The sequence below is a fragment of the Ranitomeya imitator genome, chromosome 2 (genome assembly GCF_032444005.1).
Source record: "Ranitomeya imitator isolate aRanImi1 chromosome 2, aRanImi1.pri, whole genome shotgun sequence".
Lineage (NCBI taxonomy): Eukaryota > Metazoa > Chordata > Amphibia > Anura > Dendrobatidae > Ranitomeya > Ranitomeya imitator.
This window is the reverse complement of record NC_091283.1, coordinates 177417560-177561738: the sequence shown is the minus strand read 5'-3', so window position 1 is coordinate 177561738 and position 144179 is coordinate 177417560. Positions and strand designations below refer to the sequence as shown.

Here is a 144179-nt window from a genome sequence, read left to right as displayed (position 1 = left end):
CGCCCAAATCCCCCCCCCCCCCCTCAGATTTCTGCCCCCATAATGTCCTCAGATTTCTCCTGCCCCCATAATGTCCTCAGATTTCTTCTGCCCCCATCCCCTTCCTTCCTGGGTGCAGTTGCATGTGATGGAGAAATCTGAGGTGTTTGGGGGGGATGGGGGCAGAAATCAGGACATTAGGGGGTGTAGAAGAAATCTGAGCACATTATGGGGGCAGAAATCAGGACATTGCACCCACCCAGCCCCCTGGCATTGCTTCACTCATCACATAGTAGTATATAGCACAGCCCACACAGTAGTATATAGCACAGCCCACACAGTAGTATACAGCCCTGCCTGCACAGTAGTATACAGCACAGCCCACAGAGTAGTATAAAGCACTGCCCACATAGTAGTATATAGCACAGCCCACACAGTAGTATATAGCACAGCCCACACAGTAGTATATAGCACAGCCCACACAGTAGTATACAGCACTGCCCACATAGTAGTATACAGCACAGCTCACATAGTAATATATAGCACTGCCCACATAGTAGTATAAAGCACTGCCAAATAGTAGTATACAGCACTGCCCACGTAGTATACAGCAGCCCACGTAGTAAATAGCAGCCCACGTAGTATATAGCAGCGCACGTAGTATATAGCAGCCCACGTAGTATATAGCAGCCCACGTAGTATATAGCAGCCCACGTAGTATATAGCAGCCCATGTAGTATATAACACAGCCCACGCAGTATATAGCAGCCCACGTAGTATATAACACAGCCCACACAGTATATAAGAGCCCATACCTTGTCCTCCCAGCCAGGCTCTGCATCCCCCCGAAATCCTTTTCTCCAGGTGGCAGGTGCTGCACACTTCTGTTTGGCAACGCGCGGCTCATTCTCCGGGCACTGGACGGTCGGTAGTCACTCTGCGTATCCATGGCGACGCATTGTGGGCGGCTCTCCAGCAGCTGCAAAAGTCGCAGAGCTCTGTGCTGCCTCCTCTCTTCTAGCGTGCACCTCGGGCCGCAGATGCCTGCCTCAGGGGCCGCATGCGGCCCGGGGGCCACGTGTTTGAGACACCTGACATAGATCAAGAACATTCTTGGGAACCGACGCGCAGCACTTTCTCTGACCCGGCTGTCGATTTGACAGCCGGCTCAGAGAACGGAAGCATCGCAGTGTGGGGGTGGCAGAATTCCGCCGACGGTTAGCCTCCTTCTTGGACCGCCGCATCAGCCGGCCTGCTGGCGCCCCCTCGTCGGCTGCGCCCGGGGCACATGCCCCGGCTGCCCCCCCTGGATACGCCACTGGCCTGCACTTACAATACATTGTGCCTGCACTGATACATTGTACCAAACTAAAAGATGTCACCGGAGCGTTACATTGCCTGGATTTACATAAAATGACCGTCCCTTGACCTTGTGTTCCCTCTGCAGCGCTGCCGCTCTGTTGGTTGGAGAGAAATTACCAGAAGAATCAGTAATGGCGGTGAGTCCATGTGGTATTAAAGGGGTCGTAACAAAATATAAAGTTATCCCCTATTCATTATATCCCTGAATGCTGGGGGGTCTTACCGATGCCCCTGTCAATAAGAGGACTGGTCACAATTGCTCACTACTGCTCTATTCGCATAGAGGACTTTGGATCCTGTTTATGGTATCGGGGGGGATCCCATCAGTCGGACCACCAGTGATCAGTAAGTAATCCCCTGTCCCACTGATAGAGGGTAACTTCATATCTTGATATAAACACTTTCAAAGGGGTTGCCTGGTCTAAAATTACAAGTCTGCAGTCATTATATGTAACTGCAGACTTGTGAATCCTCACATCACGAGCCTACAAGCTGTGAGGGTTCTCCGCTGCTGGGAGCGGGCACATGACCACAAGACTGTTTACAGCCTCGCTCAATACACTTGCCTTGAGGGAGGCTAGTCCATCTAGTCGGATTGTGGCCGGGGTACTCATATCACATACGTGTGGTCACGTGCCCACTCCCAGCGGAGTGACTGCAGACATGAAGTTTTGGACCAGACAACCCCTTTAAGGAAGATTTTCCAAATATGTTAATTTCTTATTATGGTACAGCGCCTATTCAAGTGAAAGGAACCCTTTGAGCAAAACTGGAACCAGATGTTGTGTATAGGGCCCGGCTGTAGGGGGTTAAGTGTGGGTGGCAAAAAAAGATTCAGGAGCACAAAAGAGTGAATGCCTCTAGTGCTCTGCTTATGTCAGGCCCGATTTTAGACATAACTCATTGTATGAATTCTGCAATAGGGGTTTCTTTAAGGTGTGACTGAGGCCAGATGAGCGTACCAGGACCACGGCGCCTCCTAACCTGTGATGGCTGACTCAGGCATATGAGACCGTGAGGTCAGGAGGCGCAGCAGTGGGACTGGTCCATATATCACGTAGTTATGATATCAGCTTTATGATAAGCACAATAACCTAATTCTTAGAGCTCAAGAACCTGAGATCTTTGCTGCTGGGTCTTCATACTATAACACTACCATGCTGGCATTATGTTGTTTGCACCAAGGAAGGAGCTGTATCCGCAGTAATCACAGCTTGCTTCTGCTTCAATGTCTGGAATCGGAGATGACTCCAAGCCTGGCTGTTTATCCCCCTCAGAGGCTGTGGTTAATAGTGACTGTGGTATCACAGAAGGTTAGCCTGTAGGAGCGTCCCTCTGTCACCCCAAGTACAACTCTGTGATGCAGTTGCTGGGTGCAGAATTAGTTTTGTGGCAACTGGAAGCCTGATGAAGCTAATCATATGGATTCATAGTATGCTGCAGCTGCTGAGAACCTCTTTTTATGATTGTTTATTCATAGGATGATCCTTTCAAAATCAAAACTGGAGGGATGGTGGATATGAAAAAGCTGAAGGATCGTGGGAAGGACAGGTAACTTTTTATATAATTCTGTGATTCCGGATGAGGAGGTCGGAGCTCGTCTGACATAATTCATTCTGTTACCTTCAGTAAGATTGGAGACGATGAGGAGCTGAACCTGGGGACGTCATTCTCTGCGGAAACCAACAGGAGGGATGAAGATGCTGACATGTAGGTGTACGGGTGATGCTGGGGGGGTTTGATATCGCTCTTCATTGGTGGTATTAGTGGGGAGGTTGTTCTGCACAATTCGGTAATTGTACTGTAGAGTTTTAATACTAAGAATCTCTTATTTCTGCAATTTCAGGATGAAGTACATAGAGACAGAGCTGAAGAAAAGAAAAGGAATCATTGAGAATGAAGAGAAGAAGGTGAAGCCGAAGAGTGCAGAGGATTGCTTGTACGAGCTCCCAGACAGCATCAAGGTGTCCTCCGCCAAGAAGACCGAGGAGATGTTGTCCAATCAGATGCTGAGCGGCATCCCAGAGGTGGACCTGGGCATAGAGTATGTGAGCTTTGTGTATATATCTGGAGTGGGAATTAATGACAATAAAGACTAATGATACAAATATAAATACAATATTTTATTATTTTTAGTGCAAAAATCAAAAACATCATCTTCACTGAGGAAGCCAAAGCCCGCTTACTGGCCGAGCAGCAGAATAAGAAGAAGGACAAGCAGACTTCCTTCGTGCCCACCAACATGGCTGTCAACTACGTACAGCACAATCGATGTAAGATTCGGAGGTCATAGTATGATAAATTTTAGGCCCCCTCCATCAATATTTAGTGCTGTGAACCGAGCGAATGGAGAAGAACCCGAGAATGTGCGCCTCCAATAAGGATGGGGCTGCTGGACCTATTGGAGGTCCAGAGCTTCGATCACGCAATCGCTGGCGGTCCCACAACGATTAGCAAGTTATCCCATACTCCATGGTTAGAGGATAACTTGTTTTTTTGTTTTTGATTTTTAAATGATCGTTTAATAGGGGTGAATGACATTTTTCTGTTAACCATGGCAGATGCACAGTAGCAGCTCCTTCATTATTGATCATCGGAAACATGGCGGCTTCCAAAAATGAATGAGACTCCTCGTAAATCCCCATAGCACTATATAGAATCCAAAGAATGCTATTTTGCAAATTATGTGCTAAAACTTTGAATTCTGTTAAGGAGGTTGATATTAGAGAAGAATGGTTTTGTCTTCCATGGATCAGCCTCTTTCCTGTCCGAAGGCCATATATGATATTGCAATTGTCAGATTTGCTTGCATGAGGTTAAGCTGTGATACCAGACTCAGCCCATGAGGAAAGTGGCGCTGTTTCTGCATAGAACAGTTTCTTAGCGTACAGCTTAAGAGTTGTCATAAATGCTTTCCTCATTTAAGATGGGACTGACTGTCTATTGGACAAACCTTTTAACAACAATGTTTATCACCTATTCATAGGAGAGATGATAAATGTATGATCACAGGGGGGATTAGGTTGCCGATTTCAAGAACGGTTATAAAAACTTGAGTGTGAATGGAGCAGTAGTGAGCATGTGAGACCACAACTCCTATTGCCAGTGAATGGAGCAGTAGTTGCACAAGATCACTACTTTTCTATTCATACTGGGGAGTTGGGACCCCCGATCTTTCACCATCATTCTGTGGACAGGATATATATATACCTAAAATAGCCATATATAATATATATAACCCCTTTGACGACACTTTTCCTGTTGGTTTTCAGTTTACCAGGAGGACTTGAACACCCCTTTGAGACGTCACAAGGAAGAGCCTAAAGCGCGTCCCCTCCGTGTAGGCGATACAGAGAAGCCAGAGCCTGAGAGTGAGTACAAACCTGGGGCTGTATTCGGCTCCAGCTATTCCCTAAGGAGGGAACAATGATGCCTTGTCAGTAGTGATAAGCGAGCGTGCTCAGATAAGGTGTTATGCGCGCATGCTCATGTCCTAGCATAGTGACTTCGGAGTGCTCGAATACTATGTTCGACGTTCCCGTGGCTGCATGTCTCGCTTCTGTTTGACAGCCAGAACACATGCAGAGATTGCCTAACATACAGGGAAACCATGCAAGTGTTGCGGTTGTCGAACAGCCACGAAACACTGTATTAGGACACGAGCGTGCTCAGATGACACCTTTTTGGAGCACGCTCGCTCATCGCTAATTGTCAGACGTTTATACCAAGTTTTATCGCAGCTTTGTCCTAAGATTCACATAGATGATTATTTCTATATTTATATTTCCTGATTGTATCATCCTTCATCTTCAGAATCTCCTCCAAACCGCAAGCGTCCATCCAACGAGAAAGCCACAGACGACTATCATTATGAGAAATTTAAGAAAATGAACCGACGTTACTAATGCTGCCATCCAGTGACCTGTAATAATGAGACACAATAATGGATGTCAGTTACCCAGGAGCTGAGAGGACTTCTCTTTATTTCCTTCTTCTTCTTCTACCATCACATAACTTCCAGCTAGAACATGTTGGAACTAAAGACAAAGACTTGTGTCTAAGGGACAAAGACTTCAGTGTTATTTGTGGGTTTATGTCTGATTTAATTTTTATTAGCTTTTACCTGTATTGTATCTGGTGAAGGGATGCAATTAAACTATCTCTTCACCATTGTGACTTTATTTTTGTGTTGTTTTTTTTCCACAATAATTTTATGAAAGTGGAAGTAGGAATTGAATTCACTTTACTGTACATTAAAAATGTGAAAACTGCTTCTTCATATCTTACTTCTATGCAGAGATATAATGCCTTGAGGTCAGAGGCTTCGTAACCGAGGCTGCACTACTGAGACATTCAGATGACCACATGCCTCTGTGTTACCATGCAGACTTTATCTAGATCCAAATCCAAAGCAGGTGGATTTATTACATGATCGGGCTCCGCTCTACCTGACGGAAATCAGAAGCGATCAGGTTGTAGTGCAGCCTCAGGCTTTGGGCCTTCAACCTTAGAAAGTCATATCTCAGCGAAGGAGATAGGTTTTAGGAAGTTTTTTTCACACTTTTGAATCCATCGCTACTTGGCAATTTTTTTTTTTTCCTCCCCTTTTTCCAGGAGCCGTAACTGTTTTATTTTTCTAGCCGTTTGAGGGCTTGTTTTTTTTTTGCGGGATGAGTTGTACTTTTAAACGACACCATTAATTTTACCATATAGCGTGCTGGAACATGGGAAAAAGTGAGCTGAAATTGTAATAAAGCACAATTCTACAAATTGTTTTTTGGCCTTTATTTAGCATGCTCACTATATGGTAAAATTGACCCAGTAATAGGATTCTCCAGGTCACTGCAAGTACGCAGGGGTCAAACGTATACCATAGCTTATTTTTTATTTTGGTGGTTAAAAAAAAATCGGAAATTTTGTAAAAATAAATAAAAATTGTTTTTGTCGCCATTTTCCGAGACCTGCAGTGTTCTCATTTTTCAGGATCTGGGGCTGAGTTAGGGCTTATGATTTGCACCCTGAGTTGACATATTTATTTACACCAGTTTAAGGTAGAGTAGATACGATGTTTTGATTGCCTGTTATTGTTTTTTTTTTTTTTTTTGCAATATTGTGGAGGCCAAAAAGCATAATTCTTGTGTTTTGACTTTTGTTCTTGTTATGCTGTTTACTGATTCTATTAGTTTATTTTATATTTTGGTAGATCGGGCGATTCTGAACCCAGCGATACCAAATATGTGTAACTTTTGTGTGTTTTTTTTTTTACGCGCTTTTCGCTGATGCTTGTTTTAATCCCACTGTCCGAGATTGATTTCCATTTACCCCCTGTAATCACACCTCCCCACTGAAACAATCCCCTCCTCCCTTTTTGGTGAACACAAAATAACTGGGGACTAATTAAAGAAAAACCATTACACTGGAATTCAATATCTCGTAATCCTAGAATTAAAGTAATTTAGACTTAATCACATTGTTTGCCATCACTTCAGACACAACCGCTGGGCAACTAACCCAATGTAGACCTTCTTTTCCATCAGAGTTGCATTATTCATACACCGAATGAGAGAGGACTATTTGCCAACCAGTGTTTAGTTATAATTTTCCTGGTCTGGTATAGTATTTCAGCTATGGCTAGATGCACTGGAAAGGTGCCCCCCGATGTCCTCCACGAGGCCAAGGAACCTGTGGTCAGTTTTAATATTTTTTTTGTTCTTTTTGAACATCAAATTTTCTTTCTTCTTCGCCTCATTGGGGGACACAGACCGTGGGTGTATGCTGCTGCTGCCACTAGGAGGCGACACTAAGTGATACAAAAAAAGGGTTAGCTCCTCTTCTGCAGTATACACTCTCCTGCTGGCTCTCAGAGAACCAGTTCTTGCTTAGTGTCCGTAGGAGGCACACGGACTGGTCTGCTATTCAGACCCAAAACTCTTTATTATTTTATTTTCACCTTTTACATTTTTGATTTTACTTTTTACAACGAAGGGGCGACGGATCCTTTCAAGGTTCCGATCTCCCCGAACCATCAACAGGCGAGCAGGGAGAGTGTCTCCTCTCCGTATCCTCTCCTGCGACGTGGGATGCCAAGCCTGGGCTGATTCTTAGGGGCGACGGGTCCCTTCAAGGGCACCGATCTCCCCGCAACCTGAACGGACGAGCACATGGAGTGTCGCCTCCACGTACCCTCTTCCCCAGCCAGGCATAATGCCGGACAACTGGCCCTGTCCACCCGGGGTTTTGCATTGAAGGGGCACATCCAACCGGGTAAGAAAGTACTGCTCTCCCCCCCCCCCTGTATCTTTCCCCTGTGCTTAAAGGCCCATGACCAGTATTTCCTGGTCTTAAAGGCACACGACCAGTATTCCCTGGTTTTAAAAGCACATGACTGGTGTTCCCTGGTCTTAAAGGCACATGACCAGTATTTCCTCATCTTAAAGGCACATTACCGGTATTCCCTGATCTTAAAGGCACATGACAAGGATTCCCTGGTGTTACATGTTACGGAACCACTCAGCACCCAGAATATGTTGTGCAGTTATATGTATGTATAATAGGTTCCATGTGAGATGCATGTCCCTAATGCATCAGCCCACAGGCTGCGCCCCTGGGCAGAGGGGACACGATATTCCCCTTTTGTCTGCACCCCACCTTTGTAATTCCCACAGTACATATCGGCAGGCTCCCGCCACCTGCGGCTATTGTAATGTATGTCTGGCCTGCCGCTTTTCTATTGGCCTGCCCTCTGTATCTGTGTGATATATTCTCTGTCCTGTGAGTAAAGTGTTGTCAGACTGGAAATACGTGGAGAAGCAGTGATCTTTTATATGCGCCCATGTAACCAAACAATTCCAGCCAGCGTCCTTCATTCAGACTCCAGCCAAAGCAGAGTGGACCTCCTGAAACATGGGGTGGTATTGAAAGAGGTACCCCAGCTTGGTAGACCCCGTTACACCTGGTCTTAAAGGCACTTGACCCGTATTCCCTGGTCTTAAAGGCACTTGACCAACATTTCCTGGTCTTAAAGGCACAGAACCAGTATCCCTTGGTCATAAAGGCTCATGACCAATATTCCCTGTCTTAAAGGCACATGCCCAGTCTGAAACCGGTTATCCTAAATGAGCTCAGGAGCCCTCCGCCGCCAACCCCATCTTATCCCAGAGTACCTAGTTCCCTGAGTGGGCTTCGTCACTGCCACAACCCATGGCTTCTCTGACCAAGAGATTGAATCCCTCCGTGAACCCTCTGTGGTTCGGAGTGCTCGCAGGACCAATATAGATGGTCCCTCCTACATGGGAGCCATCGGCTAGCAGGAGCCGCAAGTATTCTAGAAACGTACAGACATCTACAAAGGTACACGCACCTAGAAAACAAAAGTTTCATTTCCTGATCCCTCACCAATAATTTGCTGAGAACAAGACTCTGAATATGGATCGGATATTGCCTTGGTTCTGGACTCAGCAGAACTTCAGAAAAGGATGGATTTGCCTATTTATATTGTCGGGGTCGTCACGACAATACCCATCATCCACCAGTCATTCCAAATCAAGATAAGAGCAGTGGTACCAAATTGAAGAATGAGTCAGACAAAATCTGGTTCAAACTCAGTGCCTGCCCGTTTGTCTACCAGGTGTAGTAACGTCTCAGCAACTGATTTTATTTTCTAATACACAGCATTATATGATCTATTGGGGGAAGGTGTGCAGAGGGCGGGGATAGGCAGGGGTTAAGCAATGTATCTAGTATTCAGTCCTTCTGGTTGGTCTGACGTCATCTGATGAATCTTTCTTTGTCCACATCTTGTTAAGTTTCGAATTCCAGAGAAATGATACTTGTCCTTCTGGAATGTGCAACTTGTTCCTTCAGCCTGAAAGTGGGGCAAAGGTGAATACTGGCAGCCATCTTAAATACAGTTAAATTTGCATTGGCAAGTATGAAGGGAAAAACTTATTGTTTCACAGCATAAGAATATATAAAAGTACAAAAGTGTATAAGTTTTTCCCTAAAAAGAAAGATCCTTCGAGACTGTCCATGTGATGGGGAAAGGGGAGGTGGATTTCTTCATCCAGACACCTCAGATGCTCTCCCCTTGTGAGAGGCCTCCAGGCAGCTGAACCCTTCACTAGCTTCACATGGAGTTCTCCCGCTGTCCCTAAACTAAATCTCTTAGCACCTGAGAGTAAGGGGTTTTGTCTAACATCTTGAGGGGGCGTACTTAGAGATTTCCCCTGGATCAGTGCCATCGTACTCTGGTGGGTCTACCTCTTGGTTGAGGAAGGTGCCAGTCGGAGTTGCTTCAGCAATAACCTTTTTATACAGGGGAATAACACAACAGAGGATTATCGATCCAACTACAAGAAGGGCAATCAGTACTAGACAAGCTTGTTGAAGAAATCCTTTGAGCCCACCCAACCAACCGGAAAAGAAAGATGTGTCTACTCCAGCATTAGTTTTTAATTCTGCTGCTAACCCATTTATCTTCGTAAGGGCTATCATGGTCTTTCCATTTACCCCAGAGTTCTGAGGGATATAGGTACAACATTCCTCTCCCACCATCCCACAGACTCCTCCTTTCTCAGCTAAGATCATATCAAGGGCTAGTCGGTTTTGGAGGGTCATTCTAGTGTTAGGGCTCAATTACTCAACTATACCCTGGAAGGCATCACAGGTAAAATTGACAAACCTTTGTTCATTGTAATATATATATATTTGATCCAAACAACATTTTTATTAATCTGCACTTGTGGGATTATAGAAGCAAAACCAGCATAGATCTGGTTCTGGGCTTTAAATTGGTCAGGTCAGGCACCCCCCTTGGCACTCCAATGCCATTGACATATACCAATAGATCTTCTTCATAACTCATGTGGAGCTGATCGAGACTTCTCCTCTTTCTGGTATATTCATCAGGTGTCTCTGGATCCCAAGGTAAAATCTTGAACTGCACAGCTAGTATAACAAGGGTACATTGACCTGTCCAGGCATTAGGCAACCTAGGACGGAGCTTACCATCTCCACATAACCAATAAATGTCGTACATATACTGTGTATGATTAGCTAGCAAGTCAGTATCTAGGGAACTGTTCTCTTTGCAGAAACCTGTCTCGAAGACCCCTACTGGTGTACCTGTAGTGTCGTGGGTATTATAGCAGGTATAATTATCAGCTAACACGGTTATCCCCCCTGGGACCTTTAGTTTTGGTGCTTCATGAATTAGTGGGACATAATCTGAGCAATCAGTGGACTTTAGACCCTTCAACAGATTCATAACACAGGTAGTGGTATTGTCATCAGGAAAAAACAATGCATGTGTGTATAGATGTGTATTCGCTGCAGCACAAGCAACACATCCTACAGAAATACTCTGGACTCTTACATTGTATCTTACCCATTCTAACCATAAATTTGTCCTTGGGGCTGTTTGTGTTTCTATGGAGAAGACTTCTTGTCAACTAAGACCTGGAATGGTGATTACTTCGTTAACTACAGGTCCTTCTCAAAAAATTAGCATATAGTGTTAAATTTCATTATTTACCATAATGTAATGATTACAATTAAACTTTCATATATTATAGATTCATTATCCACCAACTGAAATTTGTCAGGTCTTTTATTGTTTTAATACTGATGATTTTGGCATACAACTCCTGATAACCCAAAAAACCTGTCTCAATAAATTAGCATATCAAGAAAAGGTTCTCTAAACGACCTATTACCCTAATCTTCTGAATCAACTAATTAACTCTAAACACATGCAAAAGATACCTGAGGCTTTTATAAACTCCCTGCCTGGTTCATTACTCAAAACCCCCATCATGGGTAAGACTAGCGACCTGACAGATGTCAAGAAGGCCATCATTGACACCCTCAAGCAAGAGGGTAAGACCCAGAAAGAAATTTCTCAACAAATAGGCTGTTCCCAGAGTGCTGTATCAAGGCACCTCAATGGTAAGTCTGCTGGAAGGAAACAATGTGGCAGAAAACGCTGTACAACGAGAAGAGGAGACCGGACCCTGAGGAAGATTGTGGAGAAGGACCGATTCCAGACCTTGGGGAACCTGAGGAAGCAGTGGACTGAGTCTGGTGTGGAAACATCCAGAGCCACCGTGCACAGGCGTGTGCAGGAAATGGGCTACAGGTGCCGCATTCCCCAGGTAAAGCCACTTTTGAACCATAAACAGCGGCAGAGGCGCCTGACCTGGGCTACAGAGAAGCAGCACTGGACTGTTGCTAAGTGGTCCCAAGTACTTTTTTCTGATGAAAGCAAATTTTGCATGTCATTCGGAAATCAAGGTGCCAGAGTCTGGAGGAAGACTGGGGAGAAGGAAATGCCAAAATGCCTGAAGTCCAGTGTCAAGTACCCACAGTCAGTGATGGTGTGGGGTGCCATGTCAGCTGCTGGTGTTGGTCCACTGTGTTTCATCAAGGGCAGGGTCAATGCAGCTAGCTATCAGGAGATTTTGGAGCACTTCATGCTTCCATCGGCTGAAATGCTTTATGGAGATGAAGATTTCATTTTTCAGCACGACCTGGCACCTGCTCACAGTGCCAAAACCACTGGTAAATGGTTTACTGACCATGGTATTACTGTGCTCAATTGGCCTGCCAACTCTCCTGACCTGAACCCCATAGAGAATCTGTGGGATATTGTGAAGAGAAAGTTGAGAGACGCAAGACCCAACACTCTGGATGAGCTTAAGGCCGCTATTGAAGCATCCTGGGCCTCCATAACATCTCAGCAGTGTCACAGGCTGATTGCCTCCATGCCACGCCGCATTGAAGCAGTCATTTCTGCCAAAGGATTCCCGACCAAGTATTGAGTGCATAACTGAACATTATTATTTGTTGGTTTTTTTGTTTGTTATTAAAAAACACTTTTATTTGATTGGATGGGTGAAATATGCTAATTTATTGAGACAGGTTTTTTGGGTTATCAGGAGTTGTATGCCAAAATCATCAGTATTAAAACAATAAAAGACCTGACAAATTTCAGTTGGTGGATAATGAATCTATAATATATGAAAGTTTAATTGTAATCATTACATTATGGTAAATAATGAAATTTAACACTATATGCTAATTTTTTGAGAAGGACCTGTATATTTTGCAAACGTTCACCTGGGCCTGTTTTAGCTGTACTGGTAACGGGGGCCTTGGTTGGTCTGAAGCTAATATCCTGGAGCTTTATATGGCCTAAATTCCCATAGTATCCACTATTAAACACATTATGAAAATATCTTCCCAGTACAATTGTTATCTCTGGTAACACATATATAATACTGGATAATTCCCTCTACCACCCGCTGAGTCTCGGGGCACTTGACTACATCGCAGAAATCAAATCACCAGATATTTACCGGGGCCGTTAGGTTTACCCAGAGAATAGTGGCACCGGGATTCTTATTTACAATAGGGGCCGAGGAGGTAGGGGCGAGGATGACCCCTGGCCCTAGGACCAAAAACAACAACAACAACATTTTCCTTCGATCATCACTGTAAGCGCTGGTCCGGTCTCTTTTGCAGTGTGAAGCGTGGATCCAGGTGCTCTTTCCTTCAAGTTTTACTGACATAGCTTTTCACGACCATAAAACCACCAGGCTTCAAGTTATGACAAATATCGGTTTCTGCTGAATCTGGAAGGGAAGAAGAAACTAAAACATGGGTGTTAGCAACATTTTTACTAAGCTGAATAACATATTGAACAGCACGGTAAGTTTCTTCTGACAACTACTGAGACTGAAAATTTACAACTGAGAACCTAGCACCAAACAATATCTCCTATCGGGACAGGCCATGTTTTGAAATAGGGGTAGTACGAATGTGTAAGAGCCCTGGCCATGGAGCCGTAGTCTCCTGCATCATTTTGGTCAATTGTCCCTTCAGTGTGCCGTTCAGCCTCTTAACTTTCCCACTGGATTGTGGAGAGTATGGAGGGCTACAGTGGATCCAAGCATTGTCAGAACCTCCTGATACACATGAGAAGAAAAGTCCGGGCCTTGGTCACTTTCAGCAACTTCTGGAACACCATATCTGCATATAACTTCCATCACCAGTTTCTTTGCTGTGGTCTTTGCAGTCACGTTGGTAACGGGGAATACTTCTGGCCAACTGGAGAACATGTCGACAACCACCAGACAATATTCATACCTTCCAGACTTCGGCAACGTGATGAGGTCCACCTGGAGCCTTTGGAAAGGATAGTCGGGCTTAGCAAGATACTTCGGGGGTACACGTTGAAGTTGACCGGGATTGCAGATCTGACAGATACCTCGATGTGTGGGCCCATGCGCCCACGTGACAATAGCAGGGTACATCCGCTTAGGGAGACACACAAGTTGGTCCTTTTTCCAGCGACCATGTCCATACGTGCTCCATCAGCTTTCCACTGCTTCACTTCTTCCTTTGGAGACATTCTCTGCATCGTCATTAAGCGGTCTTGCGGGGTCCGGTAGAAAACCTCAGTCTGGCGTAGATCATCAGGTTCCTGTAGAGTCAGTGTTTCTTGTAACTGTTTACGCTGAGAGCGTGTGGTCACCATAGCTAGTATGGTCAGTTCAATGGGTAGGATAGCAGCAGCTTTTGCCTGCATATCCGCAAAGGCGTTACCACCAGTCTGTGGACTGTTCCATAGTACCATGCTCCTTAACTTTGATAATGGCCACCTGAGTAGGTAATTCGATTGAGTCCATGAGGGCTTTAACAGCTTCAGCATTCTTCACTGGAGTCCCGGCAGTAGTAACAAACCCTTGATTGGTCGATAGGGCTCTGAAATCATGAGCAATACCAAATGCATACTGTGAGTCCGTGTATATATCAGCCCGCCTGTCTTTGGCCAGAACACATGCAGTAGACAGAGCCTGAAGTTCTGCTTCTTGTCCTGACAGTGAGGGAGGGAGTGCAGCTCCGTGCACTACAGTGTCTTCCATAGTAACAGCGTATCCTGTGTGGAGTCTGCCAAAATCATCAGCATATCTTGAACAGTCTTTCAGGGCCTTGTAGAGAAATTGCATTATGCGGGATGCGTCCGGTATCCACTGACAACAATAAGTACGGTACATAGTGCAAGAAAACGTTGGAGCTCAGTCTCATCTTTTGTAGCTGACGGCTATTTTTCTTTCTTCTGTGAGGTGTCTGGCACCCTGAAGGAGACAGTGACCCAAAAATATCACTTGACCAAGGCAGAACCGAAGTTTCGAGGCCGAAACCTGACAGTTCAGATCTGCCAGATACTTGCGAAAACTAACAGTGGCAACAATGGCTTCCTGCTCTGTCTGTGTACACAACAAAAAACAAAAAAAAATTACCCACATACTGAAGCAACATGACATAAGGATATTCTAACTGCCAGGGTTAGACACACTATCCCCCCTATTTATTTATTTTTTTAACTGATTGGGAAAGGACATGTAAGATACACATCTCATTATACTCATCTACATAGGGGTTATATAACATAAATACCATCTGACCATCATCTTGGAATTATACTCTGGAGTGGAACTGTGATAATAAATCTGCCCCCAGTAAATTTACCGGACATAAGGGAGAGATTACAAACTGAGCAGTAACTTCAGGGGAAGGTCCCACAGGGATGGGTTTTGTGAGAGTATATTCATTGGGTCTGCCATCTACTCTAATTAAAACAAGCTCTTGATCTGAGAATTAACATAGCGAGGCTTGGGCGGGAGATTTCCAGACATAGGGTTAAAATGGATATTGGAATATGACACTGGATTTGTGTAAGGGAGGGGGGCTGGAGTTGAAATCTGTTTCTTGGGCCACTGATAAGGAACCGAGCTGCGTGCCGTGTCCTTGAAGCTGCGGCGGGGGGGGAGGGGGACTAGAGAGCGAGTAAGGATCGCTGCAGCTGCTGATACAGAATAGGTTAAGTTCTTATGGACTCAGCGCGTACTGAACCAAGGACAGAATATACACAACTCCATATTCTTCAGCGCAGCCGGCCCCCCTTTCTCTGGCCCGCAGCACAAAGAGGAGAAGTAAAAAAAACAATTCACGCAGGGGTTCACCCCTCTCATCGGCTGTAAACACAGAGATAAGAATTCACAGCATTCCTCAACACAAAAGAAGAAAAACAACAACGCAGCTATTTGACTCCCCCCTCCCATCGGGTGTTTTGGAAAACCACAGTAACGGAATACAGCAATTCTCAGACTCAATTAATTTCTACAAAACCTTCACACAATTCATATACCAAAACACCTTAGAAAAACCAATGATTGAGGTATTTTATAGCCAAACATGGGCTCAGCATCCTATGATCCTCCCTCTCCATCAACCTCTTTCCATTCCTCGTTGTTTAAGCCTCGCGCAACTCGCAGATGAGCTTGCACTTGTTCTAACAATCCTTTCTCTTTCAACATGCCCTTTTTGTTCTCTATGAGATTGTGCCATGTAGACGGCTGCAATCTCCCTGACGAGGGCAGTCCTACATGCTTGTACAATCTCTCAACATTCTTGACTGCCTTCTTCCCCTCCCGTGACTCTACTATTGTCTTGACTTCCACAGCATCCTCATATAACCTGTGGGGCACGGACTTCTTCTTTAAGAGACGTAACATGACTCACAGAATACTACGCCCTTCTGCAGTAGGCCGCTGACAGCGACAGCAACACTTGTGTCCTAACACGGAGCCTCGCGCTCGACGTGCTATGAATAAAGAGCCTTGCGCTCAATATTTTTCCCTAACCTGAACACCAGTGATTACAGTCTGCCCTGTCACGATATTCTAAACGTTGGGAGGCTGTCTCCTAGTGAGACCCCTCCACTGTGTTTCTGGTGGTCCCCCTCTTGGGACGTCTTAATTACCGATATGTGCAAGTGTGTGCAAGTGTTTCTGGTGGTCCCCCTCTTGGGACGTCTTAATTACCGATATGTGCAAGTGTGTGCAAGTGTTTCTGGTGGTCCCCCTCTTGGGACGTCTTAATTACCGATATGTGCAAGTGTGTGCAAGTGTTTCTGGTGGTCCCCCTCTTGGGACGTCTTAATTACCGATATGTGCAAGTGTGTGCAAGTGTTTCTGGTGGTCCCCCTCTTGGGACGTCTTAATTACCGATATGTGCAAGTGTGTGCAAGTGTTTCTGGTGGTCCCCCTCTTGGGACGTCTTAATTACCGATATGTGCAAGTGTGTGCAAGTGTTTCTGGTGGTCCCCCTCTTGGGACGTCTTAATTACCGATGTATGTGCGTGCAATATCACAGAGGCCACGTCTCCTATCCCAATCCACAAACTTCTCAATCTTTCACTCTATCACTACTAGACAATAGTCACGGGTAGGGTGGTTGAATGGAGTACAATGACTGGTGGAGGAGGTGTGGTGTACACGAGGACGCGCAGAGTGCGACGTCTCTCAGTTGCTGATTCGAAGCGTGGCACGAGATCGCGCTCGGTCTCACCACTCGACCGGTCACTCCCCAGACCCAAGGAGACCACAGACTAACCAATAATGGCTGAAACACTAGCAAGTGTGACACATACATAGTATGTGATCTCCACTTACCGTGTTTGGAGGGTGATCAGTCCTCGAGGTCAGCCACTACGGGTGTCGTCCACGGACATCCAGGCATGGGTCCAGGGGGTCTCGGATCGCCGGCCACGCCCCACGTTGGTTGCGCCAAAATTGTCGGGGTCGTCACGACAATACCCATCATCCACCAGTCATTCCAAATCAAGATAAGAGCAGTGGTACCAAATTGAAGAATGAGTCAGACAAAATCTGGTTCAAACTCAGTGCCTGCCCGTTTGTCTACCAGGTGTAGTAACGTCTCAGCAACTGATTTTATTTTCTAATACACAGCATTATATGATCTATTGGGGGAAGGTGTGCAGAGGGCGGGGATAGGCAGGGGTTAAGCAATGTATCTAGTATTCAGTCCTTCTGGTTGGTCTGACGTCATCTGATGAATCTTTCTTTGTCCACATCTTGTTAAGTTTCGAATTCCAGAGAAATGATACTTGTCCTTCTGGAATGTGCAACTTGTTCCTTCAGCCTGAAAGTGGGGCAAAGGTGAATACTGGCAGCCATCTTAAATACAGTTAAATTTGCATTGGCAAGTATGAAGGGAAAAACTTATTGTTTCACAGCATAAGAATATATAAAAGTACAAAAGTGTATAAAGACATATATTTTTACCTTGACAATATCATCAACCAATCTCTGTAGATTGACGAGGACTTTGGTTCTACTCTAGATCACGCAGTATCCCTCATGAGGAAACTAAACTCCCTCGCAGAGCATTTGCCAATCACCCGGATAGAGAGCGTCCGGATAAGCAATCCACTGGACAGAAGCCTCCGCAAGCGCGGTATACTTTTTCAGCCAATATGCGAACATGTGGGGTGTCCCCTCCATGTATACCCCCCTAGGATGTGGGATGCCATGCCTGGTCTGATTCTTAGGGGCGACGGGTCCTTTTAAAGGGCATCGATTTCCCCACACCATCAAAAGACGAGCACATGGAGTGTCGCCTCCATGTATCCTCTTCTGCAGCCAGGCCTAACGCCAGACAACCAGCCCTGTCCACCCGGTGACCTGAACTTTGTGGCTATACAGAGGCACCCTTTTTGGCGTTGGAACGTCCCCCTCTACATCACCACTATTTAGCAGATGATGCAAAAAGGCGGACGATCCCTCTCCACTTCCATATTAAGAGGATGGTGGATTGAGGGTTCATCATTTTAACTCCGCACTGTCAAAAGAGAGTGGCGATTGCAAGAGAGAGAAGCGCTCTACCCTTCCTTAGCCGCTGCATGGGTTGCTACAGCAATGGAGACCTTAACTTCCTTGATTCACAACAGTAACTTTCTCCCAAAGACGGTACAGCTAGTCAATAAAATGTCTTGAGTGGGAGACTTGCTGCTTCACGCCTCTCGGAGGCGGCTACTTGCGCGGCGCTGTCAGCAGCACATGCCATTACATTCAGAAGGGCATTATGGCTCAGAGAACGGAAGCGTACTCTGCGTTCAAAAAGTCTTTGACATCACTCCCTTACCAGCGTAATCGATTATTCGGTGAGAAGTTGGGAGCGTTCCCCACACAGAAACAAAGAATTGCATGTTTCCTATAGACCCAACCAGCAGTGGATGAGTTGACCAGGACGGTCTAGATCTAAGGGATCTTGGCTCCAAAAAGGGGACCGAAAAGTAAGACCGATCCTGGACCTCAAACTTCTACCGAGCTTGACAAGGTCCCCCTTCTTCGGATGGAGTTCCTCCACTCAGACACTACTTCAACAGAAAAAGGTGGAGTTTCTGTCATCCACCGACATTTGGGATGCTTATCTTCACATTCCTATTTTTTTGCGAACAGCATTTTCAAATCACGACCTTGTCCTTCGGCCTTGCTACTGTACCCATAGTGTTCGCAGGGGTTATGGTGGCTGTCATGTTCCTCTTGCACCCTAGAGGCATGGTCACCTTCCCTATCTTGTCGACTTTTTAGCCGCTCTTCCAGGACTGCGCTGAGTCATCTATATCTATTGCGATACCCTTTCTCACCTGGGCTGGCAGCTAATCTTAGACAAGTTTTTCCTCATTTCCAGCTCAGCAGATATCCTTTTTGTATAAATCATTTTATTGGTCACAGCAATAAAGATTAAAGGTAAACATTACAAACTGGTAAATCTGTGCAATGGTAGGCGGTAATTACAAGTCGAACAAGAGGAGCATTGTTGCATCAATTAAATCTTATACTTTAACTGTCTGGTTAATAATGCTATTGGCTGTCCCGAGAATATGAGATAATAATAATAGAAAACATCCGGGATAGTTGGTAACCATTGATATGTTCTTTTGTATTAATTTAAAATACTATATATATATATAATCAAACTGGATATGGGGAAGACAAACATAGAAAGTCAGAAAAGGGGAAAGGAAGAAGGACAAGAAGAAGAAGGGAGGGATGGAAGAGGGTGGGGGAAATTCGGGGAAGGAGTGTGGCTGCCTCCGTACCCCAGCGGACAGAACACACGTCAAGAAACTGCCCGGATGTACACGAGAACAAGCTATACAATGTGTCGGGTTCTGGAAACCCAGAGGTCTAGTTCAGGAGTTTCCCTAAAAGCGATCCAGGGGGCCCATATGTTGTAGGTTTTTTCTGCGTTACCTGGTGACTGGTTTATCAACTGCTCCATTCTATAGATGTTATTAAGTTCTGCCACAAATTCTGTATGGGAAGGAAATTTTTCTTGTTTCCAAAACCGAGGAATTAGATTTCTGACTGCAGTAAGAAAGTGTCTAAGGATACCCTTCTTGAACCTAGATATTGACAAGTCGCATAGAGACAACAATGCTATACTTGGTGAAGGTTGGATCTGTATGATAGACAGCTTGTTATGAAGTTCAAAGACAGCCAACCACAAATCCTTTATGGGGGGGCAGTCCCACCAGATATGCATGTAAGAGCCAGTCTCCTTTAGACATCTCCAGCAGGTGTCAGGGGTCGTGGGGAACACCGCATGCACCATGGAGGGGCATCTGTACCATCTTGCTAGAATCTTATAGCTCCTCTCCTGTGATACCGCGCATAATGACGATCTAGACGAGAAGAGAAGAATTTTTCCCCTGTCTTCAGATGACAAGGGCCTTCCCAGATCGCCCTCCCATTTCGAGAAAAACAATGGCCAACCCTGCAGTGGAGCCCTCCCCTCTTGGAAGATTTTATACAGCAGCGAGACAGTATGATCCGGGGGATTTGCTGATATACAAAGCATCTCAAAGGGAGTTAGCGGCCTGCTAATATTGGCTTGTTTAGAGATTGAGTGGATATAACTTTTTAGTTGTTCATAGAAGAACCAATCAACAGAGTGTGATTCCTCCTCTGGGAATAATTCCCGAAGGGACTTCATCCCAGTTTCTTTTAAGTAGTCATGGATGATGGGATTGGAATCTTTTCTCTTATGTAGAAATGTCTCTCTATTCAGCCCCGCCGGAAAAGCAGAATTGTCATAAATTGGAATTAAGGGGCCCGGGAGAGTTGTGATCTGAAGGTCTTTGTTTCGGTTTTTAATAAGAAGCAGTATGTTTCCTGTGAGGAAGGGTATGTAAGTGCCTGATCCTAGCCCCCTGCCTCCTGTCCAAAGAACAACTCGGGAGTCGCATCTGTTAAGATCGTTTTCTAGGTTTACCCATTTTTTGTTGTTTTTACTGTGATAAAGGTCTAGAATACAAGTTCCCATTGATGCGTAACTATAAATTGCGAGATCCGGGAGACCCAATCCACCCGTCAGTTTAGATCTACTTAATGTTGTATATGAAATACGCGCCCGGTTATGAGACCAAATAAAACGAGTAATCATTTGTTTGAGGCGGGAAAAGAAAGAAGCCGGTAGGTATAGGGGGATTGTTTGAAAAAAATATAAGAGGCGAGGCAGGAGGTCCATCTTAACTGCATTGATCCTACCCAGCCAGGACAATTGGAGCCTGTGCCATTACTCTAAATCTGAGTTTGTTTTCTGTAGGGTTGGTGCTAGGTTGGTTTCGAACAGCTTAGATGTTTTGCTTGTAATTTTGATACCTAAATAAGTAAGGGAATCAAAGCACCATTTAAATGGGAAGGTCTTCCTAAGATGATCTACCAAAGGGAGTTGGAGTGAAATGTTTAGGATTTCGGATTTATGAGAATTTATTTTGAAGTTGCTTAGAAATCCGAATTTATGTAGCTCCGAAATGATGTTTGGTAGACTCGTAGAGGGGGCCGTAATATATAACAGGATGTCATCTGCAAAAAGCGCTAGCTTATGTTCTTCGGAACGAAGTTTTATACCAGTGATTGATGGGTTGTTTCTCAAGGCCACAGCTAAATGCTCCATTGTTAGAATATATAAGAGGGGAGAGAGAGGGCACCCCTGCCTTGTACCATTCCTGACCGGGAACATTTCCGATAATGTGCCATTTACCTTGACCTGAGCACTAGGGGAAGAATACAGGGCGGAGATCCTACGCAGCATGTTCTCTTTTAGGCCAATTTCCTCTAGAGTCTGAGAAATAAATTCCCAATGGACCCGGTCAAAAGCCTTTTCAGCGTCAATTGACATGATACACAGGGGGTCCCCCTCTCTGCCCGCTCTGTCAATTAGAGAGATGGTTCGGATTGTGTTGTCTCTCGCCTCTCGCCCTGGAACGAAGCCTACCTGGTCCTGGTTTATTAGTTTCGGTAAAAGGGGACATATTCTATTGGCTAACATTTTTGCATATATTTTAATGTCTAGGTTTATTAAGGAAATCGGACGGTAATTGTCGCATGTAGAAGGATCCTTGCCCGGCTTAGGGAGAACTGTTATGTGGGCGATGAGTGCCTGTGTAGGGAACGAGCCCCCAAGAGAGACATAATTACAGGCCTTCAGGAATATTGGACTAAGCAGTGAGTTGAATGACTTGTAAAAGCCTGCTGAGTATCCATCAGGGCCCGGTCTCTTGCCCTGTTTCAGGGCGCTGATGGTTTCAGACACCTCCTCCACTGAGAATTCCTTTTCAAGATCAAGTAGATCACCTTCAGGCAGAGTGGGTAGTTTATGTTCCTGTAAATATGATTTGATTTTATTACGGAGAAAATGTAATGGAGCCTCTTTATAGTGTCCTGCTATGTTATATAGAGATTTGTAGTATTCGCTGAAGTTGGAAAGAATATCTCTGGTATTAAAAACTTTCTTCCCCTCTTTGTTTTTAATAAAAGGGATGTAAGTATTGGGATTGCGTTGATTGAGAGCTCTGGCCAAGAGTCTACCACTTTTATTACCGAGCTGGTAGAAGCGGCTCTTAAGTCTTTCTCTGAGGCATTTGGATTTTTGGTCTATTATAGATAGCAGTTTTTGTCTGGCCGAGGAGAGCCTAGCAAATGTGCTGGCCTCAAGGTCTTGTTTATGTTTGTTTTCTAATTGGTGTATTTGTTCTGTTAAGCTAAGTATTTCCGCCGCTCTTTCTTTTTTTAGCCTAGCGCCATGAGAAATGAGGACGCCTCTTATTACACTTTTCAACGCCTCCCATTTTACAGTGGGGGACGTGGTGTCTTCCTCGTGATCAGTCAGGAAATCTGTGATTGTTTGATCAATCTTGGATTTACATATGGGATCTTGTAACAGATTTTCATTCAAGCGCCAAGAGAAACCTGGTCTTGAGGCAGAATGAAGTGAGATTGTTAAGTAAATAGGAGCGTGATCCGACCACAATATCGACCCCACGTCCGCCTTTACCTGCATGTCAAGCAACCTATGAGAAACGAAAAAGTAATCTATTCTACTGTAGGTGTTATGTATTTTTGAGAAGAAACTATAGTCCTTGGTTGTTGGATTAAGAACCCTCCAGACATCTACCAGTCTCATGCTGCGCAGCTGGGATCTTATTTTTTTAATAGAAGATGCAGGATATGAAGACTTACCCGAAGAGACATCCACCGCAGGGTTCATAGGAATATTAAAGTCGCCCCCAAGTATCACAGGAGAGGAACCAGCAAACTCCTCGAGGCGTCTTTTGCATTCGGCTCCAAACTTCTGTTGCCCTTGGTTTGGAAAATAAACGTTAGCGATTACAAGTTTATGAGCTGCCCATGTGATGAGTAGGAAGATATATCTGCCATTTTTGTCAATTTCTGAATCTAAGATCTCAGGCACAAAGGACTTGTGGAAGGCTATTGAGACACCTTTTGACTTTGAAAATGGGTTTGGGCAGTGATACCATTTAGGGTAATTTTTCGTGATACAGTGTGGTACCACACCAGTTTTGAAATGTGTCTCTTGGAGCAGTAACACAGATACCCTCTGTTTGTGACTATCAAATAGAACCCGTCTTCTTTTTTCCGGTATGTTTAGCCCCTTAACGTTGAAGGAGCAAAATTTAATTTCATCCATTATCAAATACCTTTACACCATTCCGTAATACCATGCGCCCCATCCGCCAGAACACTCGACAGCCATGGGAAGTAGGGAGGAAACAATAGGAAGGAAGGGAAAAAGGCAGGGTAGAGAAGAGATAATAGAACATGGAAAACATAAAAGAAGGTGTGTTGGGATTGACGCACCGGGTCATACTTTACATCTGTGTAGTTAGGGCAAAAGAATGGAGGAGAGGTCTCCTCCTCTCCCTTCACCCGTGCACCTTAGGTGAGTAAGGGAAGCCAAGGGAAACACTGACCCCCCCAGCCCCCCCGAACCTGGTAGGTCCCATAAACGAGAACTTGTAAACACGTAACGTTTGGTTAAACATAGTAATAGTCTCTGCACCGGCGAGATGTCCCGCATGCCATCAGCGAATACAAAAAAAAAAAAAAGGGGAAGGGGGGGAAGGGAGGGAAGGGGTGGGAATTTAGGGGGAGGGAAGAAGGACAAATTCACCGATGACAGGCAGGACACCACGCGCCCAGGTGCTTAAAGAATAGAATCAAACCTCCAAGGCGAGCCCATGGTAAGACAAGCCGCCCCACCAGGAGACTCATCCGTTTAACAATAAATGTTCATGAGACTACTCAACTGCAGTAGAGTATCTAGATGCATTGCAGCAATGAATGCAGATATCCTTTTTGAGGATGATCTTGGACACTTCCAGAAGGTTGGTAATTCTCCCTTGAGACAAGGCTGTGGCCCTTCAACAGGGAGCTCGCGCACTTGTTCACACATCCTTTCATTCCATTCGATTTGCTAGGAGAGTTCTGAGGGAAAATGGTGACGACAATGGAAGCGGTTTCCTTCGCTCATCTCGTTTTCTGCAGGTCAAACAGGCTTTCAGGGGGTAGTCTCTGAGCTCCTTCCTCATCCAGGTGAGATCCTTTATCCCGATTCAATGGTTATTAGTGACTACTGATGCCAGTCCTCTTCTTCTGATCATTGTTCTGGGGATCCGAACGGTATGGCTAATTCTACAGCAGGTCCAATGTCTTCTGGCAGGTCACCCCATCCAAAATCAATCAGACAATGCCACTTTTGTGCCATACGTCAATCATCTAGCAGATACCCACGGTCAGGCGTCATGGTCAAGGTACCTCACATTCTCTGATGAGCTGAGATCTATCATTCAGGTGATCTCGGCACTACACATCCCAGGAGTAGAACTCTAGAAGGCAGATGCCGTCAGGGTCCCGCCTCAAGTGAGTGGGAACTTCACCCGGAAATCTTCCATCAGATATGCCTTCTCTGGAGCACTCCAGATGTAGGTCGGATGGCGTCCAGACTGAACACCACTGTACTCCAGTTCATTGTTCGGCCTCGAGATCCAAAAGCCATCGCAGTGTATGCTCTGGTTCTTCCATGGTTCCAGTTTCCATAACCCCTCTTCCACTACTTCCGAGAGCCTTTCGGAAGCAGGAAGGGCCCCAGCGATCCTGGGAGATCCGCACTGACCATGTCAGGTTTTTTCGTTTGCAGAACTAGTATTTTTCCGTCTTATTGCAACAAAGCTGCAAGTAGGGACTTCCTCGCAGGGAATTTTCACATGTGGTTCTTCTCTATCGCATAACATTAGATCTTTGGGACCTTAATGGTCTTGCGAGTTTTACAGTAGACTCCTTTTGATCCAGGCAGACTTTACTATCAGAGAAGGTCACCCTTTTTTCTCTGCGATCTCGTCATTCTGACTACTCTTCGGAGCTAGCCGCTCTGTTCTTTCGGACTTTTTTTTTCCTTATTACCTTCAAGGCAAGGTTGTCCTCAGGCCATCCCCGTCCCTTGTTACCAAGGTGGTATTGTATTATCACTGTTATGAGGGCATCGTTCTTCCCTCATCTCTTTCGGCACCAGTCCACAAAACGGAATGGGTTCCCCATATTCTGGACGAAGTGAGTGCTCTGATTAGGTACATCTTGAGGATGGCGTCCTTCCGAAGGTTGGACGCTTTATTTGGGCTTCCTGATGGTAAGAAGAAGGCTTCCTGACGGTTATAGGTAGGGTTTAACCGTTTCATCGGCCATGTTAGCTTGGTGGATTCAGTACACCATCCAGGAGTCCTTCCATGTTAGATGTCAGCCTATCTCCCTGTCTATCGAGGTTTCTTGGGTTCTAGGCACCAGGCGTTGGCAAAGCACGCCTGCAAGCTTGCGGGTTCGTCCAGTCTGCTTGCATTCTTGAAACCCTATAATTCCTGTTATGACCTGGTGGTCAGGACAACAATGGACCTGGTGGTTAAGAGCACACGGAATGACCTGATAGTTACTAATAATACAGGACGAGCTCTGAGACGTGGGAACTCTGCTGACCGCAATCCCTAATCCTATCACACACACTAGAAATAGCCGTGGATTGTTCCTAACGCTCCCTATGCAACTCGACACAGCCTAAGGAACTAGCTAGCCCTAAAGATAGAAAGATAAAGCCTACCTTGCCTCAGAGAAATTCCCCAAAGGAAAAGGCAGCCCCCCACATATAATGACTGTGAGTAAAGATGAAAATTACAAACACAGAGATGAAATAGATTTAGCAAAGTGAGGCCCGACTTACTGAACAGACAGAGGATAGGAAAGGTAACTTTGCGGTCAGCACAAAAACTACAAAAAGACCACGCAGAGGGCGCAAAAATACCCTCCGCACCGACTCACGGTGCGGAGGCGCTCCCTCTGCGTCCCAGAGCTTCCAGCAAGCAAGGCAAAAAAACAAAATAGCAAGCTGGACAGAAAAATAGCAAACAAGCAGGAACTTAGCTTCTGCTGGGAAGACAGGTCACAAGAACGATCTAGGAGCGAACTAGACCAATACTGGAACATTGACAGGTGGCATGGAGCAATGATCTAAGTGGAGTTAAATAGAGCAGCCAGCTAACGAATTAACCTCGTCACCTGTGGAAGGAAACTCAGAAGCCGCAGCCCCACTCACAACCACCAGAGGAAGCCCATGGACAGAACCAGCCAAAGTACCATTCACGACCACAGGAGGGAGCTTGACAACAGAATTCACAACAGTACCCCCCCCTTGAGGAGGGGTCACCGAACCCTCACCAGAGCCCCCAGGCCGACCAGGACGAGCCAAATGAAAGGCACGAACCAGATCGGCAGCATGAACATCAGAGGCAAAGACCCAGGAATTATCTTCCTGACCATAACCCTTCCACTTGACCAGGTACTGGAGTTTCCGTCTCGAAATACGAGAATCCAAAATCTTCTCCACCACATACTCCAACTCCCCCTCAACCAACACCAGGACAGGAGGATCAACGGATGGAACTACAGGCGCCACGTATCTCCGCAACAACAACCTATGGAATACATTATGGATGGCAAAAGAAGCTGGAAGGGTCAAACGAAATGACACAGGATTGAGAACCTCAGAAATCTTATACGGACCAATGAAACGAGGCTTAAACTTAGGAGAGGAAACCTTCATAGGAACATAACGAGACGACAACCAAACCAAATCCCCAACACGAAGTCGGGGACCCACACAGCGCCGGCGGTTAGCGAAACGTTAAGCCTTCTCCTGGGACAATGTCAAATTGTCCACCACATGAGTCCAAATCTGCTGCAACCTATCCACCACAGTATCTACACCAGGACAGTCTGAAGACTCAACCTGCCCTGAAGAGAAACGAGGATGGAAACCAGAATAGCAGAAAAACGGCGAAACCAAAGTAGCCGAGCTGGCCCGATTATTAAGGGCGAGCTCAGCCAAAGGCAAAAAGGACACCCAATCATCCTGATCAGCAGAAACAAAGCATCTCAGATATGTTTCCAAATACTGATTAGTTCGTTCGGTTTGGCCATTGGTCTGAGGATGGAAAGCCGAGGAAAAAGACAAATCAATGCCCATCCTAGCACAAAAGGATCGCCAAAACCTCGAAACAAACTGGGAACCTCTGTCCGAAACGATGTTCTCCGGAATGCCATGTAAACGGACCACATGCTGGAAAAACAATGGCACCAAATCAGAGGAGGAAGGCAACTTAGACAAGGGTACCAAATGGACCATCTTAGAGAAGCGATCACAAACCACCCAAGTGACCGACATCTTTTGAGAGACAGGGAGATCCGAAATAAAATCCATAGAAATATGCGTCCAGGGCCTCTTCGGGACCGGCAAGGGCAAAAGCAACCCACTGGCATGAGAACAGCAGGGCTTAGCCCAAGCACAAGTCCCACAGGACTGCACAAAAGAACGCACATCCCGCGACAAAGACGGCCACCAAAAGGATCTAGCCACCAAATCTCTGGTACCAAATATTCCAGGATGACCAGCCAACACCGAACAATGAACCTCAGAGATAACTCTACTAGTCCATTTATCAGGGACAAACAGTTGCTGCGCTGGGCAACGGTCAGGTCTATCAGCCTGAAATTTTTGCAGCACCCGCCGCAAATCAGGGGAGATGGCAGACAAAATTACCCCCTCTTTGAGAATACCCGCCGGCTCAGGAACACCCGGAGAGTCAGGCACAAAACTCCTTGACAGGGCATCAGCCTTCACATTCTTAGAGCCCGGAAGGTACGAAACCACAAAATCAAAACGGGAGAAAAATAGCGACCAACGAGCCTGTCTAGGATTCAACCGTTTGGCAGACTCGAGATAAGTCAAATTCTTGTGATCCATCAAGACCACCACGCGATGCTTGGCTCCTTCAAGCCAATGACGCCACTCCTCGAATGCCCACTTCATGGCCAACAACTCTCGATTGCCTACATCATAATTGCGCTCAGCAGGCGAAAACTTTCAAGAAAAGAAGGCACATGATTTCATCACCGAGCCATCAGAACTTCTTTGCGACAAAACAGCCCCTGCTCCAATCTCAGAAGCATCAACTTCGACCTGAAACGGGAGCGAAACATCTGGCTGGCACAACACAGGGGCAGAAGAAAAACGACGCTTCAACTCCTGAAAAGCTTCCACAGCCGCAGAAGACCAATTGACCACATTAGCACCCTTCTTGGTCAAATCAGTCAACGGTTTAGCAACACTAAAAAAATTACTGATGAAGCGACGATAAAAATTAGCAAAGCCCAGGAACTTTTGCAGACTCTTCACAGATGTCGGCTGAGTCCAATCATAGATGGCCTGGACTTTAACAGGGTCCATCTCGATAGTAGAAGGGGAAAAAATGAAACCCAAAAATGAAACCTTCTGAACTCCAAAGAGACACTTTGACCCCTTCACAAACAAAGAATTCGCACGAAGGACCTGGAACACCATTCTGACCTGCTTCACGTGAGACTCCCAATCATCAGAGAAGACCAAAATATCATCCAAATATACAATCAGGAATTTATCCAGGTACTCTCGGAAGATGTCATGCATAAAGGACTGAAATACTGATGGAGCATTGGAAAGCCCGAATGGCATAACCAGGTACTCAAAATGGCCCTCGGGCGTATTAAATGCTGTTTTCCATTCATCGCCCTGTTTAATACGCACAAGATTATACGCACCACGAAGATCTATCTTGGTGAACCAACTAGCCCCCTTAATCCGAGCAAATAAATCAGACAGCAGCGGCAAAGGGTACTGAAATTTGACTGTGATCTTATTAAGAAGGCGGTAATCAATACAAGGTCTCAAAGAACCATCCTTCTTGGCCACAAAAAAAGAACCCTGCTCCCAATGGTGACGACGACGGGCGAATATGACCCTTCTCCAAGGATTCCTTTATATAACTCCGCAGAGCGGCGTGTTCTGGCACAGATAAATTGAACAGTCGGCCCTTAGGAAACTTACTACCAGGAATCAAATTGATAGCACAATCGCAATCCCTATGATGAGGTAGGGCACTGGATTTGGGCTCATCAAATACATCCCGGTAATCCGACAAAAATTCCGGGACTTCAGAAGGGGTGGATGACGAAATAGACAAAAATGGAACATCACCATGTACCCCCTGACAACCCCAGCTGGACACAGACATAGATTTCCAATCCAATACTGGATTATGGACCTGTAGCCATGGCAACCCCAAAACGACCACATCATGCAGATTATGCAACACCAAAATGCGATTATCCTCCTGATGTGCAGGAGCCATGCACATGGTCAATTGGGTCCAGTACTGAGGCTTATTCTTGGCCAAAGGTGTAGCATCAATTCCTCTAAATGGAATAGGATACTGCAAGGGCTCTAAGAAAAAACCACAGCGCCTAGCAAACTCCAAGTCCATCAAATTCAGGGCAGCGCCTGAATCCACAAATGCCATAACAGAATAGGATGACAAAGAGCAAATCAGAGTAACGGACAAAAGAAATTTCGACTGTACCGTACCAATGGTGGCAGACCTAGCGAAACGCTTAGTGCGCTTAGGACAATCGGAGATAGCATGAGTGGAATCACCACAGTAAAAACACAGCCCATTCCGACGTCTGCGTTCTTGCCGTTCAGCTCTGGTCAAAGTCCTATCACATTGCATAGGCTCAGGTCTATGCTCAGATAATACCGCCAGATGGTGCACAGCTTTACGCTCACGCAAGCGTCGATCGATCTGAATGGCCAAAGACATAGACTTATTGAGACCAGCAGGCATGGGAAATCCCACCATGACATCCTTAAGGGCTTCAGAGAGACCCTTTCTGAAAATTGCTGCCAGGGCACATTCATTCCACTGAGTGAGTACAGACCACTTCCTAAACTTCTGACAATATATCTCTACCTCATCCTGATCCTGACACAAAGCCAGCAAGATTTTCTCTGCCTGATCCACTGAATTTGGTTCATCATAAAGCAATCCAAGCGCCAGAAAAAAACGCATCTACATCACGCAATGCAGGATCTCCTGGCGCAAGGGAAAATGCCCAGTCTTGAGGGTCGCCACATAACAAAGAGATAATGATTTTTACTTGTTGAACAGGGTCACCTGAGGAGCGAGGTTTCAAAGCAAGAAACAATTTACAATTATTTTTGAAATTCAGAAACTTAGATCTATCCCCAAAAAACAAATCAGGAATTGGAATCCTAGGCTCTGACATCGGATTCTGAACCACAAAATCTTGAATGTTTTGTACCCTTGCAGTGAGATTATCCATACAAGAGGACAGACCTTGAATGTCCATATCTACACCTGTATCCTGAACCACCCAGAGGTAAAGGGGAAAAGAAAGACAAAACACACTGCAAAGAAAAAAAAATGGTCTCAGAACTTCTCTTATCCCTCTATTGAGATGCATTAATACTTTGGGCCACCTGTACTGTTATGACCTGGTGGGCAGGACAACAATGGACCTGGTGGTTAAGAGCACACGGAATGACCTGATAGTTACTAATAATACAGAACGAGCTCTGAGACGTGGGAACTCTGCTGACTGCAATCCCTAATCCTATCACACACACTAGAAATAGCCGTGGATTGTTCCTAACGCTCCCTATGCAACTCGACACAGCCTAAGGAACTAGCTAGCCCTAAAGATAGAAAAATAAAGCCTACCTTGCCTCAGAGAAATTCCCCAAAGGAAAAGGCAGCCCCCCACATATAATGACTGTGAGTAAAGATGAAAATTACAAACACAGAGATGAAATAGATTTAGCAAAGTGAGGCCCGACTTACTGAACAGACAGAGGATAGGAAAGGTAACTTTGCGGTCAGCACAAAAACTACAAAAAGACCACGCAGAGGGCGCAAAAAGACCCTCCGCACCGACTCACGATGCGGAGGCGCTCCCTCTGCGTCCCAGAGCTTCCAGCAAGCAAGGCAAAAAACAAAATAGCAAGCTGGACAGAAAAAAAAAAAGCAAACAAGCAGGAACTTAGCTTCTGCTGGGAAGACAGGTCACAAGAACTAGGAGCGAACTAGACCAATACTGGAACATTGACAGGTGGCATGGAGCAATGATCTAAGTGGAGTTAAATAGAGCAGCCAGCTAACGAATTAACCTCGTCACCTGTGTAAGGAAACTCAGAAGCCGCAGCCCCACTCACAACCACCAGAGGAAGCCCATGGACAAAACCAGCCGAAGTACCATTCACGACCACAGGAGGGAGCTTGACAACATAATTCACAACAAATTCTCAGACTTCCACAGGTGTGAGTCTGGGCAGGCGGACTCTGCAGGCCGTGATGGCGCACTTGTAAGTAGTGGTTACACAGGGCCTGATCTGATGTCCCCACCCAGGGACTGCTTTGGGACATCTCACGGTCTGTGTCCCCCAATGAGGTGAAGGAGAAATAGGGATTTATGTGTACTCACCGTAAAATCCTTTTCTCCGAGCCATTCATTGGGGGACACAGCTCCCACCCTGTCATTAGCTTGTGCTTTTTTATAATTTGACATGCTATACTCTCATATATAATGTGACATGCTATACGCTTATATGTTGTTATTGATCTCCTACTGCTTTTGCACTGAACTGGTTAGCTGAGAGCCAGCAGAACGGTGTATAATGCAGAAGAGGAGCTAACTTTCTTTTTATCACTTAGTGTCAACCTCCTAGTGGCAGCAGCATACACCCACGGTCTGTGTCCCCCAATGAATGGTTCGGAGGATTTTACAGTGAGTACACAAAAATCCCTATTTTGTGCTACATTTTTGTCACCATGTGTTGCTGAAAATGTTGACACTAAGAATACATTGTCCGGCTCAATCTAATAACTGAGCAGCATGACACCAGATCAATTGGGCTGTCACTTGGACGTGATCTGGTTGCCCATTTATTAAACGGGGGTTCACATCTTACTTATTTATAGAAAATAAGCAGGACACACCATAAATGCCCAAAATGTGCAACTTCGACCTAAAAAGACCCTTAGGTGTTTGGATGCCGGGGGTCTAGTGACCCTCCCGTTCATTAAATACTATCTATTGGGGGATAAGTAAGGCCAGCCAATGATACATATTTGGGCCCCTATAAAGATTAGATGGCTGTAGGACGGTGGGATCTGCAATGTATGGAATCTTGGCCGTACCCATAAAGACCCCCAGACCACCTCTACCTGTAGGGAAGGGAGACAAATGAGGAAAATGACTAGCTGTGATCACCAGATGGTGCAATCTTCATTTACCTATACCAATGGGGTACAAGATGGCAGGTTTATTACTTTTATCTCTCGCTCTCCCTGCAGACAGTCATTGGTTACAGTCCTGTTCTTCCTGATGAGTTAATAAATCAATAAATTATACTATTGTAAGTTTTTCTTTCCCGTTCTTGTTTCACAAGCGAGTTATTCGGAAGCATTTCATAAAGTAGGGAATGTCTATGGAGAAACTTGAGCAGAGGTGATTGGGAACAGAGCCGAGCGTGCCCGCATCCTACACCACATTAATTACACGGATGCCGGCGCCATCGTCCTGCAGCGATTCCTCTATTTTTAGATCTGACAGATTACAGTACTATAAATCTACAATACATTTACCATTGTTTTTCTCATCCTGAATTCAATGTCTTCTGAAATAAAAGATGTTTTACTTTCATGTGATCCTTTGTCGAGCTATGGGATGCCAGTGCCCAGGACATGCGAATGCTCTCTGACATCACAGGTACAGGGGAGACTGGGTTGTGGCAGCGTGGCAGCCTACAGGGCGATATATGGAGCACTATATGGTTTTATTAGCTGGGCACTAGATCTGTGATCCACTCATGAATTTTGCTTTTACACCTATTTCGTTATTAAAGAGAATCTGTCAGTAAAATCAAACCAAATACAGGTGCTTCTCACAAAATTAGAATATTATTAAATAGTTCATTTATTTCATTTCTTCAATACAAAAAGTCGAACTCATATATTCCTTAGCAATTACCTTTTGTGTCTTACCCTCCTTGTGGAGTGTGTCAATGACTGCCTTCTGGGCATCTGTCAAGTCAGCAGTCTTCCCCATGATTGTGGAGCTACTGAAATGGACTAAGGGATCTTTATAAACGCTTAGGAAGCCTTGCAGTTGATTTTTGTTAATTATTCTAATTTACTGAGATAATGACTTTTGGATGTTCATTGGCTGAAAGCCATAATCATCAACATTAACAGAAATTATAGATCACTCTGTTTGTAATGACTCTATATAATATATGAATTTCACATTTTGTATTGAAGAATTGAAATCAATTAACTTTTTGACGATATTCTAATTTTGTGAGGAGCACCTGTGAATGCACACACAGGCATTCAAAATGTAAATCCATTGTCACCTTTATAGATTCTGTCTGTTGCTGCACTCCGAAGGAATTAGTTTGTTCATTGATATGCAAATAAGTTGTTGAGTGCTCTGGGTGTGACCAAGTACTTCCCGAGCCACTGCATCCAGCACTTGTGTGACACCAGGCAAGGAAATCAGACGTTAAACTATTGCTCAAGGTTAAGAGGCCGGTGCTGGACAAGGAAACAACCTCAGGAGGCTGAGGCCGGGGGAGTTGTGTCTCATGCCAAGAGCACTTCTCTATCCGGCATCTGATGGAGGAGTCTGGGTTTGGTGAAGGAGAACATTACCTCCTGACTGCATTGTGCCCCCTGTACAGATGGTGGAGGAGGATAATGCTATAGGATTGTTATCAGTGCTCGGCCTTGGCCTCTTAGTCCCAGCGATGGGAAATCTTAATTCTTCAGCACAAGACATTGTGAACCATTGTAGCTTCCAGCTTTGTGGGAACAGATTGGGGAAGACCCTTTTCTGTCCCCCATAACTGTGCCCAGTGCACAAGGACCATACAGACATGGAGGGGGAGTTTAGTGGAAGAACATGAGCGGCCGCACAGAGCCGGGACCTCAGCCCCATCCAAGAGCAGAGATTGTGACCCTGGCCTCCCCCAACATCAGGGTCTGACCTCATAAATGCTGTCCTGGATGAAGGGGCAACAATTCACACAGACGGAGGGGTGACTCCATGTAATGTCTATGGATGTACGAGGGGAGGTGAGGTGGGATGTGGGGGGCACATACTTTTGTGCTTATAGTGTTTATCCTGATCCAAATAAATAATATGCAGTTGTGGTAGTAATCTATTAATTAGAACCTTTGCAAATGATTTGGAAGCAATGTGATAAAGCTGTGGGAAGAGAATATAAGGGAATTGGCCAGTTTCTACCCACAGTAAGAAATGTGCATCAGCCATTATTTGGATAGAGGTAGTAATATATTGTGCTTCATTCAATATCCCTCACCTCATGTTTCACAGTGCAATGCTCCTGTTTGAACCATGCTGCTGATGGACCGCCATTCCACCAGACCTGTTCAGCAGGGACAATGCTATTCAATAGAGGTCACTGATGGTCCAGTCTAGTCCACTGACCGTCCATCAGTGCCATGTTCCAGGCCAGAGAGTTGCACTGTGATGGGATGGCACATAAAGTGGTATTCCCATCTCCAAGATCCTATCCCATTATGTAGTAGGTGTAGTAATAAGAATAATATTAGCAAATACCTCCAATTAAAAATGTAGTATAGGTTTTCTGCTTCGCTATGTCTCTTACTTCATGTGCAGGCATTGCAGGACCTTAGGTATCCATGGTTACGTCCACTGATATAGTGACAGCTAGTTGCTAGTGGTCGGAACCATGGATACCTAAGGTCCTGCAATGCCTTCACATGAGGAAAGAGACATAGCGAATCAGAAAAACTATCCTACATTTCTAATTGGAGGTATTTGCTATCATTATTATTATTATTACAGCTACTACATATTGGGATAGGATCTCAGAGATGGGAATACTGCTTTAACTAAGAAAATCAGTTCTATACAGTTAATTGCATTACACTTACCTCAACATCAAAATTGCAAAACCAAGAAGGAAAAATGGTGGAATTATGGACATCTCAGGATGGAGCTATGTTAATGATCTGCGATAGATGTAAAATGGAAACAACATTTTCACAATAGCTGAATTTATTCATGTATCGAGCATGGGAACAGTCATGGGCACCACCTGTGTGACTTGGATGCAACCACCCACTGTTTGCAATAGGCTAGCAATGAGCTAAGCGCACCGCATGGAGAATTCATACATCCACACCACACTTCTTGCTACCATCACTCGTTGTCTTGTAGGCGACAGAGACACCTAGACCTGGTGCCACACTAGCACTCCTGCATGTCCAGCTTTCCAGCACCAAACAGGTATACATTCCCTTCTCAAGGTTGAGGATACGTTTGGAACATAGAATAGAACATAGATAGAACATAGATAGAATGCAACATGGCCGCTTGGCCATGTGAGGTCTAGTGAGTAAGTCACAGAGTGGGCAGTGAGCAGGGGACCGGAGAGTGTTCTGCTGCCTGACCAGTAATGGCCAAGGTTCCTTGTTAGCCCAAGTTAACTTGAATCTGCTAAGGCTGTAGGAAGCTCAGTTGGAAATCAGTGGTAGGTGAACCTGGAAAGGTCATACCCTAGGAAGGCTATAGTGAAGCCCTGCAAAGATTGCAGTAGGGCCTAGTTGCCCTATTGGATGTTGAAATGGTTGGAAATATAGTGCTGGACTATGAGAAGGGTGGTTTAGTTCACACCCTGCAAAGAGTTGGTTTCTCAAGTGGAAGGCTGCCTATCAGTCAGTGTGTGGAGAGGACCAAAGTAGTGGTCTGGACATTGTGTGTTGAGATTGCCTATTAGACCGAACTGGGAGATAACCTGTGAGACGTCAAGCCATTATGGACCTAACCTTCGAGAAACAGGGAACTGCCACAGAGGGTTAAAGAATGGTGACAAAATGGTGAAATGTTCCAAGGAACCGTGACAGAGACAAATCCCTGATGACTAATCCCTTGACATTAAGGGATGGTTCCAAAGGAAATAGTGAGAGACCTGGAAAGTACAGTCCGTAGGAAGAGGTAGACACTGTAGCAGGAACTAAAAAGTGGACAAGATAATTTTTAAAAAACTTTGTTGTGTTCATTTTGCTTGTTCTGCAACGTTCAAGAAGCGTTGAAGCCATTATGCATTTGTGCCAGGTAAAGTGATTGTACCTGAAACACGCTGTGTGCCGCCATGTCTGCATTTGTGATCAGCAACGGACGCTTTTGTTCTGTGGCAATTGTCTTTTTATTTTTTTATTACCTTAGGGAAACCATTTTAATTAACCCACAGGGCTAGTGTACATTTTTATTTGGATGTCAGGAAGTTAGCCAAGCTGTCTTCTTCGTAAAGCCATGTGTGCAGTAGACTCTACAGAACTTTGATCCTAGGAGTAGTGCCTAGGAGTAGTGCCATAATCAGCCCTCCCAAAAAACCCACCACTCTCTAATCTATGTATCGCCTTTTACTTGTTATCTGAGATAGAACCACAGATCAGTCTATTATATAGTGCCCTGATAATCAACGTGGTAAGAGAAACAGGACCCACACAGGTATTTGATGAGTTTCTGGTGTTAAACGACCGCTGATCAGTAAATGTTTGCGGACTGGCAGTCGCTTACCAGCCTATTTTCATGGGCAGCCAGCACAGTAATAGATCTCTCAGTGCACATACACTGTCATTAGCACAGGTCCTGATTACACAGGACGATGTGCTGCAGAAAATGCTGATCATTTGAGCAGCACGGAAGATCGTTTCACCTGACGAACAAGTGTTTTGCTCATTTGACAGTGCCATATTGTACAGTCCCTTCCAGCACTAATCATCTACAACCCCTGGAAAAAATTATGGAATCACCGGCCTTGGAGAATGTTCATTCAGTTCTCGCCTTTGTTTCAATTGAAATCTCTCATGTTGGAGCCAGGATTCATGTCAGTCCACTTGGTGCATCAGCTCTCCAAGGTGTGATCACTCCTTTTTAGATGCAGACTAACGAGCAGATCTAATTTGATGCAGGTGTTATTTTCGGGTATGAAAATTTATAGGGTGATTCCATAATTTTTTCCTCAGAATTGAGTGACTCCATAATTTTTACCATATGCTTGGTAAAAAAAAGTAACCATTACTGACTACCACATCTTTTGTTCTTGATTTCTTTTACTGTTTCTTAAAGCCAGAAAGTTGCCATTTGAAATTACTTTAGTTTTGTGCCATGTGTGTGATCTGCTTTTTTTCTACAAAATTAAACAACTGAATGAACATCCTCCAAGGCCGGTGATTCCATAATTTTTGTCATGGGTTGTATATATAAAGACTATGACACTTTCATTTCTTTACCAACAGGACCAGCTGTACGCATTAATCAGAGGGAACTTGTCGTGTTGGTTGTGGGTGATTTCTCTTCATATTTGATGACATGACAAGATGCACCCAGGATTGTTGCATTCCCTAAAGCTGCATGACGATTATCATCACAACATCAATGGTGTGTCTTAAAGAAAAGGAATTTTCATCTTTATGAGGTAAGGGAGACATCAACCAGGTTGCCCCAGAAACCTATGTGAAGGGTCTGTTTTGATTAGAACCAAATTATTCTACTTTTTTTTTTTCTGGCCTAGGTAGATAACAGTAGAACATGGTGTCTTATATCACAATCCCTCAATACTTTCTTACTTGGTGTCCTGTCACTGTGCAAAGCACCAGACCTATGTTCTCAATGGAGGTTTGTGGGCTACTGGAGTCCAGTGGTCCGCAGTGGCAGTAGAGGCAGCACTTTCACCTATGGGCCCATAGCCCAAGCCATGTTAGTTGATTCGATTTTTACACACCTGCCCTGGGTACCCCGGGCTCCGCTCCCTTCCCCTGTGCCCGCTGCCCTCTGTTGTGCTTCACGTCGGAATTTGCGGTTTGGATCAATAACATCACCTCCCTAGACCCTTTGACACACACACACCTGTGTCTTGGGATTGAGACTCTAGTGTTCCTTGTTTGGTGGGCTCCATTATTTGTGCTACTGTGTTTCAACTCGCAATATTCCTTGCTGGGTTCCACTCCATCTGTCCGACTGCATCTGAGTTTCCAGTTTTTCCTAGTCCTCTCAATTCCATATGTCCTCTGAAATCTGCACTAGCAGATGTGTGCCCACCATGACCAGAGGCTTAGAAAATCTACCACACCTGGCGAGCTCTAAAAGTGATGCCCTGTAAACTAAACAGGGTCATATATCAAAATTGAGTAAAATATAATTATCATGTTTTGAATGAGAAAACCATAATATATGAATACACAGAATATAAGTAACATAAATGAGTATCAGGAGGACTGCAGCCCGATATCAGTAGATAGATAGCGATAAATTGAAGGTCCCTTGATGTGTTCCAAGTGGGAGGCATAATATAGTGAATAATTCCCATAATGGTATGGACAACAGTATGGGAAAAAGATTCAAAGCTCCAAAAGGATCCTTGTAAGTCACAAAAAAATAAAAAAGGATATTAAGTCAAATAGTCAAATACCAAGAAAAACAGAGAGAATATAGAGGTGATATGAAGAAAAGAGGGAGATGTGGAACAAAGTGGGGTATAGAAACATGGAAGAATCCCATCAGAAGCACTAATCTCAGTATGGAAACAAAAATAATTATGCTACCTATAGAGGTGTGTGGTCCAAGTACGCAGGTCTGAGGTGCTAAAGCACCGTGGTGATGTCAGGTGGCCGAGTGGCGCTCTTTATGTCATGCGGTGGCAGGACTGCAAATGTGGGCACCAGCTATCGGGAACAATAGTCAGCAGGCGTGGACCGATTAGTGGCTGAAAGTGCCAAGGTCAGTGAGGACATGAGCAGTAAGAGTCACATAGGAAACGGAAAACCAGTGTGCATGCGTGGGGAGCAAGTAATGGTAACTGATGTATCAAGAAATGAATTGAGTAGTCATCATGATGTTTGAAGAATGTCAAACCCGGGACAAAGGTGCTAATGTCCTCGAAGAATATAAGGAGAGTCTTATTATTACCAGACCAAATTAAAATGTCATCTATGTATTGTTTACAGTAAATTACATGATTCTGGAAGAGTGTGATTGTAGACAAAAGTTTTCTCAAAATAAGCCATGTACATGTTGGCATAAGGGGGAGCCACGTTTGACCCCATCGCTGTACCCCTTTTCTGCAAACAGAAATAAAATATATTTTTGGTGTCAATGTAAGAAGATCAATGCAAAATTGTGTCTGGTTCTGTGTGAGAGTTGTATGATTCCAAAAAAATCAAATACCGCTGTCTATGCCAGTCTGGTGGTCTATACTCGTATGTAAATTATTAAAATTGAGGGTGATAAGTTTGTTACCTGGTGGAATGCTGCCGACAGAACTTATTGATGTAAGAAAATATGATGTATCTTAAAAATAGGAAGTCATTTTTGGAATATGTTGGGTTACAATTTTCTCCAATGTTATGGCTAATGGAGAAAGAATGGAGCCTGAAACTGGGAGGAGTAGATCGATGATCGCAGTGAGTAGGACTGCGCTAAGAAAGAGTGTGAGTTACCGGCGTGACACCTATTCTCATCAGGGGCAAGCAAATTTAACGCTGTGTAAGTTACACATTTGCTAAGGGTTCCACTGAGACATGTTTTTGAAATAGGAAATTATTCCCATAAAAATCCATTTAAGGACCCATATAAATTATATGTGAAAAATCAGGTTAAGATCTGTGAATCTCTTACTAGAATTCAGAATAAAATGTAAAAATGCTATTTGAGCTAACAAAGTGTGTAAAACAACTTGTTCTTGTCACCTTGTATTGTGGCCAATTAGTTGTATGTAAAGTTCTGATTTATAGATCAAGTTTTCCTCTAAAAAGCTTTGAGTGCTAAGTTGTCATTTGTCCCAAATTTGCTGACACTTTCCAAGCACTGTCCTGCAAAACGTAGATTTTATTTAATAGGTAATACAAGTATTTACTAAATCAGACAGGCTTGTGTATCCTCATAGGATGCAGCATGCGTGCTGTCCAGATTCTCCGATGCGGGCACGCAACCACAAATATGCAATTTGGATACATGAGGTCATGTGCCAACTAGACGTGCGCTGTCTCTCTCAATACAAGTGAATTGAGTGAGGCTGGACACGTCTAGTCAGAATGTGGCTGGAAGTATACAAATTGTATACTTGCAGTCACATCATGATCGCCCATTTGTGGTGCCGACATTGGAGAATCCTGAGGACTCAGTAGTCCGTAGTCATATAGAGTGACTGCGGACTTGAGTCCCAAGTCTGGACAACCCTCGTAAGGTGTTAAATAAAGAACTTGGTCTAACTTGTTAGTTCGGGATAAGCTTATGTCACAGCCAGTGAGTCACTGATTGGAACTTCCATTGCAGATTCTGTCATTTTCACCTAGATACTAGCGGAGCATGTGTCCTAATTCTAACATAATACCGGACACCTTACAGAAACCAGACAAACCTCATGTGATTATGAATCCCATAATCACACATAATTGTACACAAAATACTTAGGCTGTGTTCACACAAGAGGTTTTTTAATGCATTAATTGCATCGATCCACTCCAAAAATCCTCCTCGGGAATGCTTGCAAAACTCTTTCTACTAATTTCTCTGGAAAATCCACTTTTTAATTTTTTTTAGTTAACTGAAAAGGTTTTGAAAAACACCTGGAAGAAAAAAAATCTATAAAATTATTGAATCCACTCCAATGATTTGGGCAATGCCAAATCAAAAGGTTGCAAAAAAAATCAATCTCTTCCAAAAACGCTTAAAAAAAGAAAATATCTCCAAAAACTATGCAAAAAAGGAACACTTCCTGAAACTGCTGAGCTCAGAGATTGGCTGCAGCCAAAACACTGAGACAGAAACAGAGAGGCAAGTGCAGGAGGGTATATGGAGCGCCCTACCAGGGCAGTGGGGTTCTCGGCACCGGGTCCTGTCTTTCTTGAAGGGGATGTCACGGCGGCTGCGACCCGGTCCGTGGCCCAATAAAATGGGAACGGACTTTAAAGGGATATTGTAAATATAGGGATTTTTGTGTTTTCACCGTAAAATCCTTTTCTCCAAGCCACTCATTAGGGGACACGGGACCGTGGGTGTATGCTGCTGCCACAAGGAGGCTGACACTAAGTAAATACAAAAAGGGTTAGCTCCTCCTCTGCAGTATACACCGCCCGCTGGTTCCGGATAATACCAGTTCGGTAGCAAAGCAGTAGGAGATAAACAAAATTTTACCGTAGGAACAACATGTCAGAGACTAAAACACTCATCATAGGCCACAAGCCAAAACAGTGGTGGGTGCTGTGTCCCCCAATGAGTGGCTCGGAGAAAAGGATTTTACGGTGAGTACACAAAAATCCATATTTCTCCATCGCCACATTGGGGGACACAGGACAGTGGGATGTCCAAAAGCAGTCCATGGGCGGGAAATAACAACCCAGCAGTGTAAACTTATGGCACCTGCTGTCTACAGGTGCGCTACCGCTGCCTGCAGAATACGCCTACCCAGGCTTGCATCTGGAGATGCCTGAGTATGGACATTGTAATGCTTTGAGAAGGTGTGCAGGCTAGACCAGGTCGCAGCTTTGCAAACTTGCTCTGCAGACACTTGATTCCGAATGGCCCAGGAAGCACCCACCGACCGAGTGGAGTGTGCCCTGAGTCCCACAGGGATAGGCTTGCCTCTGACGCGGTAAGCCTCTTGAACAGTCGACCGAATTCATCTGGCGATTATCGACTTAGAAGCGGCCAGTCTCCTACGGTGTCCCGCCAGGAGCACGAACAGAGCTTCCGTCCGTCGAAAAGGAGCCATCCTAGACACGTACTTCCTGAGAGCTCTCACAAGATCCAGGGAGTGAAGAGCCGGTGCGTTGGAGCAGGACAAAATGAAGGAAGTACGATATCCTCATTGAGGTGGAAGGAAGACACCAACTTTGGGAGGAAGGTAGGGGATGGTCTGAGGACCACTTTGTCCCGGTGGAATGTAAGGAACGGCGTCCGACAGTAAAGAGCAGCCAACTCCGATACTCGTCTGATCGAGGTAATAGCAATGAGAAAAGCCACCTTCCTTGAAAGGAGAAGTAGAGAGATGTCCTGCAACGGCTCAAAGGGAGATTCCTGCAGGACACTTAGGACCAGATTAAGGTCCCAAGCCTCTAGAGGTGCTTTGTAGGGAGGCACCACGTGAGAGACTCCAAGAAAGAATGTTCTGACCTGGGGTTTGGAAGCAATTTTTCATTGAAAAAGGACTGACAAGGCCGAGACCTGCCCTTTAAGAGAACTCGGCGAAAGCCCCAAGTCCAGACCAGATTGTAGGAAATCAGGATGGTAGGGATGTTGAAACCCATCAGAGGGCGACCTCTGCTTCTGCACCATTTCTAAGAAGATCCTCCAGGTCCGATGGTAGATGCGCGATGACACCGGCTTTCGGGCATTGATCTAAGTGGAAACTACCTCACGGGAAAAACCTGCTTGAGTCAGAACCCAGGATTCAACGGCCAAGTTGTCAAATACAGGGCCCCTGAGTTCTGGTGGTAGATCGGGCCCTGAGAAAGTAGATCTGGACGATCTGGTGGGCTGTTGTGAATTCTGTGGCGGAGCTCCCTCCTGTGGTCACAAGTGGTACTTCGGCTGGTTCTCTCTGTGAGCTTCCGTTGGTGGAGGAAAGTGGTACTGCGGCTTCTGAGTTTCCTTCCTCAGGTGATGTGGTGAAGTCGTTAGGTGCTGCTCTATTTAACTCCACCTAGTGCTTTGATCCTGGCCTCCTGTCAATATTCTAGTTTTGGACCTGTTTCCTCCTGGATCGTTCCTGTGGCCTGCTGCTCTGCATAGCTAAGTTCCTCTTTGCTTTTTGTTTGCTGTTTTTTTTCTGTAAAGCTTGTCAATTTGTTTTTTTCTGCTTGCTGGTAGCTCTGGGACGCAGAGGGTGTACCTCCGTGCCGTTAGTTCGGTACGGAGGGTCTTTTTGCCCCCTTTGCGTGGTGTTTGTAGGGTTTTGTGTTGACCGCAAAGTTACCTTTCCTATCCTCGCTCTGTTCAGAAAGTTGGGCCTCACTTTGCTAAATCTATTTCATCTCTACGTTTGTCTTTTCATCTTAACTCACAGTCATTATATGTGGGGGCTGCCTTTTCCTTTGGGGTATTTCTCTGAGGCAAGGTAGGCTTATTTTCTATCTTCAGGCTAGCTAGTTTCTCAGGCCGTGCCGAGTTGCATAGGGAGCGTTAGGCGCAATCCACGGCTGCCTCTAGTGTTGTTGGAAAGGATTAGGGATTGCGGTCAACAGAGTTCCCACGTCTCAGAGCTCGTTCTTGTTTTTTGGGTTATTGCCAGGTCACTGTATGTGCGCTGATCTCTATGTCCATTGTGGTACTGAATTACCTTTCATAACAGTACAGGAGGCCAAAGTACTAATGATTCCCAATAGAGGGAAAAAAGAAGTTCTGAGACCATTTTTTTTTCTTTGCACTGTGTTTTGCCTTTTTTTTCCCCTAGACATTTGGGTGGTTCAGGACACAGGTGTAGCAATGGACAATAAAGGTCTGTCTTCATGTGTGGATCAGCTCACGGCAAGAGTACAAAGTATTCAAGACTTTGTGGTTCAGAATTCTATGTTAGAACCGAGAATTCCTATTCCTGATTTGTTTTTTTTGAGATAGAACTAAATTTCTGAGTTTCAAAAATAATTGTAAACTATTTCTGGCTTTGAAACCTCGCTCCTCTGGTGACCCAGTTCAACAAGTTAGGATCGTTATTTCTTTATTGCGTGGCGACCCTCAAGACTGGGCATTTTCTCTTGCGTCAGGAGATCCTGCATTAAGTAATATCGATGCATTTTTCCTGGCGCTCGGATTGCTGTACGATGAGCCTAATTCTGTGGATCAGGCAGAGAAGAATTTGCTGGCTCTGTGTCAGGGTCAGGATGAAATAGAGGTATATTGTCAGAAATTTAGAAAGTGGTCCGTACTCACTCAGTGGAATGAAGGTGCGCTCGCAGCTATTTTCAGAAAAGGTCTCTCTGAAGCCCTTAAGGATGTCATGGTGGGATTTCCTATGCCTGCTGGTCTGAATGAGTCTATGTCTTTGGCCATTCAGATCGGTCGACACTTGCGCGAGCGTAAATCTGTGCACCATTTGGCGGTATTACCTGAGCCTATGCAGTGCGATAGGACTTTGACCAGAGTTGAACGGCAAGAACACAGACGTCTGAATGGGCTGTGTTTCTACTGTGGTGATTCCACTCATGCTATCTCTGATTGTCCTAAGCGCACTAAGCGGTTCGCTAGGTCTGCCACCATTGGTACGGTACAGTCAAAATTTCTTCTGTCTGTTACCTTGATCTGCTCTTTGTCATCGTATTCTGTCATGGCATTTGTGGACTCAGGCGCTGCTCTGAATTTGATGGACTTGGAGTATGCTAGGCGTTGTGGGTTTTTCTTGGAGCCCTTGCAGTGTCCTATTCCATTGAGAGGAATTGATGCTACGCCTTTGGCCAAGAATAAGCCTCAGTACTGGACCCAGCTGACCATGTGCATGGCTCCTGCACATCAGGAGGTTATTCGCTTTCTGGTGTTGCATAATCTGCATGATGTGGTCGTGTTGGGATTGCCATGGCTACAAGTCCATAATCCAGTATTAGATTGGAAATCCATGTCTGTGTCCAGCTGGGGTTGTCAGGGGGTACATGGTGATGTCCCATTTCTGACTATTTCGTCATCCACCCCTTCTGAGGTTCCTGAGTTCTTGTCTGATTACCGGGATTTATTTGATGAGCCCAAGTCCGATACCCTACCTCCGCATAGGGATTGTGATTGTGCTATCGATTTGATTCCTGGTAGTAAATTCCCAAAAGGTCGACTGTTTAATTTATCTGTGCCTGAGCACGCCGCTATGCGGAGTTATGTGAAGGAGTCTTTGGAGACGGGGCATATTCGCCCGTCATCGTCGCCATTAGGAGCAGGGTTCTTTTTTGTAGCCAAGAAGGATAGTTCACTGAGACCTTGTATAGATTACCGCCTTCTAAATAAGATCACGGTTAAATTTCAGTACCCCTTGCCATTGTTATCTGATTTGTTTGCTCGGATTAAGGGGGCTAGTTGGTTCACCAAGATAGATCTTCGTGGTGCGTATAATCTTGTGCGTATTAAGCGAGGCGATGAGTGGAAAACTGCATTTAATACGCCCGAGGGCCATTTTGAGTATCTAGTAATGCCATTCGGACTTGCCAATGCTTTATCAGTGTTTCAGTCCTTTATGCATGACATCTTCCGAGAGTACCTGGATAAATTCCTGATTGTGTACTTAGATGACATTTTGATCTTCTCGGATGATTGGGAGTCTCATGTGAAGCAGGTCAGAACGGTGTTTCAGGTCCTGCGTGCTAATTCTTTGTTTGTGAAGGGATCAAAGTGTCTCTTTGGTGTTCAGAAGGTTTCATTTTTGGGGTTCATCTTTTCCCCTCCTACTATCGAGATGGACCCTGTTAAGGTCCAAGCCATCCATAATTGGACTCAGCCGACATCTCTGAAAAGTCTGCAAAAGTTCCTGGGCTTTGCTAATTTTTATCGTCGCTTCATCTGCAATTTTTCTAGTATTGCTAAACCATTGACCGATTTGACCAAGAAAGGTGCTGATTTGGTCAATTGGTCTTCTGCTGCGGTGGAAGCTTTTCAAGAGTTGAAGCGTCGTTTTTCTTCTGCCCCTGTGTTGTGTTAACCAGATGTTTCGCTTCCGTTCCAGGTCGAGGTTGATGCTTCTGAGATTGGAGCAGGGGCTGTTTTGTCGCAGAGAAGTTCTGATTGCTCGGTGATGAAACCATGCGCCTTCTTTTCCAGGAAGTTTTCGCCTGCTGAGCGAAATTATGATGTGGGCAATCGAGAGTTGCTGGCCATGAAGTGGGCATTCGAGGCGTGGCGTCATTGGCTTGAAGGAGCTAAGCATCGCGTGGTGGTCTTGACTGATCATAAGAACTTGACTTATCTCGAGTCCGCCAAGCGGTTGAATCCTAGACAAGCTCGTTGGTCGTTGTTTTTTGCCCGTTTTGACTTTGTGATTTCATACCTTCCGGGCTCTAAAAATGTGAAGGCGGATGCTCTGTCTAGGAGTTTTGTGCCCGACTCTCCGGGTGTATCTGAGCCGGCGGGTATCCTCAAAGAGGGAGTAATTGTGTCTGCCATCTCCCCTGATTTGCGGCGGGTGCTGCAAAAATTTCAGGCTAATAAACCTGATCTTTGCCCAGCGGAGAAACTGTTTGTCCCTGATAGGTGGACGAATAAAGTTGTCTCTGAGGTTCATTGTTCGGTGTTGGCTGGTCATCCTGGAATCTTTGGTACCAGAGAGTTAGTGGCTAGATCCTTTTGGTGGCCATCTCTGTCGCGGGATGTACGTACTTTTGTGCAGTCCTGTGGGATTTGTGCTCGGGCTAAGCCCTGCTGTTCTCGTGCCAGTGGGTTGCTTTTGCCCTTGCCGGTCCTGAAGAGGCCTTGGACACATATCTCTATGGATTTTATTTCAGATCTTCCCGTCTCTCAAAAGATGTCAGTCATTTGGGTGGTCTGTGATCGCTTCTCTAAGATGGTCCATTTGGTACCCTTGTCTAAATTGCCTTCCTCCTCTGATTTGGTGCCATTGTTTTTCCAGCATGTGGTTCGTTTACATGGCATTCCAGAGAATATCGTTTCTGACAGAGGTTCCCAGTTTGTTTCGAGGTTTTGGCGAGCCTTTTGTGGTAGGATGGGCATTGACTTGTCTTTTTCCTCGGCTTTCCATCCTCAGACTAATGGCCAGACCGAACGAACCAATCAGACCTTGGAAACATATCTGAGATGCTTTGTTTCTGCTGATCAGGATGATTGGGTGTCCTTTTTACCTTTGGCTGAGTTCGCCCTTAATAATCGGGCCAGCTCGGCTACCTTGGTTTCACCGTTTTTCTGCAACTCTGGGTTCCATCCTCGTTTCTCTTCAGGGCAGGTTGAGTCTTCGGACTGTCCTGGTGTGGATACTGTGGTGGACAGGTTGCAGCAGATTTGGACTCATGTAGTGGACAATTTGACCTTGTCCCAGGAGAAGGCTCAACGTTTCGCTAATAGCAGACGCTGTGTGGGTCCCCGACTTCGGGTTGGGGACTTGGTTTGGTTATCTTCTCGTCATATTCCTATGAAGGTTTGCTCTCCTAAGTTTAAACCTCGTTTTATTGGTCCGTATAGGATTTCTGAGGTTCTTAATCCTGTGTCTTTTCGTCTGACCCTTCCAGATTCTTTTTCCATACATAACGTATTCCATAGGTCATTGTTGCGGAGATACGTGGCACCTGTGGTTCCATCTGTTGATCCTCCTGCCCCGGTTTTGGTGGAGGGGGAGTTGGAGTATATTGTGGAGAAGATTTTGGATTCTCGTGTTTCAAGGCGGAAACTCCAGTATCTGGTTAAGTGGAAGGGTTATGCTCAGGAAGATAATTCCTGGGTCTTTGCCTCTGATGTCCATGCTCCCGATCTTGTTCGTGCCTTTCATATGGCTCATCCTGGTCGTCCTGGGAGCTCTGGTGAGGGTTCGGTGACCCCTCCTCAAGGGGGGGGTACTGTTGTGAATTCTGTGGCGGAGCTCCCTCCTGTGGTCACAAGTGGTACTTCGGCTGGTTCTCTCTGTGAGCTTCCGTTGGTGGAGGAAAGTGGTACTGCGGCTTCTGAGTTTCCTTCCTCAGGTGATGTGGTGAAGTCGTTAGGTGCTGCTCTATTTAACTCCACCTAGTGCTTTGATCCTGGCCTCCTGTCAATGTTCTAGTTTTGGACCTGTTTCCTCCTGGATCGTTCCTGTGGCCTGCTGCTCTGCATAGCTAAGTTCCTCTTTGCTTTTTGTTTGCTGTTTTTGTCTGTCCAGCTTGTCAATTTGTTTTTTCTGCTTGCTGGTAGCTCTGGGACGCAGAGGGTGTACCTCCGTGCCGTTAGTTCGGTACGGGGGGTCTTTTTGCCCCCTTTGCGTGGTGTTTGTAGGGTTTTGTGTTGACCGCAAAGTTACCTTTCCTATCCTCGCTCTGTTCAGAAAGTTGGGCCTCACTTTGCTAAATCTATTTCATCTCTACGTTTGTCTTTTCATCTTAACTCACAGTCATTATATGTGGGGGCTGCCTTTTCCTTTGGGGTATTTCTCTGAGGCAAGGTAGGCTTATTTTCTATCTTCAGGCTAGCTAGTTTCTCAGGCCGTGCCGAGTTGCATAGGGAGCGTTAGGCGCAATCCACGGCTGCCTTTAGTGTGGTTGGAAAGGATTAGGGATTGCGGTCAACAGAGTTCCCACGTCTCAGAGCTCGTTCTTGTTTTTTGGGTTATTGCCAGGTCACTGTATGTGCGCTGATCTCTATGTCCATTGTGGTACTGAATTACCTTTCATAATAGTGGGCGCCAAGGAACGTCTGCGATGAGTTGGACCAGCTCTGGATACCACGCCCGGCGATGCCAATCTGGGGCGATGAGAATCACCGGGACACCCTCTGCTGTTGTGAATTCTGTGGCAGAGCTCCCTCCTGTGGTCACAAGTGGTACTTCGGCTGATTCTCTCTGTGAGCTTCCGTTGGTGGAGGAAAGTGGTACGGCGGCTTCTGAGTTTCCTTCCTCAGGTGATGTGGTGAAGTCGTTAGGTGCTGCTCTATTTAACTCCACCTAGTGCCTTGATCCTGGCCTCCAGTCAATGTTCTAGTATTGGACCTGTTTCCTCCTGGATCGTTCCTGTGGCCTGCTGCTCTGCATAGCTAAGTTCCGCTTTTGCTTTTTGTTTGCTGTTTTTTTCTGTCCAGCTTGCTTATTTGTTTTCTCGTGCTTGCTGGAAGCTCTGGGACGCAGAGGGTGTACCTCTGTGCCGTTAGTTCGGTACGGAGGGTCTTTTTGCCCCCTTTGCGTGGTTGTTTGTAGGGTTTTGTGTTGACCGCAAAGTTACCTTTCCTATCCTCGCTCTGTTCAGAAAGTCGGGCCTCACTTTGCTAAATCTATTTCATCTCTACGTTTGCCTTTTCATCTTAACTCACAGTCATTATATGTGGGGGCTGCCTTTTCCTTTGGGGTATTTCTCTGAGGCAAGGTAGGCTTATTTTCTATCTTCAGGCTAGCTAGTTTCTCAGGCTGTGCCGAGTTGCATAGGGAGCGTTAGGCGCAATCCACGGCTGCCTTTAGTGTGGTTGGAGAGGATTAGGGATTGCGGTCAGCAGAGTTTCCACGTCTCAGAGCTCGTTCTATGTTTTTGGGTTATTGTCAGGTCACTGTATGTGCTCTGACTCCTATGTCCATTGTGGTACTGAATTACCAGATCATGACAGTACTGGAGGCCAAAAGTACTAATGATTCTCAATAGAGGGAAAAAAGAAGTTCTGAGACCATTTTTTTTTCTCTGCACTGTGTTTTGCCTTTTTTTCCCCCTAGACATTTGGGTGGTTCAGGACACAGTTGTGGACATGGACATTCAGGGTCTGTGCTCTTCAATGGATAATCTCGTTATAAATGTACAAAAGATTCAAGATTTGGTGGTTCAGAAGCCTATGTTAGAACCAAGAATTCCTATTCCTGATTTGTTTTATGGTGATAGAGCCAAGTTTGTGAATTTCAAAAATAATTGCAAACTGTTTCTGGCCTTGAAACCTCGCTCCTCTGGTGACCCAGTTCAACAAGTGAGAATTATTATTTCTTTTTTTGCGTGGCGACCCTCAAGACTGGGCATTTTCCCTTGCGCCAGGAGATCCTGAATTGAGTAATGTTGATGCGTTTTTCCTGGCGCTCGGATTGCTGTACGATGAGCCTAATTCAGTGGATCAGGCAGAGAAAAATTTGCTGGCTCTGTGTCAGGGTCAGGATGAGATAGAGGTATATTGTCAGAAATTTAGAAAGTGGTCCGTACTCACTCAATGGAATGAAGGTGCGCTCGCAGCTATTTTCAGAAAAGGTCTCTCTGAAGCCCTTAAGGATGTCATGGTGGGATTTCCTATGCCTGCTGGTCTGAATGAGTCTATGTCTTTGGCCATTCAGATCGGTCGACGCTTGCGTGAGCGTAAATCTGTGCACCATTTGGCGGTATTACCTGAGCTTAAACCTGAGCCTATGCAGTGCGATAGGACTTTGACCAGAGTTGAACGGCAAGAACACAGACGTCTGAATGGGCTGTGTTTCTACTGTGGTGATTCCACTCATGCCATCTCTGATTGTCCTAAGCGCACTAAGCGGTTCGCTAGGTCTGCCACCATTGGTATGGTACAGTCAAAATTTCTTCTGTCAGTTACCTTGATCTGCTCCTTGTCATCGTATTCTGTCATGGCATTTGTGGATTCAGGCGCTGCCCTGAATTTGATGGACTTGGAGTATGCTAGGCGTTGTGGGTTTTTCTTGGAGCCCTTGCAGTGTCCTATTCCATTGAGAGGAATTGATGCTACGCCTTTGGCCAAGAATAAGCCTCAGTACTGGACCCAGCTGACCATGTGCATGGCTCCTGCACATCAGGAGGTTATTCGCTTTCTGGTGTTGCATAATCTGCATGATGTGGTCGTGTTGGGGTTGCCATGGCTACAAGTCCATAATCCAGTATTAGATTGGAAATCCATGTCTGTGTCCAGCTGGGGTTGTCAGGGGGTACATGGTGATGTCCCATTTCTGACTATTTCGTCATCCACCCCTTCTGAGGATCCAGAGTTCTTGTCTGATTACCGGGATGTATTTGATGAGCCCAAGTCCGATACCCTACCTCCGCATAGGGATTGTGATTGTGCTATCGATTTGATTCCTGGTAGTAAATTCCCAAAAGTTCCACTGTTTAATTTATCTGTGCCTGAGCACGCCGCTATGCGGAGTTATGTGAAGGAGTCCTTGGAGAAGGGGCATATTCGCCCGTCATCGTCGCCATTAGGAGCAGGGTTCTTTTTTGTAGCCAAGAAGGATGGTTCACTGAGACCTTGTATAGATTACCGCCTTCTAAATAAGATCACGGTTAAATTTCAGTACCCCTTGCCGTTGTTATCTGATTTGTTTGCTCGGATTAAGGGGGCTAGTTGGTTCACCAAGATAGATCTTCGTGGTGCGTATAATCTTGTGCGTATTAAGCGAGGCGATGAATGGAAAACTGCATTTAATACGCCCGAGGGCCATTTTGAGTATCTAGTAATGCCATTCGGACTTGCCAATGCTCCATCAGTGTTTCAGTCCTTTATGCATGACATCTTCCGAGAGTACCTGGATAAATTCCTGATTGTGTACTTGGATGACATTTTGATCTTTTCGGATGATTGGGAGTCTCATGTGAAGCAGGTCAGAACGGTGTTCCAGGTCCTGCGTGCTAATTCTTTGTTTGTGAAGGGATCAAAGTGTCTCTTTGGTGTTCAGAAGGTTTCATTTTTGGGGTTCATCTTTTCCCCTTCTACTATCGAGATGGACCCTGTTAAGGTCCAAGCCATCCATGATTGGACTCAGCCGACATCTCTGAAAAGTCTGCAAAAGTTTCTGGGCTTTGCTAATTTTTATCGTCGCTTCATCTGCAATTTTTCTAGTATTGCTAAACCATTGACCGATTTAACCAAGAAGGGTGCTGATGTGGTCAATTGGTCTTCTGCTGCTGTGGAAGCTTTTCAAGAGTTGAAGCGTCGTTTTTCTTCTGCCCCTGTGTTGTGTCAACCAGATGTTTCGCTTCCGTTCCAGGTCGAGGTTGATGCTTCTGAGATTGGAGCAGGGGCTGTTTTGTCGCAGAGAAGTTCTGATTGCTCGGTGATGAAACCATGCGCCTTCTTTTCCAGGAAGTTTTCGCCTGCTGAGCGAAATTATGATGTGGGTAATCGAGAGTTGCTGGCCATGAAGTGGGCATTCGAGGAGTGGCGTCATTGGCTTGAAGGAGCTAAGCATCGTGTGGTGGTCTTGACTGATCATAAGAACTTGACTTATCTCGAGTCTGCCAAGCGGTTGAATCCTAGACAGGCTCGTTGGTCGCTGTTTTTTGCCCATTTTGACTTTGTGATTTCGTACCTTCCGGGCTCTAAAAATGTGAAGGCGGATGCTCTGTCTAGGAGTTTTGTGCCCGACTCTCCGGGTTTATCTGAGCCGGCAGGTATCCTCAAAGAGGGAGTAATTGTGTCTGCCATCTCCCCTGATTTGCGGGGCGGGTGCTGCAAAAATTTCAGGCTAATAAACCTGATCGTTGCCCAGCGGAGAAACTGTTTGTCCCTGATAGGTGGACGAATAAAGTTATCTCTGAGGTTCATTGTTCGGTGTTGGCTGGTCATCCTGGAATCTTTGGTACCAGAGAGTTAGTGGCTAGATCCTTTTGGTGGCCATCTCTGTCGCGGGATGTGCGTACTTTTGTGCAGTCCTGTGGGATTTGTGCTCGGGCTAAGCCCTGCTGTTCTCGTGCCAGTGGGTTGCTTTTGCCCTTGCCGGTCCCGAAGAGGCCTTGGACACATATCTCTATGGATTTTATTTCAGATCTTCCCGTCTCTCAAAAGATGTCAGTCATTTGGGTGGTCTGTGATCGCTTCTCTAAGATGGTCCATTTGGTACCCTTGTCTAAATTGCCTTCCTCCTCTGATTTGGTGCCATTGTTCTTCCAGCATGTGGTTCGTTTACATGGCATTCCAGAGAATATCGTTTCTGACAGAGGTTCCCAGTTTGTTTCGAGGTTTTGGCGAGCCTTTTGTGGTAGGATGGGCATTGACTTGTCTTTTTCCTCGGCTTTCCATCCTCAGACTAATGGCCAGACTGAACGAACCAATCAGACCTTGGAAACATATCTGAGATGCTTTGTTTCTGCTGATCAGGATGACTGGGTGTCCTTTTTGCCTTTGGCTGAGTTCGCCCTTAATAATCGGGCCAGCTCGGCTACCTTGGTTTCGCCGTTTTTCTGCAACTCTGGGTTCCATCCTCGTTTCTCTTCAGGGCAGGTTGAGTCTTCGGACTGTCCTGGTGTGGATACTGTGGTGGACAGGTTGCAGCAGATTTGGACTCATGTAGTGGACAATTTGACCTTGTCCCAGGAGAAGGCTCAACGTTTCACTAATCGCAGACGCTGTGTGGGTCCCCGACTTCGTGTTGGGGATTTGGTTTGGTTATCTTCTCGTCATATTCCTATGAAGGTTTCCTCTCCTAAGTTTAAACCTCGTTTCATTGGTCCGTATAGGATTTCTGAGGTTCTTAATCCTGTGTCTTTTCGTCTGACCCTTCCAGATTCTTTTTCCATACATAACGTATTCCATAGGTCATTGTTGCGGAGATACGTGGCACCTATTGTTCCATCTGTTGATCCTCCTGCCCCGGTTTTGGTGGAGGGGGAGTTGGAGTATATTGTGGAGAAGATTTTGGATTCTCGTGTTTCAAGACGGAAACTCCAGTATCTGGTTAAGTGGAAGGGTTATGCTCAGGAAGATAATTCCTGGGTCTTTGCCTCTGATGTCCATGCTCCCGATCTTGTTCGTGCCTTTCATATGACTCATCCTGGTCGTCCTGGGGGCTCTGGTGAGGGTTCGGTGACCCCTCCTCAAGGGGGGGGTACTGTTGTGAATTCTGTGGCAGAGCTCCCTCCTGTGGTCACAAGTGGTACTTCGGCTGATTCTCTCTGTGAGCTTCCGTTGGTGGAGGAAAGTGGTACTGCGGCTTCTGAGTTTCCTTCCTCAGGTGATGTGGTGAATTCGTTAGGTGCTGCTTTATTTAACTCCACCTAGTGCCTTGATCCTGGCCTCCTGTCAATGTTCTAGTATTGGACCTGTTTCCTCCTGGATCGTTCCTGTGGCCTGCTGCTCTGCATAGCTAAGTTCCGCTTTTGCTTTTTGTTTGCTATTTTTTTCTGTCCAGCTTGCTTATTTGTTTTCTCGTGCTTGCTGGAAGCTCTGGGACGCAGAGGGTGTACCTCCGTGCCGTTAGTTCGGTACGGAGGGTCTTTTTGCCCCCTTTGCGTGGTTGTTTGTAGGGTTTTGTGTTGACCGCAAAGTTACCTTTCCTATCCTCGCTCTGTTCAGAAAGTCGGGCCTCACTTTGCTAAATCTATTTCATCTCTACGTTTGTCTTTTCATCTTAACTCACAGTCATTATATGTGGGGGCTGCCTTTTCCTTTGGGGTATTTCTCTGAGGCAAGGTAGGCTTATTTTCTATCTTCAGGCTAGCTAGTTTCTCAGGCTGTGCCGAGTTGCATAGGGAGCGTTAGGCGCAATCCACGGCTGCCTTTAGTGTGGTTGGAGAGGATTAGGGATTGCGGTCAGCAGAGTTTCCACGTCTCAGAGCTCGTTCTATGTTTTTGGGTTATTGTCAGGTCACTGTATGTGCTCTGACTCCTATGTCCATTGTGGTACTGAATTACCAGATCATGACACTCTGCCCTGATCTTCCTGATGACTCTGGGAAGCAGGGGCGGGGAGGGGGGGAAGGTAAGGAAGGCGAAACTGACTCCAAGGCAGGACCAGCGCATCCGCCGTGATTGCTCTCGGGTCCCGAGACCGGGCCACAAACTGAGGTACCTTGGCATTGAACTAGGAAACCATCAAGTCTATGTCCGGAGTACCCCAACGAAGGCAGATTTGTTGGAATATGTCCTGATGGAGAGACCACTCTCCTGAGGCAAGACCTTGGCAGCTGAGGAAGTCCGCGGCCCAATTCTCCACTGCTGGAATGTCAACAGCCGATATGACCGAGTGGTTGTTTTCGGCCCAGAGAAGGATGTGCTCTACCTCGCACATTGCAGCTCTGCTGTGGGTGCCCCCCTAATGATTTATATAAGCCACAGCCGTGACATTGTCTGACTGGATACGGATGGGGCGGCCTGCTAGGAGATGATGGAACCGCTTTAGGGACAGCCAAATCGCACATATCTCCAGGATATTGATTAGAAGGCGAGACTCGTGATGAGTCCAGGTTCCCTGTGCAGTATAATGGCAAAAGACCGCTCCCCTGCCGAGGAGGCTGGCATCGGTAGTGACTACCAGCCAATGGATTGGGAGGAAGGTCCTCCCTTGGAGAAGAGAGGTTCGGAGCATCCACCATTGGAGTGTCTGCTTGACCCGAGAAGAGAGAGGACACAGTCGGTCGAGGGAAAATGGACTCCCGTCCCATGCGTCCAGCAGAGCGTGCTGGAGGGGACGGAGGTGTAGTTGCGCAAATGGAATCGCCTCCATTGCTCCCACCATCTTCCCATGAATCCTCATGCCGAAACGGATGAAACAGGGAGACGGCTGGAGAAGCTTCCAAACCCCCTGTTGAAGAGCCAGGACCTTGTCCCGAGGAAGAAGCACCAACCCTAGGGAGGTGTCCAGGGTCATGCCCAGAAAGGAGTTCCGTTGGGCCGGAACAGGAGATGACTTTTCTAAATTGACCAACCAGCCCAGCCGAGAAAGAGTATCTAAGGAAATGCAGACGCACTCCTCGCAGGCTTGGAAAGACAGGCCTTCGACCAGTAAGTGGTCTAGGTAGGGAAGCACGACTAGACCCCGAGAATGTAGAATGGCCATGACCGCCGCCATGACCTTTGTGAAAACTCTGGGGGCGGTGGCGAGGCCTAAGGGCAAGGCCGTGAACTGAAAATGTTCCTCTCTGACGGCGAAACGAAGAAACCTTTGGTGAGGTGGGAAGATTGGGATGTGAAGGTACGCATCCCAGATGTCGATGAATGCTAAGAATTCGCCTTGTTCCATCGAGGCAATTACAGAACGGAGGGATTCCATCCTGAAATGACGGACTTTGACAAATCTGTTCAAGAGCTTAGGTCCAGGATGGGCCTGACTGTTCCATCCTTCTTGGGGACCATGAACAGATTTGAATAAAAACCGCGGAACCTTTCATCCTCTGGGACAGGGACAATAACTCCGTCTTGGCGGAGCAACTCGATGGCCTGGGAAAAAGCCCGAGCTCGCGTTCCCGCTTCGGGAGGGCGGGAAGCGAAAAACCGGGTTGGAGGGGGGGAGGAAAAATTGATTTTGTAACCGGAGGAAATCAGATCCCTGACCCATTCATCGTGAATGACTGCAAGCTAGGTATGACGAAACAAGAGAAGGCGTCCGCCTACTTTGCTGGTGTCATCCGGACGAGATTGCGAGTCATTTAGAAGAAGATGGTTGGGGTCTGGATCCCCTGGACCTAGACTGCGTGGTGCGGCCCCTCCAGGAATGGTTGGGCCTGTACGAGGCCTGAGGGCTTTTGTCTCTGCCGGCGCGGCGCCCCGAACCAGGGGAACTGGCCGAGGAATGCCATGTGGAATTTTCACGAAAGGGCCGTAGATGAGCCTGTGGCTGTTGTCGGAACGGTTGTCTGAATCTCTGCTGGGAAAGGGAAGTACTTTTTCCCCCTGTAGCGTCTGAAATCAGCTTGTCCAGCTTTTCACCAAATAGTTGGCCACTGAGATATGGCAGGGACGTGAGGGACTTTTTAGATGCGGAGGCCGCTCGCCAGTTCCTCAAGCATAGCGCTCTCCTAATCGCCACAGCATTTGAAGCCGTAAGTGCAGAGCAGTTCGCCGCGTCTAGGGAAGCATTTACTAAGTAATCGCCAGCCAAGAAAATTTGATTTGCTAGCTCCGCTATGTCAGAGGGAAGATCACTGTTCTGTAAGGCCTTATGCAGAGAGTCTGCCCAACAAGTCACGGCTTTGGCTACCCAGGCAGCAGCGAAGGAGGGAAAGAGTGCCGAGCCTGAAGCCTCAAAGGCTGAACGGGCGAGACTGTCCACTAGGCGATCTGTGGGATCTTTGATAGAAGATCCATCCGGCATGGATAGGAGAGTTTTAGAGGACAAACGTGAAACAGGAGGATCCACAGGCGGTGATTCTGACCATTGTTTGCGGAGATCGGGAGAAAAAGGATATTTGGCCATCAGAGATCTCTGGCCTGCAAAACATTTGTCCGGACGCTCCCTATGTCGCTGGACTATGTCCTGGAACTCTGGGTGATTGGCAAACACCCTATGAGTACGTTTGGTCCTTTTGAAGGACACCGAATTATTCGTACTGTAGGTCGCCGGTTCCTCATCAACCTGAAGGGACTGGTTGACGGCCTCAATGAGACTATCTATAGTGCTCTGATAACCTGGCAACTCCAGATCAAGAGGCCCATCAGACTCAGGTTCAGAGTCCTGGTCGGAAGAGGTGCCTGGGGAGTGAGAGCGGAAAGCGGAGCTAACGGATGCCGAGGCACCAGAGAGCCTGGGGGACGAGCTACGGACGCGCTTCCTAGATGACCGCTTGTGCTTAGAATGAGAGCGGCCCCTGCAGGCTGAAGATTCCGCAGCCGTAGGGGAAGCTTCCTGAATAGGCGGATTAGTGGTTCTGCTCCTGGATGGATCCTGGAGGGACTCGATAGCTTTAGTCAAAGAAGCCATAGATTGCGAAAATGACAAAGCCCACTCAGAGGGACTGGTCACCGCGGGCTCGTTTGCGGCGGGGGGCTCACAAGCATTAGAGAGCGGAGCAGTATGCCCGCTTGGTAGCGCAGCCTGACAGGAGGTGCAAGAAGTGAAGAACACTGTATGTGTTTTTGCAGATTTTTTGGATGGTTTAGGCAGAAACATGTTGTACTGTTAACCTCCGTGCAGGGCTGATGTGCAGATAAAAAAAGAGGAGCGCTGCATGTGCAGGAGGAGGAAGGCCTGTGATAGTATGCAGCGCACCTACCAAGGTCCTGTGTCCTGTCGCAGCGCTGTGACGGGGAGGAGAAGGTGCAACTGGCGTCCTGAAGCTCCTCGTATTCAAGATGGCTACCAAGAGTATGTGGAGCGCTTCTCGCAATGTGCAAGAAGCGCTAAAACGGTGGGCGGGCCCTTGACGCGCGCTGTGGGCGTAGACGCGGCCTAGCTGGGTAGCTGGGGTCGAAGCCTGGGACTAAATTAGTGGTGCCCGGCAGCAAGATGCGACGCGCGGTGTGCTCGGGATCCCCCCCACCCTTGCCAAACTCACCTCTGATGCTCCTCTTCAGGCGAGGTATGGGGGGAGATGCAGTAACCCTCGATCCGCCGCCCTCTTGATGAGGAGGTGGAGAACGACATGCAGCACCGCTGTTCTTCAGTGGAGATGGAGGGCGGCCGGACTGTGCCTATGGAAGGTGGTCTCTGTGTATCCTAAGGGTTCGCTCCCTTAGGAATTCACAGGGCTAGTTCTCGGCCATATATCCCACGTCGCAGAAGAGGGTACGGGGAGTAAACTCGCCGTGCTCGCCTGTTGATGTTTTGGGGGAGATCGGCCCCCTTAAAAGGGTGCGTCGCCCCATCATCCTCTTGCGCAAAGGTAAAAATAAAATTTAAAATAAAGATAAGAGCGTCTTGAGAAAAAACAGACGCAGTGTGCCTCATACGGACACTAAGCAAGAACTGGAATTATCCGGAACCAGCGGGTGGTGTATACTGCAGAGTAGGAGCTAACCCTTTTTGTATTTACTTAGTGTCAGCCTCCTAGTGGCAGCAGCATACACCCACGGTCCTGTGCTCCCCAATGTGGCGATGGAGAAAAGTCTGTCATGACGCCACCGGGGGTGTTAGGTCAATAGTGGGACCGACGCTGCTTTAAAGGGGTCCTCTGGGGGATGTTGTTGCAGCAAAGATGGTGTCGCTTCCCACAGGTGAAGCGGGGTCCCCAGGGGTCCTATAGTGTATGGCGATGATGGTGTAAGCTGGGCAATGAGTTAAGGACACAAATTGTAAAGTCTTTACCTTGTTTACTGTAGTTGGCAGGCCACAGTCCAGGGTACCAGGCACAGATGATGGTATGGCCCGGCCGGCTCAGCGGCAATGGGAGAATCCATTTTCCAGTAGAGGTCCGTGAGCCTTTCCAACTAGCGCCGTTCTATGTGAGGTCCCTGCTGCTTGAAGCTTACTGGCAAAGTCCTCTTTTCCCCTGTCCTGGGACAGGTACATGCATGATGGGCAGCTTGAGCAGTTTTACAGGGACTATATCATGCCCCGGGCTCCTCAGGTGCTGCTGCATCTCAGGTGTGGTTTGGGCCAATCACATAAAGTTCTGAATCCTCCGGTTTTGCTAAGTGTAGTATAGTTCCGTTAAGGCCTCGGGCTCCCGGTACCCGGTACTGCGCTTCGGCTCTGAGGGTGCCCGCTTACAGTTCCCCAGTGAGCCCTGTTCCTCTCCTCTGCTCCTTCCCTCTGAAGCACCACCACATACAACCCTACGGGTCTTTCTCCTTCTAGAGGCTGCAGCTCCCTCGTGGCTGCCAGGCCTCTCTGTCTGCTCTCTCAGACTTCCTTCTCCTTCTGTGTCTCTCCTAGTCTGACTAACTCCTCCTCCAGACCAGAACATATCCATAGTTGAGGAAAGCTCCCCTGAATCCGGGTCCTGAGCTCCCCCTCCTGGTCTGGATTTGGATTATGTTGTGAGTGCCTTACCTGATAAAGGGAATTCCATTGCCTCTGAGCATGATATTACCCTCCCCCTCCCCGAAAGGAAGGTAACATCACTGCAACAACTGGTTACCTGAGGCGTTGCATGTGATCTGATTTTATTTTCCGTGCATTCTATTTTTGTTAAACCAGATTGAGCCCATGTATAATAATTGTAGCCGCTGTACAATCCCTTTAAAGAATATCCCTCCCCCTTTATAAAACAATGTTGCCCATAGCAACGAAAATTAGATCTAATGTTTCTGAGAACCTCTGAAAGCATAAGGAGCAATCTGACAGGTTGCTATGGGCAACAGCTCCACATCTGCTGAGTCCATCAAGCTGAGGTAATATAAAGCAGAGCAGATAGAAGTAACATAAAAGCTGCATTATTGGAGAAAGTGGTCACAGATCACACCTACATCACTGGCACTCTATTCACCTAATCCCGCCCGACCACATCAGAACCGAGAGAGATAGTGAAACATAAAACCCAAGCTTGTTTTTGCCCTTGTTAGAAATGGCCACCGCGGGGCAAAGGAAGTGACGTCATGAATGTCCTGTGTAGGGCGCCCGCCCGCCTGCTTTTTCCGCTTTCCGGGCTATGAAGTTGCTGAGAGCGGCGCTGTGGTTGTTGCTCCCGGTGATCGCCCGGGGGGAGCCAATCTCCATCACGGTCGGGACTGTGTCATTGATCACCGGGGTCATCTCTTACTATGGCCTGCACACCTACCTCTGGGGTAGCAGCCGGATGGAGGGAACTGTCAATGTCACAGGTAATGGAGACTCGGGCAACAACATGCTCAGTGCCCTGTAACTTGTGCTGGGAGTTGTAGTTCTACAGCATCTGCATGGCCACAGGTGGCAGATCCTTATGATTGGCTATGCTGGGAGGTATAGTCCTACAGGTTGCAGATCCTAGAAAAATAGTGGGAGAGCTGTAATTCCAAAGCAGCTGTATGGCCACAGGTGTGTGCACATGCTGGGAGTTGTAGTCCTACAGCAGCTGTATGGCCACAGGTGTGTGCACATGCTGGGAGTTGTAGTCCTACGGCAGCTGTATGGCCACAGGTGTGTGCACATGCTGGGAGTTGTAGTCCTACGGCAGCTGCATGGCCACAGGTGTGTGCGCATGCTGGGAGTTATAGTCCTACGGCAGCTGTATGGCCACAGGTGTGTGCACATTCTGGGAGTTGTAGTCCTACGACAGCTGTATGGCCACAGGTGTGTGCGCATGCTGGGAGTTGTAGTCCTACGGCAGCTGCATGGCCACAGGTGTGTGCGCATGCTGGGAGTTATAGTCCTACGGCAGCTGTATGGCCACAGGTGTGTGCACATGCTGGGAGTTGTAGTCCTACGACAGCTGTATGGCCACAGGTGTGTGCTCATGCTGGGAGTTGTAGTTCTACAGCAGCTGTATGGCCACAGGTGTGTGCACATGCTGGGAGTTGTAGTCCTACGGCAGCTGTATGGCCACAGGTGTGTGCACATGCTGGGAGTTGTAGTTCTACAGCAGCTGTATGGCCACAGGTGTGTGCACATGCTGGGAGTTGTAGTTCTACAGCAGCTGTATGGCCACAGGTGTGTGCACATGCTGGGAGTTGTAGTTCTACAGCAGCTGTATGGCCACAGGTGTGTGCACATGCTGGGAGTTGTAGTTCTACAGCAGCTGTATGGCCACAGGTGTGTGCACATGCTGGGAGTTGTAGTTCTACAGCAGCTGTATGGCCACAGGTGTGTGCACATGCTGGGAGTTGTAGTTCTACAGCAGCTGTATGGCCACAGGTGTGTGCACATGCTGGGAGTTGTAGTTCTACAGCAGCTGTATGGCCACAGGTGTGTGCACATGCTGGGAGTTGTAGTCCTACGACAGCTGTATGGCCACAGGTGTGTGCTCATGCTGGGAGTTATAGTCCTACGACAGCTGTATGGCCACAGGTGTGTGCTCATGCTGGGAGTTGTAGTCCTACGACAGCTGTATGGCCACAGGTGTGTGCTCATGCTGGGAGTTGTAGTCCTACGACAGCTGTATGGCCACAGGTGTGTGCACATGCTGGGAGATGTAGTCCTACAGCAGCTGTATGGCCACAGGTTGCAGATTGTTGTGATATATATCAGAAAAGTTGATAATTTTTAATCCACTTTTGCTCAGTGTGGTCATTTTTCCCACATATAGAAAAAAGAAAGTTTTCAAGTTTGTCCTATTCATCAAACAACGAAGAAGAAAAAAATGGCAATTGAATTACATTATTACATTTTGGGGGGAGTGGCAGTGAGCAGTCTGCCAAAATAACAAAAAAAAAAAATATTTTTCAGCATCTGTATACATTGTGAACACGTATGAAGAGGTGTGTGCCCGGCTTGCTACCTCGGCCTATCAATAAGGCCTCGTTCAGAAATCTGTGTTTCACGGACGTGTTCTTCAGTCAGTAAATAGAAAAATATTAAAGCCATGTTCGCACATTCAGTATTTAGTCAGTATTTCACATCAGTATTTGTAGCCAAAACCAGCAGTGGGTGATAAATGCAGAAGTGGTGACGTGTCTCTATTATACTTTTTCTCTGTTCCACTCCTGGTTTTAGCTTACATATGGTGAGAAACTGTTATGGCCATAAATATTGAGCAGTTCATAGATCAGGAGTAAGAGTATTGTCCTGTGATTGAGGTCTGGTCCAGAGCTGTGATGCCCCCAGGATGTCTGAGGGGCACATGTAGAAAGACCTAAATCCATGAGACGCCTTCATTCCTGCTCTGAGTGTGTCACCATGTGCACGGTGCTGTGATCAGGGCTAGAAAATGTTTGGCCACAGGTGGAGGATCAATTATTATTTCTTTTATTGTGTGGCGATGAGAATTCATGCTTGTTCTAAGTTTTCGTTCTGTCTTCGACTCCACCCCCCATCCCACCCCCCCAATATATGTGGTTATCGAATACAAAGTAATTGTGGGTGACTGTAGTGAAATATGTGTGTGTATATATATATATATATATATATATATATATATATATATATATATATATATATATATATATATATATATAGTGTGTGTGTAGTGACATATGTCTATGTCTAGGGTTATATGTGTGCCTAGTGATAATGTAACATCTGTTCTGAAGGCAAGTCACACCTAGGTGTTAATAGGTACTTCCCTGGGACTAGTAGAAATTGTGTCTCCATATCTCACCAGGAGGTCTAGCTAGGGCCTAGAAGAAAAGTAACATTTGGCACCTCCTAGGTCTTGGAGGGGAGATGCTAATTGCAGCCTGAGGGTATCTATTCCTGAGAACCTTTTCACAAGATAAAATAATATATTCATTAGTAGTGCTTTATCTTGTCCACGGTCATTACTTCTGGAGGTTGTACTTTTTTCTGGTTCCAAGGAAAGGTTCCTGCAGCTGTTGGAGAGGACAGTGAGCTTCTGACAATGATGCTCCTTTAGGTTTGGGGGCTGCCTAAAACACAGTAGTGGGGGGTCTGGAAATTTAGATTGTAACGTGCATCTTTTTGTAATAAAGGTTGTAGTTTCCATGCAGCTCCTCCAGGTTTGGATTGTAGGTCATCACTAGAGGGACTCGGTTGCTTTCTTATTTGGCTTTATAATGTAGAATAAAGCGGATGCCTATATCTAGTTAAAATATAACTTTTATTTCTGTCCACTAAAAAAAGTGCAAACATATAGTGCCAACAAAAGTGCAAGGTGCATACGTACAACACAAAAGACACATATAAAAACGCATCTGTATATCACCGCCCACAGAAAACGTAAATGCCTAGTGGCAATAAATAACATTACACTTAGGTCCACGATATCCGTGAATCCGTAAACCCTCAAGATCTCACAGTTTATAGACCCGTGTGCATATCATATGGTAGGATTGTGTGTCAGAAGACTCTATGGCTCTCAGTCTTCACACTAATTACTGACCACTATTGTGATGCAGAAATTCCTACTAGGCGGTATGATATTATAATAACGCTCATTAATCCGTAGTGACACAGTGGTTATGGTACATACTTATTTCTGGTCTAATACCACATGTGTCACCACCATCTATGTAAGGATAATGATACTTATCAGTCTTCTGCCGGTTACCATCTGGACCTCATGCAGTGCTGAGTAAGAGTGGCCCGTTCGGATGGTTTCATTCCTCTAACCGCATCCTTCACTTAGGGTCCAAGTTGCTAAAGAGTGCCTCCCAACGCGTTTCGTATATTTCACTCATCAGGGGATAATGTCACCTCTACGCATGATAAATGAGCATGATGCTACGGCGGCTCATGATCCACCTCCTTTTATGAACCGCTCACCGGCGTCTGTCATCTCCCGCTTCCGGACGCCGGGAGCCACACTTCCGGTGTACCTACATCTGTGCACCTCGGATTACTGGATCGCATATTCAGTTCCGGATAACAGACGTCGGCACATAGTGCCGTAACGTCATATCCGGTGGGCGGAGACTATCCTTCTATGCCGTCCCACTACTCGTGCGTCCCAGCGCATTGCGCTTTACCTAATGCAGGGGAGTGGACAGCCATCACTCACAACTCTCCTGCACTTCAAACACATTAGGGGAGCGTATCTCAGAAACCCCCCCCCCTTTTTTTTTTTTTTTTTTTGTTATTTTTGAGCCTCTAACGGGGTATGTACAGATGAACCTCCCATTTTAAAGTAAACAATGCCAGCATGGATTGAGGTTTTAGAAAGCCTTCGGACAAGGCACCTATCACCCTTAAAAAGGAAAAACACACACGTATCCATATACAGACTCTACTGAACAGAAAAAAAAAAAAGGGGGGTTTCTGAGATACGCTCCCCTCATGTGTTTGAAGTGCAGGAGAGTTGTGAGTGATGGCTGTCCAGTCCCCTGCATTAGGTAAAGCGCAATGTGCTGGGACGCACGAGTAGTGGGACGGCATAGAAGGATAGTCTCCGCCCACCGGATATGACATTACGGCACTATGTGCCGACGTCTGTTATCCGGAACTGAATATGCGATCATGTAGTCCGAGGTGCACAGATGTAGGTACACCGGAAGTGTGGCTCCCGGCGTCTGGAAGCGGGAGATGACAGACGCCGGTGAGCGGTTCATAAAAGGAGGTGGATCATGAGCCGCCGTAGCATCATGCTCATTTATCATGCGTAGAGGTGACATAATCCCCTGATGAGTGAAATATACGAAACGCGTTGGGAGGCACTCTTTAGCAACTTGGACCCTAAGTGAAGGATGCGGTTAGAGGAATGAAACCATCCGAACGGGCCACTCTTACTCAGCACTGTATGAGGTCCAGATGGTAACCGGCAGAAGACTGATAAGTATCATTATCCTTACATAGATGGTGGTGACACATGTGGTATTAGACCAGAAATAAGTATGTACCATAACCACTGTGTCACTACGGATTAATGAGCGTTATTATAATATCATACCGCCTAGTAGAAATTTCTGCATCACAATAGTGGTCAGTAATTAGTGTGAAGACTGAGAGCCATAGAGTCTTCTGACACACAATCCTACCATATGATATGCACACGGGTCTATAAACTGTGAGATCTTGAGGGTTTACGGATTCACGGATATCGTGGACCTAAGTGTAATGTTATTTATTGCCACTAGGCATTTACGTTTTCTGTGGGCGGTGATATACAGATGCGTTTTTATATGTGTCTTTTGTGTTGTACGTATGCACCTTGCACTTTTGTTGGCACTATATGTTTGCACTTTTTTTAGTGGACAGAAATAAAAGTTATATTTTAACTAGATATAGGAATCCGCTTTATTCCACTTTAGTTTTTTTGGTTCCTCTGACTTTGGAGTCCAGCTGGTTTATATTTGGCTTTATAATGCAGGAGGTGATTCCTTGATATTCTGGTGGCTCTTGCAATCTGGTTTTCATTTGTTCTTGAATGCTAGCCTGGATTTGGAGGCCACGAGGTGTTTGTCTCTATCTGTATGGTTGGAGCATATCTGATGGCCGGACTGTAGACAAGTGTTTTGTGTTTGGATGGAAGCTGTCCCAGCTAAGGTATGCTGAACGGTCAGTTGGCTTCTGGTACTAGGTCGTCTCAACTTCTTTGTTCTGTATCCTGATAATGGTGTCCAAAAAGTTAATTTCAGTCCAGGTGTAGTTGAATGTTAAGTTGATGGTGGGATGAAACTGGTTAAAGTGTTGATGGAAGGTCTTCATCTGCTGCTCAGACTACATCCAGATGATTAAAGTATCGTCAGTGTAAAGGTAGTAGGCCAGAGGCCTGATGGGACAGGAGGACAGACGGGCACCTCCAAGCTTGGCCATGAAAACATTAGTATATGTCAGAGCCATTTTACATCCCATCGCTGTACCAGTGTCCTGGAAATATGTGTTATCAAATGCAAAGTAGTTGCGGGTGAGGATGAATTTTGTAAGTTTCACCACAGAATCGGCATCAATTTCTGAATTTTCCATGAAGACTTTGCAGCAGGTTTGACTTTCTATATTTTCTCGACATCTTATCAAAAAATTATGGACACATTGGAAAACCATAATAAATCATTCTGAATACAAGTGATCCATGTCCACAGCCCATAATTACAGGGTGGACAAAAACGTGAGCACTGCTCCAGTGGTGCACAGGTAGGTTCCCACACCCCAATGTCATAAATATAAAAGAACCTGGCACTCAACTTCAATGCGTGTAGCTTGAAAATTAATTACGTAGTACCAACAAAACGTTTCGGTCTATTCGACCTTCTTCAGTTACTACAAATTGTAAAGAAATTTAAATAAATCAATAAATGGTAGGTATACAAAGGAGGGGACCAAAGGGGAAAAAAACCCATAATAAAACAAAAGTATATACAACATGTGGAACAGGTGATATCTTAGTTTAGACATCCTATTCAATGGCATGGATACCATAATAATCCTATTCCCAATGCGAGATAGAGGGGAGAAGAACTGGCATACAGTACTCAAGGGTTAATTGCGTGTCTCTCTGTGATGATGTCCAGTAGGTCTGGTTAGAGTCACTAAGGAGTAAAGAGTGCAAATGGTGTCGGTATCAAAAAAGTGGAATACCGTGCGTGCCATAGCTGGATATAGGTTACCTTGGATGTTAAAGCCCCGCTCAAAAGGTGGGCTGGTAGCTGTGAAAAGAGGAGGTGTCCTTAAGTATAGAAATAACCACACTGCAGAGCCGTCTGTATACAGGGCGCTCGCCAGTATGGAGCGCTGTAGGAGATGGGTATAGGCAGCGGTGCGGTAATTACCTGTTGTGGTCCGGAGCTTGACTCGGTGTCCACCGCTGGTCAGTGAGTGTGCCGGAGTGAGGAACCGCTGTGAGCGCGCACATTAAATCAGCGCCGGGAGACGACCGGAAGTGACGTACCGGAAGTGCGTCACTGCAATGCTGTGATTGGCGCCGGTGAATTAGCCAGTGAGACTATAGGAGGCAGTGTTAGGGGGTGGATTCCGAGTGCTATGCAGGGCGAGGATGTGGCTGTAGTAGATGGTCGTCTTTCTAACGCCCTGTGAACGTCAGAACACTTAAGGTGGTATAGCAGTGGTAACCATTTGAGTGGCATCCATAATAGTGGGAGGCAGGGTCATGGCTCAATAAAGGTGACTCTAAAAAAACACCGACATGTATGTTAGTATACTTAAACAGGATAGACAAATATATACAGTATGCAAAATTATGCAACAAATTATTGATGATAAGTTACCGTAATTCGTGTTGCGTTCTGCCGGGGACAGAGGCCCAAACCATGATAATAGTAAATCATATACATAATGGAGACATGAAGTGGGATGCAGTGGACGTCCCGTGTGGCATAATCAGTGTTTTTAATATCAGTGTTTTTTAGTGTTTTTTTTAACAATGAAGGCCTATTCAAATGAAAGACAACAAATCATAATCCCTGTTTAGTCCCTTGGGGTGTAGGGTGTCCAGGGCATGGATCCAATAAGCCTCCCGGCGTTTAAGGGAGGCTAGTCTGTCTCCAACCCCCCTCTCCCCCCCCACCCTCCCCGTCTGGGAGATGGGACCTGGTGTATAACCTGGAATTTCATCTGGGATGTGTTGTCCTTTGGAAATGAAGTGGTGGGGGATTGGTAAGAGCATATTATGGCATCTGATTGTAGACTTGTGCTTTGATATGCGGTCACGGATAGCCTGAGTGGTTTCGCCTACATATAACACGCCGCACGGGCACTTTATAAGATAGACCACGTAAAGTAGTTCTTAAAGGGGAAGCTTTTGCCTGAGCGCGGGTGGTAGAAGGTGTTGCCCTTCTCTACGTTGCTACATTGGGTACAATGTAGACATGGGAAGGTCCCGAACCTGGGGTTCTGTAGGAAACGTTGTTTATATGGTCCCATTTCTGCTCTGACTAGTGTGTCCCGGAGATTGTGTGCCCTCCTAAAGCAAGGGAGAAAGGGTTCACGGAATTCCGGAATATTGGGGTGAGCTGTGGCTAAAAGGTGCCAATGTTGGCGGATGTTCTTATGTAAGATATATGCAAAAGGATGGAAGGAGTGGACAAACGGAATGCGGTTATTTTTCTTGGGTCTAGCATCATTCGGTCTGTGGGATGCAGCCTGTAGAATGGAATCTGGATAGCCCCTGGAGTGAAATTTGGACTTTATCTCCAGGACCCGTTGCTCGCGTGTCGTGTCATCTGAGACAACGCGGGACACGCGTTGGTTTTGAGACTTGGGGCTAGATCGCTTGACCGCAAGGGGATGTAGACTTTGGAAATGTAACAAGCTGTTACGGTCGGTATTTTTTATATGGAAATCCGTAATTAGTAGGCCATTGGTGTCCTTAATCACCACCGTGTCCAGGAAGTTCATCCTATGCAAGTCGTGAGAGATTGTGAAGGAAATGCCAGGCCAGGCAGAATTCAAAAAGTTGAAGAAAGACAAGAGGGACTCCAACGTGCCGCCCCAGATGCAAAATATGTTGTCTATGTATTGTTTCCATATCAGGGCATGGTCCCGGAAACGTATATCAGGATAGATTAGACTTTCCTCAAAGTCTGCCATATAGCAATTTGCGTACGGGGGCGCCACGTTGGAGCCCATCGCAGTACCCCTTATCTGAAGATAAAACTGATCCTGAAATAAAAAATGATTTGAATCCAGTACTAGGGTGAGGAGGTCTTTTTTTCACAGCTACCAGCCCACCTTTTGAGCGGGGCTTTAACATCCAAGGTAACCTATATCCAGCTATGGCATGCACGGTATTCCACTTTTCTCCAGTCACCTTCCACGACAGCGGTACTGGAGGATGTCTCCCCGCCCTAATGGGGGACAGGAAACACAAAGAGGTTAAATACCCTCCCCTTCCTGCCACCTCCAGTGTTTTTCCTGTCTCCTTTGGGGCATGAAGAGGTCCTGCGGTAGTGCTGCCGTGGCCGGCGATCGGAGCACTCGAGATCTTACCTAGCCGGGCAGCCTGGGTCGGGATGTTCCTCCTCCCTGCGGCGCTGCTCCCGTCTCCCCACTTGGTGTGGACTCGGGACCCTTCCTCCGCTCCTCCCGCGCTCCTTCGGGAGTAAAGCGGAGTGGTATGGTGCGGCCGGGGTCCCCGCGCGGCTCCCCGGCATTCCTCCTCTCCTGCATGGCCGGAAACGGTGGACGCGCGAACCGGAAGTACCCGAACTTCCGGTTCACGGCATGTGCGTTCCAGCGGTGGAACGCACGCGCGTCGGAAAGCAATTCTGATGGGGCATGGCGGTTCTCTCCCCTATGCCTGGGACCGGGAGGAGGAGCACACGATTGGACGCAGCTTCCACGGTATTTAACCCTGGAAGTCACCTCCAGGTAAGGCCCCCTGTCTGACTGACTGGACTTCAGTACTGACTGACCATGGAAGGTGACAGACCTATCTCTGCTTCTGCCGAGCCCTGCGTCCTCCCTCCTACCGTGAGTAGCGGGTTAAGGTCCCTTTATCCCTGTATTCCTTAGGGTGCTATATACTTAGTCCTCCTTCTCTCTCTTTTAGGGAGACAAGGCCTCTGCCCCTAGGAAGGACAGATCTTCCAAGACAAAATCGGAAGATCGGAAATGTGGTGTTTGTGCATCAAGGCTTCCTTCTTCTTACAAGAAGAAACTGTGCCAGCCCTGCACTGATGAAATTTTACGCTCAGAACAGCCATCCTTGTTTGAGAGCATTAAATCCCTCATTAAACAGGAAGTTCAGTCCTCAGTATCGGCCCTTTTCCAGTCTCTGTTACCTCCGCCACCTCCCCCTAAAAAAAGGAAGATGGCTACGGTTACGTCTGATTCAGATTCTGGTGAAATTCGTTCCTCCGGTTCGGAGGATTTGTGGGAGAATGAGGGCTCCACTTCCACCCCCAAAGAGGAGAGTAAGAAATACTATTTTTCCTCGGAAGACATACATGAGTTAATTAGTATGGTCAGGGGGACAATGGGCGTTGAGGAGGAGGAGGAGAAACCATCAGTGCAGGATGAGATGTTCGGTGGGTTAAAGCCAAAGAAATTAAAGGGGTTCCCTATACACGAGAATGTACAGAGTCTCATTCTTCATGAATGGGAATCGCCCGAAAAGGGACTTACGGTTCCCTCTGAGCTAAAGAATCGTTTCTCTCTCGATGGAGACGTCTCTCTGTGGGATACCCCTAAGGTAGATGTGCAGGTCTCTAGAGTCTCAAAAAAGACAACCCTTCCCTTCGAGGATGCTTCCCAACTCAGAGACCCTATGGATCGCAAGATGGAGAGCTTGCTAAGAAAATCCTGGGAGACTTCCACCAATCTCCTTAAAACAAATATTGCGTCCACCTGCGTGGCTAGATCCCTATTTCGTTGGCTCCGCACACTTGAAGACCACCTTACCCAGGGAACATCTAGGGAAGTAATCTTAGATTCCCTCCCGCTTCTCCAGAGAGCTACAGGCTTCCTAGCCGATGCTTCGGCAGAGTCTGTTAGAGTAGCTGCCAAATCTGCAGTTCTCTCTAATTCAGCCAGAAGAGCTCTATGGCTAAAGTCTTGGAGTGGGGACATAACATCCAAAACAAAGCTCTGTGCCATTCCCTTTCAGGGCCGCTATCTGTTCGGGCAGGCCCTAGACGATATTCTGGAAAAAGCAACAGACAAGAAGAAAGCGCTTCCGGAACAGAGGAATCCGAAGAAACGTTTTTTTCGTCCATCAAAGGAACAACCCTTCCAGCGAGAGTTCAAAGGGAAGGGCAAATCAGGACGCTGGAGCTATCCTAAAGGGGGAAAAGGTAGGAACATCCTGGTTTCCCAGCCCCAGCAGACCCCGGATAAGCAGTGACTACGCCCAGGGCGTTGGGGGTCGTCTCTCGAGCTTCATCAACCAGTGGAGTTCCATTTCGTCGAACCAATGGGTACTCAACACTATTCAGAATGGACTAAAATTAGAGTTCGAGAGCCCTCCCCCTCATCACATAAGGATAACCTCATTGCAGAGTCTCAGCCCTCAGGGCGCATTCCTTTGCGGACTTCAACAGTTACTCCAGGAAGGAGTAATTTCCCCAGTACCTCAACAAGAAAGAGGCAGAGGACACTATTCCCACCTGTTTCTGATCAAGAAACCTTCGGGAAAACACAGAATAATAATCAACTTGAAACCCCTGAATCGAGTAATAACCTACAGGAGGTTCAAGATGGAGTCGGTCAAAACAGCGATCCCTCTGATAGGACAGAACTGGGCGATGGCTACAGTGGATCTGAGGGACGCTTATTACCACCTCCCAATCCATCCAGAATTCCGGAAGTACCTAAGATTCGCAATATCTCAGGAGCAAGGGATAGTACACTACCAGTTCAACTCCCTTCCCTTCGGAATCGCCTCAGCTCCCAGAGTCTTTACAAAGATCATGACAGAAGCCATTATATTCATCCGTCTTCAGGGGATCTGCATAGTACCCTATCTAGACGATCTACTCATTGTCGCTCCTTCAGTTTCCCGCCTCAGGGCGGACTTATCAAAATCTCTAGAAATACTAAAGTCGTTGGGGTGGATCCCGAATCTAGAGAAATCGGACCTACTTCCCTCCAGGAGGAAGAAGTTCCTAGGGGTCCTTCTGGACTCGGAGTTGAGGAAATCCTTTCTGCCCAGAGAACGTCAACTCGATCTGGTACAGAAGATAACAGCATTCAGAACCCTGAAGACTCCAACTCTACGACAATCCATGTCTATTCTGGGATCTCTGACATCTTGTATCCAGATGGTATCTTGGGCCCAAGCCCACACGAGAGTACTCCAAACCCATGTCCTATCATCTTGGGACGGACAGCAGAGTTCTCTTTCCAAAAGGATTTTCCTCCCCAATCATGTCAGGACATCCCTGACATGGTGGCTACGGCTGCGGAACCTCCAACGGGGGGTCAGTTGGGACCAGATCCCGCTAAAGACACTCACTTCAGACGCCAGCCAAAGGGGATGGGGTGCTATAGTCGATGGAACCCATTTCCAGGGCACCTGGGCTCCAGACATCAGAGCAAGCTCTTCGAACTTCAGAGAACTGAAGGCAGTGGAAGAGGCGTTAAAAGCCGCATCCTTTATTGTTCAGGGACACCATGTCAGGATATATTCCGACAATATGACCACGGTAGCATACCTTCGTCATCAGGGAGGCACAAGATTCAAGAAATTAAAAACTTTAGCCTCAAACATTTTTTTCTGGGCAGAGAGGCACCTCCTCTCTATTTCGGCAGTTCACCTGAAAGGGTCAGCCAATACCCAGGCGGATTTCCTGAGCAGAAAGGATGTACATCCAGGGGAATGGTGTCTGGACCAGGAGGTCTTCCTCTCCCTGATTTCCAGATGGGGGATTCCGGAAGTGGACCTTTTTGCCAACAGTCAGAATGCCAAGCTGCAAACTTATTTCTCCCTGAATATGGCAGACAGAGCACTGGGCATGGATGCGTTCTCTCACCCGTGGAGGTTCAACCTCGTCTATGCTTTTCCTCCGATTCCATTGCTGTCAAAAACTCTACAGAAGATTCGATCGGAGCGAGTTACGGCGATTCTAATCGCGCCAACATGGCCGGGGAGAAGTTGGTACAGCGCCATGTTAGACATGGCTCAAGAAGGTCCAGTATATCTACCCCAGAAGGAGAATCTTCTTCATCAAGGACCTTTGCTGCATCCAAACCTTCACAGGTTAAATCTTTCAGCATGGCTTCTGAGGCCGAAATACTAAAGGCAAGAGGCCTCTCGGATGAAGTAATTCATACTCTCCAAAGCAGTAGAAAACCCTCATGGTTTTCCTCATGGTATCTTCCAGATAGTCCAGACCCATTTCATCCTAATATTGCCAAGATTCTGGATTTCTTGCAAAAAGGTCTAGAGTTGGGTCTTAGGCCCAATACCTTGAAAGTACAAATTTCAGCACTTAGCTCCTATTTTGACCAAGAACTAGCCAAACATCGGTGGATCAGGCGTTTTATAACTTCAGCAAGTAGAATCCGTCCCAGAGTTCTCAACAATACTCCTCCTTGGGACCTTAATTTGGTCCTTAATAGTCTAACTCGGGACCCTTTCGAACCTTTGTCTCAATCTTCATTAAAGGTTCTTACCCTGAAAACGGTCTTTTTAGTGGCTATTACCTCTGCCAGATGGATAGGAGAACTACATGCCCTATCCATACAAGAACCTTACTTGAGGGTAACATCGGATAGTATAATCCTTCGTCTAGACCCTACCTTCTTACCTAAAGTAACATCAGACTTTCATAGAGGTCAGGACATAGTGTTGCCCTCATTCTACCCGGATCCTTCTAATGTGAGAGAAGAGTCCTTCCACACTCTGGATGTCCGCAGAGTGGTTCTATATTATCTTTCACAAACAGAGAGTTGGAGGATTGACCAAAATCTCTTTATTCAACTCTCCGGAAGGAACAAAGGAAGAAAGGCGACAAAAAATACTATCGCCAACTGGATTAAACAAGCCATATCTCTGGCATACTCATCCCAGAATCTACCACCTCCTCCATCACTGTAGGCCCATTCTACACGGTCGGTGTCAACATCATGGGCAGAGAGAGGTGACGCTTCTACGGAGCAGATTTGCAGAGCTGCCACCTGGTCATCAGTCCATACGTTCACCAGGCACTACAGGCTTGATTTCAACCGGGATTTAACTTTCGGCAGAACAGTTCTGCAGGCGGTTGTCCCCCCCTAGAAATTATTTGTTGGTACTACTCCAGTACCGCTGTCGTGGAAGGTGACTGGAGAAAATAGAATTATTCTTACCGTTAATTCGGTTTCTAGGAACCTTCCACGACCGCACTAATTTCCCTCCCTATCTGATAATTTTATTGGATGATTCCTGCACTTAAGTGGTAACTATACATACTACTGTGTCCAGAAAAAACACTGGAGGTGGCAGGAAGGGGAGGGTATTTAACCTCTTTGTGTTTCCTGTCCCCCATGAGGGCGGGGAGACATCCTCCAGTACCGCTGTCGTGGAAGGTTCCTAGAAACCGAATTAACGGTAAGAATAATTCTATTTTTTGATACCGACACCATTTGCACTGTTTACTTTTGAGTGACTCTAACCAGACCTACTGGACATCATCACAGAGAGATACGCAATTATCCCTTGAGTACGGTATGCCAGTTCTTCTCCCCCCCACTGTATTGTATATCGCTTTAGGAATAGGATTATTATGGTATCCATGCCATTGAATAGGATGTCTAAACTAAGATATGACCTGTTCCACATGTTGTGTATATACTTTAGTTTTATGTTTTGTTTTTTTTCCCTTTGGTCCCCTCCTTTGTTTACCTACCATTTATTGATTTGTTTAATTTCTTCACAATTTTTAGTAACTGAAGAAGGTCGAATAGACCAAAACGTTTTGTTGGTACTACGTAATACATTTTCAAGCTACACGCATTGAAGTTGAGTGCCAGGTTCTTTTACATTTCACAGTCCATAATTCTGATATGAAGTCATTATCTGCATTCACTGTAAACTGCTAATTACAGTCATAATTATCTGAATGAGTTTCTTCAGCTTAAAGAAAAAAATCATGGACGCTTTAGCTTTTTGTTTTGTTACCAATGGCAAAAAAGTGCCTTATTTTTACAGTCTGTCCCGTAATTCGTGGACTGTTGGTAAACCAGCTTTACAGGCATTTATTCCATCCTGATGTTGGATTTTAGAGCACAAAGATTCCACGTCCATGGTGGATCCTTCTGGTAGACGGCCTACTGCTGCTAGTTGGTCAGTCGTGTCCTGAATGGTGGTGCAATAATCATGATGAGCACATCGGACTACATCAAGGATTCAGACAACTGATGGACACACGCTACTACAAAATAATTTGGGTCTGACCCTACACAGGACTATTACAACAAAGTAAACAAGTTGGTCTCTTGTCTGCCTGATAAATCCATGATGACCTGATACCAAAAAGTCCAAGAATAGGGACATTCTACATGCTTCCCAAAATCCACAAATCTGGAAATCCAGGAAAAACAATTATTTAAAGGGAACCGGTCACACCCAAATTGGAAGGTGAGTTAAGCCCATCGGCATCAGGGGCTTATCTACAGCATTCTTTAATGCTGTAGATAAGCCCCCGATGTATCCTAAAAGATGAGAAAAAGAGGTTAGATTATACTCACCCAGGGGCGATCCGGTCCGGGGCCTCCCATCTTCTTACGATGACGTCCTCTTCTGGTCTTCACGCTGCGGGTCCGGCACAGGCGTATTTTGTCTGCCCTGTTGAGGGCAGAGCAAAGTACTACAGTGCGCAGGCGCCGAGCCTCTCTGACCTTTCCCGCCGCCTGCGCACTGCAGTACTTTGCTCTGCCTTCAACAGGGCAGACAAAGTACGCCTGCGCAGGAGCCGCAACGTGAAGACCAGAAGAGGACGTCATCTGATGAAGATAGGAGGCCCCGGACCGCAACGCCCATCGGACTGGACCGCAGTGGGACCGCCCCTGGGTGAGTATAATCGAACCTCAGCAAATTAGAAAGACGTAGATACTCCAGCTCCAGTAAAACGATAAATTTCTTTCTTTATTCATCCAAGAACATCTTAAAAGAGAATAATCCTTACATATGATGGACAGTACAGGTGATTGCAGAAGGATAAACGGCAACGCGTTTCGATCAGTAGATCTTACTCATGCCAGGTTATAATCTAACCTCTTTTTCTCATCTTTCAGGTTACATCGGGGGCTTATCTACAGCATTCCGGAATGCTGTAGATAAGCCCCTCATGCTGGTGGGCTTAGCTCACCTTCCATTTTGGGGTGACAGGTTCCCTTTAATGTGAGGTCACCCTTACTGAGCAGGTTTCTGGATGGGTGGATGAAGTTCTTAAACCTCTGGTAAAGAATTCAGCCATCTGTAATTTGTATGTAACCCCTTCTCATGTACAGCACCATGGAATCAATGGTGCTATATAAGTAAATAATAATGGGGCAGCACGGTAGCGCAGTGGTTAGCACAGCAGCCTTGCAGCGCTGGAGTCCTGGGTTCAAACCCCACCAAGGACAACATCTGCAAAGAGTTTGTATGTTCTCTCCGTGCTTGCGTGGGTTTCCTCCGGGCACTCCGGTTTCCTCCCACATTCCAAAGACATACTGATAGGGAATTTAGATTGTGAGCCCCATCGGGGACAGTGATGATAATGTGTGCAAAATGTAAAGCGCTGCGGAATATGTTAGCGCTATATAAAAATAAAGATTATTATTATAATAATAATAGCTACATCCAGGACACAACTGACCTATGGAATAAGCCAGCAGCAGTAGGCTATCTACCAGACGGAACCATCCTGGCCACCATGGATGTGGAATCCTTGTACTTTAATATCACACATCAGTATGGAGTAAATACCTGACAAGTCTTCATGGAAAATGCACAGAATCAGCATCAATTCTTGGTGAAACTTAAATCGTCACTGTCACGGATCCCTTCTCCGTGGTGTCACTTATTCGTCAAGTGCCTGCTCTCACACGTGACTTGGGGTTGTGCCTGCAAGGGTTATTCTATCTTCCCACTCTCGGTCCAGCATTCAACCTCTGACCTATGCTGTAATGGGAGCATAAATCACACACCGACCCAAGCCACACACCCGCTCATACACGCTGCCACCACTCACCGAATACACGGGCGATGAGTCCCGGAACTAATAATACTAATAAATCTATCACTCATAAGGCTCACACACCTTAGGCTATGGATTCTTTTAGAACATTCAAGGTTCAACTTGTAAAAGTTTTACACTTTAATAACAAAAGGTTCAATGCTTACAATAAGAAAAAGGTATAAAAATATGATAATAAAAATACATACAACTTATGCAAAACAGTATAAGATAAAGAGGAGAACTTACAGAATTATCTAACTGGTAGTTGCTTCTGCTCCCTGAGGGTAGGACGAATGTAGATTTAATCACACCAGCTTCTCAGGCTGCCCCCATCATGTGAACACAATTCTCTGTCTGCATCCTAAATTTTTAACTTTGGTCTGGAGGTCAGGTTTCTAGACCGGCCCCTCGGGTTAATATCATAATAGCTGGCTTTTTGATTGGCCACGGCCGCACTACTAATGAATATATTATTTTATCTTGTGAAAATGTTCTCAGGAATAGATACCCTCAGGCTGCAATTAGCATCTCCCCTCCAAGACCTAGGAGGTGCCAAATGTTACTTTTCTTCTTGGCCCTAGCTAGACTTCCTGGTGAGATCTGGAGACACAATTTCTACTAGTCCCAAGGAAGTACCTATTAACACCTAGGTGCGACTTGCCTTCAGGACAGATGTTACATTATCACTAGTCACACATATAAACCTAGACATATGTCACAACACACATATAGATATATATACACATTTCTTTATCGCCTCTCATTGGGGGACACAGGAACCATGGGTGTATGCTGCTGCCACCAGGAGGCTGACATTATGCACAAAAAAAGTTAGCTCCTCCTCTGCAGTGTACACCCCACCGACTGGCATTATACGCTTCAGTTTAGCTTAGTGTCAGTAGGAGGTGGACACGGGTCTTTCATTAGACCCTTATCTACCTCAGTGTGCGTCGTTTCTTTTCAGGTTTTTCCAGAGGGATACAGGGTGAACAGTCACACCTGTAGTCCCACAATACGGACTATGAGTACGGTGTGTACTGCCACCCCGTATCCTCATAGATCCTTCTGCAGGACCAAGAGCCTAGCACACCAGCGTGCTCAGAAGTTCGGTCCTGCATCCGTCCCCCACCCACTCGCCTACCAGAGCCTGTCGGTTGCGGAGACGAGGACGTCCATCAGCTCCCTGGACGTCTGATACCTTCCAGGTTAGTACCGGCGTGGGATGTTTGAGGTAAGTATTTCCCTCCTATATCCACAAAAGGGGGTGCCTTATTTAAGGGGTTTTCAGATGCGGGTCATCTTACCGGCAGGGCAGAGGTAAAGCTTTTTCCTCAAGCATTGGTCCCATCTCTTTCAGCCGCTGCACCACTTCCGTGGCTGCGGGCTCCCTGCCCACTGTTTTGGCGCGGCTGCCTTTTCTGACTACTGCGCCGCTTCTTACTACGTGACCGCGCTGTTCCGGCCGCTCTAACAGCGGCCACCTTGCACCAGCGCGGCCTTCTCTGGCCACCGCACTGCCTGCGGCTGCCCGGCTCCGGCCGCTGTATGCGGCCGTTCACTCTGCCTTCAGTGCGGCGGCTTTGCCAAGCCGCCGCATCGCTTTGGGTCCCTGCGGCTGCGCTCCTCCAGCGGCCATTCATCCTGTCTTCAGCGCGGCGTCTTGCCAGGCCACCACACCGCTTTGGGCCTGCGGTGGCGCTGCTCCAGCCGCGGGGTGCGACCGCTCAGCTGCCGTGCCGCTTCCCCCCTCCGCGGCCTGTAAGGCTCCTCTCCTCAGCGGCGGCGCTGCTCCGGTCACCTATCTAATTTAGGCCCCGGTTTCTGCCCGGGCCTACTTCCGGTGCCAGACTCCGCCCCCTTTCTTCTGTCATCGGGCGGGCTTTTCTCCCGCCCGACATTTTCACTGCGGCCCGCCTTCTCTCCGCCCACCGGCGCCATCTTGGGACTCCTTCACATGCACGAGTCCTCTCCTCCACAGACATCTGTCGCCACAGCCATACCGCGATCACATCCGCAGATCGGTCCAATTTGCGGCAGGAGCCCATACCACCCTCCTGCTTAAAGGACTTCTCACCGGAGGCCCATCCCATCAAGCCGAACAGCGTCCTCCGATGCCGTTTTTCATCTGCCGTGAGTAGCTGCACTGCAGAGTGACACTCCCCTCTGCCCCCTCCTGTCCCCTAACCCTCTGGCATTTTCTTCAGGGACCTTTTTCACAATGTCTACCTCTAAAGGGGGCCGCTCTCGTCTTCCTACTCCTTCAGCAACCCCATTGTGTACACCGCCCAGGTTCCCCTGGCTGCTCCGCTCGAGAGCGATGCACCCACCCCTGTCTGGGTTTCCGCTCTGTCACAATCGGTGGCGGATCTGACACGGGTCTCTCAAACGCTGGTGTCAGTGCTGGACTGATTCCCCCTGCAGCCCCCCGCAGTAACCAGCGGGTCGCAGGAAGCTCCGTCCAAGCCCTCCATTGCCAACCACAAAAGGTCCAGACAGGAACGCCGGTCTGAGTCCTTTTCCCGCTCCATCTCACCACATGGTCCTCCTCTGCGGTCGGCGTCCTCCCGATCCTCCTCTCCTGAGTCAGGCGAGGCGTTCTCTGATGCGCCCTCGGAGGATATTTCGGAGCTGGATTGGAACCAAATCGCTACCATGAGGGATATGGTTCAGAATCTCATTGGAGCGATAAATCATACCTGTGATATCAAGGATTCCGCTACGGAACCCGCAGATCAGGCGGTTTACTTTAGACAGGCTAAACCACCTTCCAGGTTTTTCGCTCCTCACCCGGAATTCAAGGAGATTATGACCAGAGAAAGGGAGAACCTGACCAGACGCTTTCAGAGAGGAAAGCGACTTGGCGTTTTATACCCCTTTTCTCCGGAGCTCACCACTAATTGGACGGCTTCCCCTTCGGTGGATCCTCCGGTTTCCAGACTGTCCACCAGCACAGTCCTTCCACTGTTCGGCGGAGCATCTCTAAAGGATTCTAAAGATAGTCATAGAATCTTTCGCGAAGTCAGCCTTTGAAGCGGCCTCAGCAAGTCTTTGCCCGACCTTTGCTTCCACTTGGGTTTCAAAATCAATATCCAAGTGGGCCAACAACTCCGTCAGGGCATTCTGGACGGGGCTCCACTCGGACAGCTGGAGGAACTTGCCAATCAGATTTCTCATGCAGGTGAATATCTGGTCTCCGCCTCCCTGGATGCCGCGTCTTGTGCGGCTCAGGCGTCCAGCAACGCGGTTGCCATCCACTGGACCGTTTGGCTTAAGGCCTGGCAGGCAGATTTGTCTTCTAAAAAGTCCCTTACCAGCCTGCCTTTTCAGGGGTCTCGTCTCTTTGGTTCTAAGCTGGACCAAATCATCAAGGACGCCATCGGGGGGCACAAGTTCTCTTCTTCCCCAGGCCAAACCTAGTCGTCCTCCAGACTTAGGACTGGAAGGTCCACCTCGGCATGACTCTCGGCAAGATCCCAAAACACCTCCCAGGCTGGGCGGCCGTCTCCTCCTCTTCAGGGACGTCTGGATCTCCTCAGTAGAGGACGCATGGGTCATGGAAGTTGTATCCTCGGGATACAAGATAGAGTTCGTTTCTCTTCCCCGGGATCGCTTCTTCGAATCCCGACCTCCAAGAGACTCTGCTCTAGTTTCGGGCTTCTTCGCATCCATCGCTTCTCTCCTCAAAGCCGGGGTAATCGTTCCCCTTCCAGAAAAAGAACGGTTCACAGGTTTCTATTTAAACCTTTTTGTGGTACCAGAAAAAGACGGCAAGGTGCGTCCCATTCTGGATCTCAAATTACTGAACAGGAGAGTTCGTCTGAAGCACTTTAGGATAGAATCCCTTCGTTCAGTAATTGCTTCCATGGAGGCTCAGGAATTTCTGTGTTCCATAGATATTCAGGACGCCTATCTCCATGTCCCGATATTCCCGGGACATCACCGATTCCTGCGCTTTGCGGTGCTCCATGTCCACTTTCAGTTCATCGCCCTGCCATTCGGGCTTGCAACCGCTCCAAGAGTTTTCACGAAGATCATGGCGGCGCTGATGGCTTTCTTGAGGGTCAGAGGCCTGGTTCTGTTTTCCATACCTCGACGACATCCTCATCAAGGCTCCATCCTTTTCTCACGCTCACGAAAGCCTATCCATCGTTCTCGACACCCTAGCCGTTTCGGGTGGCTGGTGAACCGGTAGAAGTCCTGCCTTATTTCTTATCAGCGCATCATCTTTCTGGGCATGCTCTTCGACACTCGTCAGACCAAGTCTTTCTTCCCGAAGACTAAGAGATCCATCCTTCGTCGGGACATATGCTTGCTCCAGGGTCGTTGGCCTCCCTCCTTCCGTTCGGCCATGAAGGTTATGGGGAGGATGGTAGCAACATTGGAAGAGATTCCCTTCGCCCAATTTCATTCACGACCTCTTCAGCAAGCAATTCTGTCCCAGGGGGACAGGTCAGTCTTCTCCCTGGATCGTCCGATCCGACTCTCTCTCCGGGCCAAGCGGTCTCTTAACTGGTGGCTGACGTCACCTCTCATCTCTCAGGGCAGGTCCTTCCTTCCAGTTCTCTGGCAGGTGGTGACAACGGACGCCAGCCTGCTCGGCTGGGGTGCGGTATTTCGCCACCTGACTGTTCGAGGCCGTTGGTTGGCACAGGAGTCATCTCTGCCGATCAATGTCCTCGAGATTCGTGCCTTTTTTCTGTTCCTCCGACACTGGGAAAGGATTCTCAAGGGCCTACCAATCCAAATCCAGACGGACAGCGCCACGGCTGTGGCTTATGTCAATCATCAGGGGGGGACTCGGAGCTCCTTGGCCCTTCTCGAGGTATCCAAGATCCTCCTCTGGGCAGAGGCAACAATTCCGGTGATATCCGCGGTGCATACCCCCGGCGTGGACAATTGGGCCGCCGACTTCCTCAGCTGCGAGGGCCTCGCGGCAGGAGAATGGTCCTTGCACCAGGAAGTCTTCCATCAGATTTGTCTTCGATGGGGGACTCCAGATGTGGACTTCACGGCATGTCGTACGAACAGGAAGGTTCCTCAGTTCGTCTCCAGGTCTCGCGATCCTCTTGCAGTGGGCATCGACGCTCTGGCCTTCCCTTGGTCACAGTTCGTGCTGCCCTACCTTTCCCACCCCTTCCATTACTTTCCAAACGGTTGAAGAAGATCAAAGCGGAAGGGGTGCCGGTCATTCTGATCGCCCCGGATTGGCCCAGGAGAGCTTGGTTCGCGGAGCTCGTCAATCTTCTCGCGGACGCTCCCCGGCGCCTTCCAGACAGGCCCGATCTGCTGTCTCCGGGTCCGATCTGCCACCCAAATTCTCGGTCGCTCAGTTTTATGGCGTGGCTGTTGAGACCGCAGTTTTAAGAGCGTCCGGCCTTTCGGACCGGGTGATTCTCACCATGATTCAAGCTCGGAAACCTTCGTCTTCCAGGATCTACTATCGTGCCTGGAAAGTTTACTTCCGTTGGTGCGAGTCCAACCGCGTTTCATCTATGTTCTTTTCCCCGCCTTCCGTTTTGGCCTTCCTTCAGGCAGGACTGGATTCTGGCCTGGCTCTTAGTTCCCTGAAGGGCCAGGTCTCGGCGCTTTCCATTCTTTTTCAGAAGACTTTAGCTTCCCGACCACAGGTTAAGACCTTCCTTCAACGAGTGGCCCACGCTGTCCCTTCGTACAGGGCCCCTGTGGATTCATGGGATTTAAACCTGGTGCTGGACGTTCTGATGGTTTCCCCCTTTGAGCCCCTGAGGGAGATTCACCTGTCAGTCCTATCTTGGAAGGTGGCCTTTCTTGTGAGGTGGCCATCACTTCTATCCGCCGCGTTTCCGAGTTGACGGCCTGTCTTGCCGTCCTCCGTTCTTGGTCATCCACCAGGACAAGGTGGTCCTCAGGCCTCTGCCTTCCTTCCTTCCTAAGGTGTTTTTCCACCTTCCACCTCAATGAGGACATCGTTCTACCTTCCTTTTGTCCAGCTCCCACTCATCCTCTGGAGCGATCGTTGAACAAGCTGGACCTCGTCAGGGCAGTGAGGATCTACCTGGATAGAACGTCCACTTTCCGGAAGACGGATTCTCTTTTCGTCATTCCTGATGTCCCGCGCAGAGGCAAACCGGCTTCTAAGGCGACTATTGCTCGCTGGATCAGAATGGCAATTCTGGAGGCTTACCGGGCCAAGAACAGAGTGCCCCCTCCTGGGATCAAGGCTCACTCTACCCGGGCAGTCGGCGCCTCCTGGGCGGTGCACCACAGGGCTTCCGCCCTACAGCTTTGTAAAGCGGCAACTTGGTCTTCCATCCACACGTTCGCCAAATTTTACAAGGTCCATACCTACGCTTCGGCGGACGCCAGCCTAGGCAGAATGATCTTGCAGGTGGCAGTGGTGAGTCCTCTGACTCGATGGAAGTCTGTTTTTCCCGCCCTAGGGACTGCTTTGGGACGTCCCATGGTTCCTGTGTCCCCCAATGAGAGGCGATAAAGAAAACAGGATTTTTGGTTGCTTACCGTAAAATCTGTTTCTTGGAGCCTCCATTGGGGGACACAGCTCCCTCCCAATGTTTCTCAGTTCCTGTTGTTCTATGTTCTATGACTGTTCTCACGTTTACAGTTCTCAAGTTTGTGGTTATGGTTTTTCAACCTTGTTATTTATCTCCTACTGCTTTCTCACTAACTGAAGCGTATAATGCCAGTCGGTGGGGTGTACACTGCAGAGGAGGAGCTAACTTTTTTTGTGCATAGTGTCAGCCTCCTAGTGGCAGCAGCATACACCCATGGTTCCTGTGTCCCCCAATGGAGGCTCCAAGAAACAGATTTTACGGTAAGCAACCAAAAATCCTGTTATTTCACCACAGTCACCCACAATTACTTTGTATTCGATAACCACATATATTTCCAGGAGACTGGTACAGCGATGGGACGTAAAATGGCACCAACATACAAATCTTTTCATGGGCAAGCTTGGAGGTGTCTTTCTGGCCTCTTGTCCCATGATGCCTATTACCGTTACATCGATGATATTTAATAATCTGGAGTCTAATCAACAGGAAGACCTTCCATCAACACTTTAATCAGTATCATCCCACCATCATCTTAACATTAAACTACTCTGGGACTGATATTCACTTTTTTGGACACCATCATTAAGTTACAGAACAGTTAAATAGATATATCCCTGTGCCAGAAGCCAATTGACCGCCCAACATACCTTAGATGGGAGAGTTTCCATCCAAACACATAAAAACTCTAGTCTACAGTCCGGCCATCAGATATGTTCCAACAGAGACAAACACCTTGGTGGCCTCAGAAAGACCTTTTCTGAATAAAGGCTACCATCCAAGAACAAATGAAAACCAGATTGCAAGAGCCACCAGAATATCAAGGAATCATCTCCTACATTATGAAACTAAACAAGAAAGCAACTGGGTGCCTCTAATAGTCACCTACAACCCAAACCTGGAGGAGCTAAGGGGAATTACAACCTTTAATACAAAAAGATGCTCGGTTACAATCCATTTTTCCAGGCCCCCCACTACTGTGTTTTAGGCAGCCCCCAAATCTAAGGAACATCATTGTCAGAAGTAAAAAAAAAAAAAAAAGTAAAACCTCCAGACCATGGACAAGATGAAGACGCCCAGGAACTTTCAGCTGCACCACATCTAATGTAGCGTACTTAAAGAGAATCCGTCAGCAGGATTTTACAATGTAAAGTACAGACTGGGCCACATTGGCGCTGTGATGCTAATTAAGATGGTACCTCAGGTGAAGAAATCCGTTTTGTAGCTTTTCTTTAATCTGTGTTTGAAGTTTCCTTGTATTGATATCTTCGTGCATCGGGCGGGCCTGTGGTTGGGGTCTTCAGCTTTGTTCCATCCCTTCTGCTGTCTCTGGGTGTCTCTTCTTTATTTAAAATTTTGCACCTGCACTAAAAAAAAAAATGGTCCATTTTGCTTTCTCTTATGCAAAAAAAATCCCATCCCAGAACTAACGTCTGAATGAGACCTTAGGCTGATTAGAGCGGGCAGAGTCTACCTCCGAGCTGTCCTACTGCCGGGAAATGTCCACGTCCCCGTACGTGCTCCTGGCAATATCAGCTGGAGATATAGCCACTTTCTTTAAAGGGATTGTCCATTTGTTAAGAAAGTCTAGCTGTGTTCTTTTATCTAAATACTTTACAACCTTTTAATTTCAAAGATTTCCTGATCTTCAGATTTCCAAAAATTGTCAGATTTCTTATTTTTATTGATTAAAAAAAAAAAAAAAAAAATCCGAATAATAATAATAATAATAAATCTATAACCTACTTCATGTTCTGATCTTCCAGCTCTGCAGTTGGACTTTGACAGCCATATATTCGGGCAGCATCTGGCCAAGCAGGTGATCCTTAAGGCTGTGCCTCGGTTCCTGAGCAATGAAAACCCTAAGAAACCCCTGGCGCTCTCTTTACACGGATGGACCGGGACGGGCAAGAACTATGTCAGCCAGATCCTGGTCAATCACATCTACTCGGAGCCCATGAGGAAGAAGTGCGTGCGTACGATTGTGGCCACATTTCACTTTCCACATGCCAATAAAATCCAGACATACAAGGTAATGGGCTGCATGGGATGTGGCATAGGTCTACCGTTCTGTGTATACAGCTCCTATGCAGACTTATTTGTATCCTTGACGACAGACTACAAACAATCCTTCAGTAGTCTGATCCTGCTGGCATGTGCTCCCCCTTCAATGATTACACAGGATCTGTCTGTAATGCTGGGGGGACAAAAACGGTAAGAGATTTCTACTCCTTCTATTTTAGGTTGTAAATTGGACACCCCTCTAAGAACCTCATTTCACATTGGCCTGGTTGTGTTAGGGGATTGCTATTTATGCATTTCTCTCATTCTTAACCCTTTAATGACTAGGCTCGGGAGCTAAGCCCGCTCCATACATGACTGATGCCCGCTGCACTATACAGCCTGCACCTGACTTCAGTCGCTGCCCTTTTACCCTTTAGATGCCGCTTTCATTTTCAGACAGTGGAATTTAAGCATTATATTGGGACAAAGGATCAAGCAATCACTGGTTCATGTCCCCTAAGGGGATTAAAAATATGTAAACAGTAGGTTAAAATAAATTTTTGTCACCTCCCTTGCCCAATCCAACAATGAAAAAAAAAAATGCATATTTGGTATCACCGCATCTATAATAGTATGTTTATAAATGATGATAATATTAAAAAATCTGAATATGAATTTAGTGCCGTCCTGACCTGGAGACTCATGTTGTCAGGTCCATCATACAGCAAATAAAACCCGAGAAACAATGATGGTGGTTTATTATTATTATTATTATTATTATTTATTATTATTATACATTTATATAGCGCCATTTATTCCATGGCGCTTTACATGTGAGAAGGGGCAAATATAGACAAGTACAATAAACATGAGTAAAAAACAAGGCACTTACAGGTACAGAAGGAGGGAGGACCCTGCCCGTGAGGGCTCACAGTCTGCAGGGGATGGGTGAGGATACACTAGGAGAGGGTAGACTTGGTCGTGTGGCGGTTTTTTTTTTTGTACCTTTTCATGCCATTTGACGTACTTTTTTTTTTTTCTCTCATTACTTGGTAAATGGTGTAATGAAAACTACAAATCGTCCTAAAAAACAAAACATAAACGGGCCTTTGTATGGTAAGAATGAAGTGCAAAAATGGCCATGTCTTTGAAAGGGGGAAAAAAACCCTTTTTTTTTTTTTTTTTTTTTTTTGTGCACTGACCGTCTCCTCTCCTCCTCCGTACAGGACCAGTTACAGGCTTTGGTGAAAGACTCGGTGAAGGGCTGCGAGCGCTCTGTCTTCATCTTCGATGAGATTGATAAAATGCACCCCGGCCTGATTGACGCCATCAAGCCTTTCCTGGATTACTACGAGCACGTGGATGGAGTATCGTACAGGAAGGCCATGTTCATTTTCCTCAGGTGAATGTCTATATCCCTACTTTACTTCTAAACAAAACCCTGCTCCGATCTCAATTGGAAAACCCCTTTAAGTCCCAAACAGGCCTAACTCTTAAAGGAGTTATCTATTACCATTCACGTCCACATCAGAGGCTGATAATATCTCCCACCAACGATGCACCAAGGGCCTGTGCTTGGTTTGAACAGCCATTTTGGGCAGACAGATTCCCTTAAAGGACCCTAGTAGTATTAAAATCAGTCAAAGCCTATTGATTTTTATGGGTTATATATATATATATATATATATATATATATATATATATATATATATATATATATATATATATATATATATATTTTCTTCCCTGTATGTTTTATATACCAGTAATGCCGGAGGAGAGAAGATCACAGAATTATCTCTAAAGTTCTGGAGAGCTGGAAGAAATAGAGAGGAAATCAAATTATCTGACGTAGAAAGAGATGTATATTTGTCTGCGTTCAACAAGAAAGACAGTGAGTATGACGTGTGACCCAGAAGCAAGATTTCACTTTCTAATCCAGGCCTTCAGGAAGAGAGATTAGCGGGTTGTCTTCTATGTCTGGCATCCAGCTGGAAAGGATATGTGGGAGGAGTTTGGCGACCTGCTGTCTGTCAGTTACCTGATCTCAGCCAATCGTGATGAGTGGGAGTGTTTTCAGCATTGTGGGCGGACAGCAGCTGACTGTCCTCTTCAGCTGAATGCCATAAAATAATATTTATGTATTTTTTGTAATGGTATTGTTACTAAGTCTCCCATCCGTCTCTGCTTTTAGGTGGTTACTGGCACAGCAGCCTGATAGATAAAAACCTGATTGACGTCTTTGTGCCGTTCTTCCCCATGGAGTTCCAGCATGTGAAGCTGTGCGTGAAGGCGGAGCTGGAACGTCGCGGCTTTGTGGCGGATGAAGAGACCATGGTTGCCATCACCAAAGACATGACCTATTACCCCTCTGGGGAAAAAGTTTACTCTGTAAAGGGCTGCAAAACTGTGTCCACCAAGCTGGATCTTTTCCTATGACGTATGCATCCCTCAGACTGGCGGCCTCCGCTCCTTGCCCTACGAGCCGGGCAGCGGTCTGTTTTTCCCGCCTTCTGAATGAACTCGTTAGACACATACCCTGTGGCCTTCGGCGTCCTGTATCGGACGTAAACTTTGGGCGCAGACCCCCAGGCAATGGTCTGCCAGTTTTTACAGTAAGATAATCACTTTGATGAAGACGATGTATATATTATGTCATGATGGACCCGATTTCTACGTGAAGAATTAATAATTATCTACATGAATTAGTGTTTTCATCCACGTCTGCTGCGTCTCGTCTAAGTCATTGGTCCGCCAACCTATCGCTTTACGGCTGTTGCAAAACTACAACTCCTAGCATGCCCTGATGGCCTCCAGACCAGGTATATAGCACCATGTCACAGCTGGGGTTAGGACTGTCATAAACCACCATGAGAGCAGAGATCCCAACGTTCAGTGTGTGAATGGAGAGGTACTGAGCATGTGCGGACCCCTGTGTACAGGACTGGGGTCCCAGGTCCTCACTGCCGCTGCAGGAAGAGAAGTTGGTCATCTCGTGACCCCGGTGGGTAAATCCTGTGAGCGGTGACGTAAGGAAACGGCGAACAGAGCGGTGTGCGTGACCAATGATGTATCAGACAGTGCTTTTAGAAAATTAGTCCTGGTGATTTTGTAAACCTTTTCTGTGCTCCCTGATTGGGTTTCATGACTGTTCAGTGACTTCCTTTTCAGACACTTTCTCAGATGTATTATTTACAGTAAATGGGTATCTGGATGCAAACGTAATGGCACTGGTTAGCTTAAAGGGATATGACAGTTTTAACAAATTAAAGGTAATGTGCCATCAGAAAATGACCTATTGTTTAACCCCTTTCTGACATTGGACGTATTATTCCGTCCATGTGGGGTGGGCCCTAATTCCCAAGGAAGGAATAGTACATCCAGCGCGATTGGCCGCGCTCACGGGGGGAGCGCGGCCGATTGTCAGCTGCCTATCGCAGCTGACATCCGGCACTATGTGCCAGGAGCGGTCACGGACCGCCCCCGGCACATTAACCCTGGCACACTGCGATAAAACATGATCGCGGTGTGCCGGCGGTATAGGGAAGCATCGCGCAGGGAGGGGGCTCCCTGCGGGCTTCCCTGAGACCCCCGCAGCAACGCGATGTGATCGCGTTGCTGCGAGGGTCTCTTACCTCCTCCTCCTTGCAGGCCCGGATCCAAGATGGCCGCGGCATCCGGGTCCTGCAGGGAGGTGGCTTCACTGCGCCTGCTCAGAGCAGGCGACGGGAAGCATAAGAAAAGTGCACGTCAGATCGCTGATCTGACACAGTGCACAGCAAAGTGTCAGAACAGCGATCTTACACTATAACATGATGTCCCCCACCCCCTCCCCCTTTCCCGGGGCAATGTTATAGTGTAAAAAATAAAATAATCCAATGTGTAAAAAAAATTTTTTTTAAATCCCCTCACCCCCCCAAAGAAAAAATATTGTTCCTATAAATACATTTCTTTATCTAAATTAAAAAAAAAAACAAACAATAAAAGCACACATATTTAGTATCGCCGCGTCCGTAACGACCCCACCTATAAAACTATATCACTAGTTAACCCCTTCAGTGAACACCGTAAAAAAAAAAAGAGGCAAAAAACAAAGCTTTATTATCATACCGCCAAATTAAAAGTGGAATAACACGCGATCCAAAAGACGGATATAAATAACCATGGTACCGCTGAAAACGTCATCTTGTCCTGCAAAAAACGAGCCGCCATACAGCATCATCAGCAAAAAATTAAAAAAGGTATAGTCCTCAGAATAAAGCGATGCAAAAATAATTATTTTTTTTCTATAAAATAGTTTTTGTCGTATAAAAGCGCCAAAACATAAAAAAATGATATAAATGAGGTATCGCTGTAATCGTACTGACCCGAAGAATAAAACTGCTTTATCAATTTTACCAAACGCGGAACGGTATAAACGCCTCCCCCAAAAGAAATTCATGAATAGCTGGTTTTTGGTCATTCTGCCTCACAAAAATCGGAATAAAAAGCGATCAAAAAATGTCACGTGCCCGAAAATGTTACCAATAAAAACGTCAACTCGTCCCGCAAAAAACAAGACCTCACATGACTCTGTGGACCAAAATATGGAAAAATTATAGCTCTCAAAATGTGGTAACGCAAAAAATTTTTTTTGCAATAAAAAGCGTCTTTCAGTGTGTGACGGCTGCCAATCATAAAAATCCCCTAAAAAAAAACGCTATAAAAGTAAATCAAACCCCCCTTCATTACCCCCTTAGTTAGGGAAAAATTAAAAAAATGTATTTATTTCCATTTTCCCGCTAGGGCTAGGGTTAGGCTAGGGTTAAGGCTACAGTTAGGTTTGGGGCTACAGTTAGGGTTTGGATTACATTTACCGTTGGGATTAGGGTTTCAGTTATAATTGGGGGGTTTCCACTGTTTAGACACATCAGGGGCTCTTCAAACGCGACATGGCGTCCAATCTCAATTCCAGTCAATTCTGGGTTGAAAAAGTAAAACAGTGCTCCTTCCCTTCCGAGCTCTCCCGTGTGCCCAAACAGGGGTTTACCCCAACATATGGGGTATCAGCGTACTCAGGACACATTGGACAACAACTTTTGGGGTCCAATTTCTCCTGTTACCCTTGGGAAAATACAAAACTGGGGGCTAAAAAATAATTTTTGTGGAAAAAAAAATATTTTTTATTTGCACGGCTCTGCGTTATAAACTGTAGTGAAAAACTTGGGGTTCAAAGCTGTCACAACACATCTAGATAAGTTCCTTGAGGGGTCTAGTTTCCAGTATGGGGTCACTTGTGGGGGGTTTCTACTGTTTAGGTACATTAGGGGCTCTGCAATGTGACGCCTGCAGACCATTCCATCCAAGGCCAGTGTCGCACTATCAGTATTTGGTCAGTATTTTACATCAGTATTTGTAGCCAAAACCAGGAGTGGAACAATTAGAGGAAAAGTATAATAGAAACATATGCTCCACTTCTGTATTTATCACCCGCTCCTGGTTTTGGCTACAAATACTGATGTAAAATACTGACCAAATACTGATAGTGTAACGGCAGCCTAAGTCTGCATTCCAAATGGCGCTCCTTCCCTTCCGAGCTCTGCCATGTGCCCAAACGGTGGTTCCCCCCCACATATGGTGTATCAGCGTACTCAGGACAAATTGGACAACAACTTTTGGGGTCCAATTTCTCCTGTTACCCTTGGAAAAATACAAAACTTCGGGCTAAAAAATAATGTTTGTGGGAAAAAAGTTTTTTTTTATTTTTACGGCTTTGCATTATAAACTTCTGTGAAGCACTTGGTGGGTCAAAGTGCTCACCACACCTCTAGATAAGTTCCTTAGGGGGTCTACTTTCCAAAATGGTGTCACTTGTGGGGGGTTTCAATGTTTAGGCACATCAGTGGCTCTCCAAACGCAACATGGCGTCCAATCTCAATTCCAGTCAATTTTGCATTGAAAAGTCAAACTGCACTCCTTCGCTTCCAAGCTCTGTCATGCGCCCAAACAGTGGTTTACCCCTACATATCGGGTATCGGGGTACTCAGGACAAATTGTACAACAACTTTTGGGTCCATTTTCTCCTGTTACTCTTGGTTAAATAAAACAAATTGGAGCTGAAGTAAATTTTTTGTGAAAAAAAAAGTTAAATGTTAATTTTTATTTAAACATTCCAAAAATTCCTGTGACACACCTGAAGGGTTAATAAACTTATTGAATGTGATTTTGAGCACCTTGAGGGGTGCAATTTTTAGAATGGTGTCACACTTGGGTATTTTCTATCATATAGACCCCTCAAAATGACTTCAAATGAGATGTGGTCCCTAAAAAAAAAAAAAAAATGGTGTTGTAAAAATGAGAAATTGCTGGTCAACTTTTAACCCTTATAACTCCCTAACAAAAAAAATTTTTGGTTCCAAAATTGTGCTGATGTAAAATAGACATGTGGGAAATGTTACTTATTAAGTATTTTGTGTGATATATCTATGTGATTTAATTGCATAAAAATTCAAAGTTTGAAAACTGTGAAATTTTCGAAATTTTCGCTAAATTTCCGTTTTTTTCACAAATAAACGCAGGTATTATCAAAGAAATTTTACCACTATTATGAAGTACAATATGTCACGAGAAAACATTGTCAGAATCACTGGGATCCGTTGAAGCGTTCCAGAGTTATAACCTCATAAAGGCACAGTGGTCAGAATTGTAAAAATTGGCCTGGTCATTAACGTGCAAACCACCCTTGGAGGTAAAGGGGTTAAAAAAAAAATTCTTGCCACCAGGCCTAGTACTAGACCACTACTTCCTGTTCTTCACAAGGACCTTTGCAGCAATAGACAGACTTAGACCCTGTTAGGTTGTATAAAGGTGTCATCTGAGCATGCTCTAATCTGAGCAAAGATCCTTGTACAGGAGGAGGAGGTGAGCTGTGTCATCACATTGTGAATGATAGATCCTGTGTTATCAGTCAGTGTACAGGAGGGAGGAGGAGGTGAGCTGTGACATCACTTATTGTGAATGGTGGGTGCTTTACTTTCTACTGTATACAGAGGAAACATTTTATTGTAATCCTTTCTGTGATTCTGTACAGAATAGGAAGTATGAATCTCGTATAAGGACTAGTGGCAAGGGTGAAGATTGCAAGATATATTGCTGAAACTGCGATACTTTATATCTAATAAGTTGCCCCTATCAGAACATATCAGGGACCAGCTCAACAAAGGACAAGGTTTCCTGTGTCTTTACATCATCGGCGCTGTGTGTGTGAAGCTGGTCGGCTGACCACGCTGATGCATAGCCAGAGAAAAGTGCTGGCTGACTGCACGTTTAAATGGAATATGTCAGCAGGTTTCTTTACGCAATCTGAGAGCAGCACGATGTAGGGGATGAGACCCTGATTCCATCATTCATTCAAGGTCATTTACTAAGCTGTGTTGGTGTTTCATTATAATCAGAGTTTTATCAGCAGGAGATTATCACTACAGAACAAGGTGTCTCGTGCCTCCTGTTCCGACCAGAGATTAGTAGAGTTCTGTATAATGCGTGCACAGGCTGCTTTCTGTGTACAATCAGTAGTGTGGGTGGGGTTATACCCAGCTCAGCATTCAGAGCTCTGCTGGAGCTGTAGCAGAGAAAATGGAGATTCTAGCAGAACTGCTGCACCCAGTAACCTAAGTGATACATTACTAGAATCAATCAGGGTCTCTGCACCTCCATTATGTTGTCAGATTATAGAGCAAAGCCTGCTGATAGATTTCCTTTAAATAGTAAGCCAACTTCCCATTAAGGCCATGTTTAGTATTTGGTCAGTATTTTACATTACACTTTTTCCCTCTCATTATTCCTCTTCTGGTTTTGGCTTACAGATGCTGATGTAAAATACTGAATGTGTGAACATGGCCTTAACCTGATGCACAGATTTGAAGGTGGCTGGTTTAGTTATTAAAATGAGCTGTCAGCCAGCCCCCTTCACACACAGCTCTGATGATTCTCTGGCACATGAAAGGAATTGCCAAAATCCCTTAGCCTGCTTGCTGATTGTTTCCAGGAAGTATGTATGGTTTAATAAACTACAAAGAGGAAAACCAAAAATATTAGGTTAATAGGTTGACAGTCACCTTGTATCCGGTGTTTATTAAAGGTTGGGCACCATTACTTTCTCGGCTTTCATATGTCCTTCCCTCCTTGCTTTCATATTATTTTAAGAACAAAAATATATAGTTCTATTTTTTTTAATTTCACCAGACATTTCCAGATTTTTGTTTTGTATGTTATAAAATAATTAAAAAAAAATCTTTTTTAAAAAAAAATGTAGGCTGTGAATGTAACAGTGTAATAAGATTTCCCATTCACAAGAAATAAATTATGTCAGCCGATGTTGTTACTCGGCCATTACGTACAGCCAGGCTGGATACAGTAATGTGTACTCTGGCTATTATAAGAGCATACGTGGGCCTAGCTATAGGGTCTGGCCCGTCTGCCCCATAGGAGAGCGGTGTTGTATACAGTACATGGGGCCGGCAGATTTTTTTTTATTTGGGGTTCAGGCCTCGGCGTGCAAAACAGTGAAGCAATCATGTGACACCTGGCCGCGTTCAGTCCGCCAGTCCTTTGTAGCTGCTCCATTGGTGGATCCCCACTTTATGGAAAACTGAGGGTTCTTGTAGTTTCCAAACGTTCCATTTGAAAAATAATGTGTATATCACACAGGCACCACTAAAGGAGGGCCTCGTTCCTCAGATCTCACCTCCTCTTCCCCGTATGTACTGTATATACAGTATGGGAAAAATGTATTTTTTACACACTGAACGGGAAACCACTGGGTAAATCTGACAGGGAGAAGGACTTGGGGATCCTAGTTAATGATAAACTTACCTGGAGCAGCCAGTGCCAGGCAGCAGCTGCCAAGGCAAACAGGATCATGGGGTGCATTAAAAGAGGTCTGGATACACATGATGAGAGCATTATACTGCCTCTGTACAAATCCCTAGTTAGACCGCACATGGAGTACTGTGTCCAGTTTTGGGCACCGGTGCTCAGGAAGGATATAATGGAACTAGAGAGAGTACAAAGGAGGGCAACAAAATTAATAAAGGGGATGGGAGAACTACAATACCCAGATAGATTAGCGAAATTAGGATTATTTAGTCTAGAAAAAAGACGACTGAGGGGCGATCTAATAACCATGTATAAGTACCGTATTTTTCGCTTTGTAAGACGCTCCGGATTATAAGACGCACCCCAAATTTTGAGGAGAAAAATAGGAAAAAACTATTTTTTAATAAATTGGTGGGGCGTCTTATAATCCATGCGTCTTATTACTTACCAGGGGTTGTGGTTGTGGTGGATCAGGGTCCCAGGCTCGTTGCCGGAGGCAGGAGTGGAGCATTGCTGCAGGCTGGGATGAGGGGGTCTGCAGGGGGCTCCTGTGCTGCAGGGGGGCTCCTGTGCTGCAGCCTGGGATGAGGGGTCTGCAGGGGGCTCCTTTGCTGCAGGCTGGGATGAGGGGTCTGCAGGGGGCTCCTTTGCTGCAGGCTGGGATGAGGGGTCTGCAGGGGGCTCCTGTGCTGTAGGGCTGTCTCCGGTGCTGCGGGGGGCTCTGGCGACATTTTGTGAAAGACCAGAGCCCCCCGGCAGTTCTTCCATGCGTTCCAGTATGACTAATTCCGGGAAAATGGCCGCCGGAATCTCGAGAGATGAGATCTCAGCGCTGAAATCTCATCTCCCGAGATTCCGGCGGCCATTTTCCCGGAGTCAGTCATACTGGAACTAACTCCGGGAAAATGGCCGCCGGAATCTCGAGAGATGAGATCTCAGCGCTGAAATCTCATCTCCCGAGATTCCGGCGGCCATTTTCCCGGAATTAGTCATACTGGAACGCATGGAAGAACTGCCGGGGGGCTCTGGTCTTTCACAATATGTCGCCAGAGCCCCCCGCAGCACCGGAGCCTTCAGCATCACCCGGGGCAGCAGCGGACAACCCCGGCAGTGGCGGCGGACGACAGCGGCGGCAGGCGGTAGCGGCGGCGGACACCCCCTCCTCCCAGCCTGTAATGGTAAGCGGTATATCCGCTTTGTTAGACGCACCCACATTTCCCCCCCAAATTTGGGGGAAATAAAGTGCGTCTTACAAAGCGGAAAATACGGTATATAAGGGGACAATACAAATTTTACCCTTCGCCACGACAGCACCCCACATGAGAGAGAGGGATCCGCCCATAGGAACAGGAAACCTACAGAATAAAAGGAGGCGGTCCCCTCTCCTCCTCAGTTTAGGTTTCCTGTTCCTACAGGGACCCGGCTTACCTACAGATGAAGAGGATCCCTGGGCCATGCACCCGCCTGCGCCGGTTTCTGTGGGAACGGCAGGGGCTGCGGTACCAGAAGCAGCGGCGGGGGAGCCCCTGCTTGCAGCCTCCCCCCTCGTCTGGCCAAACATCCACGGTCCGGGTCCGGTCACCGTAGGTCCGGCCGGCACTGTGAGGACGCGCGCGCTGCAGCGGCCGGCTTAATAGCCTCTGGCGGCCGCATGGTGAGTGAGAGCGGCGCGTCTAACCCGGAAGTCGCGGGAGCACTTCCGGGTTGGTCCGGGGAGGCAGGAGAATGGGCGGCAAGTTTAAAAATGCAGCGCTAGCGTCGGGCCGGTGTGTGTGAAATGGCTTCACCGGCCGACGAAGCGCACCTGCCCGCAGTGCAACAGCGCTCTCCCAGCAGGGAGAGAAGCACGAGGAGCAGCACAAAGAGTGGTGGCCGACCTCCAGAGAAGAGTTCTACCACCAAACGAATTCCGCCTCCAGAACCGGTACCTGTCAGCTTCACTGGGTGAGTTTTTGAAAGAGTCTCTTCCTATATGCTGATATATGTTCCTCCTGTATCCTTCCTCTAGACTAAGAAAAGGACACACAAATCTAAGCATAAAGAGTGTGCTTTATGTACGCAGCCCCTCCCGGATGATTATGCCAAAAAACTGTGTGCAGAGTGTATCATGCAAACTCTACGGCAGGAAAATATCATGACTCCCTCAGATGTCAGAGCTATTATCCGAGAAGAGATGCAGGGTTTGGCGCAGACAAGTAGCGCCAGTACCCGTCAGCCTAGCAGGTCCCGGTCTCCGGTTAGTTCGGAGTCAGAGGGTGTATGTATTTCTTCAGACGAAGAGGGATCTCAGCCGAGCTCATCCGAGACTGAAGGGGGACTTTGTCTTCCCAACAGTAATGTGGACAATTTAATAAAATCTGTCAGGAGCACGATGGGGTGCCCAGATGGGAAAGAAAAGAAATCAGCACAGGACATAATGTTTGCGGGGTTAGGACAGAAGAAACGTAGGTCCTTCCCCGTCATACAAACCATCAAAGATATTGTCAAAAAGGAGTGGGACAAGCAGAATAGAGGGTTTTTACCATCATCCTCTAAAAGGCGCTATCCCTTCAGCGATGAAGACCTAAACACCTGGTCAAAGGTGCCAAAAGTTGATGCTGCGGTAGCCTCCACAACCAAACAGTCGGTCCTACCAGTGGAGGATTCAGGGGTCCTGACAGACCCGCTGGACCGTAAAGCAGAAGCTTTACTAAAGAGGTCATGGGAAGTCAATACGGGGGCGTTCAGGCCCGCCATATCTAGTACCTGTACTGCAAGATCTCTACTAGTATGGACGGAGCAATTGGAGGAACAGATTAGAGGCAAAACTTCGAGGGAATCTATCCTGCTGAAATTGCCTCAAATTAAAGAAGCAGTAGCATTCCTAGCTGATGCCTCAGTGGACTCGCTACGTCTTGCAGCCAGGTCAGCCGGCCTAGTCAACACAGCCCGGCGTGCACTCTGGCTAAAGAATTGGAAGGGGGACGCACAAGCTAAAGCAAAACTTTGTGCGATTCCCTGTCAGGGTGAGTTCCTTTTTGGGAAGACGCTGGATGAACTCCTGAATAAAGCAGGTGAAAGGAAGAAAGGCTTCCCTAACCAGTATCTTCCATCCTACAGGAGAGCCTTCAGGAGACGCCCCTTTACTAGGAACAAGCCGCTTGAACAAAGAGAGCGATGGGAGTCGAAGGACCCAAAGCAAAAAGGTGCCTTTTTTAGCGGGTCCCATAATCCGAGACGTAAATACCGCTAACCAGGAAGTAGGCGGCAGATTAAAATTTTTTCTTCCCCAATGGGAACAGATAACATCCAGCCAGTGGATTCTGGACATTGTGCAATACGGCCTTAAATTAGAATTTGATCGAATCCCTTGGGATTCCTTCATAATAACATCTCCAAAAGGTCAGGACCAACAGAGGGCTCTAGAAATAGAGATCCTATCTCTTCTATCTAAGAAAGTCCTGATTGAAGTTCCCCAGGATCAAAAAGGGAAAGGGTTCTACTCCCCTTTATTCCTGATTAATAAACCAGATGGTTCATTTAGAACCATCATAAATCTTAAAAAATTAAATTCTTTCCTGCGTAATCATACCTTCAAAATGGAATCCATTAGTTCTACCATAAAACTCTTATTCCCTAGGTGTGTCATGGCCGGAATAGACTTAAAGGACGCCTATTACCATCTTCCCATACATGCCGAACATCAGCAGTACCTAAGGGTAGCAGTCACCCTGGAGGGAAAGGTTCGTCACTTTCAATATGTTGCAATGCCATTTGGGCTTTCTATGGCTCCCCGCGTCTTCACTAAGGTGATACTAGAAGTGATGGCTCATCTACGCCAACGAGATACCTTGATAATACCCTACCTAGATGACTTTCTAGTGGTAGGAAGCTCTGCACTTCAATGTAAAACTCGTTTATCTAATACGATCTCGTCCCTACAGGAGTTAGGTTGGATCGTCAACTTCGAAAAATCTCGGCTGAATCCAGAAACCGTTCAGACATTTCTAGGAATCCAGCTAGACTCCGTAAGTCAGAAATGCTTTCTTCCTCAGTCAAAGAGGTTGACTATACAATCAAAGGTATCAGACGCAATACGCAAACCCTACATGACACTAAGGAAGGCCATGTCCTTACTGGGGTCATTATCATCATGTATCCCTGCTGTACCTTGGGCACAATTCCATACCCGTCAATTGCAGTACGAAGTATTGTCGGCTCAGGGGAAAGACGGTTATCTAGAAAGTAAAATAACTCTTTCCAGTAATGTCTTAGAATCGCTATCCTGGTGGCTAGACATGGACCACCTATCACGAGGTGTGCCATGGATAATAGACCCGTCTAAAATAATTACCACCGACGCCAGCCCTATTGGGTGGGGAGCACATATGGAAGACAATCTGGCCCAAAATACTTGGGATCAGACAGAATTAATATGTTCCTCCAACTGGAAGGAGTTAAAAGCAATAGAATGTGCCTTATATCATTTTCTTCCGCAGATTCATGGAACAAATGTAAGAATTTACTCAGACAATTCCACCGCAGTGGCATACTTGAACCGTCAGGGTGGTACAAAGTCAGGAAGTCTGATGACCATAGCTGCAAACATCTTTCAGCTGGCAGAGGCTCATCTAACATCCTTAACAGCCCTGCACATCAAAGGTGTAGAGAACATCAGGGCAGACTACCTCAGCAGAAACGAGTTGCGTCAAGGAGAATGGACCTTAAACAAATCCATATTCAGAAGGATAACAGAAGCATGGGGGATACCACAAATCGACCTATTTGCCACAAGAGACAACCGGCAAGTACAAAGGTTCGCTTCCCTGAACACCAGGGATCACCCAGATATGTTGGACTCTCTCCACCATCCTTGGCGGTTCAGACTGGCATATGCCTTTCCTCCAATGTCTCTGATTCCTCTAGTGATCAGAAAGATCAGGAGGGAACAGGCAAGAGTAATCCTCATTGCACCATTCTGGCCGAAAAGACCATGGTTCTCTTGTCTCCAGACCATGTGCCTATGCGATCCTTGGATCCTCCCATCAGACAAGGAGCTGCTGTACCAAGGCCCCTTTTTCCACCCGCAAGTGAAAGGTCTTCACTTGACGGCGTGGAATTTGAGAGGCAACTATTAAGTTCCAGAGGGTTCTCAACAGAACTAGTAAACACCCTCTTATTGAGCAGGAAAAGATCTACCACCCTAATATATAGTAGGGTATGGAATAAATTTTTAGACTTCTACACGGTACCGTTCACTAAGCAAGTTCCACTCACACCTATCCTAGAGTTCTTGCAAAAAGGCCGAGAGTTAGGACTATCTGTAAATACCTTAAGAGTTCAGGTCTCGGCATTAGGAGCCCTATATGGATGCAATATAGCAGCTAATAGGTGGATCTCCAGATTCATAAAATCTTGTGAACGTAGTAAACCGGTCCATATTCCCCGTCTACCTCCGTGGGATTTAAATCTAGTATTAGAGGCCTTAACAAGCTCTCCATTTGAACCATTAGATTCAATACCTTTAAAAATCCTAACATATAAAGTAGCCTTACTAGTAGCCCTAACCTCAGCTAGACGGGTTAGTGACATCCAGGCCCTATCAGTAGACCCACCTTTCTTACTGATATTTCATGATCGGATAGTCCTGAAACCAGACCCCTCATACCTCCCTAAGGTAGCGTCCACCTACCACAGGTCACAAGAAATATTTCTCCCTTCCTTTTTTGATTCACCTGTAACTCCAGAACATCATAAGTTCCACACCTTAGATGTCAGAAGAGCCATCCTGACTTATATAGAAAGGTGTCAGACATGGAGGGAGAGTAGGGCTCTGTTTATCTCCTTTCAGGGCCACAAGAAAGGACATGGGGTCACGAGAGCTACCATATCTCGGTGGATCAGAGAGGCTATCTGCTTGGCCTATACGTCAAAAGGCGAGATTCCTCCAGTGGGTATAAAAGCGCACTCAACACGAGCCATGGCTTCCTCCTGGGCGGAACAAGCAGATGTACCGATCCATTTAATATGTAAGGCTGCAACTTGGTCTACACCTTCTACCTTCTACAACCATTATAGACTTGATCTGTCCACGTCTTCTGATCTGACCTTTGGTAGAGCTGTTCTTGATACAGTAATCCCACCCAAATAATGACTCTCTGAAAATCTCTCATGTGGGGTGCTGTCGTGGCGAAGGGTAAAAAGCCGGATTACGTACCGGTAATGCTCTTTTAATGAGTCCACGACAGCACCCATGTATTACCCTCCCTAAATTATGCACAGCTCTTTCCTTTAAGGTCACAAATAATGGTTGTATAGAGTTAAGAAATTTATGTGACTGAATAAGAATGAATACTAACACTTTTGCGGTTCCCCTTTTTATACTCTGTAACTAAACTGAGGAGGAGAGGGGACCGCCTCCTTTTATTCTGTAGGTTTCCTGTTCCTATGGGCGGATCCCTCTCTCTCATGTGGGGTGCTGTCGTGGACTCATTAAAAGAGCATTACCGGTACGTAATCCGGCTTATCTCGCTGAGGATCTGTTTATACCAAGGAAGGTGACGGGCACAAGGGGGCATTCTTTGCGTCTGGAGGAGAGAAGGTTTTTCCACCAACATAGAAGAGGATTCTTTACTGTTAGGGCAGTGAGAATCTGGAATTGCTTGCCTGAGGAGGTGGTGATGGCGAACTCAGTCGAGGGGTTCAAGAGAGGCCTGGATGTCTTCCTGGAGCAGAACAATATTGTATCATACAATTATTAGGTTCTGTAGAAGGACGTAGATCTGGGTATTTATTATGATGGAATATAGGCTGAACTGGATGGACAAATGTCTTTTTTCGGCCTTACTAACTATGTTAGTATGTATTGGGCCGCACGACTTCACTGAGTCTAACCTCCAGCCCCTTGCCCTCTGTATATAACCTCTGGCCCCTCATCACCCCCCAGTGTATAACCTCCGCCCCACACCATGACGTCTGCCTTTACTAACATGTGACAGAGAGCGGCCGGTGGTGCAGAGATCACTGATACCAGCGCGGTCCTGTAATAAGAGGGTAACAAGTCCGTTCATGACATTTCTTCCCTCCTAAATCTTCCCTATCACCTGTGAGTGATATTATTGAGAAGCAGAAGGAACCGCAGCAACTTAGCCAGGAAGTGGAGACCCCATAATGTTACAGAGCTGGGGGCTGAGGAGCAGAAAAGTCACCAACACTCTGCTGACTCCATAACTGCAGAGTCCAGACCTCCTCTGGTGTAATATCAGTACAAACACCTCGCCCCCCCAGGAGGAGCTTCATGGCCAAGAAGGTATTTGATTAAATCAGCAATAGATGACTCCAGATTTGAACGCAAAAAAATCAAATGAAATAGTAGATGATTTTTTTTTCTTTAATTAAAGCAGTGTAATGGTTAACTTAGTGCCATGACTCATATTATGATATATCCAAAATCAAAACTGAAACCACACCGTACAGATTTCCCTCCTTTTACGTCAGGACCATGAATGTCTGGAGGTGGAAAGTCCGGATCTATAGTGGGTGAAGGTCTGTATAAATACCGTAGTGCGAGTCCACAGAGCTCACCCGCACTGCTCCCATGGCTGCTGTCAGGAGGTCTCGGTCCGGGACGTGGCTCCTCTTCTTGCTTCTGGTATCTCCGCTCCTCCATGTCGCCGTGTCCCTGGAGCCCATCACCATAGGTCTCGCTATAGCAGCCGCCTCCGCTCTTACAGGCTACCTGTCCTCCCCAAAGTTCTACTGCGGCCGGCTGGTGGAGTGCTGCCTGGTGGACAAGCCCTTCAATAGCACAGGTTAGATGCGGTAATAAAGGGTTACAAGGGCTGCAGCTGCTGATCTGCTGGGATTTATAGTCCTCCAGCATATGGCATGTTGCACTGCAAGAGCAAGGTCTGATGTGCAACACGATGGGGTATCTCCACCCCAGGGCAACCATTGGCACCAACCTGGCACCATTGTAATCATGGAGCCTTATAGGTCAGATCTGGCCCTTTGTTAGGGAAAATGAGGGGGTGTCCTAATCTTATAAGACCCCCCCATTCAAATGAGCACATTGGGTCATTTTCTTATGGAGACACCTTCCTGTGGCTAATAGAGGGGAACCCCTGGGATTAAGGGGGTTACACTGTGACTCAGCCCTATGTGTGGTGTAAGCATAAAACATATCTACAGGGCTCTATTCACTAGTCCAAGGTTACAAGTGCTTCTTTTTTTATTGCAGTATACCTGTTATTGTGTTTTATACTATGCAATAGCAAGAGCAGTAGCAAGGGTATATAACAATAGATAACGCAGTAGCAAGGGTATATAACGATAGATAATACAGTAGCAAGGGTATATAATGATAGATAATACAGTAGCAAGGGTATATAACGATAGATAATGCAGCAGCAAGGGTATGTAACGATAGATAATACAGTAGCAAGGGTATATAACGATAGATAACGCAGCAGCAAGGGTATATAACGATAGATAACGCAGTAGCAAGGGTATGTAACAATAGATAACGCAGTAGCAAGGGTATATAACAATAGATAATGCAGTAGCAATGGTATATAACGATAGATAATGCAGCAGCAAGGGTATATAGCGATAGATAATGCAGTAGCAAGGGTAGATAACGATAGATAACGCAGTAGCAAGGGTAGATAACGATAGATAACGCAGCAGCAAGGGTAGATAACGATAGATAACGCAGCAGCAAGGGTATATAACGATAGATAACGCAGCAGCAAGGGTATATAACGATAGATAACGCAGCAGCAAGGGTATATAACGATAGATAACGCAGCAGCAAGGGTATATAACGATAGATAACTCAGCAGCAAGCGTATATAACGATAGATAACGCAGCAGCAAGGGTATGTAACGATAGATAACGCAGCAGCAAGGGTATGTAACGATAGATAACTCAGCAGCAAGGGTATGTAACGATAGATAACTCAGCAGCAAGGGTATGTAACGATAGATAACGCAGCAGCAATGGTATATAACGATAGATAACTCAGCAGCAAGGGTATGTAACGATAGATAACGCAGCAGCAATGGTATGTAACGATAGATAACGCAGTAGCAGGGGTATATATAACGATAGATAACGCAGCAGCAAGGGTATGTAACGATAGATAACGCAGTAGCTAGGGTATATAACGATAGATAACGCAGCAGCAAGGGTATATAACGATAGATAACGCAGCAGCAAGGGTATATATAACGATAGATAACGCAGCAGCAAGGGTATATAACGATGGATAACGCAGCAGCAAGGGTATATATAACGATAGATAATGCAGCAGCAAGGGTATATAACGATAGATAACGCAGCAGCAAGGGTATATATAACGATAGATAACGCAGCAGCAAGGGTATATAACGATAGATAACGCAGCAGCAAGGGTATATAACGATAGATAACGCAGCAGCAAGGGTATGTAACGATAGATAACTCAGCAGCAAGGGTATGTAACGATAGATAACGCAGCAGCAAGGGTATGTAACGATAGATAACGCAGCAGCAATGGTATGTAACGATAGATAACGCAGTAGCAGGGGTATATATAACGATAGATAACGCAGCAGCAAGGGTATGTAACGATAGATAATGCAGTAGCAATGGTATATAACGATAGATAATGCAGTAGCAATGGTATGTAACGATAGATAATGCAGTAGCAATGGTATGTAACGATAGATAATGCAGTAGCAAGGGTATATAACAATTCCACTACTTTTTGTATTAGCTACAGCTTAATTGGCAGATGCCAGTCTAGTACCAGGACAAACTATTATGGCTGTTCATACATATTTAAAAATTAACCTTTAATAAATCCATTAAAATGAGACCACAAAAAAGCACCTAACCCAAAATAGCTAAAATCATGCGAACACATGCCACCTAACTATTGTATACGGTAACTTGGATATTAATGTTGCTTTAATCTCTCTGTGCATACGAATCCTACCAGACCGATACTTATCACAAATAGGCAATTAGCTTGTCTATCACACGGATCCAACCTTCAGCAAGTCTAGCATTATTGTCTTTATGTGACTTGTCGATATCTAGGTTCAAGAGGGGAATCCTCAGACACTTTCTTACCGCAGTCAGGAATCTAATTCCACGGTTTTGGAAACAAAAATTTCCTTCCCGTACAGAATTTGTGGCAGAACTTAAAGGGAACCTGTCACCCCGTTTTTTGAGATTGAGATATAAATACTGTTAAATAGGGCCTGCGCTGTGCGTTACTATAGTGTATGTAGTGTACCCTGATTCCCCATGTATGCCGAGAAATACATTACCAAAGTCGGCGTTTTCGCCTGTCAATCAGGCTGGTCTGGTCAGGTGGGCGTGTTCACAGCGTTCTTTTCTTCCCCAGGTTTCCGTTGGTGGCGTAGTGGTGTGCGCATGTCCAAGGTCCGGATTCCCTGTGCCCACGTGAAGACACAGCGCGCGATCTGCGCTGTCATTCCTTTCATCGGTGCGGGCGGCCATCTTCCTGGGGCCGCGCGTGCGCAGATGTAGTGCTCTGCTGCACGGGGCTTCAGGAAAATGGCTGCGGGATGCCGCGCGTGCGCAGAAGAGATCGCGGCGGCCATTTTCCCAAAGCCGAGATGCAAACTCGGCTTTGGGAAAATGGCCGCCGCGATCTCTTCTGCGCACGCGCGGCATCCCGCGGCCATTTTCCTGAAGCCCCGTGCAGCAGAGCACTACATCTGCGCACGCGCGGCCCCAGGAAGATGGCCGCCCGCACCGATGAAAGGAATGACAGCGCAGATCGCGCGCTGTGTCTTCACGTGGGCACAGGGAATCCGGACCTTGGACATGCGCACACCACTACGCCACCAACGGAAACCTGGGGAAGAAAAGAACGCTGTGAACACGCCCACCTGACCAGACGAGCCTGATTGACAGGCGAAAACGCCAACTTTGGTAATGTATTTCTCGGCATACATGGGGAATCAGGGTACACTACATACACCATAGTAACGCACAGCACAGGCCCTATTTAACAGTATTTATATCTCAATCTCAAAAAACGGGGTGACAGGTTCCCTTTAATAACATTTTTAGAATGGAGCAGCTGATGAACCAGTTACCAGGTAATGTAGAAAAAAACTACAACATATGGGCCCCCTGGATCGCTTTTAGGGAAACTCCTGAACTAGATCTCTGGGTTTCCAGAACCCGCTGCATTATGTAGCTTATTTTTGTGTACTTCCGGGCCGTTTCTCGGCATGCGTTCTGTCCGCTAGGGTACGGGGGCAGCTACACTCCTTCCCTGAATTCCCCACACCCTCATCCATTCCTCTCTTCTTCTTTCTACCCCTTTTCTTTCCCCTTTCTTACTTTCTATGTTTGTCTTCCTCATATCCAGATTGATTGTATATTGTACTTTTAAATGACTACAAAGGAATTTAACAATGGTTACCAACTATCCCGGCTGTTCTTTATTGTTAACACCTCATAATCTCGGATAACCAACAGCATTATTAATCAGAAAGTTAAATTATAAGACTTAACCCCTTAAGCCCCGAGGGTGGTTTGCACGTTAATGACCGGGCCAATTTTTACAATTCTGACCACTGTCCCTTTATGAGGTTATAACTCTGGAACGCTTCAACGGATCTTGGCGATTCTGACATTGTTTTCTCGTGACATATTGTACTTCATTTTAGTGGTAACATTTATTCGATATAACTTGCGTTTATTTGTGAAAAAAACGGAAATTTGGCGAAAATTTAGAACATTTCGCAATTTTCCAACTTTAAATTTTTATGCCCTTAAATCACAGAGATATGTCACGCAAAATACTTAATAAGTAACATTTCCCACATGTCTACTTTACATCAGCACAATTTTGGAACCAAAATTTTTTTTTGTTAGGGAGTTATAAGGGTTAAAAGTTGACCAGCAATTTCTCATTTTTACAACACCATTTTTTTTAGGTACCACATCTCATTTGAAGTCATTTTGAGGGGTCTATATGATAGAAAATACCCAAGTGTGACACCATTCTAAAAACTGCACCCCTCAAGGTGCTCAAAACCACATTCAAGAAGTTTATTAACCCTTCAGGGGTTTCACAGGAATTTTTGGAATGTTTAAATAAAAATGAATATTTAACTTTTTTTCACACAAAATTTATTTCCGCTCCAATTTGTTTTATTTTACCAAGGGTAACAGGATAAAATGGATGCTAAACGTTGTTGTACAATCTGTACTGAGTACGCTGATACCCCATATGTGGGGGTAAACCACTGTTTGGGCGCATGGCAGAGCTCGGAAGGAAAGGAGCGCCATTAGACTTTTCAATGCAAAATTGACAGGAATTGAGATGGGACGCCATGTTGCGTTTGGAGAGCCCCTCATGTGCCTAAACATTGAAACCCCCCACAAGTGACACCATTTTGGAAAGTAGACCCCCTAAGGAACTTATCTAGATCTGTGGTGACCACTTTGACCGACCAATTGCTTCACAGAAGTTTATAATGCAGAGCCGTAAAAATAAAAAATCATATTTTTTCACAAAAATGATCTTTTCGCCACCAATTTTTTATTTTCCCAAGGGTAAGAGAAGAAATTAGACCACAAAAGTTGTTGTGCAATTTGTCCTGAGTGCGACGATACCCCATATGTGGGGGTAAATCACTTTTTGGGCGCATAGCAGAGCTCGGAAGGGAAGGAGCGCCATTTGACTTTTCAATGCAAAATTGACTGGAATTAAGATGGGACGCCATGTTGGTTTGGAGAGCCCCTGATGTGCCTAAACATTAAAACCCCCCACAAGTGACACCATTTTGGAAACTAGACCCCCCTAAGGAACTTATCTAGATGTGTTTTGAGAGCTTTGAACCCCCAAGTGTTTCACTACAGTTTATAACGCAGAGCCATTAAAATATATATTTTTTTTTTTCGCAAAAATTATTTTTTAGCCCCCAGTTTTGTATTTTCACAAGGGTAACAGAATAAATTGGACCCCAAAAGTTGTTGTCCAATTTGTCCTGAGTACGCTGATACCCAATATGTGGGGGGGAACCACTGTTTGGGCGCATGGCAGAGCTCGGAAGGGAAGGAGCGCCATTTGGAATGCAGACTTAGATGGATTGGTCTGCAGGAGTCACGTTGCACTTGCAGAGACACTGATGTACCCAAACAGTACAAACCCCTCACAAGTGACCCCATATTAGAAACTAGACCTCCCAAGAAACTTATCTAGATGTGTTGTGAGAACTTTGAACCCCTAAGTGTTTCACTACAGTTTATAACGCAGAGCCGTGAAAATAAAAATTCTTTTTTTTTTTCACAAAAATGATTTTTTAGCCCCCAGCATTGTATTTTTACAATAGTAACAGAATAAATTGGACCCCAAAAGTTGTTGTCCAATTTGTTCTGAGTACGCTGATACCCCATATGTGGGGGGCAACCACTGTTTGGGCGCATAGCAGAGCTCGGAAGGGAAGGAGCGCCATTTGGAATGCAGACTTAGATGGATTGGTCTGCAGGCGTCACGTTGCATTTGCAGAGCCCCTGATGTACCCAAACAGTACAAACCCCCCACAAGTGACCCCATATTAGAAACTAGACTTCCCAAGGAACTTATCTAGATGTGTTGTGAGAACTTTGAACCCCTAAGTGTTTCACTACAGTTTACAACGCAGAGCCGTGAAAATAAAAAATCCTTTTTTTTCCCCACAAAAATGATTTTTAGCCCCCCAAATTTTTATTTTCCCAAGGATAACAAGAGAACTTGGACCCAAAAAGTTGTTGTCCAATTTGTCTCGAGTACGATGATACCCCATATGTTGGGGTAAACCCCTGTTTGGGCGCACGGGAGAGCTCGGAAGTGAAGGAGCACTGTTTTACTTATTCAATGCAGAATTGGCTGGAATTGAGATCGGACGCCATGTCACGTTTGGAGAGCCCCTGATGTGCCTGAACAGTGGAAACTCCCCAATTATAACTGAAACCCTAATCCAAACGCACCCCTAACCCTAATCCCAACTGTAACCCTAACCACACACGCACCCCTAACCCTAATCCCAACTGTAACCCTAACCACACACCTAACCCCGACACACCCCTAATTCTAATCCCAACCCTAATCCCAACCGTAAATGTAATCCTAACCCTAGCCCTAACCCTAGCCCTAACCCTAGCCCTAACACTAATGGGAAAATGGAAATAAATACATTTTTTTAAATTTTATTATTTTTCCCTAAGGCTAGGTTCACATTGCGTTAGGGAAATCTGTTTAGCGCTAGCGGATTGCGCTAATGCAATATCTTTTTAGGTGTCGTGTTTAGTGGTCGCGTTAACGTCCCAGCTCTGGAAGATCGGGGATCGGACCTCGGACCCGAAAATCACATTGCTGTCAATGGGTGTGCTAACGGACCCGTTGCACGGCGTTAATTGTAAACCCATTAACGCAATGTAAACCTAGCCTAACTAAGGGGGTGATGAAGGGGGGTTTGATTTACTTTTATAGCGTTTTTTTATATCGGATTTTTATGATTGGCAGCCGTCACACACTAAAAGACGCTTTTTATAGCAAAAAAGTTTTTGCGTCTCCACATTTTGAGATCTATAATTTTTCCATATTTTGGTCCACAGAGTCATGTGAGGTCTTGTTTTTTGCGGGACGAGTTGAAGTTTTTATCGGTTACATTTTCGGACACGTGACAGTTTTTGATCGCTTTTTATTCCGATTTTTTGTGAGGCAGAATGACCAAAAACTAGCTATTCATGAATTTCTTTTGGGGGAGGCGTTTATACCGTTCCGCGTTTGGTAAAATTGATAAAGCAGTTTTATTCTTCGGGTCAGTACGATTACAGCGATATCTCATTTATATAATTTTTTTTAATGTTTTGGCGCTTTTATACGATAAAAGCTATTTTATAGAAAAAATAATTATTTTGGCATCGCTTTATTTTGAGGACTATAACTTTTTTATTTTTTTGGTTATGATGCTATATGGCGGCTCTTTTTTTGCGGGACAAGATGACGTTTTCAGCGGTACCATGGTTATTTATATCCGTCTTTTTGATCGCGTGTTATTCCACTTTTTGTTTAGCGTTATGATAATAAAGCGTTGTTTTTTGGCTCGTTTTTTTTCTTTTTTTCTTACGGTGTTCACTGAAGGGGTTAACTAGTGGGCCAGTTTTATAGGTCGGGTCGTTACGGACGCGGCAATACTAAATATGTGTACTTTTATTGTTTTTTTGGTTTTTTTTTAGATAAAGAAATGTATTTATGGGAATAATATTTTTTTTTTTTTCTTCTTTATTTAGGAATTTTTTTTTTTTTACACGTGTGGAAATTTTTTTTTTTACTTTTTCACTTTGTCCCGGGGGGGACATCACAGATCACCGATCTGACAGTGTGCACAGCACTCTGTCAGATCGGTGATCTTACATACAGCCGGGCAGGATTAGAGCTGCAGCTGCAGCCTGATCCTGACCCGGAAGTGCCCCCTGCAGGACCCGGATGCAGCCCCGCGGCCATTTTGGATCCGGGGACTGCAGGGAGAAGACGCTCGGTACACGGTGAGTACGTCACCGTGTACCGATCGTCTCAGGGAAGCACGCAGGGAGCCCCCTCCCTGCGCGATGCTTCCCTGCACCGCCGACACACCGCGATCATCTTTGATCGCAGTGTGCCGGGGGTTAATGTGCTGGGAGCGGTCCGTGACCGCTCCTGGCACATAGTGCCGGATGTCAGCTGCGATTCTGGAGGAGAGAAGGTTTTTCCACCAACATAGAAGAGGATTCTTTACTGTTAGGGCAGTGAGAATCTGGAATTGCTTGCCTGAGGAGGTGGTGATGGCAAACTCAGTCGAGGGGTTCAAGAGAGGCCTGGATGTCTTCCTGGAGCAGAACAATATTGTATCATACAATTATTAGGTTCTATAGAAGGACGTAGATCTGGGAATTTATTATGATGGAATATAGGCTGAACTGGATGGACAAATGTCTTTTTTCGGCCTTACTAACTATGTTACTATGTTACTATGCCTATCATTGCACAGATTTACCAGTTTGTATTATTTACCTTGATTCTTTATTGCTGTGACCAATAAAAATGATTTATACAAATAGGCAATTAGCTGACAGGTCTCCTTTCTAAAGCCTTGGCAGGCAGTATATATTATTCCTATTAACGATAATTGGAACACTCTCACCTTATTACTGGGTGCACCCCCTCCGACGGATCCATTCATGTGGGTAAATACTCACATTTTTGGTTTGAGGTTCCAACACAACGGGTGCCCTCAATTCCTCTCAACGCGTTTCATCGTGATCGGAATCATCCGGCACAGTCATACAGGCGAAACGTAGCAGAGGTTCGGGAAGGAGATAAGGAACTCATTCCCGTGACTAAATTCTCCTGATGATTCCGGGTGCACCCAGTAATGTGGTGAGAGTATTCCAATTGTCGTTAATAGGAATAATATATACTGTCTGCTAAGGTTTTAGAAAGGAGACCTGTCAGCCATTTGCCTATTCGTGTTACTGTAAGTATTGGTCTGGTAGGATTCATATGCACAGAGAGATTTAAGCATCATTAATATCCAAGTTACCGTATACAATAGTTTGGTGGTTTGTGTTCGCATGATTTTAGCTATTTTGGGTTATAAATTTAGTCTTTTGTGGTCTCATTTTAATGGATTTATTAAAGGTTAATTTTTAAATATGTATGAACAGCCATAATAGTTGGTCTGGGTACTAGATTGGCATCTACCAGTTTAACTGTAGCTAACACAAAAAGTAGTGGAATTGTTACATACCCTTGATATGTCATTGTGCTTTATACTGTACAAAAGTGCATTGGACCCTCTGAGTGCTGCATGCCCCTTGCCCTGAATGCTTATATGGTGCAATACATTGGGAAATCTTCCCCAAATATACTGCAGAGTCTCTGCTACAGACTACATTTCCCAGAATACAATTTATCTGCAAAATAGCAAGCTGCACTGAGAGATTTCAGCTCTGAAGCCTCAAATATGGTGAATGCTGTTCTATTATATGGTACAGGCTGCAGGCTGCAAGACGGGATAAATTTTGGATTTTTCTTCCCCTTTCAGCCTTCGAAGATGACTTGACAGAGAAACTTTTCGGACAGCATCTGGCACATGAGATCATCTACAAGTCAGTGACCAGATATATGAGCAATGAGAACCCCAGGAAGCCCCTGGCATTACTCCTGTATGGCTCCACTGGAACCGGCAAGAACCTTGTAACCAAAATTATCACCGAGAATGTTTATGATTTAGGAGAGGAAAGTAAATTCGTCCATCTCTTTGTTTCCACCCTGCACTTTCCCCACGACAGCCTGATCGCCCTGTATAAGGTATGCACACCGATCCTCCAGTCACAAAGGGGCATTTGTGGGCACTCGTTTTACTGCCTAGAAAGTCGTTTTTAATTAAAAGTTGTTGTTTTTTTAAATTAATAGACAAGTCTGAGATGCTAATACCCCTCTACCACTCCATTAATTTCTTATTGGGCTGCTGTGCCCCGCTTTTTCTTGGCAGCCCTATAAATAATAAATGTATTAGTGTTTGTGCATCTGAATTGTTGGTCCACTTTAGAATTGGGAAATAATTACCCCTTTCAACTGATCGGTCCTGTGTAGAGGTGATGACTTGTTTTAACTGGACAGCCCGCTTAATTGACATTCTCCCTCAGGACCAGCTGCAGTCATGGATTCGAGGAAACACCAGTAAATGTGCTCGCTCCATATTTATATTTGATGAAATGGAAAAACTCCACCCTGGTCTTATCGACGCCATCAAGCCTTTCCTGGACTACTATCGGCATATAGACGGCGTCTCTTATCGCAAAGCCATCTTTATATTTATCAGGTACCCACCTCCACATGTCACAAGTGCCATAGAAATGGCTGCATTTTCACACACAAATTTATATATACCGTATATGTGTGTGTGTGTGTGTGTATATATATATATATACACTAGATGGTGGCCCGATTCTACCGCATCGGGTATTCTAGAATATGTATGCATATTTTAAAGCACAGCCCACGTAGTATATTGCCCAGCCCACGCAGTATATTGCCCAGCCCACGCAGTACATTGCGCAGCCCACGCAGTACATTGCGCAGCCCACGCAGTACATTGCACAGCCCACGCAGTACATTGTGCAGCCCACGCAGTACATTGCGCAGCCCACGTAGTATATTGCCCAGCCCACGTAGTATATTGCACAGCCCACGTAGTATATTGCACAGCCCACGCAGTCTATAGCAATGTGGGAATTATATCCCTGTAAAAAAAAAAAAAAAAAAGAATTAAAGTAAAAAATAGTGATATATTCACCCTCCGTTGGCCCCTGGATCGAAGCAGTTACCGATGCTCCTCGCGCGCTCCGGTCTGAAGAGTGCATTGCGGTCTCGCAAGACTGCACGTCATCATCTCGTGAGACCGCAATGCATGGAGCGGTCACCGGGGCGTCACGAGGAGCGTCGGTAACCGCTTCGATCCGGGGGCCAACGGACGGTGAGTATATAACTATTTTTTATTTTTTTTAATATTTTTAACATTAGATCTTTTTACTATTCATTCTGCATAGGTCTTTTTCATTGACGGTTTTGCCCAGAGTTTTAGAATTAAGCACCTAGTTATACATCTTATTACTTCTACCCAAGTGCATGACCTTACATTTATCCCCATTAAAGCTCATTTGCCATTTATCAGCCCAAGCTTCTAGTTTACATAAATCATCCTGTGATATAAAATTGTCCTCCCCTGTATTGATTATCCTGCAGAGTTTAGTGTCATCTGCAAATATTGAAATTCTACTCTGAATGCCCCCTACAAGGTCATTAATAAATACCGTATGTTAAAAAGAAGAGGGCCCAATACAGACCCCTGTGGTACCCCACTGCTAACCGCTACCCAGTCCGAGTGTGCTCCATTAATAACCACCCTTTGTTTCCTATCCCTGAGCCAGCTCTCAACCCACTTACACATATTTTCCCCTATCCCCATTATTCTCATTTTATGTATCAACCTTTTGTGTGGCACCGTATCAAAAGCTTTTGAAAAGTCCTTATACACTACATCTACTGGGTTCCCTTTGTCCAGTCCGGAACTTACCTCTTCATAGAAACTGATCAAATTAGTCTGACATGAACGGTCCCTAGTAAACCCGTGCTGATACTGGGTCATGAGGTTATTCCTCTTCAGATACTCCAGTATAGCATCCCTTAGAATGCCCTCCAGGATTTTACCCACAGTAGAGGTTAAGCTTACTGGCCTATAATTTCCGAGTTCAGTTTTTGTCCCCTTTTTGAATATTGGCACCACATTTGCTATACGCCAATCCTGTGGTACAGACCCTGTAAAGTAGACGTGGGAAATGTTATTTATTAAGTATTTTGTGTCACATAACTCTGGTTTAACAGAATAAAAATTCAAAATAAATAATGATAATATAATAAATCAAAATAAATGTTAATATTTTCTATCCATCTACTTTGGACCACCCGGTATGTATATCCCCTATTCCTCAAAGCAACCAATCAGATTGCAGCTTTGATGTGCTAAACTGCTCTGAAAAAATGAAAGCTGTGCTGTGATTGGTTGCTATGGGCAACAAGGCCTATTCCAAATTTGTAGTAAATAAAGCCCTTGCACGGAGTCGCTATTGTAATGTGGGCACGTCATCGGCCGCTGTCTAGGCGCTCCTCCACTTTATTTAAAACAAGGCTTAATGGTTAAGGGGTCATTTGTAATTTTGGTAAAACCAATAAAAGTATTTTTTTTTCTTCACCCTATTGATTTTGGTGTGTATTCTGCACCAAATTCTGTGTGGAAAGAGCCTCCTATTGTTTGCAATGGCAAATCCACTTTTCTATTTTACTGGAAATGGTATCACATGCGGACTGAGGTGTCTCCTGTTCTGTAATAAGCCCCCACAGCCACTTCTTGTTTTGTATTATTGCGTCCCTGATGATTGGTATTATTCTAGAACAGAGTGCCTCTATAACAGGGGGATTTAATGTATATTTAAGCTTGGAATATAACCCCTATTGGACAATTTGTCAGTGTATGATCTATGTTGTTTTTCCATCAGCAATGCCGGTGCTCACCTGATTGAGAGACTCGTGCCGCTAATTATGCATAAGGGAAAAAGGAGAGAAGAACTGGAGCTGCAGGATGTGGAGGACGTGCTGTCTGGCGACCTGTATAACAGAAACGGTAAGAAACATTACCCCTTAGACCCACCTGTGAGACGCCTCTCACCCAGCCAAATCTGATCTCCTGTTTTGCACTGAGGAGAGGCAAACACCACGAAACATGTCTGAAAATTAATATTTGGTTTGGCTTCATATGCAAAGTCATGTGCCAAGGCTTGTGAAAGGGGTTGATATTAACTCTTAGGTGGCATTAACACGCATTAGGTGGCTCTGGAGTTCCAGTTCTTTATCGGTTTAAAAAGACTAATTGCACATTTAAATTCCCAGAGGCATTGCCTATTAGTCTCCTTACACGAACTTGGTGCTCTCCACAAGGAGAAACCGAACCTCTTCCTATATGCTATGTAGAAACTCTGTTTATGAAACTTGACCAACCACCTACATGTTACACTGTACAAGAGATCAGACATAATGGGGTGCCCCTGTTATTGAATCACAGTGATGCCCATATCCTGAATGGGCACATATTGTCACTGCACCGGGGTATCAGCGGGACTAATTATGTGTTTTCCTTCTTCCTTGCCCAGGTGGCTTCTGGCATAGTGGCCTCATTGAGAAGAACCTGATAGATTACTTTGTCCCGTTTCTGCCACTGGAGTTCCGACATGTGAAGAAGTGTGTCTTGGCGGAGCTCAGACTTAGGGGCTTTGACGAGGATGAAACGTTGGCATTACAGGTCGCTAATGAAATGACGTATGTGCCAAAAGACACAGAGCTCTTTTCAGACAAAGGCTGTAAAACTGTGGCTGCCAAGCTGGATCTTTTTCTGTAGCTGCACTGACATGATGTGGTACCACAAACTGTATGGACATTGACTGCGCCCCAGGACTTCTTCTCCTTTCTTTCCATTTATGGCAGCAATAGGAGGTTTCTTTTCACACCCACCAAATGACATTTATGAATTATTGCATGACTTTAGGTGTCACTCCAATGGGATCATGTTATACTAAAATTCTGATCGTTATTAGTGTTGATCAAATAGCTTTGGATAAGCAGTTATTTGAATAGCAGCCTCGGATACCTGGAGCGCTCCCTATAATCGGCTGTTCTGCGCCGAAGCTGCATGTGTTGCGGCTGTGTGACAACACATCACCTGTTTGTTGGGCTCTCCATGCATGTGTTGTGACAGTGATACCACCGTGACACATACAGCTGTGGTGCCAAACAACTGATTATCCGGAGCGCTCCTGGTGTCCGGGTTCCCAAGGCGGCTATTCGGATAAGCACTTATCCAAAGCTATTCAATCAATGCAAATCGTTATAGCTGTATCTGATTTTATGCTGTTTTTTTTAGTAATATGAAAATTTACATAACATTCTGATAATCCAGAAGACAAAATGATGTGGCATAGTAAATTGTTGTATTGAAAATTAGAAGAATCCTTGTATATGTGTCCCGACCTGCTCGAATGTCCCAGAAATAATGGGACATATGGTATAATCCTTACATTAAAACATGTAACTTTGCATAACATACTTTAATCTAGAAGGCAAAGACGGCAATGAACCATCTCTATCTTCTCTACGCGGAGTCTGGCTGTGTCTGACAGCTGGTCCCCCGAGCAGATGCCCCATCACATTCAGTTACTCTACTATGCATTGATATTTTAGAACATCACTGCAGATTAGAACGCAGACAGCCCGGACTTTTATTGTGTTGCGGTCTTGCAAGTAGTCAATGGCTTTGGTAACTCCAATATTTCGGCCTAGATTTTTAGAGAAATATAGGTATGTTTGATAGTGGGGCCTGTCTTACCTTCCAGGTTTCCTGGTCTTTAGTCAGTCCAGGTGTTGGGCTGATTCATTACTGGCTTTAGAAAGTTGGGCACTGTGTGAATGTGGAGGAAAACTAACTGAATACAAATGTTTGTTTAAGAGCCTGTGACTGAGGGCTGCTAGTCTTCAGCTGGAGCTTTTGGTGAGCGGTAACACACGTTTTGTTTCTTTTACAGGTGATTGGTATTAGGCTACCTCTATATTCAGGGTAGCATATGTCTACAGGGGTTTAACTATAGTGGGTGCTTGGATTGCAGTCATACCCATGCCCTGGATCCTAGGGGTGCAAGAGGTCTTCATGGTCTATGATAGTTGAAGTCCTGTTTGAGATATTGTATTGGGGCCCACAAGTTACACAACTGGATTTCTATTTCTTTATGTTCAGCTAGTAACTGCTTTACATTTATTTTGTACCCCGGCAATAAAGAACAGGGGAAGCCCTCTCTGAACCGAAATTTTGTTCTGCCGACTCTGATTGCATTGGTCGCATATTGCTAATATTATTATTATTCCACATAGTGGAATAGGATCTTTGAGATGGAAATAGCCCTTTAACGGTTAATTATGGTTTGACTCAGAGGGTCCTCTGCAGCTTTAGTAAAGTTTCAATGAGTAATTACTAGTGATGAGCGAGTATGCTCGTTACTCGGGTTTTCCGAGCATGCTCGGGTGGTCTCCGAGTATCTTGGTGCATGCTCGTAGATTGTTTGTGTCGCCGCAGCTGCATGATTTGCGGCTGCTATACAGCCTGAACACATGCAGGGATTGCCTGTTGGTTAGGGAATCCCCACATCTATTCAGGCTGTTTAGCAGCCGCAAATCATACAGCTGCGGGGACAAAAACATAATCTACGCCCAAGATACTCAGAAAACACCCGAGCATGCTCGGAAAACTCGAGTAACGAGCAAACTCGCTCATCACTAGTAATTACCTGAATGTCGGACATATTGGTATAGAAATAAAGGAAACAAATTGTTAAATTACTGTGACAATATCGCCAGATGTTACATGTGTAAACTACTAGAGCCTGACTATGGTAATCTTTATTCACCACAATTGGGGAGGGTACTGAGTTGTGTAAAAATGTTGAAGAACACTGGGGCCAGGACAGAGCCTTGTGGTACCCCACTTGAAAACACTTTTCCAATTGGATGTGCAACCATTTATTACCACTCTTTGAGTACGATCACCGAGCCAGTTATCAATCCATCTATCCGTAGCCTTGTCCCACACTTGTTCATATTTTCAATAAGGATAGTATGAGATACTTTATTAAATGCTTGGCTGAAGTTGAGAGCTGATCCTATAGCACATTGCTTGATGTAAAGACTACAGTTCCCAAATGAAAATCACCAGAATAAGCTCTGCAAAAATAGCAAGCAGTGCAGAATTGTGTATGCCGTCCCAGGCTGTAACACATGATCAGTTCAGTATAATATAAAGTGGGTACGGAAAGTATTCAAACCCCATTACATTTTTCACGGTTTCTTTCATTGCAGCCATTTGGTAAATTCAAAAATGTTCATTTTTTTTTTCTCAGTAATGTACACTCTGCACCTCATCTTGACTGAAAAAAACCCACAGAAATGTAGAAATTTTTCCAAATTTATTAAAAAAGAAAAACTGAAATATAACATGGTCATAAGTATTCAGACCCTTTGCCCAGACACTCATATTTATGTCACATGCTGTCCATTTCGTGTGATCCTCCTTGAGATGGTTCTACTCCTTCATTGGAGTCCAGCTGTGTTTAATTAAACTGATAGGACTTGATTTGGAAAGGCACACACCTGTCTATATAAGACCTCACAGCTCACAGTGCATGTCAGACCAAATGAGAACCATGAGGTCAAAGGAACTGGCCACGGAGCTCAGAGACAGAATTGTGGCAAGGCACAGATCTGGCCAAGGTTACAACATAATTTCTCAACGTTCTCAACGTTCATAAGAGCACAGTGGCCTCCATAATCCTTAAATGGAAGAAGTTTAGGCCACCAGAAGTCTTCCTAGACCTGGCCGTCCAGCCAAACTGAGCAGTTGGGCCTTTATGGCAGAGTGGCCCGACGGAAGCCTCTCCTCAGTGCAAGACATATGAAAGTCCGCATAGAGTTTGCTAAAAAACACATGAAGGACTCCCAGACTATGAGAAATAATATTCTCTGGTGTGATGAAATGAAGATAGGCCTTTTTGGTGATAATTCTAAGCGGTATGTGTGGAGAAAACTTCTAATCACCTGCACAATACAATCCCAACAGTGAAACATGGTGGCAACATCATGCTATGGGGTTATTTTTCAGCTGCAGGGACAGGACGACTGGTTGTCATTGAAGGAAACATGAATGTGGCCAAGTACAGAGATATCCTGGATGAAAACCTCTTCCAGAGTGCTCTGGACATCACACTTGACCGAAGCTTCACCTTCCAACAAGACAATGACCCTAAGCATACAGCTAAAATATTAAAAGGAGTGGCTTCAGAACAACTCTGTGACTATTCTTGACTGGCCCAGCCAGAGCCCTGAATTAAACCCAATTGAGCATCTCTGGAAAGACCTGACACGTTCACCATCCAACCTGACGGAACTGGAGAGGATCTGCAGGGAGGAATGGCAGAGGATCCTCAAATCCAGGGGTGAAAAACTTGTTGCATCATTCCCAATAAGTCTCATGGCTGTACTAGCTCAAAAGGTGCTCATACTGAGCAAGGGGTCTGAATACTTATGACCATGTGATATTTCAGTTTTTCTTTTTAAATAAATTTGAAAAAATTACTACATTTCTGCATTTTTTCAGTCAAGATGGGGTGCAGAGTGTGCATTAATAAGAAAAAAAATGAACTTTTTTGAATGTACCAAATGGCTGCAATGAAACAAAGAGTGAAAAATTTGGTGGGGTCTGAATACTTTCCGTACCCACTGTATATCACAAAAATGTACCCTAGACAATGGGATACTGTATGGGTGAGTAATTTAACACAACAAAATGTTTGAAAGCTTTTTATGGAGTGATAGATATCACAGTAATCAAAATTATAATAATAATATTTATCTTTTTGTCTCAGCCCTAAAGTTTGATTTGATGCAGAAACTTTTCAGACAGTACCTGGCACATGAAATCATCTAGAAGTCATTGACCAGACCTATTAACAATACCAAACCCAGGAAGCCCCTGGTGTTATCCCTGCACAGCTGACTGCCATTGGCAAGCAGCACATCATTCCTCTCAGCCCCTTCTGCATACAATACCATCCTATAGTACATAACTCTTCTCAGCTCCTTTATATACAGCTTCATCCTGCAGTACATAATTTCTCTCATTCCAATCCTGCTATATATCACTCCTCAGCCCCTTTAGCCACAGCACCATCATGCTGAACAACACTTCTGTCAGCAGTCTACTGTATATACAGCCCCATCAAGCAGTACATCTCTATTCACAGCCCGATTGTGCAGTACATCAGTCCTGTCAGCACCTCTTCATATATTTCCAACCTGAAGTAGGTTGTTTCTCTCACTGTCCCGCTCGCCTCTCCAGCAAGTAGCAAGAAACATGTCTTTGACAGATGTACACATTAACTGCATGGTTGGAGGAGTATAGTGGAAGAACACGATCGACCGCAGAGAATCGGGACCCCAACACCATCCAACACCATCCAACACCTTTAGCATTAACTAGAGCAGAGATTGTGAGCCTAGCGTCTGCCCAAATTCCCACAGACATCTCCAAAATCTTGTCGAAATCCTTCCCAGAAGAGCAGTAGCCGAAATATCTGCAGAGGGGCGACTCCATATTATGTCTATGGATGTAGGAGAGCAGGTGAGAAAAGCTCCTGTATGTTGGATGTGGGGGACATACTTTTCTCCATACAATTTGTCAGAAGCCTTTACTGCTATAGTTGACGACATTAGTGTCCATCATGTATTGTTTTTCTGTTTCTATAGCAGAATTCCCAGTAAAGATGTGACGACTTTACTGGTGGAATCTGCGACCGACGACGTGAATGGAAAAACTGTCACCTGATGAAATAGAGAACTTTGTAGGTTGGCCTGTTGGATGGAATGATTATATACAGTAACTATGGGTTGTGTCATGGTTACATTCGTGACATGACTCTCACCATGTTAATTCCAGAATACAAACTTGAACTACACAGTTCAGATTCTCCTTTTATTACATCTAGAGATGAGCGAGAACTAAAATACTCGTTACTCGAACAGATCAATTCCTAAACGCAAGCTCTTTTCAAGTAATGAGTATAGTGGGAGTCAATGGGAATTCTGAGCATTTTTCTGTCAAACTCTAGAAGGAGGTCTGGGGCGGCAGTGAAAATGTTCAAATGGATCGGAAAAGTGCTGAATGGAAGGAGAACAGCATGGGGAAGACCCCTGGAAGCATCTCTGACTGCCAGATCACTGCTGAGAACAATGGTGTCACACTTTTACTCCACTTTAACCCCTTAAGTCCCGAGGGTGGTTTGCACGTTAATGACCGGGCCAATTTTTACAATTCTGACCACTGTCCCTTTATGAGGTTATAACTCTGGAACACTTTAACGGATCCCGGTGATTCTGACATTGTTTTCTCGTGACATATTGTACTTCATGGTAGTGGTAAAATTTATTCGATATAACTTGCGTTTATTTGTGAAAAAAACGGAAATTTGGCGAAAATTTAGAAAATTTCGCAATTTTCCAACTTTAAATTTTTATGCCCTTAAATCACAGAGATATGTCACGCAAAATACTTAATAAGTAACATTTCCCACATGTCTACTTTACATCAGCACAATTTTGGAACCAAATTTTTTTTTTTGTTAGGGAGTTATAAGGGTTAAAAGTTGACCAGCAATTTCTCATTTTTACAACACCATTTTTTTTTAGGGACCACATCTCATTTGAAGTCATTTTTTTTTTTTAAACTCGTTTATTAATTTCAGAGTGGACAAACATTGCACATATTACATTTATCATTATTAAACATACCATCAGATACAAATGATTACAAAACATCATCGCATCCAAAGTTCAGGGGTAATAGACTGTGCATGTTGAATCACTAGTACCTATAAAATACCTACTATACAACTTAAACAACTTTAACCTTTAGTAATAAGTCGCCAAAAGAAAACAGATTCAAGTTTGCTCTGCAACGATGTCCCCGAACCACATGCCCTCTCTCCCGTGCATATATCTAATCCGCGCAGACTACAGAGTATGCTGAGATGAGTTCCATCTACCCCAAATTTTTTCGAATTTACCTGGGCACCCTCTATTATGGTACAGTGTTCTTTCATATGGGATAACCGAGTTCACCAGGTCAATCCAAGCTCCGAGAGACGGGGAGGAGCTACCCATCCACCTTAATGCCAGTACCTTTCGTGCTAAGAAGAGCGCTTCTCGAAGGAAGATCCCAGTATGGTGATCCCAGGTCTCTGTATCCCACACCCCAAATAGGCAAGTCAATGGTTCAAGTGGGACAGGGATTAACAATAAAGACGTTAACAATGTCGTGACTTCTTTCCAATAGTGAAAGATTACCGGGCACCTCCATATCATGTGGATAAAATCCGCATCATGCGCGTGACATCTTAGGCAGTCTGACGTCTGAAGGCGGCCCATTTTAAAAAGTCGTGTCGGAGTCAGATAAGTCTGATATATAATATATAGCTGGGTCATCCTATTGTTAACTGAGGGAGAAACTTTAGTTGGAGATTCCAAAATATCTTCCCACTCCTCTCCCAGTGTATCGGGAAGGAGTCCCTCCCATTTCTTTTTCAAGGAGTTAATAGTGAGCCCATCTCCCACGGATAATAGATATGTGTATAAAGAGGAGATGAGTCCCTGAGGACCCTGCGATTTGAGAATGCCTATAAGGGGTAAAGATGAAATTGCTCGACTTGCACCTGCATTTCGCATATGTGACTGGAAAGCTGACCTCAGCTGTAAAAAACGGAAGAATTGAGATCTTGGGATATTGTAGGTATCCCGCAATTGCTCAAAGGACACAAAAACATCCTGGTTATATAAATTACCTACCGAGAGAACACCATATGAGATCCAGAACTCAGTAGATGGGTGATTTAGTAATTCTGGAAAATAACTATTATACCACAGTGGCATTTCGGCTATTAAATCTGCAATGGCAGCAAACGGGGAGCACTGACTTTCTCCATTTCCAAAAAACCCAGTGGACAGTCAATCCGGGCAGAATGGATTATATGGCTTTCTGAATTGGGTAGGGGGTTGCTAGGCATCCACTTGCTTATCGCTCTAGCCTGCCCGGCAAGATAATATAGATAAAAGTCTGGTAAGGCTGCCCCTCCCCCCCCTTGTCGGTCTCTGTAGAGTAGATAGCTTGAGCTTGGGTCTAGTCTTCCCCCATATAAAGGACGTGGTCAGGGAGTTTAAGTTTGCAAAGAAAGATTTGGGTATTGGCACCGCACTATGTTGGAGACAATAATTAAATTTGGGGAGCAATATCATCTTAACTAAATTAATGCGACCTGCAACGGAGAGAGGGAGTTTGCTCCAAGTTATGAATTTAGATTTGGCCAGGTCCAATAGTGGATAAATATTAAGTCGTAGGTCCAGCTGACTATATTGAGACATATGTATTCCTAGATATTTGAAATTGGAGACTACAGGTAGTGACGAGATATTTTTGAGACAGGGCATCGGCGCATGAGACAGAGGCATCAGAGCAGATTTATCCCAATTTATATAGAGACCAGAGAATTTGCTAAAATTATCTATAGTCGTTATTACTCGTGGTAGTGTTTCTTCTGTTTTATCCATAAATATGATCATATCATCAGCATATAGACCGATGGTATCCACACGATCCGCAATACTTATTCCTTTGATATCCGTGGAGGACCTTATGCGTATTGCCAAGGCTTCTATCGCGAGGGCAAAGAGGGCCGGGGACAGAGGACATCCCTGACGGGTTCCCCTATGTAAAGTAAAGGAATCAGAGATAGAGTTATTCACAATTACCCGTGCCCTAGGATTCCTATATAGTGTATCTATCCCTCTAATAAATTTATCTCCAAAACCGTATTTCTGCAGACATGCGGAAAGAAAAGGCCATTCGAGGGAGTCAAACGCTTTAGCTGTGTCTAGGGATGCCAGAGCCCAGTTATTGTCCAATTCTAGGGAACTATATTGAATCACTGATTGGACCCGCCGAATATTAATAGAGGTACTTTTCCCGGGCATAAAGCCTGTTTGGTCTGGGTGTATAAGATCTAATATGATTGTATTTAGTCTAGTGGCCAATATTTTAGTGAAGATTTTATAATCTACGTTCACCAATGATATGGGGCGATATGATCCACATTGCAAGGGGTCTTTTCCCTCCTTCTTAAGTACAATGATATTTGCATCATAAAATCTTTCAGGCATAATTTCTCCCTCCCATATATTCTGAAGCACCTTCAATAAAAGTGGTGCCAGGTGGTCCCGATATTTTTTATAGAACTCAACGGGAAACCCGTCAGGTCCAGGGGCCTTCCCGGTGGCCATGTCCATTATAGCCTGTTCCACCTTCTCCAGAGTAAACTCGGCTTCCATAAAAGCTCGCTGGGTTGGGCTCAGTAAGGGGAATGCTATGTCTGATAAATAGTCTGTACATTCAGGGACCCCAAGACCACTACCCGATTTGTACAGTGACTTATAGTAATTACAAAAACTTTGAAGAATTTCCTCGGTGGAGGATACCAACGAACCATCGAGTGTCCTAATCTGTAGTACCGTGTTGGAGGTGTTATGCAGACGTACCAAAAAAGCTAGGAGTGTACTGGCCTGATTCCCCAATTCAAAATAAGACTGACGGGTAAAAAATAATTTACGTTTTGATTTAGTGTCTATATTTTGGGTGTATAATCTTTGGGAAGTGAGCCACTCCACCCTGTTGCCGTTAGTTTGATTGGCCACATAGGCGGCTTCTGAGTCCTTCAGCCGTCGCTCCATCTCGTCATCCTCCCCCGCCGTCACCCTCTTTATATAGGAAATTGTAGAGGACAGACATCCCCTTAAATATGCCTTTAGAGTGTCCCAGAACAGATTGAGATTCGAGGGGTCTGGGTGAGTAGAGACAAAGCAGTTTAACTGATCAACCGTTCTATCACTAGCATCTATCAGTTTTAGCCAGAAGGGATTCAATTTCCAAGGTATATTATTATTTGACTGACCGTATTTAAGTTTGAGAACAACTGGGCTGTGATCTGATATCCCCCTGCTACCATGTTCGACACTATTCACCCATAGCGCTAGGTCACTAGATCCAAATATGTAATCTATACGGGATAGAGACTGCCTAGTTGAAGAATGACAAGTATATTCCTTTGTCTCAGGGTGACGTGTTCTCCATAGGTCTAACCATCCGCTACCGTTCATAAATGATGCCAATTGAGAGGGAGATTGAGAAAGGGGCCCCCTTGATATCTCGCTGTCTAGTCTCAGTCTGTCTTTAAGATTATCCATGACTAAATTAAAGTCTCCCATACAGATAACACTAGCATTAGGATAATTTAGGGAGAAACCCAGTGCCATGCGGAGAACCGATATGCCGGCCGGGTGTGGGTTATAAACACATAATATCACATATTCCCGCATATTAATAAAGGCATGAACAAAAACAAAGCGACCTTCGGGATCGCGTCGTGACTCTCTAGCCTCCCACCTGACATTCCTATGTACCAACAGGGAGACCCCTCTGGAGTAACTGGTGTGAAATGCGTGAAGGGACCACTGCACCCACGGCTTTTGCGTACACTTAGCTGTGTCTCTGGTCAAATGCGTCTCCACAAGTGCTACAATATGTGGATGATACCTTTTAATTTGTGAAAATACCTTAATTTTCTTTCGAGGAGTCTTAATACCCCGTATGTTCCATGTCATACATACAATCTCAGATCCCATATCTACGTTCGGGAAAAGGCATAATATACACCACAGCCTGGGCGGGAATCAGGAACATCATACAGAGCATAAGGTTATCACTGGCGACTAACAAACATAACAAACAATCAAAACTGGTGTAAAATACCAAACCAAACAACATTTAAACGGTGGGGGAGTGTAATCCTACACTCCTATAGTTGAGTAGAATAGGGGATACCCTCACTGGAATCAGCGTCCGGTATAGTTGACAAACTCAGCACCCACGTAGAGAGCTCTAGATTGCGTTGCCATCAGATAGAAAGAGCTACTCAAGAGTCCGGGGTACTAGGCCCCTTGTATGACCGTAACCACTCGACCGCCTCCGCCGGGTCAGTAAAGAACAAGGAGGAGCCTTCATGAACAATACGGAGTCGAGCTGGATAAAGCATGGAGTAAATGATGTTTTTATCCCTGAGCTGCTTTTTGACTTCCATAAATCGAACTCGCTGCTTTTGAAGTTCCATAGAAAAATCCAGGAAGATTGATATGGTGGCGTTATTGAATTTAATAGGGGTCTTCTGCCTTGCCAAGCGAAGAATTGCATCCCTGTCTCTGCAGTTAAGGAGACGTGCCAGAAAAGGTCGAGGCGGAGCTCCGGGGGGAAGAGGTCTCGTTGGGACCCTATGGGCCCTTTCCACAGAAAATGTTGAGGCGAATCCGTCTCCCAGGGAGGTTTTAAGCCAGTCCTCTAGAAATTGCTCAGGTTGCTGACCCTCCGAGCGTTCCGGCAGGCCAATAATTCGGATGTTATTACGACGCAGTCTGTTTTCCAGGTCATCTGCCTTTTGCTTCCAGGCATTCACAGAGCCAGTGGCCTTTGATAGCTTAGCCTCTATTGGGGCAATGGTGTCCTCTATCTGAGACACCCTTGTTTCAACCTCTGAAATACGCCCTCTCATAGTTTGTATATCTTGTCGCAGACGGCTCACTTCAGTAAGCACGTCTTCTATTTTCTCAGTGAGAGAGGACCTGGTGAGAGATATGGCCTGCATCAACTGCTCAGATGCTTGTTTAAGAGTCAGTTCGTCTTGTTCTCCCTCCTCATTACTGTCAGAAAGACAATTTTTGTGTTGACTCTGCGTAGGATTATTTCTGAGAGAGCGTGTATTATCTGGGGCATCGTCTCTGGCATATTTCCTCAACTTGTCAGCAGCCCCCGCTCCTTTAGGATGGTGCATGGTGATTAGCAGAAGATCCCCACCAAAGGACCAGATTTATTATTATGGCAGTCTATTCTCCACTAGCAGACCGGACAGGGCCAAACACCGGGATGCACCCCAGAGAGGCAGCAAACCAAGCAAAGAGTCTCAGATATTTGCAAATGTATCAACTTAGGAATTTGCCCAGGCACTGCGTCCCAGAGCAGCCACAGTTCCCCAGGCAGAACAGCAGGGAGGGGGGATGATCCCTCCAAAGTTATGGTGCAAGCAGGGGTTTTTAAGGGGAGTGCAGGGCCCAATTTTTTCAGGGCGCACACCGCTCTGCCCCTTTTAGCGTTTCAGGCCGGTAGCTCACCTCCTGAATGCACCGCAGTCTTGCTATATAGCGCCTCTCTCCTTGCTGCTGGAGAGTGCGCTGTGGTAATGGCCGCCGTCCCCCAGGGCCCGCCCGCCGCTCCAGACCCGGCACCTGCCTCCTGCTCCTTGATGTTCCACAGCGTCCCCGCTGTATATAGGTGCCTGCCGCGCTCCCAGGAGATCCACCCGGCTTCAGCCGCCGCCGGCACTGCGTCCCGCCCGCCGGAGCCGCGATCAAAGATGGCCGCCGCAGCTCAGGGACTTCGCTGCTCTTCCAGGCCGCCACAGATATCGGCTCTCCAGCGCTCCACCGCCACCGCCCAAGGGGTCGCCGGTCTCCCGAGCTCTCAGAGCACTGCTTCAGCCGGTGCAGCTGCAGTTCAGGGGGATTAATGGCCGGATTCGAGTCAGGATGATGGGAGCCTCCAAAAGGTGCGTCTTCTCTCTTGGCTTACATAGCCACGCCCCCCATTTGAAGTCATTTTGAGGAGTCTATATGATAGAAAATACCCAAGTGTGACACCATTCTAAAAACTGCACCCCTCAAGGTGCTCAAAACCACATTCAAGAAGTTTATTAACCCTTCAGGGGTTTCACAGGAATTTTTGGAATGTTTAAATAAAAATGAATATTTAACATTTTTTCACACAAAATTTATTTCAGCTCCAATTTGTTTTATTTTACCAAGGGTAACAGGATAAAATGGATGCCAAACGTTGTTGTACAATCTGTCCTGAGTACGCTGATACCCCATATGTGGGGGTAAACCACTGTTTGGGCGCATGGCAGAGCTTGGAAGGAAAGGAGCGCCATTTGACTTTTCAATGCAAAATTGACAGGAATTGAGATGGGACGCCATGTTGCGTTTGGAGAGCCCCTCATGTGCCTAAACATTCAAACCCCCCACAAGTGACACCATTTTGGAAAGTAGACACCCTAAGGAACTTATCTAGATGTGTGGTGACCACTTTGACCCACCAATTGCTTCACAGAAGTTTATAATGCAGAGCCGTAAAAATAAAAAATCATATTTTTTCACAAAAATGATCTTTTCGCCCCCAATTTTTTATTTTCCCAAGAGTAAGAGAAGAAATTGGACCTCAAAAATTGTTGTCCAATTTGTCCTGAGTACGCTGATACCCCATATATGGGTGTAAGCCATTGTTTGGGCGTATGGCAGAGCTCGGAAGGGAAGGAGCGCCATTTTACTTTTCAATGCAAAATTGACTGGAATTGAGATGGGATGCCATGTTGCGTTTGGAGAGCCCCTGATGTGCCTAAACATTGAAATCCCCACAAGTGACACCATTTTGGAAAGTAGACCCCTTAAGGAACTTATCTAGATGTGTGGTGAGCACTTTGACCCAACAAGTGCTTCACAGAAGTTTATAATGCAGAGCCGTAAAAATAAAAAATCTTATTTTTTCACAAAAATGATCTTTTCACCCCCAATTTTTTATTTTCCCAAGGGTAAGAGAAGAAATTAGACCACAAAAGTTGTTGTGCAATTTGTCCTGAGTGCGACGATACCCCATATGTGGGGGTAAACCACTTTTTGGGCGCATAGCAGAGCTCGGAAGGGAAGGAGCGCCATTTGACTTTTCAATGCAAAATTGACTGGAATTAAGATGGGACGCCATGTTGGTTTGGAGAGCCCCTGATGTGCCTAAACATTAAAACCCCCCACAAGTGACACCATTTTGGAAACTAGACCCCCTAAGGAACTTATCTAGATGTGTTTTGAGAGCTTTGAACTACAGTTTATAACGCAGAGCCGTGAAAATAATGTTTTTTTTTCGCAAAAATTATTTTTTAGCCCCCAGTTTTGTATTTTCACAAGGGTAACAGAATAAATTGGACCCCAAAAGTTGTTGTCCAATTTGTCCTGAGTACGCTGATACCCAATATGTGGGGGGGGGGGAACCACTGTTTGGGCGCATGGCAGAGCTCGGAAGGGAAGGAGCGCCATTTGGAATGCAGACTTAGATGGATTGGTCTGCAGGAGTCACGTTGCATTTGCAGAGCCCCTGATGTACCCAAACAGTACAAACCCCCAACAAGTGACCCCATATTAGAAACTAGACCTCCCAAGGAACTTATCTAGATGTGTTGTGAGAACTTTGAACCCCTAAGTGTTTCACTACAGTTTATAACGCAGAGCCGTGAAAATAAAAATTCTTTTTTTTTTTTCACAAAAATGATTTTTTAGCCCCCAGCTTTGTATTTTTACAAGAGTAACAGAATAAATTGGACCCCAAAAGTTGTTGTCCAATTTGTCCTGAGTACGCTGATACCCCATATGTGGGGGGAACCACTGTTTGGGCGCATGGCAGAGCTCGGAAGGGAAGGAGCGCCATTTGGAATGCAGACTTAGATGGATTGGTCTGCAGGCGTCACGTTGCATTTGCAGAGCCCCTGATGTACCCAAACAGTACAAACCCCCCACAAGTGACCTCATATTGGAAACTAGACCTCCCAAGGAACTTATCTAGATGTGTTGTGAAAACTTTGAACCCCCAAGTGTTTCACTACAGTTTACAACGCAGAGCCGTGAAAATAAAAAATCCTTTTTTTCCCACAAAAATGATATTTAGCCCCCCAAATTTTTATTTTCCCAAGGATAACAAGAGAACTTGGACCCAAAAAGTTGTTGTCCAATTTGTCTCGAGTACGCTGATACCCCATATGTTGGGGTAAACCCTGTTTGGGCGCACGGGAGAGCTCGGAAGTGAAGGAGCACTGTTTTACTTTTTCAATGCAGAATTGGCTGGAATTGAGATCGGACGCCATGTCGCGTTTGGAGAGCCCCTGATGTGCCTAAACAGTGGAAACACCCAATTATAACTGAAACCCTAATCCAAACGCACCCCTAACCCTAATCCCAACTGTAACCCTAACCACACACCTAACCCTGACACACCCCTAATTCTAATCCCAACCGTAAATGTAATCCAAGCCCTAACCCTAGCCCTAACCCTAGCCCTAACCCTAATGGTAAAAAGGAAATAAATACATTTTTTTTAAATTTTATTATTTTTCCCTAAGGCTAGGTTCACATTGCGTTAGGGAAATCCGTTTAGCGCTAGCGGATTGCGCTAATGCAATGTCTTTTTAGGTGTCGCGTTTAGTGGTCGCGTTAACGTCCCCGCTCTGGAAGATCGGGGATCGGACCTCGGGCGCGCCGCGGACGCTGCAAGCAGCGTCCGAGGCGCGCCACAAAAGAACGGCACCTTGCTAGCGCGAGCCGAAAATGGCAGGCTCTAGCGATGCGCTACACCCGAAAATCACATTGCTGTCAATGGGTGTGCTAACGGACCCGTTGCACGGCATTTTTCGCCGTGCAACGCTGTCCGTTAGCGTTAACCCATTAACGCAATGTGAACCTAGCCTAACTAAGGGGGTGATGAAGGGGGGTTTGATTTACGTTTATAGCATTTTTTATATCGGATTTTTATGATTGGCAGCCGTCACACACTAAAAGACGCTTTTTATAGCAAAAAAGTTTTTGCGTCTCCACATTTTGAGACCTATAATTTTTCCATATTTTGGTCCACAGAGTCATGTGAGGTCTTGTTTTTTGCGGGACGAGTTGACGTTTTTATTGGTAACATTTTCGGACACTTGACAGTTTTTGATCGCTTTTTATTCCGATTTTTTGTGAGGCAGAATGACCAAAAACCAGCTATTCATGAATTTCTTTTGGGGGAGGCGTTTATACCGTTCCGCGTTTGGTAAAATTGATGAAGCAGTTTTATTCTTCGGGTCAGTACGATTACAGCGATACCTCATTTATATCATTTTTTTATGTTTTGGCGCTTTTATACGATAAAAGCTATTTTATAGAAAAAATAATTATTTTGGCATCGCTTTATTCTGAGGACTATAACTTTTTTATTTTTTTGGTTATAATGCTATATGGCGGCTCGTTTTTTGTGGGACAAGATGACGTTTTCAGAGGTACCATGGTTATTTATATCCGTCTTTTTGATCGCATGTTATTCCACTTTTTGTTCAGCGTTATAATAAAGCGTTGTTTTTTGGCTCATTTTTTTTTTTTTTTCTTACGGTGTTCACTGAAGGGGTTAACTAGGGGGCCAGTTTTATAGGTTGGGTCGTTACGGACGCGGCGATACTAAATATGTGTACTTTTATTGTTTTTTTTTGTTTTTTTTTTATAAAGAAATGTATTTATGGGAATAATATTTTTTCTTCTTCTTTATTTAGGAAATTTTTTTTTTTTTACACGTGTGGAAATTTTTTTTTTTACTTTTTCACTTTGTCCCAGGGGGGGACATCACAGATCACCAATCTGACAGTGTGCACAGCACTCTGTCAGATCGGTGATCTGACATACAGCCCACCAGGATTAGAGCTGCAGCTGCAGCCTGATCCTGACCCGGAAGTGCTCCCTGCAGGACCCGGATGCAGCCCCGCGGCCATTTTGGATCCGGGGCCTGCAGGGAGAAGACGCTCGGTACACGGTGAGTACATCACCGTGTACCGATCGTCTCAGGGAAGCCCGCAGGGAGCCCCCTCCCTGCGTGATGCTTCCCTGCACCGCCGGCACACCGCGATCATCTTTGATCGCGGTGTGCCGGGGGTTAATGTGCCGGGAGCGGTCCGTGACCGCTCCTGGCACATAGTGCCGGATGTCAGCTGCGATAGGCAGCTGACACCCGGCCGCGATCGGCCGCGCTCCCCCCGTGAGCGCGGCCGATCGCATATGACGTACTATCCCGTCACTGGGAATTAAGTCCCAGGTCACCTTGACGGGATAGTACGTCATATGGGATTAAGGGGTTAAGGACTGACAATAAAGCATTCAAAATCAACAAGAATCTGGAGTTTACATGGACTTTTATATAAGACAAAAATTTTTTTTAATTTTTTTTAATTTAAGTGAACCAAAATTTAAATTTGTAGTAAAATTGTGGAAATGTCAGTGTTATTTATGAAGGAAGCAAGAACTGCCACAATGTGATGTAAGAGGGACTGATACACCCTGTGTTAGATATAAAGGAGGGCCTCATACACATTCTTTTCAAATTGTCATGTAGTAGTACTCCTAGACTCATAAACACTATGCACTAAGTGCAAAGCCTGCCAAAAATTACAAGCAGGGTTATCCCTACAACCTTGAAGGCACAAACTGTAGTGCCTCATTCAAATATTGTGAGTAACGTGTAGTTGTGGGACTACTACACTCTTAAAAGTTCTGCACAGTGCAAAGCCTGTCAACAAATGACAAGCAGGGTCATCCCTACAACCTTGAAAGCACCAACTGGATGGTCTGATTAAAATATTAAAGTGTACACATGTAGCAGGCCAATTTTGTTTTTGTTTTTATTTCAATTCAACAAGATTTCACACAAACCAGGTTCTACAGTTACATATTACAATAGCCAATTTTTTCACAAAAAAAATTTTGTGAACTGTACCAGGTCAAGTGGTTTTTAATTTTTTTTAACTCATTTAACTAATTTTAACTTTGTGTAGTTTTATAAACTGTATGGATGAATTATTGAATACATAAACATTTTTCAAACCTTTTTTTTAGCGTTTAATATACCAGTAAAATGTAGCAAAAACCTTGTTACAGTGTATGGATGAATCACTGAATACATAAAAATTTTTGGAAGTAATTTTGTAAGTTTAACCCCTTTCTGGCATCTGAAGTACTATCCCGTCCATGTGGGCTGGGCCCGTATGACCATGGACGGGATAGTACGTTGAAGCCGATCGGCCAAGCACACTGGTGGTGTGCGGCCGATCGGAGCTGATAGTGCCGGGTGCCAGCTGTGACAAAGTGCCAGGAGCGGTCAAGGACCGCTTCCAGGACCTTAACCCCCAGAACACTGCATTCAAACAAGATCACAGTGTTCCGGGGGCATAGAGAAGCATCGCGCAGGGAGGGGGCTCCCTACCTGCTTCCCTCAGACCCTCAGAACGACGCGATATGATTGCGTTGTTCTGAGGTTCTCATTGCCTGCAGACCCCCGGATCCAAGATGGCCACGGAGTCCTTCCGGGTCCTGCAGGGAGGGGGCTTCTCAGTGCCTGTCAGATCGCTGATCTGACACAGTGCGGTGCAAAGTGTCAGATCAGCGATCTGACTTTATTCAGTGATGTCCCATCCTGGGACGATGTAAAAAAAAAAAGTTTTATATATATATATTACTGTGTAAATATATATTTTTTAAATTCCTAAATAAAGAAAAAATAAATATTGTTCCAATAAATGCATTTCTTTATGTAAATAAAAAAACAATAAACGTACACATATTTAGTATCGCCACATCCGTAACGACCCGACCTAAACTGTTCCACTACTTAACCCCTTCAGGGAACACCGTAAAAAAAATAAATGAGGCAAAAAACAATGCTTTATCATCATACCGCCGAACAAAAAGTGGAATAACGCGCGATCAAAAAGACAGATATAAATAAACATGATACCGCTGAAAACGTCATCTTGTCCCACAAAAAGCGAGCCACCACACAGCGTCCTCAGTGAAAAAATAAAAGTTATAGCTCTCATAATAAAGCGAAGCAAAAACAATTATTTTTCAGATAAAATAGTTTTTATTGTATAAAAGCGCCAAAACATTAAAAAATTATATAAATGAGGTATCTCTGTCATCGTACTGACCCGAAGAATAACACTGCCCTATCAATTTTACCACACAGTATAAACGCCCCACCCAAAAGAAATTGCTGGTTTTTGTTCATTCTACCTCCCAAAAATCGTAATAAAAAGCAATCAAAAAATGTCATGTGCCCGAAAATGATACCAATAAAAATGTCAACTCGTCCGCAAAAAACAAGACTTCACATGACTCTATAGGACAAAATATGGAAAAATTATAGCTCTCAAAAAGTGGTGATGCAAAAACTATTTTTTGCAATAAAAAGTGTCTTTTAGCATGTGACAGCTGCCAAACATAAAAACCTGATAAACCCCCCACTATAAATAGTAAATCAAATCCCTCTTCATCACCCCCTTAGTTAGGGAAAAATAATAAAATAAAACATGTATTTCCATTTTCCCATTAGGGTTAGGGTTGGGGCTAATGTTAGGGTTGGGGCTAAAGTTAGGGATAGGCTGCCGTCACACTAGCAGTATTTGGTCAGTATTGTACATCAGTATTTGTAAGCCAAAACCAGGAGTGGAACAAATAGAGGAAAGGTATAATAGAAACATGTCACCACTTCTGTATTTATCACCCACTCCTGGTTTTGGCTACAAATACTGATGTAAAATACTGACCAAATACTGAATGTGTGACGGCAGCCTTAGGGTTTGGATTAGTGTTGGGATTACGTTTACGGTTGGGATTTTGATTAGGGTTGGGATTAGGGTTAAGGGTGTGGCTAGGGTTGGGATTTGGGTTAGGGGTGTGTTGGGGTTAGGGGTGTGTTGGGCTTGGGTTGTGGTTAGGGTTGTGATTAGGGTTAGGGGTGTGTTCGGGTTAGGCTTGGAGTTAGAATTGGGGGAGTTTCCACTGTTTAGGCACATCAGGGGCTCTGCAAACGCGACATGGCGTCCGATATCAATTACAGACAATTCTGCTTTGAAAAAGTAAAATGGCGCTCCTTCCCTTCCGAGCTCTCCCGCGCGCCCAAACAGTGGATTACCCCCACATATGAGGTATCGGCGCACTCAGGACAAATTGCACAACAACTTTTGGGGTCCATTTTCTACTGTTACCCTTGGTAAAATACAACAAATTGGATCTGAAGTAAATATTTTGTGAAAAAAATGTAAATGTTAACTTTTTTTTTTAAACATTCCAAAAATTCCTGTGAAGCACCTGAATGTGCTGTGAACTGAATGTGCTGTGAAAGTTCCTGTGAACTTCTTGAATGTGGTTTTGAGCACCTTGAGGGGTGCAGTTTTTAGAATGGTGTCACACTTGGTTTTCTATCATATAGACCCCTCAAAGTGACTTCAAATGTGATGTGATCCTTAAAAAAAAAAAAAAAAATGGTGTTGTAAAATGAGAAATCGCTGGTCAGCGTTTAACCCTTATAAGGCTGTGTGCACACGATACGGATTTAGTGCGGATCCGCAGGGTTTTTTTCCCACGCAGAAATGCTGCAGATCCGCAAAGTGATTTACAGTACAATGTAAATCAATAGGGGAAAAAAATGCTGTGCTAATGGTGCGGAAAATTCCATATGGAAAACGCTGTGGATCAAAAGAAGTAGCGTGTCATTTCTTTTGTGCGGATCTGCAGCGTCTCTGCACCCTTCCATTATAGAAATCCACATTGGTAAAAAAATGCATAAAATCCGCAACAAAATCCGCATAAAAAACGCGTCAAATCTGCACCTGCGTTTTCTGCCTGGAGATGCGGATTTTGTGCAGAAAATTCTGCACCCCAATCCCCAACGTGTGCACATAGCCTAACTCCCTAACTAAAAAAAATTTGTTTCCAAAATTGTACTGATGTAAAGTAGACATGTGGTAAATTTTACTTATTCCTGAAGGGTATTTTTTTATGTCTTTGCTTTATTTTTTTTTGTTTGTCATTTTTTTTTTATCTATTATTTAAAGGAAGCTCAAAAGACTGAACATATTTGGTCAGCACGTGGCTCAGTGGTTAGCACTGCAGCTTTGCAGCGCTGGGGTCCTGGGTTTAAATCCCACCAAGGACAATATCTGCAAGGAGTTCCAATGGGGACAGTGCTGATAATGTCTGTAAAGCTGTTAGCTGCCCCATAGAAGAGCACTCGGCCATGTTATACGGTAGTGTGACTCCGGCATTATTTGAATATACATTTAATACTTTTTTTTCTTTAACCACTAAACTACATAAAAAAGCGATACAAGTGTGTCATTGCTGTAATCGTAAGGACCCCGATGATCGTGTTTCCAGGTTCTTCTTACTGTGCTGCGAATGCCGTAAAATCAAAAGACTGGCGGAATTGTTTTGTTTTTTTATAATTTCACACCCACCGAATTTTTTTCCCCGTTTTTCAGTGCATTATACGGTAACATGGATGGTATCAACCAAAGCTAAAATTCGCTTCGCAAAAAACAAACAACAAAAAAAAAAACAAGCGCTCATACAAGTGCAGCGCCCCAAAGTCATGGTAGTTGCAGTAATGTCGTTCTTCCACCAGGGGGAGTGATGTTACGTCTGATGGCACCAAAGGAGTTCACCCTGCCAGGTATCACAGCCACACACACACTTCACACGCCAGCCACCAGGGGGAGCAAAAGGTTCTATCTATTAGGCCACTCCTCACACTTGGGTAAAACTGGTGGGTTGGTTAGGAAGTTAGTCAGATGAAGGGAGAGTCAGGAGTCAGAAGGAGTGGGAGAGAAGCAGACTGGGCTCGGGCAGTTGATTCCAAGTTGGCTGTCCGACCTAAACAGACACGGTGGCAATCGCGGAGGAGGGGCATCACTAGGTCCCTATAAAAAAGCCTCAGGCCACCACCGTCATACGGGTTTGTCCTATCCATCTGGGGGACAGAGAGAGAGAAGTAACAACAGTGAGGACCTTATGGTAGCTAATGCAAGTAGGGACCTACTGTATTACTGTGCGCAAGGGGAAGGCTACTGATTTCCACCTGGATAAGGGGACTCTGGAATTGCCATCAGACCAGCTGGACCCTGCTACCCTGTCATCCGGCACCCTGGACTGTGGATGCTGAAGCCTTAAGAAAAGGTAAAGAGACTGCACCCATTGTGTCCTCGATAAAGCCGCTACAGTCGTTTGAATAAACCTCGGAAAACCGAGACTGTAAATAGTTAACTGTTCCTTTCTTTTCTGCTTCAAAACCCGTTCAGGGTTAATCCTTAAAGGAATCCCTTCGTTTACCCGGGATCCCTATTTGTTCCAGTTTGCACAAGTTTATCATGGTTTTAAAGAACTGCAGAATCATGAACTGAGCATGGTCACAAACTGTTCCTGTACATAGTTTGCACCTTCTTAAAGGTGCTCCCTTCTGGTTTTACAAGAAAGAAGACTTTGCGAAGAAACTGTTCCTGATGACGATGTGAAAGTTTCTATGGTCTTAAAGTTATTACTGACTTGTTGATAGTTTGCACTACCTAAAAAAAAAAGACTAGTTTCCCTCTTAAAGGGAAGTTCGGTTGTTGCACCTTAATAATGTTTACATAGCTGATAATATGTAGCTAGATAGTGATAGAAAGCTTAATGACGTACTCTAAATACGGGGGGGGGGGGAGTGCAGCGCCCCAGAGTCCTGGTCGTTGCAGTAATGTCGTTCTTCCACCAGGGGGAGTGATACGTCTGATGCCACCAAAGGGGTTCACCCTGCCAGGTATCACAGCCACACACACACTTCACACGCCAGTCCACCAGGGGGAGCTAAGGGTTCTATCTACTAGGCAACTCCTCACATAGGGTAAAACTGGTGGGTTGGTTAGGAAGTTAGTCAGATGAAGGGAGAGTCAGGAGTCGGAAGGAGAAGGAGTGGGAGAGAAGCAGACTGGGTTCGGCCCAGGGCATTCCTGTTAGGCAGACAGGGGGAAAAGGAAGAACATCAGCGGCTCAGTGGGAAAGAAGGACACGGAGCTGCGCCTGCAACCCATGCGGCAGCCTCCTAAGAAAGGACACAAAAGGAATTGTGCTGCAGTGAGTGAGCACAGAAGTCATAGCAACAGGAGTGAAACATCAGTGGGAGACCAGCTAGAAGCAGGCTGCCTCCATCTGAAGCGCAAATCCGGTGGCCGGAATACAGAGGGAGTAATAGACTCTACGCTTTACTTCAGAGACTGGCAGGGCATTTGATTCCAAGTTGGCTGTCCGACCTAAACACCTAAGCAGACACGGTGGCAATCGCGAAGGAGGGGCGTCACTAGGGTCCCTATAAAATAGCCTCAGGCCACCACCGTCATACGGGTTTGTCCTATCTATCTGGGGGATAGAGAGAGAGAGAAGTAACAACAGTGAGGACCTTATGGTAGCTAATGCAAGTAGGGACCTACTACGTTACTGTGCGCAAGGGGAAGGCTACTGATTTCCACCTGGATAAGGGGACTCTGGAATTGCCATCAGATCGGCCGGACCCTGCTACCCTGTCATCCGGCACTCTGGACTGTGGATGCTGAAGCCTACAGTAAAGGTAAAGAGACTGCACCCATTGTGTCCTCGTTATTCGCCGCGCCTTACATCATCCACCATCACCATCTACAGTACACTTCTGGGAAGCCCTGGGGATATACTTCACCTGTGGGAAGGTATACCATCTAGCTGCCATTCTATCACCCCAGCGGATCCCTAAGCATCGTCGGTCACTCTGACCGAACACCAGAGGTTGCGTCACGAACACTACCGTTATCTACGAACTCTGCCTTTTTATTGGGCGCCCCTCATAGGGCCACGGTCCGGGTCGGGCCACCGTGACAACCTCGCTGAGGGAACTGAAGGACCCAGTACCGAGTACCCCATTGCCCTTACGTGGGGGCGATCCAAATCTTGGCGTCACGAACAGGATCTACTTAAGCCTGAAATCGGGTCATGTGCGCCTTAGAACTGTGCCAGAATTGTGTTTGAACTGTTTGTGCTTAAGGACTGTGTATTGCCATTTACCGCCAAAAATTCCCGCCAAAATTGCCGCCATTACCGCGCCACGAGGAGCGCTGGAGAAGAAGAAGGGCGTGGAGTTGTGGGCGTGAACGAACTGAGAAGCGTGAAAAACAATGGCCGCCCAGTCTAAATATTATTGTATCTTCAGGACGAGTCCGTCAGCAGCCGAGATCCACCTCCTGATTCACTATGGAGGGCGGGGGCCGAGGAGACAGGGCCACCCCCGAAAGAGGGCGCGAGAGAAGAATGAAGAAGAAGGGACTGACATGGCGACCCCCAGGAGTCCACGTGGAAACGCTCCGTCCCAGCACGAGCCCTCATTGGAGGAAGAGGACTCAGGCCCACCATTGCAAGAGGGGCCCGATGGCCAGCCCCTGGGCAGCTGGTTGGCCATGGCCAAGTCCCGACGGCTGGTCTCCTGTTGGAGAAACGCTCAGAGGGGGACGCGACCCGCGTCGCTGCTGGCTACAGTCTTCCCCTGTGCAGAGGGGACCGACAGCGGTGAAGTTTACCCCCACGCGGATACGAGACCTGACCGTACCTCGGTGATTCGCCTGCCTCCTGCATCCGCTCCGTTGCCTGCTGTGGCTACGGGAGATTCGATTGCACTGCTACCCGGTCAGGAGTCGCGAGGGCCGGACCTTAGGGTCCTTCCTTGGGTGAAATACCAGCGGCACCGGATGGTGGAATGGAGCGAGGAAGCTGGAAGCGAGATCCGGATAGCTCCACAGGACGACCCCCCCACCGAAATGGGGTGTTGTCGTGACCTTTCATCCCCAGGAGGGGAGGGGGTCCATCCAGGAGATCGGACTGCCAGTGAGGGTGCACGTCACCCGGGATGAGGTGGAGCCCTGCTGGGGAGAGGAAGATGCTGACCAGGGATGCCGTAACCTATACCCGGTGGCAAAGAGGAAAAGGTTGGTGGGCTCGGGACGTCCAGCGGTGTGCAGCTCTCCTGGGCGTGCCTATGGATCAGAAGACCGAACCCGTTGCGGAAACAACGTCTGCGACCCCCGCTGCTCACGATCACGCAGTTCGGACCCTCAGTTCTACCCTTTCTCGGCCGAGAGGGGTAGTGTGCAGGATAAAGCCGCTACAGTCGTTTGAATAAACCTCGGAAAACAGAGACTGTAAATAGTTAACTGTTCCTTTCTTTTCTGCTTCAAAACGCGTTCAGGGTTAATCCTTAAAGGAATCCCTTCGTTTACCCAGGATCCCTATTTGTTCCAGTTTGCACAAGTTTATCATGGATTTAAAGAACTGCGGAATCATGAACTGAGCATGGTCACAAACTGTTCCTGTACATAGTTTGCACCTTCTTAAAGGTGCTCCCTTCTGGTTTTACAAGAAAGAAGACTTTGCGAAGAAACTGTTCCTGATGACGATGTGAAAGTTTCTATGGTCTTAAAGTTATTACTGACTTGTTGATAGTTTGCACTACCTAAAAAAAAAAAAGACTAGTTTCCCTCTTAAAGGGAAGTTCGGTTGTTGCACCTTAATAATGTTTACATAGCTGATAATATGTAGCTAGATAGTGATAGAAAGCTTAACCCCTTCCCGACCCATGACGCCACATAGGCGTCATGAAAGTCGGTGCCAATCCGACCCATGACGCCTATGTGGCGTCATGGAAAGATTGCGTCCCTGCAGATCGGGTGAAAGGGTTAACTCCCATTTCACCCGATCTGCAGGGACAGGGGGAGTGGTAGTTTAGCCCAGGGGGGGTGGCTTCACCCCCCCGTGGCTACGATCGCTCTGATTGGCTGTTGAAAGTGAAACTGCCAATCAGAGCGATTTGTAATATTTCACCTATTATAACGGGTGAAATATTACAATCCAGCCATGGCCGATGCTGCAATATCATCGGCCATGGCTGGAAATACTAATGTGCCCCCACCCCACCGATCGCCCCCCCAGCCCTCCGATCTGCCCGGTACACTGCCCCGCTCCCCTCCGTCCTGTGCTCCGCTCCCCCCGGGCTCTTGTCCGCTCACCCCCGTGCTCCAATCACCCCCCCGTGCTCCAATCACCCCCCCCGCACTCCGATCCACCCCCCCGTGCTCCGTTCCACCCCCCGTGCTCCGTTCCACCCCCCCGTGCTCCGTTCCACCCCTCCCGCGTTCCGATCCACCCCCCCATGCTCCGATCCCCCCCGTGCTCCCCCCCCACCCCATCATACTTGCCGATCCTGCCGGGGTCCGTCCGTCTTCTCCCTGGTTGCCGCCATCCGGCAGATTCGTTCAAAGTGCATTTTGATCACTGAGATATAATCTATCCCAGTGATCAAAATAAAAAATGATAAATTACCCCCCCCCCTCTTTGTCACCCCCATAGGTAGGGACAATAAAAAAATATAGAATTTTTTTTTTCCACTAATGTTAGAATAGGGTTAGGGTTAGGGCTAGGGTTAGGGGTAGGGTTAGGGCTAGGGCTAGGGGTAGGGTTAGGGCTAGGGTTAGGGCTGGGGTTAGGGCTAGGGTTAGGGCTAGGGTTAGGGTTAGAGCTAGGGTTAGGGCTAGGGTTAGGGTTTTGGTATGTGCACACGTATTCTGGTCCTCTGCGGATTTTTCCGCTGCGGATTTGATAAATCCGCAGTGCTAAACCACTGCGGATTTATGGCGGATTTACCATGTTTTTTCTGCGCATTTCACTGCGGTTTTAAAACTGCGGTTTTCAATTGGAGCAGTTGTAAAACCGCTGCGGAATCCGCAGAAAGAAGAGACATGCTGCGGAATGTAAACCGCTGCGTTTCCGTGCAGTTTTTCTGCAGCATGTGTACAGCGATTTTTGTTTCCCATAGGTTTACATTGAACTGTAAACTCATGGGAAACTGCTGCGGATCCGCAGCGTTTTCCGCAGCGTGTGCACATACCTTTAGAATTAGGCTATGTGCACACGGTGCGGATTTGGCTGCGGATCCGCAGCAGTGTTCCATCAGGTTTACAGTACCAAGTAAACCTATGGAAAACCAAATCCGCTGTGCCCATGGTGCGGAAAATACCGTGCGGAATCCGCAGATGAAATCCGCACAAAAAACACTGGAAATCCGCGGAAAATCCGCAGGTAAAACGCAGTGCCTTTTACCCGCGGATTTTTCAAAAATGATGCTGAAAAATCTCACACGAATCCGCAACGTGGGCACATAGCCTTAGGATTAGGGTTGGGGTTAGGGTTGTGATAAGGGTTATGGCTACAGTTGGGATTAGGGTTACGGGTGTGGGGGGGTTAGTGTTGGAGTTAGAATTGAGGGGTTACCACTGTTTAGGCACATCAGGGGTCTCCAAACGCAACATGGCGCCACCATTGATTCCAGCCAATCTTGTATTCAAAAAGTCAAATGGTGCTCCCTCAATTCAGAGCCCCGACGTGTGCCCAAACAGTGGTTTACCCCCACATATGGGGTACCAGCATACTCAGGATAAACTGCGCAACAATTACTGGGGTCCAATTTCTCCTGTTACCCTTGTGAAAATAAAAAATTGCTTGCTAAAACATCATTTTTGAGGAAAGAAAAATGATTTTTTATTTTCACGGCTCTGCGTTGTAAACGTCTGTGAAGCACTTGGGGGTTCAAAGTGCTCACCACATATCTAGATAAGTTCCTTGGGGGGTCTAGTTTCTAAAATGGGGTCACTTGTGGGGGGTTTCTACTGTTTAGGAACACCAGGGGCTCTGCAAACGCAACGTGACGCCCGCAGACCATTCCATCAACGTCTGCATTTCAAAAGTCACTACTTCCCTTCTGAGCCCCGACGTGTGCCCAAACAGTGGTTTACCCCCACACATGGGGTATCAGCGTACTCAGGAGAAACTGGACAACAACTTTTGGGGTCCAATTTCTCCTGTAACCCTTGGGAAAATAAAAAATTCTGGGCTAAATAATTATTTTTGAGGAAAGAAAACGTATTTATTATTTTCACGGCTCTGCGTTGTAAACTTCTGTGAAGCACTTGGGGGTTCAAAGTGCTCACCACACATCTAGATAAGTTCCTTTAGGGGTCTAGTTTCCAAAATGGGGTCACTTGTGGGGGGGTTTCTACTGTTTAGCCACATCAGGGGCTCTGCAAACGCAACGTGACGCCCGCAGAGCATTCCATCAAAGTCTGCATTTCAAAACGTCACTACTTCACTTCCGAGCCCCGGCGTGTGCCCAAACAGTGGTTTACCCCCACACATGGGGTATCAGTGTACTCAGGAGAAACTGGACAACAACTTTTGGGGTGAAATTTCTCCTGTTACCCTTGGGAAAATAAAAAATTGCAGGCTAAAAGATCATTTTTGAGAAAATATTTTTTATTTTTTATTTTCATGGCTCTGCGTTATAAACTTCTGTGAAGCACTTGGGGGTTCAAAGTCCTCACCACACATCTATATAAGTTCCTTTCGGGGTCTAGTTTCCAAAATGGGGTCACTTGTGGGGGGTTTCTACTGTTTAGCCACATCAGGGGCTCTGCAAACGCAACGTGACGCCCACAGAGCATTCCATCAAAGTCTGCATTTCAAAACGTCACTACTTCACTTCCGAGCCCCGGCGTGTGCCCAAACAGTGGTTTACCCCCACACATGGGGTATCAGTGTACTCAGGAGAAACTGGACAACAACTTTTGGGGTGAAATTTCTCCTGTTACCCTTGGGAAAATAAAAAATTGCAGGCTAAAAGGTCATTTTTGAGAAAATAATTTTTTATTTTTTTTCATGGCTCTGCGTTATAAACTTCTGTGAAGCACTTGGGGGTTCAAAGTCCTCACCACACATCTAGATTAGTTCCTTTGGGGGTCTAGTTTCCAAAATGGGGTCATTTGGGGGGGATCTCCAATGTTTAGGCATACAGGGGCTCTCCAAACGTGACATGGTGTCCGCTAATGATTGGAGCTAATTTTCCATTTAAAAAGCCAAATGGCGTGCCTTCCCTTCCGAGCCCTGCCGTGCGCCCAAACAGTGGTTTACCCCCACATATGGGGTATCAGCATACTCAGGACAAACTGGACAAGAACATTTGGGGTCCAATTTCTCCTATTACCCTTGGCAAAATAGGAAATTCCAGGCTAAAAAATCATTTTTGAGGAAAGAAAAATTATTTTTTATTTTCATGGCTCTGCGTTATAAACTTCTGTGAAGCACCTGGGGGTTTAAAGTGCTCAATATGCATCTAGATAAGTTCCTTGGGGGGTCTAGTTTCCAAAATGGGGTCACTTGTGGGGGAGCTCCAATGTTTAGGCACACAGGGGCTCTCCAAACGCGACATGGTGTCCGCTAACAATTGGAGCTAATTTTCCATTCAAAAAGTCAAATGGCGCGCCTTCCCTTCCGAGCCCTGCCGTGTGCCCAAACAGTGGTTTACCCCCACATATGAGGTATCGGCGTACTCGGGAGAAATTGCCCAACAAATTTTATGATCCATTTTATCCTATTGCCCATGTGAAAATGAAAAAATTGAGGCGAAAAGAATTTTTTTGTGAAAAAAAAGTACTTTTTCATTTTTACAGATCAATTTGTGAAGCACCTGGGGGTTTAAAGTGCTCACTAGGCATCTAGATAAGTTCCTTGGGGGGTCTAGTTTCCAAAATGGGGTCACTTGTGGGGGAGCTCCAATGTTTAGGCACACAGGGGCTCTCCAAACACGACATGGTGTCCGCTAACGATGGAGATAATTTTTCATTCAAAAAGTCAAATGGCGCTCCTTCCCTTCCGAGCCTTACCATGTGCCCAAACAGTGGTTTACCCCCACATGTGAGGTATTGTTGTACTCAGGAGAAAGTGCCCAACAAATTTTAGGATCCATTTTATCCTGTTGCCCATGTGAAAATGAAAAAATTGAGGCTAAAAGAATTTTTTTGTGAAAAAAAAGTACTTTTTCATTTTTACGGATCAATTTGTGAAGCACCTGGGGGTTCGAAGTGCTCACTATGCATGTAGATAAGTTCCTTGGGGCGTCTAGTTTCCAAAATGGGGTCACTTGTGGGGGAGCTCCAATTTTTAGGCACACGGGGGCTCTCCAAACGTGACATGGTGTCCGCTAAAGAGTGGAGCCAATTTTTCATTCAAAAAGTCAAATGGCGCTCCTTCCCTTCCAAGCCCTGCCGTGCACCCAAACAGTGGTTTACCCCAACATATGAGGGATCAGCGTACTCAGGACAAATTGGACAACAACTTTCGTGGTTCAGTTTCTCCTTTTACCATTGGGAAAATAAAAAAATTGTTGCTAAAAGATAATTTTTGTGACTAAAAAGTTAAATGTTCATTTTTTCCTTCCATGTTGCTTCTGCTGCTGTGAAGCACCTGAAGGGTTAATAAACTTCTGGAATGTGGTTTTGTGCACCTTGAGGGGCGCAGTTTTTAGAATGATGTCACTTTTGGGTATTTTCAGCCATATAGACCCCTCAAACTGACTTCAAATGTGAGGTGGT

General features: G+C 45.8%; 3 protein-coding genes across 5 annotated transcripts in view; all 3 read left to right on the top strand.

Moving 5' to 3' along the window:
• The window catches only part of C2H9orf78 (chromosome 2 C9orf78 homolog), a 6154-nt gene extending 542 nt beyond the window's left edge, over positions 1-5612 (top strand). Inside the window, exons 3-9 of the mRNA XM_069748111.1 lie at positions 1427-1478; positions 2822-2892; positions 2971-3051; positions 3188-3385; positions 3478-3614; positions 4614-4712; positions 5155-5612. Of these exons, the coding sequence (XP_069604212.1) occupies positions 1427-1478; positions 2822-2892; positions 2971-3051; positions 3188-3385; positions 3478-3614; positions 4614-4712; positions 5155-5246 (730 nt within the window). The 3' untranslated portion in view covers positions 5247-5612. The remainder of the gene's footprint in view (positions 1-1426; positions 1479-2821; positions 2893-2970; positions 3052-3187; positions 3386-3477; positions 3615-4613; positions 4713-5154) is intronic.
• Positions 5613-59866: 54254 nt separating this feature from the next.
• On the top strand, positions 59867-88207 carry LOC138662448 (torsin-1A-like). The gene is made up of 5 exons (XM_069748106.1): positions 59867-60044; positions 84664-84929; positions 86128-86303; positions 86668-86795; positions 87096-88207. Exons 1-5 carry the CDS (start codon positions 59873-59875, stop codon positions 87338-87340), a joined length of 987 nt encoding a protein of 328 aa, XP_069604207.1. The 5' UTR covers positions 59867-59872; the 3' UTR covers positions 87341-88207.
• On the top strand, positions 87586-116205 carry LOC138662447 (torsin-1B-like). Of its 3 annotated transcripts, none has more exons than XM_069748105.1 (5): positions 87586-87723; positions 110837-111102; positions 111441-111616; positions 113850-113974; positions 114501-114884. In XM_069748105.1, exons 1-5 carry the CDS (start codon positions 87708-87710, stop codon positions 114743-114745), a joined length of 828 nt encoding a protein of 275 aa, XP_069604206.1. In that variant the 5' UTR covers positions 87586-87707; the 3' UTR covers positions 114746-114884. The 3 variants fall into 3 exon arrangements, with proteins under 3 accessions (XP_069604206.1, XP_069604205.1, XP_069604204.1); XM_069748104.1 differs by lacking the exon at positions 87586-87723 and adding an exon at positions 101218-101281 and having other exon boundaries at positions 114501-116205; XM_069748103.1 differs by lacking the exon at positions 87586-87723 and adding an exon at positions 101296-101547 and having other exon boundaries at positions 114501-116205.
• The last annotated feature ends 27974 nt before the right edge of the window (positions 116206-144179 follow it).

Excerpts from the sequence above, each read along its gene's own strand:
- LOC138662448 (XM_069748106.1), top strand. The coding sequence starts at position 59,873 with ATGAAGTTGCTGAGAGCGGCGCTGTGGTTGTTGCTCCCGGTGATCGCC. Across the intron at positions 60,045-84,663 it reads GGGAACTGTCAATGTCACAG|CTCTGCAGTTGGACTTTGAC; the intron begins GTAATGGAGACT and ends CTGATCTTCCAG. Across the intron at positions 86,796-87,095 it reads TGCGTTCAACAAGAAAGACA|GTGGTTACTGGCACAGCAGC; the intron begins GTGAGTATGACG and ends CTCTGCTTTTAG.
- LOC138662447 (XM_069748103.1), top strand. The coding sequence starts at position 101,334 with ATGGCTGCTGTCAGGAGGTCTCGGTCCGGGACGTGGCTCCTCTTCTTG. Across the intron at positions 101,548-110,836 it reads CAAGCCCTTCAATAGCACAG|CCTTCGAAGATGACTTGACA; the intron begins GTTAGATGCGGT and ends TTCCCCTTTCAG. Across the intron at positions 111,617-113,849 it reads GCCATCTTTATATTTATCAG|CAATGCCGGTGCTCACCTGA; the intron begins GTACCCACCTCC and ends TTTTTCCATCAG.